The sequence below is a fragment of the Psittacula echo genome (assembly GCF_963264785.1).
Source record: "Psittacula echo genome assembly, chromosome: 11".
Classification (NCBI taxonomy): Eukaryota; Metazoa; Chordata; class Aves; order Psittaciformes; family Psittacidae; genus Psittacula; species Psittacula echo.
In genome coordinates this window covers 7,037,501-7,143,404 of record NC_137746.1, presented here as the reverse complement: position 1 = coordinate 7,143,404, position 105,904 = coordinate 7,037,501, and the positions used below count along the sequence as shown (strand labels likewise).

General features: G+C 47.5%; 4 protein-coding genes and 1 long non-coding RNA gene across 12 annotated transcripts in view; 3 read left to right on the top strand and 2 right to left on the bottom strand.

The window, feature by feature from the left end:
* Positions 1 to 18,637: 18,637 nt before the first annotated feature.
* Positions 18,638 to 28,793, bottom strand: MFAP3 (microfibril associated protein 3). 3 transcript variants are annotated; one of them, XM_080626866.1, is made up of 3 exons: positions 28,706 to 28,793; positions 24,062 to 24,523; positions 18,638 to 22,714 (listed from the first exon to the last, which is right to left on the bottom strand). In XM_080626866.1, the coding sequence occupies exons 2-3, from the start codon at positions 24,339 to 24,341 to the stop codon at positions 21,969 to 21,971; spliced, it is 1,026 nt and encodes a 341-aa protein (XP_080482992.1). In that variant the 5' UTR covers positions 24,342 to 24,523; positions 28,706 to 28,793; the 3' UTR covers positions 18,638 to 21,968. The 3 variants fall into 3 exon arrangements, with proteins under 3 accessions (XP_080482992.1, XP_080482993.1, XP_080482994.1); XM_080626867.1 differs by having other exon boundaries at positions 28,664 to 28,756; XM_080626868.1 differs by lacking the exon at positions 28,706 to 28,793 and adding an exon at positions 28,586 to 28,687.
* Positions 28,776 to 39,497, top strand: FAM114A2 (family with sequence similarity 114 member A2). Of its 3 annotated transcripts, none has more exons than XM_080626863.1 (14): positions 28,776 to 28,853; positions 30,047 to 30,258; positions 30,468 to 30,567; positions 31,034 to 31,129; positions 31,416 to 31,528; positions 32,480 to 32,614; positions 32,768 to 32,926; positions 33,543 to 33,666; positions 34,661 to 34,740; positions 35,392 to 35,520; positions 35,726 to 35,865; positions 36,652 to 36,724; positions 37,313 to 37,366; positions 38,089 to 39,497. In XM_080626863.1, the coding sequence occupies exons 2-14, from the start codon at positions 30,049 to 30,051 to the stop codon at positions 38,185 to 38,187; spliced, it is 1,512 nt and encodes a 503-aa protein (XP_080482989.1). In that variant the 5' UTR covers positions 28,776 to 28,853; positions 30,047 to 30,048; the 3' UTR covers positions 38,188 to 39,497. The 3 variants fall into 3 exon arrangements, with proteins under 3 accessions (XP_080482989.1, XP_080482991.1, XP_080482990.1); XM_080626864.1 differs by having other exon boundaries at positions 28,842 to 28,849; XM_080626865.1 differs by lacking the exon at positions 32,480 to 32,614.
* Positions 39,498 to 43,734: 4,237 nt separating this feature from the next.
* On the top strand, positions 43,735 to 45,938 carry LOC308225889. The gene is made up of 4 exons (XR_013957799.1): positions 43,735 to 44,694; positions 44,789 to 44,892; positions 45,610 to 45,678; positions 45,862 to 45,938. It is a non-coding gene; the product is annotated as an uncharacterized lncRNA (long non-coding RNA).
* Positions 45,939 to 55,041: 9,103 nt separating this feature from the next.
* LOC308225876 (LON peptidase N-terminal domain and RING finger protein 1-like) lies at positions 55,042 to 67,408 on the top strand (the record flags this gene model as incomplete). Its single annotated transcript, XM_080627083.1, has 12 exons — positions 55,042 to 55,423; positions 58,509 to 58,627; positions 59,208 to 59,330; positions 60,035 to 60,163; positions 60,537 to 60,672; positions 61,430 to 61,520; positions 63,149 to 63,263; positions 63,867 to 63,988; positions 64,365 to 64,523; positions 65,403 to 65,565; positions 65,650 to 65,796; positions 67,229 to 67,408. The coding sequence occupies 12 exons, from the start codon at positions 55,042 to 55,044 to the stop codon at positions 67,406 to 67,408; spliced, it is 1,866 nt and encodes a 621-aa protein (XP_080483209.1).
* A 31,729-nt stretch (positions 67,409 to 99,137) lies between these two features.
* GRIA1 (glutamate ionotropic receptor AMPA type subunit 1) overlaps positions 99,138 to 105,904 on the bottom strand; it is a gene marked incomplete at both ends in the record, with an annotated part of 118,380 nt that continues 111,613 nt past the window's right edge. For all 4 annotated transcript variants that reach the window (XM_080627507.1, XM_080627506.1, XM_080627508.1 and 1 more), the window contains 2 exons: positions 99,138 to 99,326; positions 101,658 to 101,792. In XM_080627507.1, the coding sequence (XP_080483633.1) occupies positions 99,138 to 99,326; positions 101,658 to 101,792 (324 nt within the window). The remainder of the gene's footprint in view (positions 99,327 to 101,657; positions 101,793 to 105,904) is intronic.

Sequence of the window (105,904 nt, the reverse complement as noted above, 5' to 3'; positions counted from 1 at the left end):
ATTCCCAAAGGAAAAATTCTCATTTTTATGACAGTGGCATTTTCAGCCAGCACACTGTTCCCATGGGAAATTCCTGTCTGGCTTTAAATTCACCTCACTCTCCTGGGCTTCAATTGCTTTCTGCTTCCTTTTTATTATTATTATTATTATTATTATTTTGGCCATAGGCTCCTGAGGACAGGCCCTGTTTCTCCTGGATCTGCCATCAATCTCCTGTGGGATGAAGGATAGAGATGCTGAGGTCAGCCTGAGTCTTCCAGGAGTTAGGGAAAGATGAATGCTGTGTGCATCCACCAAAGGTTTATTTTACCAGCATCTGCAGCTCTGTTTCTATCCCACATCCCTGTTCCTTTTCTGTATTTTTTATTGCCCCTTTTTTTTTGATTGCTTATAGCAAGTACCCGTTTGAGCATCTCATCTCTCTGCTAACTCTTCTTGTTGAGTACATGCTCTGCCAAAGCTGGAAATGTCATTTTCTTGGTGTCGTTTTCCCCTGCTGAACAGACTGGGATCTGGTTGCATCGGACCAGCCCAGCCTGGCTCTGGTCCACAGACACCCGGTGTGGGGAGGAGATGGCCTCGGCGATGCTCCATCAGCATCCCTCACTGCCGCTTCACATCACCCAGCCCCAGCAAAGGCCGGCCCCTTCCTCTGACATTTACTGTGGCTCTGCCAAAGAACCCAGCACCGTTTGCTTTGTCCCTTGCAGGGAAACCACACAAGATTTCTCATCTCATTCCCAGATATAACGGAATGATGTCTTGCTGGCCTGGCTGAGTGCAGTTCAGGGGAGGAAGGCTTTGCTAATGCGGCGATAATGCTTTGTTGATGTAGGTTATGTGTTACTGGTGCATCTCAGATGACTATCATTATATTCATTTTCCACAGGCTCATTTCATAGATCTCATTAGAGATGACCCTTCTCAGCTCTGGGGCAGCTCCCCTGCTCTTAATCCCTTCCATCTACCCTGCCCTTGGATCTGGGATGCACCTTCCAGCATCGCCTCTCCACCTCCTCTGCTCCAGACTGAGCACTTTCATTTTTCCCTCACACAATGGCTGTGGAAAAGTGCCTCCAGCCCACTAATGCTGTGTGTGTCCTGCAGCAGTTTCCAACAGCACTTAGCCACCAGGAAGCCCTGGAGGTCAGTGTATGGACAGCCTGGATGATGAACGGCTACAACAGTCCATGGTGACCATCCCCAGGGACCTGTGTCTATAACGTGCCTCAAGGTCCAGCTCTGTGGCGATGTAAAGATCAAGGGTCTGAACACATCAGCTTGGCCATTGCCTCCAGGGCTGGCTTTGGAGCAAAGAGCTGCCCAGCCCATCACTTCATCCTGGCTCATCTTCGTTTCAGTTTGTCCCAGCTTAGCCCCAACCCCATGCAGAGCTGAGCAATTCACAGCCGTGGCTTTAGGAGCATGTAAAGCATGAACAAACTCACCTTTTTTTGTACTTTTCCTTGCAAACTAGAGACAATTCATCTGCATTGACTGCAGGGCTGGCGGCTCAGGTGTGCTTCTGCACAGGACCCCAGCGAATTAGTGGTGAGTCTGAGACAGTGGACAGGGTACTCAATGCTGCTGTGCCACTGCTGGGAAACCCCAATGATTCCTCCATGATCTTTCCTAGGGAAGGAGTTGCACGATCATGATCTTGGAATTGCCAAGCTAAAATGAAGCTTTAGGAAAGGCACTCTTGCAAGGGACACCTCCAGTCTATGCCTTTGTCTTAGCACTGTTGTGGACCTCATTGCAACTGGGATTTTTCTCTTGAGGCCAAACATGTGGGGCAGTGTTTGCAAAGTGAATGCAAAAGCATTGAAATGTCCTTATAGAATCATAGAATCAGAATGGTTTGGGTTGGAAAGGACCTTAAGATCAAGTTCCAACCCCCCTGCCATGGGCAGGGACACTGCACACTAAACCATGGCACCCAAGGCTCTGTCCAACATCTTTGCTAACTATCAGGGATAAAGGAATGAAAAGGGAGCTGTTGGCCATTGTTTCCTTGAGAGATGCTGAAGGAGAAAGTCTGCGGTACTGACATCCCTTTGCCTTTTGGTGCCCACTCTGAGGCTCTGGCTAAGGGATATCACAAGTCTCAACTCCACAAAATCAAAGGGGGGAAGGTTTTCTCTGGATCTCTATCTCCACTCTCTTGCTGGGTGCTTGGGCCGGCAGGGTTTTTAATGAATGAATCTCATTAGTCCACTTAAGGTCAATGCTACGTTTTGAGAGCCCTGCTTCTGAGATGGGGCTGGATGAAGAATCAGCCTGCAAAGGCTGCTGGCTGCTTGGCTGGGGCTTTCCCAAATTCCCACCATAATCTCAACTGAAGGATGCTCTTTGCTTTCCCTCCATCACAAAACTGCAGGAAGGTTCATCCGTGCTGGCCTCTAGTGATCCCTTGGTCACTGCCCCCAAAGCACAGCCCCAAATTCATGGCCTTAGCTTCCTCCCGGAGCAGCTCATGCCCTCACTGGAGCTGGTTCACACCTTCCCCACCTGAGTCCTGAGTTTGGCATCATTAAGAAGTAAGACCCTGGTTCTTTTTATCCATTTGCCAATTTATAGCTCCTGGCTTTGCTGCAGCTCTCAGCTGCTTTACCAGTCCCCAGCCGATCGTTGAACACTGCTGCATTAGTCCTTAGCCTTCCAACCGAGGATGCTTTCTGCCATTGTCCCTCGTAAGCAAGGCTTTGCTCAAGACTGTTAATGGATGACAGCAGAAATATGTCAGATGACTTTGAAAACCCTGCTGTTCTTGGAACTTTTATTTAGCTGCAACAGCTCCTGTGTTATCACAGCTTGGGTTGCTGGAATAACAGCTGGAGACTAATGTGGGCTGCGTCTCTGGGGAACCACCAAAGCCAGAGAGAAAGGCCATCAAAGGTAGTGACAAAAGTGATGATCTTGCTAAGAAAAGCTGTAACAGAAAACCCAGAGCTGCCCATAAATCCCATCGTCTCGTTATGCTACTGAGCAAAAACCAAACCTGAGATAAAAAACCATCACAAAAAAATGCTCTGCCGTAAAGCCTGTGTGTTATAAAACTCAAGGCATAAAAATGATAATAAAGCTGCATGAAAATCTGGAGGCACAAGCTCTGAGTAAGCAATAACAGACCATCCAAGGCATGTTGTGGGCAGGAGAAGGCAGCCTGAAAGGTCTCACTGCCAGACTGCAGGGTCCAACCTGCAAAACTTGTTCTGTGTTTTCAGCTCATTGGAATTCCTTGGCCTAAGGAATAATCATGTGAAACGTTTATGAAACACTTCTCCCCCGCTACTGTTTTAATTGCCAGCCACTCTTTTACCAGGGCGGAGAAAAGGGAATAGGAAGTTGAGAAGTCAAAGAGAATCATCCGAAGGAAGAGATGGAGTGAGGAGGGGGCCGGGCAGGGATTAGCACTCTGCACACACCTCCATGCACACACACACCCCAGCACATCACAGCCTCTCTCTCAGCACGGTGAGAAGAAGCCAGTTCAAACAACAGGTCTTGCATTAATGTCTCATTCTCCATAAATAAATCAATAAAGGGAGTGCTGTTTGGCTGCTCCTCCTCTGAATTGCTTAGGAGCCGAAGGATGCTTTATGTTCTCCTTCACCTCTGGTTGGAGGTTAGTGGGGAGGGGACATCTATGTCCCCTTTCTTGTATGGGCTGTCAGGGGCTATAGGCAAGATGCAACCCCTTCTGAGCCCCCCTTGGACCACGTTCTGTTGGGGAAGCAGCTTTGCAGCCCCAGGGAGCAGCCTGTTTTGAAAGGGGGTGACCCAAAAGAGAAGCCTCTGTCCAGAGGTTTGGGGCTGTTGCCATTTGTTTGTGGCATCAATATATATATATTGATGGGTTAGATAGGTGGCAATATATAGGTGGGTTAGAGTGGAGGCAAAAAGGAGAGTTCAAACCTGTTTTGAATTTCATTAGAAATAAATGACTTGGGGAAAAATACTGGGGCTGGAGGGAAGTGCAGCTGTGTATTTCCATAGAGGTTATAAAGGGAACTAGAATGATCCTGCAGGAATAAGGCAGCATCATCTGCAGCGCTGGGGTCCTGCACCCAGGGTCACCCAATCCCAACATGCAGGCTGGAAAACCAAAGTGGGTTTTGGCAAATGACAAAGGGACTGATTAAGAGCCTGTGAAGATGAAAATGTCATTTGATAAAGTGCAGCATGGGGCCGAGAACAATTCCAACTGCACAGCTGTGGAATGACTGGGCTTTAGATGCTTCTGCCTCCAGTCAGTTTGCAAGTTTAATACGACATTCAAGACAGTGTGGTTGGGAAACACAGAGCTTGCTTTGCCTTTTCTCCATCCCTGCTTACAGATTCTGTCAGTTTTGCAGCGTGTTTGCTCTTTTTTCCCCAGCAGCTTATGTCATATTGAGGAAATATGAGCTAAAACACTGAGGCTCTGATGGACTGGGGCTCCACGCAGAGAAACGCTATGTAACGTCTGTGCAGCAAACATTGCAATTCCCAGTACATTCTTAGGTTCTCACTACAAGCCCTTTGTTTCACTGGGTGCCCTTGTTCTGGCTCTCTGTGTTTGGTATCTCTTTGCTCTCTGGTGCAGGCAAACATTGTGTGCCATCTCTCCTCAAATCCAGGCTTATCTTGCAATTAGCAGGAAGGTAGTGTCTTGACACTGTATTTCAAGGGGAGGGCTTTGGGAAGAGCTCCCTGCTGTGTGCAGAAAGCCTTTCAGGGTAGGAAAAGCAGTGAGGGGAAAGGCAAAGCTAAATGAGAGGGAATTCAATGGGAAGAAATGCTGCTGCTCACAGCCTGCTTGGGCAATGTGATCTTGCCCTTGTCATGAGCCTGACCTTGACTCCTGCTTGTCTTGGGAGAAGCTACCAGCTTTCCCTCCATCTCCTCAGCACAGGGACCCTGTTACTGGGGACACTCAGTGTGCTCTCTTCAGGGCGAGGAGCCATCACAGTGCTGTGGGACACAAGCAACACCCCCAGGGCTCTCAGAGCATGCTGCTCCCCAGCTCATTCCAAACCCCTCCAGCATGAAGCTCTGAGTATTAAGCATCACCATCATGCCTTGGACAGAATCCTCCTGTCTCACCTCTGCTGCTGTCGTCAGTGCTCTGTGGCAGCTCTGCATCCTGCTCAGGGATGCTCTGATTGCTGCCACCGATCATAGAAACTGTCAGCTGGGAAGAGATCAATGCTCCCTCTCTCCCTTCAGCATTCCCAAAGCAGCTGATGGCAGCCGCTCTGTCCTTTAATGTGCCCAATCACAGGAAGTGCTGCCAAGGGGCATGGTTGCTGCTGCCACCCACCTCCTGCCCTGCAACACAAGGAGTACACCTCCTCTGATGTTTCTCTTACCTCCAGCATCCAAAGAGGCTGCTCTGATGGTTCATTCCTCAGCCACGGTGGCCACTCGCTTGCAGCACGTGTGTGTGGCTCTTGTACCCGAGTCCCGAGTACGAGCTGAGCCTTTGAGCATCGTTGGGAGACCCTCCAGCAACGAGCCACCCCCCTCTCCCTTTGCTGCCTGCACATTGCATGAGGCTGCTAGAGAACAGAGGAGACCCTGCAGGGCACTGGCACAGGCAAACAGGGATGTAGGGAAGAGGGGTCTGAGGGGTCCTCCCAAGTGTTCATAAGCCCCTGCTTCACCCACAGGATAAATAAGCAGTGGCTTTTATCCGGATGCTTATGGTGACAACCCTGGTACTTATTCATCAGCTCATTGAGGGTGGCACCGTCTGGGCTATGTTGTGGGCACACAGCCAGAAGTGGTCCCTGCCTCTGAGATGCTGGTGCCAGGCGCACCTCCTGAGAGGCAGCACTCACAAAACAGACGTCTGCACCTTTCCGTGGCCAGGCTTTGCCAGTGTTGTTGCCATTTAAATAGCAATTTATTATCTCCCCCATCAAAGAAAGATCCCCCCAGCAACATTTGCAGCAAGCAGAGCCAGAGGGTCTTGTATTTGCATCACTAACAGCTGCTGAGTGAGTCTGCAGGATGCTCCCTCCATTGTCTGCTGTGATGGACCTGCCGGCTCCAAATGTCACCCATGAGCCAGAGACAGCGGTGGCTCCTTTGGCAGGCTGAGCCCATCCTCCTGCCCTTAACTGTAGTGTTATAAACATGAAATCTCAGCAGGGCTGCTAAGGAAAAGGCTCCAAATCACAAATACCTGCCGTTGTAGTAAGATAGCCAAGCAAACAGCTTCCTGTATCAGTGCTGCCTTTTAAGTATTCTCAGCTGGGGGCTGATGCAGCTACTTTGGGTTTATCTTTCAAGAGAAAAAACAAATCCATTTTTATCAAACAGTAAGATCTTGGTCACTGCCCAACTTTCCTGCTTGCTTGTTGACTAAGATACCTTTGGCATGATGAGTGCTTTAGCCAGGCAGGGAGAAAAGTGCTTATCTTTTATAGGAAGAATGGGCAGGTGCCTGGTTCTGATCCCAGCTCTATACACAGCTTTTCCCGGCATGTGCTGGTGTTCACATCGCTCTCCTCAGCTTGGCTTTAGCACAGGTTCCCCGAACACTTTAGTGCGTAATAGGACTGGTTCAATAATCCCATTACAGTCTGTCTTCAGGATGCCAGGACTAATTGGCAGGCACTGGGACCTTCATCCCCAGCTGGAATTTTACTGCTCATCACAATTAAACATGATGCTAAAGTCTCTCGGCCGCACATGTGCCGTTAGCTCAGTCTGGAGCCCTGTCCTCGCTGGGCACTTTCAGGGCCCCACTGCACCAGGTCCCCAGCCTCTGGCAGGGAAAGTACATGGTTATTGCTGCAGCCGATTTGCCTTTATTTCATGCCGTTTGTGGTTTAATAGGATTTATTTTGCGCATGTCCAGTTGGAGCTGCTTGCTGCACACAATGCTGCCTGGAGCTGGGGAAGCCAAGTGCAGCCCTAGCCTGGAGCGTGGCCATGGCACAGGGATGGGAATGAGTGTCCTGAGCTGTGGCACTGAGGGGTCACAGGAGGGGCTGCCTTTAGGCTGAGCCTTTGTTGGTCTGGTCACATCTCTCTATCACAGCTCTTGGCTTCACCAAACTGCCACTTCTTACCGGAGCACTTGGCATGTGCTTCACTTTGAACACGGGCAGAGGCTCAGCTCACTCCAGTTCCCAGCAATGGGAACATTTGTTTAAGTGTGGGTTTGGGTTTTTTCCCCTGATCTAAAGCTGTTAAAAAGCAATCATAGCTCGTCCTGGTGGCTTGTTTTCAGCTGCTCTGGGATGTGCCATTTCTAGGGCTCTGGAGAGAGCAGAAGGCTGAGGACAGGCTGACAGCACAGCTGGTGACAGCTTTATTTCCTTTTAAGCAATTCAGACTTCAGAGACTCTGCTCCCACTGTGGCTCTTTATAGTGCTGAGGAGTAAACTCTTTGCCTCTGCTTTTGTTTCCCATCCTTGTATGTGACTTAGATCCCAGCTCTGTGGACCGAGGCTTTGGAAGCACACAAACCTTCTCCCACAGCGTGTCCTTCAAATGGCAACTTATTACCAGAAGTCATTGCAAATGCCAGAACTTTGCAAGGCTTCAGAAAGTGATTAGAGGAGTTCTAGGAAGAAAAAAATCCATCAAGAGCTATTAAGCAGTGAGACAAGCTCTGGGGCCCGGATGGGTGGATGCCAGGGAAGTGTCCCTCAAGTCTGCCTGATCCCTTCCGCTCTCTCCATCTTGGCCAGGACCAAGGCTGGGATGCTGGGATGAAAAGGCCCTTGGTCTGGCCCAGATGTACTGATCTTGGGTTCTATTTCTCCTCTCCTTTCTCCTCTCCTTTTTCCTCTTCTCTCCTCTCTTCTCCTTTCCTCTCCTCTCCGCATTCACAGAGGTTATTGCAGGGTCTCCCATGCTGTGCAGGGCTCTTTGCCATTAGCTTCTGGAGTTGTTTCTTTAATCAAGAGCTGGCATCTCTTGGCACTGGAGCAGGACAGCAGGAGTACCTGGAGGGCTGCAAAGAAGCCTTTGGGATGAGGAGCTGTTGTGGAGCCAAAAGGGGAAAGCAAAGGGAAGTGGCTCTTCAGACAAAACCTCGTTGAGAAGGGGAACAAAGGGAGGCTGGATTTGTCCTGGTTTTCACAGCTGAGGCTGGCATGCAGGAAGTGACAAAGTCCAAAAGCACAAAGGATGCCGCAGGGAGGGCTGTGCCATAGGGATGCATCCATTGGGCTGGAGCTGAGCTTCAGCTGCTTCCGGAGAAACCTCACCACAGAGACAATGGGTTTTGTGTTAAATGTGGGTTATAGAATCAAGTACCCACCGAGCAGCAACCTCAGGTCCATTTCAGTCCTCTCTACACTGCTTGTAAAGTTTTACAAACCCCTGGTTTAGTCCCTGCCTCCCAGCTATAGCTGTTATCAAAATAAAACCCTCCCCTGAATTCATTCTTTCTGGCTCCAGGTCATGTTCTCTTGGTTTCAAGCCCATCACCCTGCCCTGCTGGCACTCCACAGTGAGATGCTGTTCCCACACCCATGCTTGGGGAATGCTGTGTCCCTGTGAGAGGCAGTGTGCCTGACCCTCTTTGGTCCCCAGCTCCTGTATCTCCCCAGTGCCTGCCACCACTCACACCTGCACTACTCTCCAAGTAACTGAGCCAGCCTCATCCTCCCACTCCTGTGTCCATCGTCTTCTGGAGGATGAGATCCTGGTCATGCGAATCCCTGTCTGCTTCATCACCTACTCCTTATCCAGGAGGGAGGCTTTGAGCTGCCTCCCTCTGACTGCATCCCCAGAAGGGACATGCGGATGGAGAGGGGTGAGCACTCAGCTCCTACCTCCTCAGCTGGTCTTCCAGTGTAGAGCTCTGGGCAGTATTTCATACTTGCCGGTGTCAGCTGATAAACCTTTGATTTTCACTTCTGGGAATAATAGCACAGTAATGAATTATATTCACAAGAATAACTGTAATAGTCATAAAACTGCAAATAGAAGAAAACTGTAAATCACTCACCCCTTGTAATGTGCTTACTCCATCTGAATCACCCTCCCTGGGCAGATTATCAATTTTATTTGGCTTTTCCATCCTAAACTTTTATTAAGTGAGGTGCCTCATGCGTAAAGATACCGAGCACAAGCCATATGGTCCAGGGATTTATCTGTTTATTTTGCCTTCACTCCCTCCCTCCCTCTCTCCTCCTGCTTTGTGGCTCTTGGGACCTGCAGGCCGCTGAGGTGGGACCATAAAAGACACATGTCCCCTGTGTCACTTTTCCTTTATTATGCTAAAGAAATAAGCTGCCGGGTGATGCAGAGGCTTTTCTCTGCTTGCAGAATTAGCCAGACCCTGCAGCATGTTTAGACTTCCATGTAATTAAAATAGAAAGCCATTAGCATAACTCCAGGGTAATCAAGGGGCCACATCCTGGACTCCAGCGTGTACTGGGCTGCAGCACGAAGATGCTGCTGCTCTCAGTCAATGGCACGATACTCGCTTGGAGCCCTGTGGATAAACTGGAGACAGGGAGGGATGTGAGAGCAGCTGGGGCAGCATCGAGGGAAGGACGGTGACAATTTACTGCTGTGTTGATGAGGCTGAGCATAGATGGAGAGCGTGGCTTGGACAGCAGAGCCACAGCAGTAAAAGTGCTGCCGGGCATCTCTGCCACTATGCTTGTGCTGCTTTCTCCTGGCCATGGAGGGAGGCAGCAGCAGAGAAGATCTGGGAACAAGCATCTTCTCTTGCTGGGTTACAGCACAGTAACTTGCTGGGTTACAGCATCATCACTGAGTGAAGTCCCTGTCTTCTCTCTTTTTATCGGAGGATCATATAAAAAAAATCCCATCTTGTTTCTCACATAGCTCATGCTGTCTTCCATGTTTCCTATCAGAAATCCACTGGTTGCGGTTGTATTCAAGGGGTGCAAGGCTGGCATGAGAACAATATTGAATCAATGCTGATGGGAAAGGTATCAGAGCAGTCAAATGAGCTGGGGGAAAGGTGCAAATTACAGTCAGCAAAATGCAGCTGTGGGTTTGGTGACCTGCAAGCTGGAGTGGGGTTTGCTCTAGCTGGACTGGAACTTGCCAGGGCCTGTATGTTATTTCATGGCTCTTGGAAGCATCAGCTGCAGTTTTCCATTGTAACACAGCAGGGAAAAAGGGGAAAACCACAGACCGTGTGATTTATGAGATGCTTCTCTTGGATATTTCCATCTGCGATCTGAAATTATCAAGTAATGTAAAAACCCCAAATTATTGCTCCAACTACTCCCACCAACTGTGCTTTTGCCATGATTTCTTATGCAAGTCCAGCTTCTCCACCCCTGCGCCCAGTAGCCTCCAGTGCTGGATCTGTCTACAGCCACCTCTGGCCATGCCTCCTGCCCAGCAGCAGGTTGGTTTTGTGGCTCACGATGGTTAGTGCATTTTGGATCGTCAATGATAGCTAATGGAGCTGAGCCCATCTGCTCTCATCAAGAGCTCTTGGCTTGTCTCCTTACAGCTTAGCAGGACCTGAAACACATCTGCTGAGTGAAGGATGTGCTGGAGATGAACGTTTTCTGCTCTGGCAAGTAGCTCCTTGCAAGTCTCAGCCTGTTTTCCTGAGTGACAGGCTCTGGGCAAGTGCTTGGGCTGTGTGTATGTGTGTTAGTGCCAGCATCATCCCTGTGGGCTCATCCTCCTGGCATTGCACATATGGACTGGGTTTTCCTTAGTGCAGGCTCAGGGGTAACCAGAGAAGGGTCAGGGGGCTTTGTGCAGCTCCCTTGTTCCTCCTTGCATTGCTTCATGGAATGTGGTTATCTCCCTGAACTGCAGAGGTGACGGAGCTGGAGGATGGGCAGAGAGCACAGCTGCTGCTGTGACTCATGCAGGTGCTTCACTCAGCACCCAGCTCATGGTGTTATCCCACACGGTGTTATCCTGCACCAATGTGATCCAAAAGGCTTGCTGGGGGGAACAAACAGTTGCTGGTGTAGGAAGAAGAGACTATAAGGCCAAAGTGGGAAAGGCTGGAGACACCACAGCATCTGCGGGAGGTTCAGCCCAAGAGACGCTCCCCAGACAGGATCTTGCTTGCAGGCTCCAGGTGATGGGTTGGCATCTCCTCTCCTCTATTTCCACGGGTTCCAGCAACTGGGGTGACAAGCACGGGAGCAGAAAAGCCCTGTGGGGTGCTCAACCTGCCCTTGGTCCTCCAAGGAAGGCTGCTGGAGCGAGCTGCTGCTTGTGCTGCTTCCCAGCTCTGCAAGCTGGAGCGGAGCTCTGCTTGGAAGAGAGGGGAAGAAAAACCTCATGGGAACTGGATTTTAAAGGCAAGTCCCAAGTTCAAAGTGGCTGCAATGTGAACAGAAATCTGCTCTTTGCAGCCCATTAACAAGGCTGAGAAAGCAGCAGGAGCGTCTCGGGTTGTGACAGCATTAAAAAGGCACAGAAACTGAACAGCACGGATTGAACGTGCCGCCCATGCAAGCTGTCACTCCAGCATCAGTGACCCAGCACCGAGATGATCTGCTGGTGGCCGCAGCAGCAGGTCCAGCAAGGTCCCAGGCTGCTCACTGGAGCTGTCATCCCTGCAATGCTCTGCCTGCTGAGGTAGTGCAGGGGTGAAAACAGCACAGTTTGGGTTAACTCCATCCAGAGCAGGTTTGTGTGCAAGGGTCTGTGTTTATATCCCTGTTTTTCCTTCTTAAGTTGAAGGTTTTCTTGTGTGGAAGGGTCTGGTTTGGGCTGTCTCTGCTGCAAGGGGGGGCAGTGTAGTGGGGATGCTCTGGCTGCCTGGCTCTGCTCCCATGAACAGATGAATTTGCAGCTGTTTCACTGTCCCAGCAGAGTGAATCGATGAGTATGGCTCCAAATTCATTTAGCAGACTTAGAGAGGCAGGTGGGTCTGGCACAGCATCCAGGGTGAAGCCAAGGGAGGCAGAGGATGAGGGGGACCTTTCCCATGAGAGTATTGCCTGTGTGCAGGGTGAGGGATGCTCTGTTGTCCTGACGATGCAAGAAACGGGTCCTCAGGTGATTTTTGAAACACTGGGAGTCCCAGAGAGACAGATTTTGTTTCTCTCTTATAAACAGTAAAAGACTCCATTTCTGATGCCTGGGGCTCACACACACACACAGAGTTCCTCTAGGACCTTTGGAAAGAAGCTGATCTGATATTACAGTGCAGGTGTGCCCTTTGTCCCAGCTAAGGCAAGAGGAGGATCTCCGGACACTTACCACATAGGGCATGGACAGAATCAAGCAGAAGCTGAGCTCTGTTCATTGTGGCATCTGAAGAGAGCAGAGACCTGCTCCATGGGTCACCTCCAGACCTTCCTGCCCCACTGACATGTGTCCGTTTATCGGGATGCTTCCAGGCCAGCAGTGAGTGACTAAGCCAGTGCTGTTGGGGATGGCTCCCCTCTGGCTAATGCAGCCTTGCTCCAGTCACTGTGGTCACATCTCCACTCCCTGCTCCTCAATCAAGTTCCTGAGGAGCAGCACCTCAGGCGTCGGGAGCGAGCACTGAGGAGGTACTGGGGGCAAGGTGGGCAGGGGATGCTCTCGGTAACTCATTGCCCCACTCTGGGATAGGGTTTTCTGTCTTGGGGGTGAACACTGGGAAGCAGCTCCCTCCTTTCTTCCTTCCCTCCCTCCTTTCTTCCTTCCCTCCCTCCTTTCTTCCTTCCCTCCCTCCTTTCTTCCTTCCCTCCCTCCTTTTTTACCTCAAGCCAAAAAAACCCTGTGACAGCTTGATTTAGGGCTGGATAATGAGGCAGTGGTGAGGAGGATGGGTACAGCGGGAGCTGCGCCTGCCAAATCATTCGCCTTAATTGATCAAATATTTTTATGCATCGTTTGTTCCTGTAAGGTGACCATCAGCCCTGCCTCCTGCTGCAGGAAATGAGAAGAGCAATGCTGGGAATCACCTGGGCTGAACCCTGGTGTGACAGAGAGGGGGGTGGCTGCTGAGGACATCCTAGGCCGCTGAGGACTTGCCTGGCTCCCTGCACCAAGTGGATGGTGGGTGAGTGGATCCAGCCTCTCCAAGGCTTGCAGCAGGCAGGGGCACAACACAGGCAGCATCCATGTGGCAGGGCTTGTCCTCAAGGCCTGGCCAAAGCATGGGTGCATCCTTGTGTGCCACCTAGGCTGTGCCTGCCCTTCCCTGGAGCTGGCTGTGTCGCCAGGGCAGCGTGCCATGGGAGGGCTGCACCGCTGTTCACCATATGAAGGGAATCACACAGTGAGCCAAGACAGACGTGTAAGTAATTGCCAGGAAATGTTTCCCCCATGCAATTAAGTCGCTGTAATCACTAAATCCCTCAGTCAGAGCTGGATCTGTTAATCTACAAAGAAAGAACAAACCAAATCCATTCGTTGCTGGCTTTTATCTCACACCCTCCTGATGCAGGATACCAATGGTGGGGAATCGCTCTCAGTGTGGGAAGAATGGGAAGGCACAAGGCTCTCATTCCAGCGTCCTCCTTTGGACACTGCTGCTCCAGGTCCCTGAGCCTCCTGGGTCTCCTGTGTTCTGGGTTCAGGCTGGCTGGCACAGAGCTGAGGATCCCCTTGCCCACCCAGGCTTTAACACACAGCATTTGCCACCATGGAGAAAAGCCACTGCTGAACGGGCTGTCAGACCTGGGTGGGTTGTGGGGACAGCCAGCAGGCAGAAAACCTCATGACCCTTCTGGAGCTCCCCCCTATCTGGCCAAGCCCAGATGAGCTCCATCACTCCCATAGGAAGCAGAGATCCCTTCTCTCCCAGATGCAGCCAGTCTTCTGCATTTTACCCTTTGTTCAGAGCAAATCAAGTGGCATAAGATTTCCTTGATCACATACTCAGGGATGCTCCATTATACTCCTGTGCTCGAGGGATGAGCAGCTAGGTTCAGCAGAAGGCTGGAAATCCTGGAGACATCTGAAAGGGAGTAAGACAATCGGATGGAGGTGAATTGATAACTGGAGCTGAGTCTCCCAGCCCAAACTCACAGGAGGAATGTGTCTGGCCTGTGCTCCTTGCTGCCAGTCAAGGAGGATGCTGTGGCTGAGGCATGTCAGGAAGAATTGCTGTTCTTTATGGCCACTAATGGTATTTGCAGCTCTGCATTTAAAGATGATGATAAAGGTAATCAAACTGTCAGGAACAAAGACAGATGGGGAGCTCGCTGGAGCCAGCGAGGGATTCCCTGCTTTCAGTTAACAGCCGTGATTTATATTTCATTCACACCTACGGACTTGGAGCAAGGAGCAAGGCAGCAGTGCTTTACAGAAACACTGCAGGGAGAAGAGGTACAACAGACACTGGATTTATCTACACTTCAGCTTCTAGACCCGTTTATGCCTTCTTTAGACATCACCATGAAATATCGCAGGATTTACTCACTTTTCCTATAAAACATTTTGATGAGCAGAATTCTTGATGAGATAACAACCAGTGGCTTAACTTCCTGCAGCCGGATGCGTCCTGACAACCAGCAACCCCCTTTCCCTTCCTGCTCCTCCCAAGCAAGGTTTTGACAACATCCCAACAACAGGAACCACAGTCCCTACGACCTATCCAAGCTATGAAGTACATGGTTCTTTCACAAGTAGGGCCTGTGACAGCAGCAGCAGGGATGAAGGAAGAGGAGGGAGGTGTAAGGACTCAGCAGCTCCAAAGCCACTGACCTTAACCTGCCAGGAAGGTCCACAGCTCAGATCTCTGATGGATGTGGATCCCTCACTGTCTATCAGAGACATCTCTTGCTACTCTGCAAGCTCTATCATGATTCTGGCTTCCCTCCTTTTTCTGTCTTCAGCTGTTGTCTCTTTTGTCATCTTACCTTTGTACAGTGTCACATCGACAGCAGGAACAGCCAGCAGCCTTACTTCCTTTGTGACAAGGGCATTCAGCACGGGGCTGTGCCCATGCTGATACCGTATCCACGCAACCTGTCTTTCAGGGATCCTGTTTGCTTTATTTCTGCGGATTAAAAAAGCCAAGACCCAAACCAAACAGCAAGAAAACAGCCTTACTAAGAAGAGTTCCAGCAGTTAATTAGTCTCAGCACTGAAAGGGCCACTGCCCGGCAGCTAAAAATCATCGTGTTGGAATGGTGAATTAAGCCAGCCAAGCAATAAATCTGAGCAACAAAACAGTCCCTTTAGCTCAGAAGAGCTCTTTTTCCTCAAAACACTGATAAATGGCTTCTTCTGGGAGTCCAAGAGGTCATCAAATTAATAAAGCATTTCAAGTAATGTATGGAAGTGAAGTGACACGCTGCTGCAAGAGATTTACCATTAAAGCCAACTCTCTGTAACAGAGTGTGATGCAGAGGGGGTTTCCAAAGCAAACCCGTCCTCTAATTTAGGACAGTTGTCCAAACTCCTTCATGTCTGTTCTGGTCCACTGTCTTCCACTCTAGACATTATTTAAGAGAGATAAGCTTGAGAAAAACTGACAAAAGAAAAGAAAGAACAATTAAAAACTTGGATTCTCCCTTTAAGCAAGATACTCAGAGTATTTACCATGAAGGAAAGTGAAGGGAAGGGACCAAGGAGGGAAAGTAAGTGAAATGCTAAAAAGCTGTGTTGATAATGGCAGGACATGCTTGTTTTCTTTGCAGTTGCTGCTTTATATCCCCTACGACATACATGTAACAAAGCTATGGGAAGAATGCTGCACCCAAAATACTGGATTTACTCGTTTGACATGAGTAGGGGCAGGGACTGTTGGCTGCTAGCACTAACGTCAGGGATATTTGCATGACAGCAAGAAGGTCCAAAGCCTAAGAAGCAACACTCAGACATCCAGGCATTAAATAAACAAAAGGATTTTGACTTTCAATTAAATTCTGCAGGTTTAGCCTGAACACAGAATGAACTCTTCGGTCATAACAGGCACATAAAGACAAGTAAGGTCCCTGCTTTATGTCACCCTCTGATTCCTTTCCTGTGTGTTTGGGGTGGCCCAGGCTGTTCTCCATGCCCTGATCTTTACAGGAAGAGAAAATAGCACAGGACACAATTGTCACTTTCAGCTGTCCCACATGGTCCATGACAGGCCTTATGTCAGAGGCAGAGAAAGGTTAAGGCAAGGGGAACTCCAGCTATCTCCAACTACTCGACTAGAAGCTTGTGTAATGGCAGCTGAATACATCCCCTCACTTTTCACTTTCTGCAAGCTTGTATTACGCTTGGCATGATTTAACGTGAAATATGTATTTAATAAAACGGTAGCACAAAGAGGCATTGCGCAGGACAAACAAAAAAGAGCTAGCAACAGCCTCTGCAATATTGCATCCACTGGGTGCCCTTCTTCATGAAATCCTGGCCCAGGCTTCATCTGCCTTTGATTTACTCGGAGTACAAGCCTCTTGAGACAGCCTCCAGTACATTTATACACTGCAGCACTCTGCCCTTCGAGTGCTCAACCCAGCACTCATCATTAGGGTGGCGCTGCCCTCGGTGCTGTACGGGGACAGCTGATGTCCTGGGGGAGCTCTTCATCACCCTCCCAGTGCCTGATACCTCAATCCCAGCAGCACACACACAATGGTGGCTCCAGCCTCTTCATGGACTCATTGACAAGCAGCAGAAACCCCAGATACCGTATGGAGGGTGGATGCAGATGGATGGACATATGTGCAGTCTGTGTGCACCCCTGCTGATGAGAACATCCCAGCGCAGGCATTAACACTCCAGTCTATGGGTTGTGTTTGGGGCTTGCAAGAGAATCTTTCTTCCATAAAATAAATAAAATACATTCTGAGCAGCTTGGGATGAAGCCAGTCTAATCTTTTTATTCCTTGCAAAGGAAAATGATTCCATATTCAGGGCACTGTGCAAACAATTAATTAGCCTAACGAAAATGAAAGGTCTAATTGCTCAGTATTATTACAATCACTGGCAGCCAGGCGTGACCAAAGAATAGGCACTGTCTTACCAAGGATAAAGCTCAACTTTCCAGCTTTGGAGGCTTTTGTGATATTTGGACATCTAGCAAAACAGGGTTTTTTTTTTGGAGTGATGGTGTAATTCCTCCTTCCACATGCAGAAAAGTTGGCAGTGTTTGGTGACCTCTGCATGGGTTGCTATACAATAAGGAATATGGACAGAGACCCGGCTGGGTCTTTATTGACAGAAGTCGATAAACCGTAACTTGACTTAGTTGAATGAAATGATGGTGTCTCCATTGCATGTCTCTGGCTGGAGACTTGACTCACCAGATGAGAGTGCTGCAACATAAAGGAGAATTGTAGTTTTTAAGGAGAAACACCTTAAAGTACAATCGTCCTAAATGCAGCTGCCTTTTCAATGAGTTGTTGTTATCCAAATGGAAAAGTGCTTTAAATTCATGCAGATGAATTTCTTCACTGTGGATAGGATCATGACGAGTCAGGTTACAGGAGCTTTAAGAAACTGAACTGTTATCATTCATGCATATCTCATAACATGCAGATAGAAAGCAGATGCTGATTGAACACTGACCTAGCCTGAGGAGTGTGGGTCCAATAATTCTTCCTTTAAGCAGCTGATTCTCACGGGAAAACCCCCAAGATTTGGCTTTCGTTCTAGGATCTATCTTGTGCAGAGACTGTGTCCAGAGAGTATTCCTTACAACCAATGTGGGTGAAGTCTGATCACATTCGTATTTGCTGACTGTATTTAGAGGGTTTCTTAGCAAGCTGGATTTTTGGTGTCTGGGGCGGGTTGCAGTTTAAACTAACTAGGGGCACTTTTACTCTGTGCTCCAGAGCTGCAGGACATGCCCATATAGAAGACATCCGTTATCATGCAACATTACACGCTCATGTGGGACATACTGCTTCTCTGTGTAAACCAGTGGTGGTGGGTAAGTGCCTTGCTTAGGGGCTTGGGATCATCCCCTGGCAGAGTTTAATAGACTGAACTGATTGCAAGGGGAAAGCCTAGTCACCAAAATGAGGTAGGATGGCCTCCTCCCTCCCATTCTCGGTATGCTTAGCACAGCACTCCAGGGATGTTATTCCCTCCCCATGTAATTTAATAAACTGCTGCAAAACTTGCAAAGAGCAAGAGTGTAAGCCAGAGCTCCATCTCCTCCATCTCAGGGGATGCAGTGAGAGCAGCACACACACTTATCTTGGCACATGAGTGGAAATTTCTTTATGCCATCTCAGCAACTCACTGGAAAAAACATGATGCAGACTTGGTCACTTGAAGCCTTTAGATACTCCACATTACTGTTGCGTTGCATTTTAGGAGGTAAGCTGGGTCCAAATATACTGTGGTTTGAGGGGGACTAAAAATAATAGAGGTGATTACAATACAGAATAGTACAAGCCTGTGAAAAGAACAGGAAATACAGGTTTGTGGCTGCAGGTCACTGCACTTCACAATCACTTTCTTAGCTTGTAAAAGTGAACTCAAGAATATAGGGTCCCTCCTTAAACTGTTTCAGGCCTGGAACCATTCGTTTATGCATCTGGTAATGATTACTATAGATGCTGCTGAGGACTTCGAGATATAAAACAATGACAGACCTGAAAATGATCTTAATGTCCTTTCCAACCGAACTATTCTATGATTCTATATGGTTCTATGTCACTGCAGATGACTGAATACCCCAGAAACCTTTGACAGGCTAGCTAACAACTTCTGCTTAGCTGAATACAACTGCTATCTAACCTCACAGAGGTACTTACAGATAAACAAGAAAACTCTAACAAAAGAAAGCTTTTGGTTTGAATTTATTTTGCAAATCTACCAATTTGTTTTATGAAAGTATGAAATCCTACATGGTTACATTAAACAGTTACATTACAATCCAGGTAATACAAATAACCACTACAACGTTAGTTTTAGGTACTCTTGGATAACAAGTAGATTTTACATTATTTAAAGTAAGTCACAAAGAAAAGAGAAAATAGCTTTGTGATTGTCAAAGAATTTAGTTTAAAGCAAGGAAACCAGTGTAGATTCTCCTCATCCTATGGAAAGTTATGAAAGAAACACTGATGTTTACATAATCTTTCAATGCTAATGAACAATTAGATGTATCAAACAGATTTAAGTGCCCACATCTACTCAGGATCAAGAGTAGTTCACATGTTGTTTGGAAATCAGTGTCATGTGAAATTACATTTACTGTATAACATCACCATCATCCTTGCTTTCAGATGCATAAAAATCTTGTAATATTGTTTGTAAAATACACCGGAGCTTCAAATCTGCTCTAACTTAATTCAGTGGGAGTAGGATCAATTCCTACATTTAAGAAGTACTCTTGATTTACTGAAATCCTTACAAACAGCCTCCTTCCCAGGAATGAAATTAATTTAGCAAACAAAATATTGCAGTAACTCAGGCAAACTCTTTGCTTTGCTATCCAGCAATGACACTGCAACTGCATTTACGGGGATCTTTATGCATCCTCATTCCTGCCTCTCCACTGGCAACAGGACACACGAAGACACCAGTTACTGTGATTAGTAAAAACTCGGAGCTATGTAAATAAAGTGTAAATATCAAAGAACAGATTGAATTCATTTAGCAACTGCTCTCCTGACACCCATCTGACACACCTCTAGTGTCATTCTGCTGCCTGTAAGCTGCCACTTCTGATGAGACATCTGTCAATCACAACTGCGTAACTGCTTCTCGGGAAGTGATTAAATGGAGCTTTGCTTTTGTAGCTGCATCTCTACATCTGTATGTAGTTAGGGGCAAAATGTCCAAGATGCTACTGCTGCATACAATGCAACAGTTTCACAGAGGCAAGGAGAGCTGCTCATGGGGAAAAAAGGCAGGTGCAGGTACAACCCTCATGGCCTGTGGCACAAAAGAGATTAAAGCAGATCGTTCTCTCTTGAAGCCTTCACCTCTCTCAACTATGAAAACCAAAAGGGTGTAAAACCCATAAATCTCCACTCATGCAAGTGCAACAAACCTGCAGAGCCTGTTGTAGTACAAAAGTGAAGCCAGAAGCATCTTAGCAGGGCTCCTAAGAGAACTGGGCATTTATCCACAAGAGTATCTTTTAACACTGATCACCTCAAAAGAACTTAAAACAAACCAGACAGGTTACACAAAATTACACAAACTTTTCACCTGGACATAAAGTGCCATCAAACTATGGAAGCAAAGAAAAAGTTACTGTTGAGGGCAGTAACTGCTCTAATCCTCTGCAGAAGGCTTTATTCCCTTGAAGCAGATAAAGTTTACTAAAGCCTTGGAAATGGTACCAAGCTGGTGGGAATGCTGCTATAACCCAGGCTAGCAATTTTCTTCCTTCCTGAAAAACATCACTCTTACCTGACAGGCCAAAGCCAACTAGGGTGCATTTACTGGTGGCTGACTGCAGAGCTCTCCCCAGAAGGTACTTTAAAATGGTAACAGATGCTTTACTTTCCCCTTCTCTAATATGATTTGATAAATATAACTTGCTCAGACCCTTTGTTACGATCATGCATTACAACAGATGGCCCCACCCTAGTTTTACCACTCTGCCTGCTTGTTTTCCATCTCTACTTATGTAAATGTAATGTCAAATCCTCTTAAGAATCCTGAGCAGCCGTCCAGAATCATTTGTTCAACTGACATTTCTGTAATAATAAGGAAAGAAAAAGAGTTGTGGGGAATTAAATGGTGCTCCTGTTGCCAAGTTGTTAAAATTATATGGCAATATGCTTCCAGTAGTTGTAAGAAATTAATTTGTGGAGTGCTTACAAGCTTTACATCTACTAAATCTCAACAGGATACAAAATGCTATTTAAGTGATACAGCTTACAAACGCTAAGGAGAAAAGGAAAAAAAATCAGCACCAAAGAGTGAAAGAAGAAACTAGATTCTTGTTTGCACTCTGACTCCTAGAGGCTGGATCTCTACAGCCATGCAGGAGATCCTTGGTGAAGTACTTATGTGTGTGCGGATGTCAGCACCTGCACTTCCCTCTTCAGTGATAAGACAGGGCATGTTCAGAGAGATACCCCAACTCTTGCAATCAGTGGCTGGCAAACAGCTCAGCCAGCCCCTCCACTAACTACTCCCTATTCTACTGCTTTCTGAAAGTACTAGACAGAGCAAAGTGAGTGTCACCTCCTTTATTCTAATGTTGTTCAGAAAGAAAAGCACGAGACACCTGATCTGTAGATGAATTCATTTTTACATGATGCCACTATGTGATTACTGGCATTCTTTCCTCACAACAATGTCAAATACAATGGAAACCTTCAGATTTTCTATGGTAAATGAAATCAGCAAAGTCAAAAGTCAGACCGTGCTGGCAGTGCTGTAACTGATCCATTCTGTAAGACAGAACCAGGGTAAGGCGCTTTGGCAATCAGCACCAAGTTTAAGCAACGCGCTTTGTAACAATTCGCTCTCCACAGACTAGAGTATGCCCAAGTTTTCTGCAGATGTATGGAAAACTGAGAACTCCTGGTTGTTCTCTAAGCTGCTTTGAAACTACAGTAATTCTTCGACTCCAGCAGCAGATCCTGGTCCTATTCTTTTCCTAAGTACAGTACACTTTGATAGCAACATAGAAGCACACGACACAGAGCAGATTTGTTTGAACTCACCATGGCTCTGATGGGCTACATACACCAAGAAGCAATTCAAAAGGAGCACACAACTCAATGCATCAAGGACAACAACACTGACTCAAAGGAATTTCGGCTCCACTTTGTGAGGGAAGAAAGAGTTCACAAAGGAAAAGATTTTATTGCAAGTTGTACCACTCAGCTTGGCCACTTCTAATATGGATCAGAAGTACCAGAAGCTACCAAGGAGCCAAGGACAAAGAATTCCTGTTTTGTAAATATTTTGAGTGTAGCAAGCTCGCTTTAAAAAGAAAAGCCACTGCACAATATTCCAAATGGCCTTTCTCTAAGAGACTTGAAATCATTCAACCAACACTGATAGAAAACACAGATTTCAGCAGCAGTTCTGGCACCTGGCAATTTGGAAAACTCTTGTGCATATGGGATTGAGGCAGCTTGTTTGCAGACCCCTTTCTTATAGCATCCTAGGGTGGCCTGTGCTTCCTTAACAGCTCATCACTGGACTCAGCAGGTGCCCTCTTCAGAAGGTGCAAATTGGCAGCTATCATGAGAAACAGTGTCAATGCTCTGCACTTCTGATTGCGGGTGAATGGACACCTGAACAGCTATCTCCTGACCCGGCTCATTCATGGACCCATCATCTGAATCCCCGGCTGGCGAATCGCTGCGCTTCATCTCTGGGTTGATGGGGTATATGGCAGCTTGGGTACCGCAGGCTTGGGGCTGTTTTTCCTCCTTACCAACTTCATCGGGATCGTCAACTCGCACAGCCTCAAAGATCTCTTCCATGAACGCCCTGCAGTTGAGGATCAGAGGTGGAAGAGGAATGCTTCTGGCAAGCTCTTCAATGTACCGAGCAAACTCCATGGTCTTAAACTGAGTGACTTTGGCCAACTCTAGTGTTTTGGCAGATGTAATGATAGGGATACGCTTGGCTATCTCAAAAGCCTTCTGAAGCTTCTCAGCTCCTTCTGTCCTGAAGAACTCATTGATAGCCTTCTCTGTTTTGCGGAGGTGACTGCTCATCATGCACAGCCGGGTTATGTTTAAGATGAGGGTGATGGCAAAGGCAACGAGGCACACAATCATGTAGTAGATACTCATGTCTCCTGAGATGAAGGTTACCCTCAGGGTGACTGTGTAGTACAAGGTATCATTACGATTAACTCCTGCACAGGTATATCGGCCCCGGTCAGCAAAGCTGACCTTTGTGATGTTAAGGGAATTCTCAGCAATCCTCCACCGGCCACCTGGAGAGTCAAAAGGAATAAAGTGAGATAAAGAAACAAAAATCACTGGGTAAACTAGACACAAGATGGTTGCTCCATCAATGGGAGACAGAGCTTGGAAATAAGCAGTCCATTTCTAGCACAATCCAAACAGTACACCAAGGATTGAAGTTTCCTTTTCATGCCTGTGATACAGACAGCCATAATCCAGTTACCAATCCTACTGCGTAATGGTAAATTATTCTTCATGCTTGCTACTCTGGTTTTAATTCTTCCTCTCATCTGCACTTTCTTGAGTGCTTTTGGACAGCTAGCTCTTCGTGACAGTGAACCTAGTTCTTCACTAGTGCTTCTCATTGACTGTGTAACACTGTGTTGAAAGACTGTTTCTATAAAGTCTAATTTTCCATATTTTCAGAGTCAGAAGTGACCCATGAAAAAGATGTGAGTCTGTAAATGGCTCTGTTGGCAAAAAACCCCAGGATTTTCTTGAGATGCAGTTTTCTGCTGAGCATGCAGTGCTGATACACAAAACCCAAGCAAAAAGAAATCAATAAGAGGTTAGCTTTCTATGGTGTTTCCTATGCATTTATAACCTATGGGTAAAAGCTGTTTTCATAACTCATTCTTCTAATTACTCTACTTTGAACTAATCTCCAGATGGCATTATAACTACAAAGAGGTTACTGAATACTTAAGGCAGAAAGATGGCCTCTGAGAAGATCCTATCAATTAGCTTGACGACCTTCATTAATACTAATAGAGAAAACCACGTACGTCTCTAAAAGACATTATTTTGTGAAAATGAAAAACTACAGGGACAGACCTCTAAGATCCAATGCTAGGAAAATACATTCTCCCTCTGTACAAAGAGGTTAAATAGCATATATTTCATCGTTTGCCATTACAAATTGTGTTCATTTCCACAGTCACACTGGTGCATAAACCAGAAAATAAATGTAGTAAGTTACCCCATGCTTTAAAAAATCCAGTAACAAAATTAAAGCCCCAATTGCCAGCTGGGAAACGGCACGAACCGAGGAGAATTGTGTTTAATTCACGTGTTTGGAAAAATATAATATAAACCAGAGCAATAATAAATAGAACATCAGTTAGAATCTGGTAGGATGCAGACTCATTTCTTCTGTGTGCCACTGTAGCAGGGTGGATGGGCTAGGACAGAAGAACTCAAGCTATAATTCACATGCCACATGCCAGAGGGCAAAGGGCTTTGTTTTGCTCTCTCCTTATCTCCCACTGTAAAAATGGGAGGATAGGAAGACAAAATGATTATAAAGTCCCAGAGGTTTTCAGATACTTTGTATAAAAGGGGAATACTGAAGGACAGAAAGCAGCAGGAAAGCTCACCTTCATCTTCCTGTTCAAGCAGGTGTCCTCTGGAGTTATACCAAAGAATATATTCATACCGGCTGATGTTCAGTTTACATTCAATTAAAATACTGGTCCCCTCTTTGGCTATGAGATCATGGTGTGCTGGAGAACTTATTAAAGCTTGAGGCACCATATGAAGGGATGCATTGAAAGACCCAAAAGCAACTGTCCTGTTAAAAGCTACATTTTCCAGTGTAAATCCAACTGAAAGATCAGCACTAACAGTCAAAATTAACAGGCAATAGCTGAGCTTCATGGGAAGCCAGAGAAAATTCTTCTTTCATTTAATTTTAAGAAATGAGGTCATATGATATTAAGCTGTCTGTACTGCTCTGAGACAGGAGAGGAGGCTCTCGATTTGTTCAGCGACAGAAAATGTCTGGGATCCAAATGCACTTTCAAGACCATCAATATCAGAAGTGGAAATTGGAAATCCAACTGGAAAAAAAGAGAAAAAGAATTAACTTTATTAATGACAGCAAGCTTATGGTGTATTCTGATTTTATTTCCAGTAAACAGATTTCAATTAGCATAATACAAACTGTCAGCCAACAGGTTCCAAACCAGAGCTTTGCTCAGAACACAGTAATGAAACAAGGGTAAGAAGGCATTAGCACAACCTTGGGTCCTCTGGATGTTCATCTTCCCGTCCAAATAAATAACCTCAGGAACAATAATCATTAAGGGGAAAAAGGCTTTTAAAAAAGAACAAATTGTTCAGACTACTCAAAATGCAGAACTATCTTTACGGTCAGAAAGTGGATTCTGCATGTGTTAACAGAGAAAAAGTGCTTTCTTAATAGAGGAACATAAAGAAGAAAGAGGATATAATTTCTGCTTCTCTCCCCCAGAATTGCTTTTAACAACTGGTTTTCTAAAGACAGTCTTGCATTTAGCCCCTAGGAAAAAACCCAAAGCACATACACTTATGGTTTTTAGCATTTATACATCTACTTACTTGACTTTAGGGGCACAATCAGTGTTAGGTATCTAAATGCTATATAAAATGCTTCTAATTTCTTGTGTTGGGAAAGCTCTTGTGGCAGTTATCTACAGCCACAGAGAGGAAGTCTCTTGCTGAGTATCAGGACACTGATGTCTAAACATACTTCCTTTTTTTGCAATGCCTCTTGCTGCTGCTGCTGTATTTTCTAATTCTGCCTCCTTTTTTCTTCTGTGTTTTACAATAAGCTCCTGTTGAAAATCCTCTGATTTATGCTGCCTCATCTCATGGGTCTGACCTTGTTTCTCATCTTCTCTACCCAAATGCTGGCCCATATTTCCGAGCAATTTGAAAAATGGCTTTGTCTAAGGACAGCATTTGCACTCTTCAAGTTAGTATGCACAAAAGGTATTTCAAGAAATCAGGATACAGCCTTTATGTTCTTTGCACACAAGGAGTTTCCTCTTTTAAAAGCCAGAATAAAACCAACTGATAACAAAGGGCGATGACACCAGTAAGAGAAAATCTATAATCAGTTTTCCTGTAAGCCTGATTCAAGAAAATTTCTAAGCTAATACGCATTGCCTGAAGTTATGATTCCATCCAGACTGCCCCAGAGCCCCCAAAACCCCCCAATTTACAAAGTACAGAAGCCACAGCCAAAATGTTATCCTAAAGAATACCTCACTTCATCCCATTGACTGTGTGACTTCATATATATCATCTTTTCTTCTACCAATAACAAATGCCAGGGGACTTGAATTTCATAAGTATCACAATACAAAGGAATACAATTCCTTAATAAATAATTTATACACTTCCATCCTTCCAGAATCACCAGTTAACACTGCCTAAAGCAGACAGATACCCTGTCATTTATGAAAAAATATGTAATACAAATAAGCACAGGTGATTTGTACTAATTATCTTTTCAGCGGAGAAAAATTAAGCAGATTCAAGCATGAGAAAATTTGCTGATTACACATTACCCAGACTAGGAATTCTTTTCAGTTAATTCGTGGAAGGTCAAACCAGACTCCAGACAACATCTGATGAGAAACATATTAACTGACCCACTTCTGCTGCTGCTGTTGCCAAAACCAGTTTGACAAAGAAAGCAAATAAGACAGCTGTGTCCAACTCTCCTTCAAGCTTGACTAACCAACTCACCCACTGAATCCTGCAAGAGAAACTGGAAAACAGGCTCTCTGGTTGTTTCCCTGTAAACAGCAATCTCTCCATCTGCCCTCTTTTTAATTGGCCTCACTCTGTTTTCTGCCATGCCTCTTGTCTGTTCATTTGAGACCAACACTGAGAGCTGAATTATACCATTGTTCTGAAGAAGCTATTTTCCCATAGCTAAATGGTTAAAAACGTTCCCAAGGCCTCTTTAGTTCCTGTTTTCCACCAGTTACACATTAGGGAAAGTGTTGCTGAGCCCTGCTGCCTCTGGAGAAGAACATCCCAGCCACATCAACTGCACAAGACAATACTAAGGTTGCTGCTGATCGGCAACTATTCTTCTGTTTGAATGTGTGGGTTTAACCTTCCTTTCTCAGACCCCCATTACTTTCAAGATTGTTTCAGAGCCTTCAGAAGGCTGCCAACAACTGAGCTGCTTACAGGTTACCTTGTGTAGACTTCTTTAAAGCAAGATTGTTGGCAGTTTGTGGACCACTGACATTTGAATTGCTGGAGTTGACATTTGAGCCTGTCACAGCTTGTGCTGTGATCACAGATCTTCAGCACACATCACCCCACAACCCGGCTGCCTTCAGTTAAAAATGCCACCACGCTTAATGGCTTTTGCATGCATCAGGACCTGACTTTACAGCATTTGAGGCAGTTACAGCCGATGACAGCTCTGCAGTGAAGACAAACCCTCATCTTCAGGACCAAATCAAACACGTAACTTACAGTACTCTAAAACAATAACCTCCCAACTAATCATGTTTTAGATTTATTAGAGAATAATTCCAGGACCTCCTGTACTTTGCCTACATTATTGTAATTTTAGATTATTAAATTTAAATTGTTAAGAGTTCCAAGAGTCTGTGACACTCCTAAAACGACATCAGGAACCTCAGTCAATTATTTAACCACAAGAAATACTCATCAACATTTTCCCTCATAAGACAATTATCTTCAGTAATTGCATACGCTCTCTAATATATTCGCACTGAGCTTGCATAATGGATAAAACATTGGTGATGGGTCATTGAGTTTTATTATTAAACTCTTCGAGGTCTGATTTATTAGAAATTGTTTGTCGCATTTTGCCTTGGAAAAGCCATTACTGCTAAGCAGACAATGATCTCTCACTGCCCAGTGCTGGGAAAAATAAAATGGTTTGTGAAATCCATATTCTTCAGCCATCACACTTATGCAAAACAGCTGCTGGAGCTGATAAAGGATCCAAAAAGGATAAAGCATGTACAGTGCCTCCATTGCAATTCTTCCAGAAAGCATTAAGCCCAAGCAAGATGAAATGTGCAGAATAGAAATTGGCTATTTTACAACTGAACCTGAAGTTGAGCTGCACATACTTAACCTTTATTAAACCGTAGGTTGTAACAACAAATAGCAGTTCAAAGATAAAACTCTGTGATGCATATGCTTGTGTGAGTCATCTTTGGCTCTTATCCTGAAAAAGCATATTTGTGTTTAACTCAGAGCGCTATAAGTAGTCCCACTGAGGTCAATGGAAGTACTGATAGTACTTAAAATCACACACATTTACAAGGCCCTGCAAAACTGAGGCCCAAGAGGTTGCCAGTTATATGGCTTTACATTCACTGCTAATAACATCACTCCATACCTGGAGGAAAGTGAAGCAATAAACCCAGACACACCTGACAGACCACAGACTGTTCTGACTGCCACGTCTGTCTCACAGCGTGGAAATGTATTTGGCGTTCACAACTGGTAATAACACACACTAAATAGATATAAACGGATCACCCTGCACTGAGTGCACCTTCCTACTCACAGTGTGACTGTGACCACCCTCTGATGCTCTTTCAAATCAGGGAGCTGCATCTGGCAGAGCCCTTAAGTCATTAAGTCCTGGGAAGTTAATGGAAACAGATGCATGGCCTTGGCCAGAGCCTCACTGGTGTTCTCAGCGTAGCAGAGGCTGCATGGAGGGTTCACCTTCTGCCAGCACCAGTGAAGGCTCCTTGGGTGAGCGGCTGCACCCTCAGCCCAAAAGCAAACAGTTTTGGGAGCAAACCTACAAGAAACCAGAACAGACCTCGCTGCTGAGTGGCTTTTGCCACGCACACAGTCCTTGTCTGCCTGACACAGGCCACGGGTAGCTCACGAAGGGCACGGGACCCATTGCACACGAAAACACAGTTACTGTCCGCGGTCAGCTAAACACCATCACGTACAGAACTCCACAGCACCACCACCCTGTCCCCAGCGACCCTGCTCTCGCTCGGATCAAACTCTGCTCAAGCCGGGCCGCTCCAGGCTGTGGGGAACACACCACACATCCACCCTGTAGCCGAGGGACGCCGCCGGCCTCATGTCACCCCAAAGGCACCACCACCCACCGGCAGCCAAAACTGCGAGGCCGGCCCCAGGTTCTCCCTCAGCAGTAAGGGGGGGCTGAGTTTCCCCCGAGTCCTCACCGGGAGCAGCGTGGCCTGGCCCCGGTTCCCACCCGCTCTCACCTCCGCCACCGCCGTCCTGCCGCCCGGATGTGCTTCCCCGCGCACCCTTCCGGGCTAGGCCGCACTTCCGCGGGGTGCCGCTCTGCGCCTCGGCTCGATGGTTACGGTCCGCCCGGCGGGGGAGTGTGGAGCTGTCCCGGCCCAGTGGGTGAGGAGGGTGGAACCGGGGTCGCGGGTACAAAGGGCTCGAAGAGGCCCTCTGTGGGACCGGGGAGTCCCAAAGTGAGGAGGGCTTGGGGCATATTAGGGTCCTCTGTGGTGTAATCGGTACCATAGGGAGGTTTGTGGGCAGCTAGGGGGCCCTTATGGGGCAGGAGTTCTATGCCATGGGGGTTTAGGGAATGAGGGGTGGCTTGTGAGCTAGGCAGCCCCATGTGGGGGATGTGGAATCCTAGGGAGAAGGGGAGGCTGGGGGGCCTCGAGGGCTGGGTAGTGCAGGGAGTGCTGGGGGAGCTGCAAGGTGCGGGGTCCCACTAACTACTATGGGGAGCCATGGGGAAATGGGATGGGGGTCCTCGAGTCACTCCAAGCCTTCACTTACTTCACTTCAAGCCGGCAGAACCTGTCAATGGGGTTAGCTGCCCTGATTGCGTTCGTGACCGGCTCCGAAGAGACGCCTTTTCATGCCGGCAGTAATGCTGTCGTCCGTGGGGTGCCCAGTGTGACCCTGCCTGTCCCTGCCTGCTGTTGTTGCCCTCAAGTTACTGCCCTGAAGCTGGTGCGGTGCTGGCAGTGAAGCCGGGAGGAGAGCAGAGAGAAAGCTCTGCCCCCGTGAGCAGGCCACGACGTGGCAGCGCTGTTCATGGGCCACCGTCATCCCCCATGTGCAGTGTCAGTGCCCGCTGAGTGTTTCAGGTGCTGGGTGGTGTTAACACCCTGGTGAATGCCCTCAGCCCTAAATACAGGAGCAAACCAGTCACTGCCTCCCTCCCTGTCTGGCTTTCTGACAGCTATCCCCATTTTAATAAAGACCCCTTCAAAGCAGCCTTCCCAAACCATTTGTTTTCACTGTTTTTCATGAAGCGAGTCATGCATTGAATTATCTCTTGTACTTTTCATTTGCTTTTCAGAGTTAACAACCTGTTTCTTTCCTGTGGAGAGGGTGTGTCACTTAGATAAAGCGGAGTCGTTCTGTGGGACTTTAAACTTCCAAGTGTGACATTTTTTCCAGTCAGATGTAACTTGGTGTACACATTTGCTTAAAAACGTAATCTGTTCATGCAGAGGGCTTTCTGTCTTAGTTGTGTTTGTTTAAAGCACAAATGTGATGCTTTTGAGCTAATGTCAAAGTGTACAAGGGAGTGATTGTTTTATTGCTTTGCTTTCTGTGGGTGTTCGTAGTCATGTCTGAGAAAGACAGTGGTGAAGATCTGAAAGAAGAAACCTCTAATGAAGATGGAAATGAACAGAAAGCAGAGGACCTTGGCAGCACTGAGAGCAATCAAGAGAAAGAGCAAGAGATCGAGCCTGTGCCTATGACTCGGAAAAGACCTGAACCCAAACCCCCAAGTCAGCCTGCTGCCACAGAAAAGCCTGCAGCTGAAACCCTCAAGGTCTGTTCCTGTGCTAGCTCTGAATAACGTGACCGCGTTTCATGGCTTTGAGTACAAAAGAACACTGAGCATAAGGCCTGCTCCTGTTCTGAAAATTCATATTGATGTTTATCTGAAAGGAAAGGCTGCACAAAAGTGACACATCACAGACTGTTTGTGTTCCTCTCCTCACCATAATACCTACATCACTCTCCTTTTCTTCATTAAAGGCCTCTGATTCTTCAGCTGCAGTTCAGACAGGATGGGGGTACTGGGGAAGCTGGGGGAAATCTCTTCTGTCAACTGCATCTGCTACTGTAGCTACTGTAGGTAAGGCTCTTTCTGGTATTTGATATATATTTTAACCATTCTTCATGTCTCAGCTACTGCTTTTGAGCTTGCTTCTAGAGAAGGGGATTTCTGTCATAGTAGCAGTTATTGGAAAAATGTCAAGGGAATTGTTCAAGTAATGGAGAAAACTTGTAGCAAAAGATACAATGAGATTAAGGAGATTGTGCATAGCCAAAATTACTTTCAAGCTTTTAAGGTGCTTGCATCATTTTCAGCTGGTATTTTAAACTGCTATTCAGCCAGTATTTGCAACTTGATTTAAAAGCTGAGGTGAAACCTGAGTTCATTACATTGGTAAGCAAGCTGGGTAGCAGTAGGTTTTAGTGCTGGGTAAACTGTCTTAAACAGGAGGAGTCCAGAATAATAAAACCCAATATGCAGCCCTAATCCTGTTTCTGATTTGATTTCTGTTGTATGATTAAAGTAATACTGTTGTCTTTTCTAGGTCAAGGTATTTCAAATGTCATAGAAAAAGCAGAAACAACCCTTGGGATACCCAGTCCAAGTGAAATCTCTTCAGAAACTAGAGATGCTACAAGAGGTCAGTTTTTACTTTGTAAGAACAACACTGAAACACTTCTCATAACATAATCAGCCCCAAAATAACATCACCTTCCTCTTCGTCTTGCATGTTGAAGTAGATATCTCAGTGCTAAAATAATGCTCTAATGCTTACTTCTGTTAGCTCTGAAAAGAAGGTAGGAAAATAACACCAATTCTAGCCCTGCTCCTGGCTGATGCTTGGTGTTTGATTATTTTCTCCATTCTGCAGCTGACAGGGTCTTTTTGGGGGAGCAAGGAAATTAATTTTCTGCCTTCTAATGCAGGAAGCAAAAATCCTGGTGCTAGCAGCACAGATGCAGTTGGGGATGGCAGTTCCTTTCCTATTGCTGGAGCTCTTGAAGTATTATCAACCATCTCTACTGCTGTCCAAAGCACAGTGAGTGAGTTGGGAATGCAGGGATGGGCGTAAGAGAGCATTGGGGTTTTTGCCTTTCATCTGAAATGTCATAAGAGAACGGTTTTACTTCTTATTTTTTGTGGGATGAATGGTGAGAAAATGTTCCAGCCTTCAAATAAACTTTATCCTATGCCTTGCTTCTAACTGGTATTTAATGTGTAAGTTGTCCTGAATTTTGATAGGATTAAATGTTGACTCATAACAAAAAAACCTTATGGTGGACAGTGTGGGGTGTACATTCCTGTGCATGTCACCTCTGTACCTTCTTATCTCTGCTCGCTTCTTTTAGAGTATTCAGGTAAAATGCAGGGTCAGACTCATTCCTGGAATATTTCCACTGATTTCCACAGAACTGTCTAGAGATGAAATCCATTCTCCTCTTCAAAACTCCTGTGAAACTAGCCCAAATTGCTTGGAAATCAGCTTGCTCCTGTGACCATGAGAAATACACTTCAAAGGAACCCATTACCCTTAGAAACTGTGCTTTTGTGATCTGTTGTCTTGTCAATTTGCCCATGAATCTGAAAGAACTGCAGACAGAAAGCTTTCTTCTGCTTTTAAGGCTTGAACAAGAGTTAACAACCAAAACCCACAGGTCTAGTGTTTTGTGATTGGAAAGATGAGAACTAAATACTTCAGTGTGCTTAAGAACAGCTTATTCACAAAAGAAAAGTGTATTTCCCATCATATTGCTGCAGCTGTCTGAGTGCTCTATTAAACTGTAGTATGATAGTGTGTTGTGGCTCTTTCCGTGTCCTGCTGCTTTCTTTGTGGCAATTAGGATTGAATTTTAGGGTGACAAGGATCAATTTGGTTTTTATGTGAGTGTCCAGCATGATACTGCTGATATAAATCCTCCAGTTCTTTTCATTCAGTTGTATAGTTTTCTGTGAATTTTATGTGCTGCCTATATCCAAATCTGATTTCTAGGGAAAAAGTGTTATTAGTGGAGGTCTGGATGCCTTGGAATTCATTGGGAAAAAGACAATGGATGTAATAGCTGAGGGAGATCCTGGATTCAAAAAAACAAAGGGCCTAATGAACAGAAACTCCACGTTATCTCAGGTATCGCAGTTTCATATCAGCAGCTCACTGGTTTCTCCCTTCTTTTGCAGTCCCGTCATTATACAACCTTTTTTACTATTGAACCAAAACCCTTCTCCTCCCCTGTTCTGTATCTTCTGGCACTGACCTGAGTACTCCGCTTTTATTTCTCAGGTCTTACGAGAGGCAAAGGAGAAAGAAGAGCAGCAGACAGCTACTGAGGTTACCATGGCTACGGAGAAGAAAGCCCATTATGGGTTACTGTTTGATGAGTTTCAGGGTCTTTCTCATCTGGAGGCCTTAGAGATGCTTTCCAGAGAGAGTGAATCAAAGGTAATGGCCTTGAGCAATTTGCCTTCTATTTTGAAGTCAGCTGAGCAGGGAAAAAAAGACCAGAAATATATGGATATACATGTAAAATTGAGTGCTCAGAACTTGCTATAAAGTGATGAATTACACAACTTCACTTTGATCTCTGCATTATGATCTGGTGTTTACCTTGGAAGCGTTATGTCCTGTCCTCAGCCCCTAAAGCCATTTTCTTTACCCAGCTACCCTCAGTTCTTGCATGTCTTCAACAACATTTCACAAATTACTCTTTCCTCATAGTCACTTGTTTGCTACCTTGGTCTGGAGAAAAGGAGAGTGTTGGAAGCACAGCAGAGATTGCCCTCTCTGCCTTGGGGCAGGAAGCAGAGCAGACCAATGTGTGATTTCAAAAGTCATTCATTTTTTTTAAGTGAAAAATTGAATAACTGCTGAAGGATCCATTATTATTTAATGGGTCTTCACAAATAGGTCTTTTTCTCTTTCCTCTTCCTTGTAAGAAAGTACTATTTTCTTATTAACATTCAGCCTGATGTTTTTATGTGCAGTGTAAACCAGTGTTGCATCTTCCATTGTCTGTCTTTTTCTTGTTGGATTTATGATTCTCTCTTTGGCTGTGCAGGTGAAATCGGTTCTTAGTGCTCTCTCTGGAGAAGAGTTGGACACACTGAAAGAGGAAATGGAACAAGTCAAAGAATCATTTTCTTTACCTGAATTCTTTGAAGAAGAGGAGGAAGAAAAGAAGGGTAAAAGAACCCCAGGTTCTGGAAGAACAAGCTGTTTCTCGATGAAATTCTCAGTGTAGAACCAACCAGCCTTGATCACTAGCAGTGGGCAGGTTGACAAAATTAAGTTCTTCTTTAGCTGGATGCTTAATCCTAAAGCCAGCTGTGGCCAGGAGCATGACAGGTAGCCATACCCTTCATCTCTGGAAAGCTGCTGTGCATTAATTCTGTAGCAGGAATGATTTCTTGCCAGAGGAGGATTAAAGTTGTTTAACTTCTGGGCAGTTCATACAACTGACCTTGAGCCAAGGTACAAATTCAGAGAGATGCTGGGTTTCCCTGACCATGAGGGAAAAACTGTGAACAGAGATGTCCAACCTGTGGGAAAGCAAAAAGCCTTTTGATTTATTTGTTAAATGAGAGTTAGCCAAGCAGAGCAAAAGACTCAAGAGGTGCCTCCATGCACAAGAGCCATCTGATTCTTGAGGGTTATGCAGATTTAAATGTAAATTTCTCACATTGCTTTTACCTAAATGGCTCATCAGGGAGGGCTTACACACCTGCAGTTGCTATCATTTAACATTTAATGTATCTTTTATATTTGCACGTGATATATCTCATAGCCTTCCCCCCACTGTTAACATCTGCCCTGCCATATATAATAGGAGAGCCATAGGCTTTAAGTGATATTTCAGGCTCTCCAAGGTGATGTGCAAGTTACTGCATTATAAAATGCTGCCTGTAAAAAAATAAAAGTGGAGTTACCTGAGCTATGAAACCAGAATTAAGAAAGCAGAAGTTAACCTTCTGGCACTGGTGTCTCCACTGTTTCAGAACTTACCTTGTAAATGGTATTTAGAAAGACCAGCCTCAATATATCTTGCCTGAGGTGATGATTCGAAGAGAAATAAAGGAGATAGTTGATAGATTTGGGCAGAACTAGTTCTGCATTGAAGTGCTGCTTATTCCTGTCTGTGTCCTTTGTGTGGATTCTTTAACTTTTCCTGTTCTCTAGGTGATGAGGAGTTCACAAAAGAAGTAACAGAGTTGTTTTCAGAGTTGTGCATCTCCTCAAGCCCGGCCAAACTGATCACAGTGAGTTATTTCCTATCTTCTAGAAGCTGGAGAGATTTCTTACAAGAACTGCTTCTCTTCCTGTTTTGTTTGTGAAAATATCAAATGCATGAAAACAAGCCTTGTTTTAGATCCTTTGACAATGGTAGGCGAAAGTGATGGGCCATTTCCTTTGAACTTACATGGCAAAATCATGTTCTGTAATGTTTTTGGCTCTGAATTGGTAGACGTTAGTGTGTCTTTGCCCTTTCACTGTGCAGTTATAAGTGGCGGCAAAGATAACTGTGAGCACAAAGCCTTCAGCCACCACAGGGAAATCGACCTACAGTCATGCACTGAAGCCCTCCTCTTGGTACAGAGCAGCTGGTTTTGCTATGTTCAGAACTTGGTATGAGGAAGCATCACTTTTCTTGCCTTCATTTTACTACCCTTCAGATCCACCAAGTGGCAGCAGTATGCTGCAAACAGGTTTTTAAAGCATGTCTGCTAAGTTGTGGTCTTGCTGGTAAACTAACACCCAGTGCTGGAGAAATGACTGCACTCAACTACATCAGTGCAGCCAGCTGACCTGAAGCCACTAGGATCATTTGCTCTTGTTGTTCTCACTAGTTCATGTGGTGGGCAGAGGGGCTTCATTCTAGTCATTAAATACTATGGCACATCTTCATACAGGTGAGGACATCTGCTCATGAATGGATAGCACAATTCAACAGTAGTCTTCCTAAAGAAGAAAAAGAGAGTGAAGAGAATCGAGAAGTAGAATCCAGAGATGGTGACCACGATGCTAGAAAATCAGTAGAGGTAACTGAGTGACGAAGGAAGAGAATGTCTGACCATAGAGTGTTTACCTGGCTGCTGAGTTACAGTTGTGTTTCCCAGAGTTTGAGTGCAGATCCTGAGGTCTGAAAGTGCAGTGTAGTGACAGCACGTTGTGTGATTCACTTGTTTTAAATAATAAAAACTGCTAGTTTATGTGTGGTCTGGGGAATCTTCTTAACTCTTGCAGGATATTCATGCGTTTGCCATAAGAAGTCTGGCTGAACTGACAGCATGCTCCATTGAAATGTTCCACAAAACTGCAGCTTTGTTTCTACATGGTCAGAAACAAGAGGTGACAGCCACAGACAGAGCCAAGTCCCTTTCACAGTAAGTTCATTTCTCACTAAATGTGTAGCTTATAATTACTGACATACTGATTAAACTGTCTAATGATTCTTTGCAAATCATGGGATGTAGGGCTTTTGAGTTCTGCATGTATGTTTAAAGTTGCAGTGGGTGGCATCACTATCTTCCAGCAGTATCCAGCTGCCTCTTTTTCCAGCTTAAAGGTATTTCTTGATAAGAAAGAGGAAACCCTGCTTGAAAGCTTTTATTGAGCCAAGTGGAATGTTTGCCCTAAGCTTGTGCTAGTTAGTGGGTAGACATATAAAATATGACAAAGCAGTTGTATAAAAGTGATTCTTAATTACCTCTTTGCTAATCTTTCAGTATGTTAGGTATGTGATATTGTAAAAGTACTGCAGCTAAATTAGTACATTGGTCTTTCCAGTAATGCATAACACGAGGTTTTTCTTTTATGTCAGGAGATACTTGGCAGGCACATGAAATATACAGTACTTTCTGATTCATAAAATAACACTTGTCAGTAAAATTAAAAAGGCAGTTAGTACCATTCCTTCTTGAATGGATGTGTCTATCCTTTGAATGCTGTTTCAGACATTCAGCTTTAATTATTTGTTTTTACATCTTTCCCCGTCCTAATTTATTCAGGGAACTTCTGGAGCTTTGTACACTGTTTATATGCTCTATATCAGTTTTGGTTTAATTCAGCTATATATGCATGGAAACAAGGTATTTATGTGTTAGAGGAATGCTAAAAGTTATTCTTGTAGACTGCATTTATTGCATCGTTTTCCCACTCTTCTTCCACAGAATGACAATTGTGCTGTGTAAAGAACTGTCAACTTTCTCTAAAGAGTTTACTACATGCTTAACAACTGCAGGGGTAAGTGTTACACCATAGTTCTTAGGAATAAGATGTGGCTGGTTGATTACAGCCTTGAGATCTTCACCACAGTGCTTTTTGTGTTGGCACATTTATATATGCATTTTTTTTGCCTTGTAAACTGATCTTTTAGGTCAGGTTTCCCCAGATTGTGGCATCTGAATGTATGCTGAGCTTTTGAATGCCTGCTGCTGCATTCAGACTGGGTGTGGGGGTGAGTGGAGAGGGGGAATGGGAGCTGACAGTACTAAGGAGACAGAAGTAAATGAGGTTTGTGATCCTGGTGTGGCTTTTCCAAGACACTGAGGTGTTATTGAAAATAGTATCATTATCTCTCAATTCTCCAGCTGTCCACAGTACATTTAAAGATATAATGTGTATATTTATATACAGCTTGCTTTGGGCATATGTGGGTTGCTTTGTTCTTATTTGCATGCTACAAGGCAGGTCCTCTGCAGCTTGCGGCGTAGCTTTCCTAGAGTCAGGGGAGCAGTGGTGATTTTAAGCCTACCGAGGATTTAGCTTTATCTTGCTTGAAGAAATGTGATCAAATTTCCAATCAGGATAATATATGTCTGATCTCTGCAGGTCAAAGAGAAAGCAGATGTGCTTAATCCCTTAATCACTGGAGTGTTTTTGGAGGTCAGTTGTGCTAAAGTTAAAACATTAAGTAATACTTAAAAAATAGATATGCTGGTTTTTCCACTTTGGTATCCTTATGTGTGCCAAGCCTCATGGTCTAAGATTCTGTTTACTTATCTAATCACTTGAAAGTTCTAATAAATGTTTGTAGATTTGCACAAGAGATGAGTTACAAAGCGAAAAGGGAGCCTGAATGGTCTCAGCTGACAGTTATGATGGATCAGAAAACACATACTACATCCAGCAGTCTGGTTTTCCAGAATTTAGGTGTCCAAAGTCAAACCTTAGACAAGCTCAGAAATAAACATGCAGGAGTCCCACACTTCCTAGCTGTTAAATTGGTTCTCAGAGCTTGTAAGCTTCTGAGGTGTGGTAGGAAATGGGTGTTTCCTGTTGGTGCATTATTCCTTCCTGCCACAGCATTCTTATGCCTCGCTTTGAAATGGATTCTTCTCATCTGTTCTTGAAAACAGTGTCCTACATTTGGATTGCACTTGATCTTGTTCGGCAGTTTTGAAGCCAGTTGCTTTTTTGCCTAGTGGCATAAAACTCCTCAAAAACTTAATGTTAAATTGATTTCTCAAATGAAGCCTTAAAAATCCAACAAGCACGAGGCTTCTGTTACGTGCATTAATCAATGCTGTTTGAAATGAGTGTGTGGTTAGGAAAGCTAATTGGTAGCGTAATTATTCATGTGTGTATTTTGATTTTTGTTTTCACAGGCTTCAAACAGTGCTTCATATATCCAAGATGCCTTCCAGCTCTTGCTGCCTGTACTTCAGCTCTCTCTTATTGAGGCTAGAACGGAACTATCACAGTAATAAAAACCCTTCTAATTAAGAACTTTTTGACCTTCCCACTTCGTAGTTTCCATGCTGGAGAGTGATGTAATGGCTCTTATTAAAGGGAAAAAGATTAACTCTGATCGCTGCTGCTGTAAGAACGGTGATTAAATGCAGTCTGGCAATGACAGCTTCTACAGCACTGAGAGATGTGATTAGCATAGTCCAGGTTGGTGGGCAATGTGACAGACTTAAGTGCAGACTGCTTCTCTGTTTCCATGGACTGACTATATCTTCTCACTGAAATCTCTCTGCTGTATCTGTTAACAAGCCCTTTGTCTTCACAGTCCAGAGAGCTTTTCCCAGTGCTGGAGAGAAGAGTAGCAGCTGGCTAGTTAAAGAGTTAGCTAAAATCATGGTGTGATTTTTAAGTCAGAGAGACATAATTAGGCTCCTGATAGCTCTGCATTGGTGTTGAGCTGAATATTGGATAGGAGGTGCAAGAAAAGGCAAATATTTATGAACCTTGCAGTTCTTAGGCTGGAAAGAATAGAGCTGGAAAGAGAGGATTCCTTATCAAGCTGTTGCTGCAGAGAAGCTCTGGTTGCCTGAAGATGTCTGTTAATGACTCAGGGATGTGGGACTGGGACTCTCACTAGGGTGCTGTTCTCTTGCAGAGTGCTTGCTTCAGCATGAGCTGGGAAAATGCTGATCTGGCCCTAAGAATGGGGGTACTTGCTTTATAGCAATAAATGAGAACTGGCTAAAAGAGATTGGCTCGTGTTTGGGCAATTTAATGAGAGAATTTAGCAGGATTCCCCTTCCTCAGTGCAGCTTCACATGTCTGCTACAAACAACTCAGATACTGCTTCTCTCCTCTTTCTGTGTAAAAACACTGTAATGCAATGCTCCTTCTTCTTGAAAGGTATATGAAAGTAGGGGGAGAGGAAGCAATTTGGTTCTGTTAGCAGGCGTCCTAATTTGTCTCAGAAGCTTCACGTACAATATCTGTTTCTTTGTACTCTGAAAGTTCCCTGCTTTGTTCCTTTCTGCAATGTCTATCTTTTGAGCCTGCCCACTGGGAGAGAACAACCTCTGTTGGAATCACAAGAGCAGAAATGCACAGCTAAAATGGAACTTCAAGAAGTCCAAAATAGCTAACCAGAGGTGACCGAAAGTCACACCTGCTTCTGTACCGGCTCTTTGGTGACAACGATGCTCAAATCCTGTTTGGAAAATCCTATGGGTTTTAGCAGGTCTTGCATGTTTCAGCTGTCCTGAAGGCTTAACATTCCTCTATTTGTGCAGTAGAGAAGTGTTTTTATTATTAGAATACCTTTTGGATAATGCTCCTCTGATTTTTTTTTTTATATATATATATATATATATATGGGAAAAACCTTGTCTTAGTCATGGGTAGACTGATTAGATCTCTAAAGGGAGAGCTGTGGGGTTTTTTTGCATCTTAAAGGCAACTAAACTTGAAAGGAGAATGTCTGGCATAAAAAAACCTGCACTACTATGAATTCTGTATTTTTTTTTCTTGGTTTGGTTAATAGCATTATTAAAGGAAGGATTTCTTTTGACAAACATTTCAGTGAAAAGCTATTGAGGTAGCAGTGAGCACGAACACAATGAGAAGCAAGAATGGTGGGGTTTTTTCTTCTAGCCCTGGCTGTGGTTTGTGGGGCAAAGCTGGGACAGCTGGGGCTTTTCTCATGGCTTTTCTCTAGCTTTCCCAGAGCAAAAAGGACTCTGAACCCAGGCTGGGCAGTGAGGGCTCCTACAGCCGAGCTCCCAGTTCCCTGCACCAGTGCAAAATGGTAGCTTTGCTCCTGCTAAAAAGCCAGAACGTACAGAAATGGCAGAAGAGAAGAAATAAAGATAAGAGGGGGTTATGGCACAGCAGCTGCTTTTCTTGCAGATACATTCTACTGACCTGCAGTGCTTTAGTGTAGTTTAATAAGTAAAGGAAATTAGGTGATTTGTTTTGAAGATGCAGACAGTAATTCTTTCTTTGCCCACCTGGATTTTGTTACAGCAGCCAGTAATCAAATGTGCACCAGCTTCACTGGTGTGCCAGTGCGAGGACTGCAGTAGACAGCCAACTAAAACAGATCCACAGTTGCTGAAATCTTCCTACCCAAAGGATTCATCAGAATTCAGCATCCAACTGTCCGGAGGTCTTACTGCTTGGCCTTGCCTTGTGCATGAACCTAATGAGAGCTGGCAGTAATTTGAGCACTTGTGGTAATGTTTGGGGAGGTAAGTGGTGGCTGAGAATAGAGAAGAGTTAGCTAAGATGCTGGCAGGGACTCGAGGGGGATAAGAGAAAAAAACTTTCCACAATTATTTTCTTTCCTTGGGAGAGATTCTGTTATTTGCAGCTGTAAAAGCTGCTTCCTGGCAGCTGCTGTGGAAAGGTTTAAAACACAGGAAAGACTTGGTCCTCCCGGTGGGCTCCAGGACGTGCTCCCAGCCCTTTTCCAACCAGCTTCCCAGGGACTCCCTTTCATTATTAAAACACACACGTTCAGTAGCAGCAAAACCTCTGACACAGGCGGGATGAACAGTTGTTGTCATTTAAAAGAAGCAACAGCTACATTGCCACTGGTGGCACCACCAAGGGGACAGCATGCCCCACGTCACCTACAGCACAAATTAAATGCCCTGACTCAGAGGCAGGAAGGGGAGAATTTATGTCAGGAGGAGGCATTTCTTTCCCAGGTGTGGGCACTGGATCCTAAATAAACAGTGGTTTATGCTGATGGGATTTGAGCAGAGATTGGTCTTCTGTAGTTAAAGAGGATGTAAGTGCACAGAAATGGAAGCTGTAAGTGCTCAGTGCTGTTCTGATTAATGTTTTCTGTGTCTCTCAAATCTCTGCACTGTGACAGCAGCTCCAAGGTGGCTGTATGCTGGTGTTTTGGGTCACCCTGCTGCACGGTGAGAGCAGAACCTGCACAGTCTGTGGGTTGGGAACTGAACGTGGCTGCAGGTTCCACTCTCTGCTCTCCTGCTGGGTGGTGGCAGCCACCCCTGTGCTGTAAGGCAGCAGTTAAAAATAAGGTTGAGTATGGTGTTTGTAAGGGAGGATCCTCCTAAGGTGGCAGGGCTGGATGCCATCAGGTTCTGACACCATACAGCCTCCCTGAATCCAAACAGGGTCCCACACTATGCTCCCTGTGCACATCTCTGCCAGGTTTCTGCACTGTACCCCAGACTTCATTGATCTGGTGGCTTTGTCCTACCAGGACAGGCAGGATCGCTGCCATGGTTTACCCCAACATTGGCTGCGAGGAGTTCTCGGAGTGATTTGCATGTGAGCTGAAGCATCTCTGCTCCAAAGTACCACAGCTATTGACTGTAAAATTGGCAGCAACGGGGACTCTGCCACCCGTTTTGCTGAGCTGCTCCAGGGTTTATCCACCCTTGCTGTTAAAGCACATCCCTTATTTCTGATCTAAACCCGCTGAGGGGAGTTTTGATTTTCATTTAGGGATCCTGTGGAGGAGGCCTGGGGCAGACATGGTGGGTTTTTAGGACAAGTGACTTCTGTACAGCTGCCTGCTCCCTGCGTTGAGTTATCCAGGGTTAGTCTCACTCAGTGGGAGGGGGCTTTGTGTGTATTGCAATTACTGTAAATTAAAGTCAAATGACTGCGGGAACAAATTTGTTGTAGAGTTGAAGGTTTTAAATGGGGCAAATCTTGTGGGAGAGGTAACACCTTTTATTAGGTGTAGAAAACAAATTAGCTTTCAGGTACATAAGCCTTTCTTGACATTATTGTTACTGTTATTATCCCATATTGGTGCTATTAGAAATGAGGGCATTGCATTAGAGGGGAAGCACATTATGCAAGTGTTCAGACCTGCTGCTAACTGCTCTCTGCTGACAGGTATTTGCTTAATGATATGTTGGAGTGAAAGCCAGCAGCAAGGACATGCATCAGAGAGAGCTGGAAGTTCTGCCTGGCCTGGCCTTGCCAGGATGTCTTGGAGCTGCCTGACACCTCTCACCAGGAGTGGAGCAAGGACCTGCTGGATGCTCGTCTCACTGTGGTTTTAAGGATGCCCCAAATCCCCTTTTCTCTATTTCCACTAGGATCCTGACCATAGCACATTCCCAGACTGTGAATGCTCCATCCCTGGTGGTGCTCAAGGTCAGGTTGGACAGAGCCTTGGGTGACATGGTTTAATAAGAGGTTTCCCTGCCCATGGCAAGGGGGTTGGAACTAGATCTTGAGGTTCTTTCCAACCCTAACTATTCTGATTCTGTGAGTCCTTCTGGATCCCAAGACTGGTTCCTATGAATGTCTGCAGCCTCCAGAGCTGCCCTGGCTTGCTTGCAAAGGGTCTTTCTGCTCCTGCCTGTGCTGGAGGCAATGCCTCTTGCAGGTATGCATGCGACTGGTCATGTTCCCAGTGTCATGTGCTGTCCGTGGCAGAGCCAGTTTTTCTGCTCTCAAAATGGGACTGGGGAGGAGACCGCAACACTCAAATACCCAGATCCCCAGTAGCTGCCAGCCAGGCATCCAGGAGGCCACTTTTCATCAGCTCCAGGTAAGGCACTTCTCTGCCTCCCTCGTGTCATTGAGGGGATTTAGAGGCTCACATATCAACTCCACAGGCTGAAGAAGTAGAGCAGGAGGGCAAGGTGAAGCAGAGGGTGCAGCAGGAACATCCTTGGAACAGCTCGTGCTCAAGTGTGGTCTTGGGGATGGCAATTGGGCATCATGCTTAAGGGAAGGGCTTTGGTTCCCTGGATGAGACAGGAGCAGGCACTGTGACCTGTAAGCCTGTTGTACTGGTGGGGTAAGGCCATCCAGGCTACTGTATCTGGTGGGGTATGAATACACAGATAGGCAGTGTTCTGATCCACATGCTCCTTGTGCTTTGGTCAGCTGTGGAGGACAATCACAGCTTGTCAGTAGGAACCATGGAGCTATGGGCTGGGTTTTGATGGTTTGCCTGCCTGAGCTCTAAGGAACCAGCTCATCTGGGGCAGCGAAATTTGCCTGCCCAAAATGCTGCATGGCCAAGGAACGGGCAAAACTGGATTTGCTGGTCTGGGATGGGGATAAAGCTGAGCATTGGCAGCTGTCATCTGGGCCATGGATCATGGTGGGGGCTGCAAAGGATGCTGGAGACATCCCCTCAGGTGGGAGCACAGGGAAGCCCTGTGCAAAGCTTGGTGTCCACCTCTGTGTATCTCTGTTCACCTTGTGCCTTTCCTACCTGCTCAGACCCAAGCAGTGAAGGCACAAGGCAGGGGCATCCCCCGTGGATTTAGGGCTGAACACACACTGTGGGAGCTGTAGAGCAGCTTTGGTGAGCAGGACCCGAGCTCAGGGTATCAGCTACACCTTCTGCATCTTCCCAGGGGCTGCCTTTTCTTTTGTTAATGTTTGATTATTTTTAACGATTTTAGATTAAAATGTAATTATTTTCAATCAATAGTTGCACTTCTTAATTACAAAAATGAATTAGATTACTTTTTCTTATTAATTAGATTTTAACTTTGCGCTGATTCCGCCTTTTATCAGTCACTTCCCATACTCCTCCTCTCCCCATCCAACCTATCTCTCCCCCTATGCTTCCCCAAACCCCACTGCTTCCCACTGCCCTGCAGGGGAAACCTGTCTAGAAAATACAAATCAATGTTATCTGCTCTTTTAAAAGCCCAAATACCAACCAGATGATGTAATTTTTGGCCAAAATAACATGAAAAGAAACCATTAATATTCTGCCTCCCTTCGTCAATGGCTGGAACAGAAACTGTTTCCCTATTACCTGCTGAGGCATGGGAACAATTCCACTTGTCCCTGCATACAGGAGGGACCCGATCCCTCACCCCTGCTGCATTCCCTTTGCTTTACTTTGCTATTTTGGACAAGGCTATTTCCTGGGCTTTGCTTGGTCCTGCTATTTTTAAAGCAAGCTTCTTTCTTTCCTTTTCATCTGTCACCCTTCAGGCACCTCATCAATGCTTGCTGCGGCTCTCAGCTTTCCTGCTCGCTGCTGTCTCTATCTCCCTCCTGTCATCACTGTGTCCCTGGGGGAGGTCTCCTTTCTCCTGGGGCTTCCTGGGACCCCCAGCCCCTGCTGTCTATTGACTCATCACTATTCAATTTGAAGTAGGGCTGTAATTTGCACCTACTCCCAGGGGTTTAAGTGTGCTCCGTGCACATTTGCCCTGAGATTTCTCGGTCTGCCTCTGTAATCCTCCCTTTGCTGCTTCCCTGGGCAGAGGCAATGGGTGCTGCTTGGTTGGGCACAAGTTCTGGTCCTGTTTGATGGGTTTTCTTGTGGAGGTCACAGACTGCTTTACCCCTTTCCCTGCTGTTTCAGGGGGTAGAAAGTGCACAGGGCCTCTTCTGAGATGGAGAAGAGAAAATCAAATGGTGGGATCCAAGGAGATGTTTTCATCCCTGAAAAGCTCCCCTTACTCCTGTTGCTCCTTCAGGGTCTCTCTGTGCTGTAGGTGTGTGACAGTGTCGTGCCCCAGAGCTCCTTGGCTTCGTTGAAATGTCAACAATCCTGAAATGTGAGTGCTTGGTGTGAAACAGTGGGACCTGTGGGGTTTGTGTGTGCTGGATGCTGCATGCTGGCAATGAACCTCCCTCTGTGCCCTCTTGTAGGGTTTGGACGGGAAGATAAGGACAAAGAGGAGAAGGAAAAGGACAAGGGAGAAGAGGAAAAGACTGAGGGAGAAAAAGAGGAGGACAAGAAGGAAGAGGCAAAGGTAGGGGCATGATGGAGTTTTCTGCTCATCAGCTGCTGAACCGTTTGCCAGAGGGTTTCCAGCCCAGAGTCCCCAGTGCAGTGCTTGGGGTGAGCCCAGCACAACTCAAGCCATCTGAAGCTAGGGGCTCGTGTCTCAGGGAGCAGGCAGCTATGGAGTAGGGCCACCTCTGTAGGTGAGCACAATGCAGCAGGGATGTGAAAGGTGCAGAGCTCCCAGGTTGCCACCGAGCCCTGTGGAGAAGGGTGCTTGGCACAGGCAGCAGCCAGGGTTTACAGGGTGTTGAAAGCACCAGCCCCACCTGATTTACATCCTGACTGTGAAGGGAAGCAGTCTCTGACCCATGGCAGTCCCACATCTCTGGTAGCTGGAGCTGTATCTTGGAAGTCATGCTGCATGCATGGCTTTTTCACTGAGAGACAGCTCTGTCTTTGGTCCCAGTATTCCTAGTCAGCACTCTCTCCTCCTTTTCCTCCTATTTCAACTGCTGTGGACAGTGATGTCTGCACTGCACACACCATCGAATCCTTGCTCTTGGCTCTGCAGGTCTTTGTGGGGCCATGGGTACATGTGGTTCCATAGCAGCCCCATCGGTGCAAAGCCAGGCTCTAGATACCCACAAGACCAGTCATGTTCCTGACTATAGACTCTAGCACCAACACCAAACGGGGTGCCGGGGTGCCAGGGTCCCTGGTGATGCTTGTCCTTTTCTCTTAGCCCCTGCACGGAGAGGGGGAAGAGGACAGCAGCAGCAGCAGCAGCAGCTCCAACATCAACTTGGAAGAGGTAACCACACCACCAGCTCTGTGCTGGGACCTGCCTGCCCCTCTGCACACCAGCCCTGTGGGGTTTGCACCTACAACCCTCTCTGTGGGTGCTACCAAATACCTAGTGGTACTAGGGGATGACACATGAAACACCTGGCACTCTCCTCACACGCTGTCCCTTTTCTTTTTGTTCGGGCCCCAGGCCCATGGCAGCAACAAGGATGATGAAAAGGAAGACGAGGACTAGCCTTTACATGCTGGATCAGCAGTGCATGCCCTGTGCACACCAAGGAGACGTGAATATGAACAGCATCATGTGCTGGATGGGGCCTGGGCCACTTTTAGCCAAATAAAGGTGTTTGCAGGCTACAAAGAGAATTGCTACTTATTAATCCAGCCACACTGCCTATCCAGTGCTGTGTGTCCTTCCCAAGAGGGAAACAGCCAAGGAAAGGAGGTGGGATCTGTGTGAGCAGGGTTTGTTCAAGACCATTAAGAGAGTCTGGAGAGAGATCCAGGGCTCTGGCTGCCTGGCTTTGCATAGTCCCCTAAATCACGTAGTGTCACTCTCCTCCCTGTCCCTTCCATGCTGCTTGCTATGGGATGGAGCAGCTCAAGCAGGGACAGATGGGCTGCAGAAGTGGTTGCAGAGCTCTGGGGCTGAGCTGATACAACTGACTGTGATTTCACACTCATCAAAACCATACGAACAACAGTTTTAGGCGAACAAAACCCAAGAGCATCCTCTCTTCCCGCAGCGCTGCCCCAGCACCCAGCGTGTGCGCAGCTCATCCCGGGCAGAAACCGGGAAAAAAGGAAAAAGGAGGGAAAAAATAGGGATAAATGATGTGGCACCGCCATCTACCGGGACTGGGACGTGCGGCAGCAGGGCCGGGTTTCATAACCGCTCCGCTGTGCTGTAGGGCTCCCCAAAGTCTCTCCATCAACCAAGAACTTCAATGCAAACCTCAGAACAGGCTCTCCCCGCTGCATCACTGCCTTGATTGGTTTTCCTTAAGGAGTCTATTTTTAAGGGTATGTTCCCGAGCAATGGAGATTTCAGACCTAGTCGAGTTTAAGAGTCAACACCGTGGAGGATTTCACTTGAAACCACAGAGCATGGCTTTAGATGTTGTTTTCATGGAACAAATACAGCTGGCTCTCGTATAATCACAAAAACCAGCAGGAAAGATGCAGAGGAATGTCGTCTTAATTGTCTGGCACAAAGATTAAAGGAAAAACACGAAGATGGGAAAAACAAACATCCCCGAAAGCTAAACTAGGTTTCAATGAGCTGGTTTGGCTTCAGCAGGGAAAGGCTGAGTCTGAGTGCCTTATTGCTCCACAAACAAGGGTGTCTAAACAAGGGTGTCTAACCCCCATACAGGGTTATTTTACATATATTAGTTTCCCCTTTGTGCAAGTACACAGGATTCTTGCACAAGACACAACCTACTTCCAAATAGTGTGTGGGGTTGCGGCATTTTACAGTCCCCTCAGGCCATGCTCCCGTAGGATGGAAATCGCTTGGAATAACGTCTGGACACGAAAATGGGAGGCCCTGCCTTTACTTTTTAAGTTAAACGTTGGAAACTGTTCAAACATACTGTGCCAGACTCTGTTTTCTGAGGTCAAGCAGGCCTGTAGATGTTCAGTTGGAGCTGGTAGGTGTTGCATCTCACCGGAGTGAGACTCTGCTTTTCAGCTGATGACAGGCTAAAAACCTTAACATTGTCCTCTGTACCTTGTGCCCCAGCTCCCAAAGTAGCTGAAGGGCAAAAGGCTGTCTGCAGCTGACTCTACCAACGTGACCTCATACTGCACCAAATCTCAGCATCTTTATGACCTGAGCACCAGCGATGGGTGCACCCCACACTGCTGGGCCAAGTAAAGTTCTTCTGGTTGCTGTTTATGTTTCATGGTCCCTGCTTCAGGCCACTGTGCTAAGCAAATACATGTGCAGCCAGATCCCTGTGGCACAAGAGACGTTCTGTCCTACCTTCAGTACCTCATCTTCACATAGCTTGCTCCTCTCTGCACCCGTGTGATGCCTTGACTTGAAAGTGGTCAAGGGTCCCCAGAAAGCTGTGGGGGTGAAAGCCACTTCTGGTGTCCCCAGGTCCTCACTGTGTTGCAGCCCTGGCTTAAAACCAGGCAACATGAATGGGTATCCAGCATGAGCATTGGTGCCAGCCATGTGGATTAGGACTCTAAAAACAGTGGTGGAGGCAAAAAGTAAAAGTGGAACATTTGGCTTTCGGGGATGCTGAGAACCCTCAGCCACAGGGAGACAGTGGCTGCCCTGCAGGATGTGTCCACCAGCATGACCTCAGTGTGCCAAGATGGTTGTTTGCCCACAGACGTGACAGCCAGCAGCTTCCCAAGCACTGTTGGGCATGAGGTCTGCCTTCATCGGGGTGTTCAACCACCACATTTGCCTGAAGCACCTGCAAGGTTCGGTCTGGGGCTCCTTGGGGCTGCTGTGCCTTGAGCTGGCTGGGAGCGGAGTGAGGACAGAGCCGTGGTGAACACCCATTGTGTCAGGCTCTGGAGGGGTGGAGTAGGAAAAGAGGACCAGCAAGAGAAACTGGCAGTCGTAGAGTTACTTAAGTCTTGTTTACACACAGTTATTCCTCTTTATATAATAACCTCGGCTGGTCCTGCTCACAGCATCAGTACCTGCAGGAGCCCTGCATGGCATGTCTGGGGCCTCATAGCAGCAGACATGCCAGTAGAGCTTAGATGTAGAGAAAGAACTGATTTCCATGCCATTTCATGCAGAGGTGCCCCCAAATAGAGGCATTTTTCTATAAATGTCAACAATTTCAGAACATAAAAGGTGGGACCTTTATTTTTGCAATGATTTTTTTCATCTTGCATCTAGAGGCTTTATTATGTAAAGAGTCCTATTAGGGAAACAAGCCTCACTAAGGTAGAGATCAAAAGGAAATCTTTCTTCTGTTCCCAAGAGGCCTTCTTTATGGAAAATTTTAAGCTGCTTTTTCATTCCACTAAGAAATGGAAACAGAAATCCTGACTTTCCCAGACAAGCTGATTCCTGCAGCCCTGCTTATGATCCACTAATCTCTGCAGAGTGCCAGGCAGAGGGTTCCTATGAAATGACTCTTCTATTTTTGTGCTGAATAATAAGAAAACCAAAAAACCAAAGAGAACTTGAGTCTTGCAAGTGAAGGGTGTTTTGGGAGGATAAATCCCTGTTTCTGCCCCTGCTCCCTGCAGAGCACTCACGCTTGCTCTTCTCTGTGCTGCATCCTCCTACAACCTGTCCCTTCCTTCTGAAAACCTGTAAATAAAGGCTTTCTGCTATGTTAATTCGCAGCTAAAGTTATAGCAGAGCTTTAGTCACTGAACCGCCGGGATTCATTCACATTAAAATGACTCTAAGGATACACAACTTCCACAACACCCTTCTCTCTCCTGCAAACCTTTCCAGGACTCCTGCATTTGCTCTTTCGGAAGAGCAGAGTGAGCTCTTTACTCTCCAAACCTCCCGCTCCTAAAATCCACACAGAAATGGTGCCAGGTTTCCTGCCAAGGAAAACCTGCAGTGTGCTCTGGCAGATCCACCAGGACAGGTTTCTGGGTGACAGATCTGCTGAGCACAAACAACTTGACCTCTTTAGAAGCCGTGACGTCTGTGCGTTATGAAAGGGTGCACTGGGGCAATGACTCACTCACCCAAACACATTCACCTGCTGTCCAAAGTGCAGCAAGAGGTGGAGGAGGAACAGCCCATGAAAGGAGAAAGGCACAGCCAGAAATACTCATCTGCACCTCGAGCAGAGAGCTCTGCCCAGGCCACCGCTGCTGCAGCCAGCCAAGGAGCCCACAAGCAGATGTATATAGAACCATAGAATGGTTAGGGTTGAATGGAACCTTAATTGTGGTTCCTTCCAGCCACAATTATGAGATACAGCCCTGCTCATCCTGCCTGAATTCAGCCCAGTGCCTGTGGTTAGGGCTTCACACTGGCTGGCTGTGGGGAAAGGGGGCTGTGGGGAAAGGGGGCTGTGGGAAGACCCTGAGCGTTGCTCCCCAACTCTCCTCCATGGTCAGATATGGGTCTTAGCTGGGACCTGAGCCACTGGTTTTGCAAGATGTCCTCATGAAGAAGAACACTGAATTGTTAAGCTGGTGGTGGTGGAGATTCTGGAGCTGAAGGAATGAAGACCAGGTCAGTGGAAAGTGGTCACAAAAGCACATCTGGAAAAACATTTGTACAGGAGCCAACACCAAAGGAGAGAGCAGGGGAAAGATCCGCAGCCCCAAAGCGGTGTAGTCAGGGCAAGCACTCACCCAGCAGCCCATGGCCACTGGGGAAGGGAGTACCCATGGAGCAGATGCTCAGCTGCAGGACCTCACCATGCTTGTACTTCCCTGCATCCAGACAACCCTGCTAGCACCAGCAGATTTGCTCCATGAAGGGGAACCAGGCTTCTCCAACAGCTACCACCCTCCTGGGACCCACTCTAGTGTGAGATAAGTGGGACAAGCTGGATCCTGGACCTGCCCATGGCAGGATAGAGGCATTGCTACAGAGCAGCCTCTGCCATCTGCAGAGCTCACCCGCTGCCACTTGTAGCCTCCTTTGGGAAAGCAAAAAGGCAGCGCTGGGTCCCCGCCAGCCCTGCTGGCATCTCCATCAGGTGGGTGGGAGCTCAACAGGAAAAGGAAGAAAAGGAAGGAATGAGGGAGGTGGCACGTACTGACTTCTTGCTGCGGCAAGGAGCCAAGGCTACATGGGCTGGTGAATGAGCAGGGCAGGGCAGCCTGGTGAGTCCCTGCGCTGCAGTGAGAGGCCACCACAGCATCACCCCTGGACACACGTCCCAGGTCAGGCATGTGGCACTCAGCAGCTTGTGAAGCCAGTGGCTTTTGTCTGACCATGTAGTGATGATGGGTTATACGTCAGCTCTCTCATTGCAGAAGATGAAGCTGGTGATGTGACCTGACCCACAAGGACACAACTCCCTAGGGACACCAACACCCTTGGAAGTGGTGGAGCTTGCTAAAGTGCAGAGGTGGAGTTATGTCTTCAGAGTGGGCTCCTTAAGGCTTTTCCTCCCCTAATCACTTGGTTATGTTATCCATATCCTTACGCACCCTAGGATTAGATGGTGCTGAACAAGCTGCACTGACTTTGGGCCCCTCCATGGGATCCCCTACTGATAGAGGATCTTCAGCTGCCCTAGAAACACAAATAAACTGCAAAGCGTCAAGGTAAGCATATAGCACCCTGCACTACAGACCGTGGTCTTGTCACCTATCCTGGGGATTCCCCCTGGATGATGGGGACAATTCTGACCTTACTTTTAGCGGTTCTCCCATCTCAGGGGTATGTGGCTTGTACATGACCATCCATGGAAAAAGACATCTCCATGCATTTTGTGTGGGACTTGCTTCCAAGACCGAGTGTTTATGTTCTGCCAAACTCTTTGCCAAGATGGTTCACTCAAGAGAGTAAAATGAGCCAGATACGGATCTGGGCTGTCCCACTGTGACTCTCCAGTTTCCAGGAGTTCAGGCATCAGCCCAGTTACATGAGCATGTGAGAACATTACATCGCAGCTCGGTGTCCTGCCAGTCCACGTGGCAGTCAACTCATTTCTCTAGGAACGATGATGATGCCTCAGGCAAAGCCTGCATGACTCAGAAGGGAAAATATTAAAGTTTTCTTTAAAGCAAAATATTGAAGTTTTCTTTAATTCCCCAACCCTGTTTACATCTGATCCTCCTTACCGAGGGAGTCAGGGCCTCTCTGAGCTGTCAAGCAGCAGTTTCAGGACGCAGGAACCGTACCATGTAATTTATATGATTGCTCCCTTCCCCACACCTAGTCAGCACAGCACAGACCTTGAATACCAAACACCAACGAGCAGTGTGGCAATCTGCTTGCCTCTGCCCAAGAGAAAACCAGGTATGGAGCAGCTCTCATTGCATAGAGACCTGAAAGAAACAATGCTTGTTATAAAAGGCAAGCTGTGAGTCCAGATGAAGTGTCTCCCACACCACCTGCTTCCACTTCCTTTTGCTTCGCTCCCAGGACTGGCTTTGAACTGTGTGTGGCAAAGAGAAACGGGGTGGTTGAATAACATCCTGGATCTAGAAATACCATGATGCAAAGAAAGCAAAAATTGCAGGAAGCTGATGTGTTTGTTGACAGGTTGAGAGGGGTATGATGCAAATAACTCCCTGCATGCTATTTGCACGTACTGAGATGTAAAAATGGTTCCCTACGCCAACTCTGGAGGCTTGCAGACAAGCAGCAAAAGGGTGATGTAAACCATAGGGGCACGAGTGGATCTGCACAGGGGCTGAGGCTGGATTTGACCTTGGCTCTTTGCCTGGTCACCCAGGAGGCTGCACTGGCTCTTACACAACCATGACAGCATCAGCCCTGAGGGGCCCTTGCTGATGTGGGATCCTCATGTGGCATGCCAGCATTTTCCTCCTGCAGCTGCTTTTGAAACAGGAAAACTTGTTTTACCTCTGTGCACCAGGACTTTCAGGTCTGATGATGACAGGCTCATCCCGGCAGGATACTGGTGTGCAGAACGGATATAGCTGTATGCAAGAGGGGTCATGACATTCAGGGTGGAAGCTGCTGTTCAGGAAGCGCTTGTGGTGCCTTTGGAGACACCTTAAGGAGCACACAGGAATCTCTGAACAAAAAAAGGGCACCACTGGGAAGGTGTTGTCACCTTTGAGCCACTCCTTAATCCCCAATGTGTCAAAATCAAATGTCAGTGCCTGCAACAAAGATTTCTGCACTGAACAGCCTGCGTGAAACCCCTATCCCCATGTTGTGCTGTCAGCAGCCTGGACCACATTAACGAGGTGCACAAACGGTGCCTGCGGCTGGGAGCCAGAGGAGCTGGTTTCCTTTGCAGCAACACCTGAATTCCTCACTCTGCATTGACCTGGGCTGTTTCCCACCTTTAAAGTGGAAATAAATTATATAAACTAAATTCTATTGTGCTTTGCATATAGCTCTGAGCACAGTGTGGTCTGTTCTGTGTTACACGAAGCGTGGAGTCCTCATCTGGCCAGCAGAAGGGTTAGCACTCAGCATTTAAAGCTTTATGTTTGTTGCAGTTATGTACTGAGTCAGCACAAGCACAGCAGTGACAAGAGAAAGCAGCCGGAGTTTAGAACCAGCTCAGCTCTGGGTGGAATGAAGAAAACAAATTGTTCTTGCCCTGGTGCTAATGAAGCCTGGTTTTCAATGGACGTATGTGTCCTGGTTGGTTGATTTCTAACACATTATGCACAGGCAGCACATCCTCCTCACTGCTTACCAGGCGCTGGAGAGCCCACACACGTGAGAATGGTTGTGGAGTGAATCAGGAGGTGGGGGAAAAAAACAAAGCAGGCCCCAGGGAACAGCCCGGTGTCTGCTGGAGTGATGGAAGATGCTTTGCTCCTCACCCAACACTGGCTGCTCCCACCCTGAGCCATACAAACAGGTTATAGGAACACTTTTCAAGTGCATTGCTGAGAAGTTGGCCATGGAAGCTAAAATCACCTTTATTTCACATCTCAGGAGCCATGAATGTGTCCTTGAGGGGAAGTCTAGAGGTGAGACGGGTGAGGGCTCCCTGGTGGCAATCTTTTGTTTTAGTGAATAGGCAAGTTTTGGTGGAGAAACCAGCCATGGTGAGAACTAAACCATGAGAGGACAGTGTCTGATGTGAATGAGCCTTGCTCATCTGAGAAATGCCCATGGAACAACTGCTGGGGGAAGTGATGTGGCAGGTCTCTCTGGGAGGGCAATCAAAGACTGATCCTGCAATGGGGAACATGGAAAATGTTCCCCATGGGGCAGAGTCCCCGACAGCCCCACAAAGCTCCTGGGCAACCACTGTCCTTAATGCCACAATCAGGAGGTGTTCAGGGCTGTGCTGCTAAATATTGCCTGAGATTTCTCCAGTCTGAAGGGACCACTTAAAAAGATAACGGAGGAATATATAAAACCTTCCAAGCCTACACAAAATCCTTAACTGTTGAGCTTTTAACACCACTCATAAGCTTTTTAATATAATTACAGTAGATTTTGAAACCAAACCTGCTCTACAGCCTAAACATTCACCAGCCACTCCCTTAGTGAGGCATGGGTTTCATCAGCACTTATGTCCCACTAGTTATCTCCCTCCCAGAGCATCAATTCCAGTACGTACATGGGTTCGGTTTATTTTTGGAGACACACAAAGAGCCCTTGTGTAATGTGCATCATTCTTACATAAAGTCTGATCTACTAAGCCCTGGAGTTGTCAGATTTCAGCTGGTTTTCCCAGCACCTGCTATGCAAGAGCTGCCGGCCCCTTGCTGTATGCCTGTGTGGCAGGGGGATCCATTTCTTTTGGGACACAGAGCCCATCCTGGTGGGGAATGACTCCATACAGGTCTGAACTCATTCAATTCTGTATAAGTAAAGCATCTGAGGGTGATGCAGTTTCCCATCTACACTGGAGGGACACCCCTTTCTCCACACATATCCTGTCCTGATGGGTCTGCATGGTCGGGTTCAAAAAGGGACACTTGGTGCACCCCAGCCTCACCAGCCCTAGCTGCTCTGGAGCACCCCAACAACCTGCACCCCAGTCCTGCCCTGCAGAGCCTCAGCTAGCTGAGGCACCCTGCTCTCTGGACGGCTGCCCAGCTCCCCTTGCTCCCAGGTATCTTGTGCCCCAGCTGCTCTGGAGCATCCCACCCTCCCGTCCCCATCCTAGAGCACCCCGTTTCCCCCAGGACAGCCCCGGCAGCACTACAAAGCTCCCTGGCACCCCAAAAACCTCCCTTGGCATTTCACACCCTGGTCCTGCTTCAGAGTGCCCCAGATCCACCCGGACCCTGCATCCCTGCTGATCCGGAGGGGTCTCCAGCATCCCCACATGGCTTCATCCCCGAGTACCCCACCTTGTCACCCACAGCCCGGCTGCTCGGAGCCCCCGAGTCCCCTGGGGTGTCCTCGGCAGCCCATACCCATCCGAGAGCATTCCTCATCCCCGCATCCCGCCTGTGGCCATCCCGACCCTGCTCCGCGGAGCGCCCGGTACCGCCGGCTCCGTTACGAAACGCGGCCGGGGCGGGGCGGTGCCGGCAGCCAATAGCGGCCCCCGCAGCTCCGCCACCGGCACCCCCCGATCGGTTCTGCCCGGGGGGGACCTGCCCCGGCGGGACGGGCTGTACCGCGCCGCGCAGGGCCCCGCAGCCCTCCGCCGGGCCGGACGGGGCGGGAGCCCCGGGGAGGATGGGCTGAGCGGGGCGGAGCGGAGCGGGGCGATGCGCGGAGACCCGGCAGCGGTTGGGGTGTGCGGGCACCGCTCGCCCTAAGGGCAGCTTCCTGTCTTCGGCTGCAGCGATGAGCCACGGCCCCCAAAGCATGTCCCCTCCGCCCCGGGGGTGCAGCCCCGGCCGGCAGCCCCTCGGCCCCGGGAGCAGGGGCATGGACGTGCTGCGCTGCCCGTCCTGCCTCCTCCTGCTGTGGGAGCCGGTGACCGTGTCCTGCGGGCACACTGTCTGCAAGGGGTGCCTCGGGGGGCCCCGCTGCCCGCTGTGCCAGGAGAGGCTGAAGCTGCTGGGCGTCGGGGCGGCGAGGAGCAGCGTGGTGCTCTGCGGCCTCCTGGAGAAGTGCGTGCCCCTGGAGAGCCGGCTGGCAGGGCTGGTGGCCCGCGTCCGGGACCGCCTCACGCGTGGGGACGCGCAGGAAGCGCTGAGGATGGCGCAGAGAGGGGTCGAGCTGGGTAAGCATCACCGGGACAGAGGGGCTGCAGGGTTTGGGGTGCGGGGCTGGGCTGAGGATGCTCAGACTGGGATGGGGGAGCAGGTGGATACCAATGCACTTTGTGCCAGCACCATAGTGCCCTCTGAGCCGGCATGGTCCAGAGCTGGGAGAGCGGGGAAGCTGGAAGTGTTGGAAAGTCAGGACTAGGAGGGAGGATCCAGCAGCTGGGCATCTCTCCCATGTCTAAAGGTGTCCCAGGGTAGGTGGCTGGGCAAGCCGTGCTGCTCATCCTCACTGCCAGGGCCACAGGTAAGACACGGAGCCTGTGTCCCATTGGCCACAAGCTTCTGGTGTTAGCAAGTGGCTGGAGAGGAAAGAGCAGCAGCTTCTTGCATCTTCCCACACAGCAAAATTTCAGGGTCAGAGGAAAAGCTCTGCCCAGGGGGATGGCCATTACATAAAGTGGTTGGGACTTTTCCAGTCCGAGACAGACATGTCCTTGCCCCCAGAGCCTGGCAAGGACACAGCCTTCTCTGAGCTCCATGGTGCAGAGCAGCCCCGGCCCCATTCTGTGGCCAGCTCTGGAGATTTGTTCGCCTGCAGGGCAGGATCGGGCCCAGGGGAGGCTGATCTGCTTTAATATGTGGCCGTGAGTGGATTCCTTGGAGAGTAATGCTTAAATAAAAAGAGTTATACAATGTGTCTGCAGCAGGATGGAGGCAGAAGGTCTTTTCTTCACTGACGTTTCTATGACAGCAGTCAGCTCTGCTCCCGCAGTGCAGACAGTTATTCATTGCCCACTACGAGACAAGAGCCAGAGGTTCAGGCTATGCCTGGAACCAAAGGGCTGAGCTGTCTGGCCCATCCCCATGTTGGCAGCAGAAAGGAGGTCTCTTTATGCAACCTCCTGAGGCATCTGTCTCATACCCTGCACCCCATGCTTCAACTCACACGCATGTGCTCAGTTCTCCAGTGTTGTTTTCCTTCTTTATTGCCAGGCTTTTGTCTGATTGGGGTATACAATTGTAGATCTCTTTCTAAAAAGCCTCTGTGAGTATAAAGAGGAAACATTGCCAGCTCTGTCCTCAACCTCCCCTGCATGCTCTGTTCCCTGAAGGACAGGGGAAGTCCAGCTTAAGGGCAAGGAGGAAATTACAATCCCAGCCCCAGCTCTCATAAACCCACACTTGCTGGTGCTGCTCAGGCTCAGCCACGTGGGTGGTGCTTTTGGGATGTGTTTTCCAACTCCTGCAGCCCACTTTCAGGCTGCACAGCTTCTTACGGGCTCCCTTGGCTTTCAAACAGAACCACTGATAAATGTTTAACCCACAGGAATGTGGTTCAGCATCGCACAATGGGCTGGTTTGCAGTGCCCTGCTCAGCCCTCCATGCACGGCAGCTCTCGTTTTGCTTGGGAGAAAGTAAATTGTCGACTTTTAATCTTCTGGTTTTTAGTAAGTGAACAAAAAAATGCCCTGTAATACGTAACACAGGAGGCCTCTTGACATGCCTGAAGCCAGGAGGCTGGTGAGTGCTATCAGTCACTCATCAGCTGCCTGGGCCGCCAGCTGGCTTACGTCCCTAATGTCTAATGATATCATAGATCAAAACCAGCTGCAGCAGAAGAGAAATGCAGAATCCATAGCCCCCGTTTACACATCTTTTTTGCCAAATCAATTGCTTTATTGTCCATAGAGCATGGGTTTGCCCACATGGAAAATAAACCTCTAGACTTTGTATCCATTTGTTCATCTCTTCCTGTTATTAGAGGCTGGAATATTTAATCTCTGGATGTGTGTTTGGGACAGGATACTGAGCAGTGAGTTCCCACATTTCCTGACCTGCCCCATAAGGTCCCAGCTAACATTATAAAAGAAGATAAGCTCTGAGGGATCAGGTGTTTCTCTGCTGCACAGATCAGTGTGACCAGTGCAGCCTTGGAGCAGATGCTGTCTGGGTTATGGTGGCACCAAGCAGAGACCAAGGTCTCCTCATGCTCCATGCTGAGCATAGGGGATGAGAAGGAAATAGCCATGGAGGAGCTTCCTCCTCCATTATAAGACATGATAGGTGCCTGGGAATGGTGACAGTGGATGCAGGCAGTGGTGTGGGCAGGGCTGGGTGCACAGCCCCATTGCCTTAGCTGAAAAGCCAGCACAGCGCTGGATGTAGGTCACCTCCTTGCAAGCTGTGATATAATGGGGTGGGTCTGGGAATCTCTGCAGTTCAAACCCACAAACATTACCACACCTGGTTACTCCATGTGGGCTTTTGTGGTGCTGCTTGCTTGTACTCCCCGACATCCACCACCCCAATTCCCCTGCTGGCAGTGCTGGTAGGAAAGAAGGTCTTTATGGGGTTCCCCTGGAGCAGGAGAGAAGAGGGTCTCAATGCCTGTTACTTAGGAGCAGGCAGGAGCATGTAGGGTGCCCAGCACTTTGACAGTTGGGGTGTCATGGCCATGTCACCACCACTGAGATCCCATCAGTGACATCTCACTGATGAGGAACTGGGTGCTCAGTTCCCTTCCTCCGTTCTTGGAAGTCTCAGCCTTTTCTTGGAAAACACGAGTCATGTGGTGGGAGCAGATCCTTGAACTCTTCTACTTTCTCCTCTGCCCTGGGATTACATCCAGGTGGGTCTGGGAGGGCTCCCTGGAGTTGTGGGAATTCAGGTCTTGGTAATTGCAGGCTTGTTTGATAATGTGTTATTGTGGCTCTATGGGGTGAATCACATTGTAAAGCCTCCTATGGCAACAGCCCCTGTAAGGATTACGTGTATGGCATTTTGCTGCACCCCAAAAGGATGGATGAGAGCCCAGATCCCAGCACGGCTGAGCCCCAAGGCAGTGGTGGGGCCCCTTGGCTGACAGTGTTTTGGTGAGACGGGGAAAAACAAAGGGAAGAGCCTTAAAGAGTTTAAAACTTATATTAAGGGGAAATAACTTCCTTGCAGAGCCTTATGAGGGCAGTGACTCCTGCCAAAGAGGAGCGCAGGATCTGGCTGTGCTCAGTGTGAGGCAGGGATTCTAATGCCACAGTGGCATCTCCAGCCCTGCTGCCTCATCATGGATTCCCCATGAGTGATAACTTTTCTCTTTCCAGCCCCAGATGCCAGCTCCCTGCGGCTGTGCCGGGCAGAAGCATTTGCAGCACTGGGGCAGCACACTCAGGCACTGGAGGACCTGGATGCTGTGTGCAAGGCTGAGCCTGGAGACCATGAGGTGAGCAGAGAGAAGATCCCTTTGACTGGCTGCACTTGGAGCCAAATCTTACTGTATGGGAGCAATTTCCTCCTTTCCTGAATTCAAGCCATTGGATTCACCCCACTCAGAAACACACTTGCCAGACCCATCATGTTGCAAATCCAGGTTTGGTGCCATGTCTGACCTTGCTCACAGAGCACATATCTATGCTGGTGCATAGGATTGCAGCTGGGACTCAAGGAAGTGTTGGACAAAGGCTGAGCTGCCCTTGGAGAAATCAGCCCTGGGAACTCATTTGCTGTTATGTGAAGCACTTGTTGGCAATAGTTTTGCATCTTCAAAGGCAGAGCCCTTGCTTCCCTCTGTAGGTCTCTGTAGGGTTTGTTTGCTTGGCTTTTGCAACCACTGCACTTTGGGAGAGTCCCATTTTATGGGTTCCTGTAATTTTTAGACAAGTCTGAGCATGGGAGCAGCAGCGTGCCCGGGTGCTTTGGCTCAGGATGGGAGGAGGCTGGAGGGAGATTCCCTCAGGTCTGAAGGGGTATATGCTCAGCTGGTCACTGTCTCATCGTCACCGCAGGTTTTCTCTGCTCTGTAGGGTTTCTTCAGGAAAGGGAAGGTGCTTCTGGAGATGGGGCAGAGAGCTGAAGCCCTGCTGGCATGGAAACACTGCCTGGCACTCAATCCTCATTTCCACCCTTCTCGGAAAGAGATGGAGAAGGTGAGTGGTACTGTGGTGGGGTCCTGTGCCCTAACATCACCCATGTCCTCTGAAGGACTCATGTCAGTCATGGTCGTGCTGCTCTGGGTGGGATCAAGGGACATTGGGTCCTGGTCCAAGAGCCTTCCCATTGCTCCGATGCAGGTTTACCCATGCAAACTCCCCTTCCTCAGTCCATACCTTCAAGTCTCCGGTTTTGCAGGGTTTAGATGCTGACATGTCATGAGGTGCACTTTGAGGCAGCCTCAGTAGTCACCCAAGGCAAAGCACCAGCCAAAAGCTGCCAGTGCAGAGCCAGTGTCTTTTCTGCAGATGATTTCAGGCCAGCACCACCTCTTGTACCAAAACCACCATCACTGGTATGGCCTCTGGCAGTGTCCCCAGCACGGGGGCTTCATGCTGTGAGGGGACTCTTGCCCTTCAACAGGGAATGAGGAATGACCTTGTACCCCCACAGCTCACTCCCTTCCTGCTGTCTGTGAGTGGAGAACACAGCTTCCAGCCCTTATAAAACACCATTTTGTTCACTGCCTTGTGCTGCTTTCTTCCTTATGTTCTGCCAAGGCATTTGTTTGACACAGAGCTGAGCGCTGTCCTGTGGTGAGCAGAAGGCTGCTTTGGGGAAAGACAGAGCCTGGTAGCACATCCACCTCTCTGCTTCCTTCTTCTCCCAGCACTCCCTGAGCCCTGCTTTTTCCTTGCAGATCTTAATGCAAGAGGATGCTCCCCAGGCACACATGGCTGCTGCACGCTCGGGTGATGCTCATCAGGGCTCAACTGGTCCCCAGGTCGATGGAGGGAGCCCTGTGCTCCCATCTTCTGCAGAAGCTCAGGTAAGAGAGCCTGCAATGGGACTTAATGTTGCTCTGGGACATCCCAAATTGGGGTTTTCTAATGATGGAAAAGGAGGTGTGGTAAGGAGAGGCTGTGCAGGACCATAGCCACATGCAAGTGGATGCATGCTGGGATGAGAAGCTGCAGGTAGTGGAAGGTGGGAAAGCAAAGACATCATTGAAGCTGGTGCTGTGGGGACTGGGGAAACAGAAGAAGTGCCTTCTGTCTCCATTCCTCTGCCAGTTTTAGTCTGCAATACTTCTGCTCAGATTTTAGATTCTCATGTTTGAACACCCAAGTCACACTGCATTCAGGAAATAAACCCCAAAACGTCATTTTTAATGGACTCAATTTCATCTTTGTTGTGCCTAGGATCAGGAGGAAGAGCCAACAGATGGCAAAGGGGATGCTCAGTCTGAGCACAGCCAGGGAACAGCCACCCTTTCCCAGCTGGGGCAACAACGAGAACCGGAGACTTCAGCCGAGAGGCAGGGCCAGTGGTTGGTAGGTGAGTGTCATCAAAGGTACCAAAATCTCATCTCATGCAAAATACTTGTTTAAAAGCCATTTTGGCATTGAAAGCTTAGTGTTTGTGCTGCGTGCCAGCTCAGTGAGCTGACATCCCAGGGCACACAATGAGGCAGCTCTGGTCAGCACATTCACTGCTCTTCACGCATGTGAGGAGGATCCTGTGTTGAACAAACTTCTGGGTCTAGCTTGGTGAAAAGTTCTTGCTAAAGCCAGATGTCACTTGTTCCCTGTGTGGAGTCAGGGAAAGGCTTCTTTTGGTTCTCATGGGTTTAGTTGGGTTCAGATTTAGGTTAAATTCCCTTGTGAGGAATGTGCATTATGGGAAGTGGCACCTCCATTGATATGAATGTGCCATCAGCTTCCAGCCAGATGGTTGCCGTGTACCTGGCTTTGCATAAAGTGGTGGTGATGACTCATGGCAGGTCTCCAGAGACATCCATCTGGGAGCTTCTTAGGCTACTTCACCTCCCAGTGCCTCAGTTTCCCTGCCTGCAAAAGGGGGTAGGGAGACACTACCTTCCTCTTCCAGGTACTATGAGACCCAGTGATGTAAGAGTTATGGATGAACCCAGGTGGGTTAATAGAGGGATTTATGCCACATTTTGGCAGTTTTGTTTTTAACCTTGCTTTGTGTGGCAGTTAACTACTTACACCTTAGGACAAGATCAGAAAGCAAAGATCAATTTTCAGTATTGAAATCTCTTTCCTTCTCTTTCCTTCTCTTTTGACACTAGATAACAAAGAAGAAACAACAGCAGAAGAAATAACCCAGCCCTGCTGGGAGCTGCTGAGTGTATCTGACGTGGAGTGCTCCCTCTGCATGCGGTGAGTTCTCCAGCAGAAGAGCTTTTAGGATGATGAATTAGCACCTACTGGGTTTTCTTTCCTGGTGTGGATCTGTCTTCACACCTTAATAGCAAACTCAATCCCTAGTACTGCTGAAACACAGGTTTCAGTAGAGATAAGAAGGGGAGACAGGGGCATGCTTTGCCTTGCCAGGCTGTAAGAGCTCAGATTGCCCTGTCTCAGGAAGCAGCATCATTAGGTCTGTATTGCTTGGGACGTTGGTGTGGAGGTGGGGATGTTCAGTGAGGTCAAAGACTGAAGGTGATGGTTGCCCTTTGTAACTGGAAGCTGGATCAGGAAGGTGTTGCCCCAGGGAAATACCATCCATGATGGGGATGTTACAAATCCAAAGGGAAGCCTTTCCCAGGGAAGTGCCTGCTGGAGGTGGAAAAGGGGACAGGGTAGGGCCAGTGTCTGTCTGCTGACTCAGCGCTGGGTGCTGCCACAGGGCATGCTCAAACCAGGCTGTTATTTCTGGCATGTCCCAGGACCTCAAGCAGTTGTGCAAGTGCCTGCTGGCAGAGGCTGGATGTTGCATCATTGGATGTGCAAGGTGGTGAAGGTCTCCTGTATGGCTGCTTTTTCCAGGTCTGGGCATGGCATGGGGGAATGGCACAGCAGAGAGAGAGGTCAAAGCTGTATCTGATCTGCATTAGATGAATTTTGGTCTCTTCTGAGAACAGGGAACCAACGTTGAGGAAGAGTCGGGGCTCAGTGCTGAGCACGGCTTTCCCAAGACCTTCATTTCACTTTGGATCCTGGAGCTACCTATGAGCAACCTGAGAGCTTGCTACTGGCTCTGCTCTGGGGCAGGGGAGAAGGAGGCACTTTCCCATCACTGTTTTTTTGCCTACACATCACTGTGTCTGGGGAACTGGAGAAGGGGGTGCTATGTGTGTAGTGATGAGGTCCATGGGGACCCTGCAGGGATGGGAAGCGGTGCTCAGGCCTGGAACTCATCTTTTATTGTTGTGCAAGTACCGCAGTCTGAGCCCAGACTGATAATTAAAGGAATAAGCCAGGTAGCAACCTTTACACTTAATTAACAGGAGCTACAAGCAAAGCTTAGCCAATGCAGCGGTAGTGAAGGTGAGTTTCATAACCATGGGCTGCCAGAGCTTGGAAAACACAGTGTGAGATAGCTTTCATCGTGTTGCATCCCTGCAGTATCACTGTCTTTAGTGCAGAGGGCTGGTGAAGGCAGCAGATTTCCCTTGGAATGGTAGGAGAAGACATGGGAAATGTCTTGTTCCTGCTCTAAGCAAAATCTCTTGCTTTCAGCAAGATGAATCAAGGAAGATGCAGGCACAAAGCTGGGGATAGCCAGAAGCTGCACCCACAGCTCTGCCCACCCTGTCCTGCTCTACCCTTACAGCACCAGCCTGAGCTTCTCAAGTCCCTGAGGACTCTGTGGAACCCCTGCACCATGGGGCTGAGACCAGCCGGGGTTTCCAAAGGAAGGTGCTGAGCCAGGCATGGGCAACAACAGCTTTGAGGGCACCCAGCCCTGTGAACAGAGGCTCTGTGAAGTCTCTCTCTGCTGGGCTTTACCTGCGCTCTTTGCCCCATGGTCTCTCTGTGGTCCATTGACTCTGGTCCCTTTGCAGGATGTTCTTTGAGCCGGTGACGACACCATGTGGGCACACCTTCTGCAAGGAGTGCCTCGAGCGCTGCCTGGACCACCGGCCCAACTGCCCCCTCTGCAAACAGAGCCTGAGAGAGGTGAGGCCATGTGTCCCGTGGGAGGGAGCCCCAGGGAGAACTGGGACTGGGGTGGGAAGGAGCAATTCTCTTACGTTAGCAGCTCCCTGGCACAGAGGTAGCAGCTCCATTCACATGAGAATAACCAGACTGTTGATAATTAAGACCAAGAGATTAATTTCCAGAAGATGCAACAGTGATTCAGTGAGATCATAAACAGGACAGAGAGGTAGAGGGAGAAAGAGAGAAGGAAAGAAGTGAATGCTAATTACTTTTAAAAATGGAAATGGATGGAAAACATGATGGCCTGGAGATTTGATTTAATCTTTAATGAACAGGGATTCGGATGAGGTCGTCAGGGAAATTAGGTTGTCATACAAGGACTGCATCACTGTCAGAGACAGGACACTGCACTGGATAGGCCCTAGGTCTGAGCTTTGTCTGAAGGTCTCAGTGGAGCTGACATCCTGCCCTGCTCGATGGCTTGACATCCACTGATAGGTTTTATCCCTGACATTCTCTGATCTAAAATTACCCTTAACTCTAATAAAAGTGAGCGTGATTCAACCTCAGGGCTCCTCACCTGCTCTTCTCCAACCTATTTCTGGGTCTCATTTCTTTTAGTACCTGAAGGCTGGAAGCTACAGCCCCACTGTGCTGCTGCAGGACATCATACTGGCCACCTTCCCCACTGAGCTGGCTGAGCGCAGGGACCTGCACCAGGCTGAGATGGCAGAGCTCTCCAAGTAAGCAGGGACTTGCTCCACTGTGCATGTGTGTTCATGCACGGGAGTCTGAGAGGTCTGTCCTCACCACATACCATTGCTTTGGCTTGATTCTTCTCAAGTGATGTCTGTCCCGCTTCTAGGACTATATCACAGCAGGGTTGGGTGTATGCAGATGTGCCCCATGGGGCACCTGGGGATGAGGGAGCATCTCTGCAAGGAGCTGTTTTGTGGGCAGAGTTTGTCCTTGGGTTCTTGGTAAGCCAAGTGGAAGCTTTGGTGTTGCTCTGCTCCAGAGAATCACTCCTTGGGGCCAAGGACACGTGGTTTGTGGGAGCAGCCCTTGGGATGGGGTTTGCTCCAGGAGCTTTCACAGTGATCTCTCCTCCTGTCCCAGCCTGACCAAGAACATCCCCATCTTTGTGTGCACGATGTCCTTCCCCGGCATTGCCTGCCCTCTGCACGTCTTCGAGCCTCGCTACCGCCTCATGATCCGGCGGTGCCAGGAGACTGGCACGAGGAGGTTCGGAATGTGTATATATGAGCATGGGAAAAGGTGAGCTCTGGGGCAAGGCGGCTTCCCTCTGCCCTGGCTGGTTTTCTCTTCTCTGCCCCAGCCCCAAGTATCTAAACTCCCAAGGGGTTCAAAGAGAAGAAGCCGGGTTCCTATCACACTGCACCCCACTGATAAACCAGCAGGGAGGCTGTCCATTACCCATGCAGTAGAGTGAAAGGGGATCTCGCTGTCTCCCAGCATCATCACAGCCATGGCAAGGAATGGATCTAGTGCTGGAACTGAGCATAAACAGCAGCTGCTGTTAAACACAGTGATGTAGGAACAGCTTCTGTCTCAGGATGTCTCAGCTGCATGGTTCCCTGGCTGTGACCTCCAGCTCCTCTTACTGAGCACTTGAAAACTGCCACATTTCTCATACTTTGTCCTTAACGAGCTGTGAGAGGACATTGGGTTAAACGAGCTTTTGTTTGGTGCAGTGCGGCCATTATGTTCCTTATGGCATCCAGATCTTGGATGGGTTCAGTCTCCAGACTCCTAACATGAATACTCTGTTAAATACATGTATTTACATGCCATATCCTCCCTGTGCTACAGTCCTCTTCAAGTGGAATGAGATAAATAACATTTTCTGGGCTTTGGGAGGATGTCTTTGCAAGGAATGGTATTGTCAGGGCCACAGTACATCAGGGCAGTATGAGGACTTCAGTCCTTTTGCTATATGGCAAATCCAACGGAGTGCAGGCAGTGTGCTCACTATTCCCTGCCCTTTTAGCAGCAAGTGGTAACTCCAAAATTTCCCCCTCCTGCCAGCTAGTTCTTGGGTTTTTCCATCCTTTGAAGGTGGTGCCTTCAGTAGAGCATCCCTCTCACCACTGGTACCGCAGCTCACCCCTCTTTTCTCTCCCTGTCTCCCTCCAGTTTTGCTGACTACGGCTGCATGTTGGAGATACGGCAGATCGAGCTGCTGGCGGATGGCAGGTCCTTGGTGGACACCATCGGCCGGCGGCGGTTCCGGGTGCTGAGCCGTGGGCACAGGGACGGCTACAACACTGCTGACATTGAGTACCTGGAGGACAGGAAGGTGAGGGCAGGGCCAGGGCAAAAGCCACTGCTGCGGTGGGACAGAGCATCCCCCTGGACACCTTCTCCTCTTCCCTCCATGCAGGTGGCTGGTGAGGAGCTGCAGGAGCTGCAGTGCCTGCACGAAAGCACCTACCGCTTGGCTCAGCAGTTCTGTGAACACCAAGACCTTGCCTCCAGGCACATTTTGATGCAGCATGGACCACTGCCGGATAAGGAGGAGGATATCCAGGTAATGCCCCAAGGGAACGGATGCACTAAACAGAGCGGGTATCATGAAAGCCTCTGAAGCAGGTTCCTACGCCAATTACTCTGCTTCCCTGCTCGGTTAACCAACAAGATACAAGAAACGTGGAGAGGGACTTTCTACAAGGGCATATAGTGACAGGACAAGGGGGAATGGCTCTAAACTGACAGAGACGAGACTGAGATTAGACATCAGGATAAAAGTCCTTCTCTGTGAGGGTGGTGAGACACTTGCACAGGTTGCCCAGAGAAGTGGTGGATGCTCCATCCCTGACAGTGTTCAAGGCCAGGTTGGACAGGGCTTGGAGCAGCCTGCTCTAGTGGAAGGTGTCCGTGCCCATGGCAGGGGGTTGGAACTGGATGAGCTTTAAGGTCCCTTCCAACCCAAACCATTCCATGATTCTATTGTAAGATGAGCAAAACAAACCCTGTTTCTCACTCCCGCTACCAGTTACAGCATCTCTCACTCAGATGTAGGGCTTGTTTGTTCAAACTGTTTAATGTTTCTTTATGGGTTTAAACTTCTCTTGGAAACCAAGCACTGAGTTTTAAAAGCTTTCACAGGGTCTTTTCTTAAATGAGAACTGAGAAACTGAACTGTTTGGATTTGAAAACACTTGGGTAAAGACACCAAATGAACAAACAGGCAAAGAAACCCCACAGCTCAGCAAATCTGCGGTCTCCTTTCTCACTGTGTTCCTTTGAGACAGCCATAGCTGGCCAGAGGTGAGGAACTAAGAGGGCAGGATCCAGCTTGCTTATTAAATTGCTCTGACAAATTCAGATTTTGGAGGGGAAAAAAACCCCAACCTAAATTCAGTTTTCACTCCTTTAAGAAAGTGTTTCCTGCCTGGATCATCACAAACATCTCTTGTCGGCATGTCTCAGGCTAAGGCTGTCCTGGCCAGCAGTCAGATCAATGCTGTGCTCAAAATAACAAAACAACTCTTCCTCCTTCAGCTGAGCTGAGCAGTTCCCTGTTGATTTGGCTCAGGTTTTGAGAGTCAGTTTACAAAAGCGCTGGACAGTTTTCTGGCCTGAACTTTGCCTTGCTGAGTGATGATATGGCAAATGCCCCAAAAGACACCAACTATGCAGGATTCAGCCTGTGCTTCCAAAAAGCATTGCTTTAAACAAGGAAATGCACAAGATATTTTGTTGTCTCTTTAGTATAGACTTTTTCCTGGTTACATCTATGTCTGGAGGCTCCCTGGGGAATGCTTGTCTGGAAATTGAACTGGTTTATCCAGCAGTTTTGAGCCTGCATAGACAATGGAGCTGTTTGGAGGAATACTTTAGTTAAAGCTGGCACTCCTATCCTGACAAGAGCAACTGTTTCCCATCAACGATGATGCTCAAAGTCCATGCATCCACCTTGCAATTCCTGATGCGAGGCTCTCTCCTTCTCTCTCTTCCAGGCTTCAGCAGACGGCCCGACGTGGTGCTGGTGGCTCATCTCCATCCTGCCCCTTGACCCATCCTACCAGCTGAACCTCTTCTCCACCACATCCCTGCGCGCCCGCCTCATGCAGCTGCAGCGCATCCTGGCCATGCTGCTGCAGCAGCCCCCCGAGCGCAGCCCCCGGGGCCGTGTCTGAGCCCCCCAGCTCTGGGAGAGCCCCCCCAAGGGATTCTCATGGGTTTAAGTGTGGTTGAGCTCCTCCAAAAGTGACCTTGGTGATGAGCTGGGCACCCTCTGCCTGGCTTGGTGGGGCTGGTGCTGCATCAGCAGTGATGTTGCACTATAGTGACACTGCACCATCCATGCTGCCTCCAGGTGACGTGACCGTACCATGCTGCCAAAGTGGGGCCTGGGATGGAAAGATGGGTTGTGTCTCGGGAACTAAAATCACTTCTAGAGCTGATTTGGTGCTAAGGATTGTCCTTAGGGCAGAGGACTGAGTGCCAAGATAGCCTCAGTTTTGGCTCTCCTTTGAAGGACAACATAAGGGTTTTTGATAGCTGGTCCAGCTCCATGTAGCAGATTTAGAGGCTTCAGAGAGGTGGCACCAGGAGGCAGAGATGTCGTGACGGCTTTCTCGTGCCACATCTCACAACTTTGACTTAATTTCTATTTAAACAAGAAGAAAGGTTAAATTAAACCATCTGAAACACATGGTACTGCTTTTACCCACCTCCATGGCACGTAGCAAGGAGATGCTGCTTTCCAAATGTATCTGCGTCTGGGCATTCCCTTCCCACCGCTCTGCTTGGTGCTGTGCCATGTTTGCTGTGCTGAGTTTGCTGGCCCTGGAGCCGTGCTGGAGGCTCCTGGCCGCTTCTCTGACTGCCAGCTCCACTGCTGTGAAGTGCTGTGGGAAGGGGGATAATTTGGCAGCATTGATGCTTTTTTCCCCACCCAAAGGTTGCTGTTCCCAAGCCTGGCTGAGTTCAGGTTCCAGATTTGGACCTGCGGGCTGGAAGGAGCCAATGACATGAGGGAGTTGAGCCTGGCAGTGATTTTGTGAGACTTCCTGCTCCTTGACTACTGCAGTTTTCCCTGTGTTCAGTGTTTCTTGTAAACTTTCTGCCTCCTCAGGAGAAATCAGGATCTGAGCTGAGGCCAAGTGCTTGCACTTGGGACCCAGAACAGTTCAGGATCCCCCAAAAGAGCACAGAGTGACGTTAAAGGGAGCCAAACCTCTGGAGAGGCAGGGAGAGGGTAGGAACAGTGACTGAGCCCCTTGTCAGGGGAGAAAGTGCCTGTCTGCAAGTGCCTGTCTTCTGCTTGTCTCTAACCATGGGAAAGATTATTCCCCTGGACACACCAGGCTTTCTTCCATGGAAATCCTGAAGGTTTGAAATTTTTGTCTCACATCCATAATTTCAGCGATTTTGGGTTGAATTTTAGGAATAGCATCCACTCGGTCATTGGATTAACATTGCTTCCAGAATTTTATCCCTGCTCCTCTCAAAGACTCCACACCCCATCTAGGAACTCAGTGCGCTGTTGGATCTGTGTGTGGGAGAGAGAATCAGGCTGTGACTCCAATGCTCCTTACTGCCTGTGTTGCTGGGGCAGGAGGCTCTGGACACAGCTCTGGAGGTCTCTGCCCAGTGCCACCACCTTTCCCTGTCCTGTTCTCTCCAGGAACAAGAGGTCTTATTCCCTTCTTTCCAGTAAAGTGCCTCCCCAGAGCAACAGTCAGGGACCAGATCTCCCCAGGGCCCATAGTGAGCACAAGGCAGCTGAGGGCGATTCAAGGCTGGATTTGCTCCTCTACCTTTAAGCCATATCCTCTCCTACTTTGCCTCTGTCTCTGGGGCACCATGATTCCCCCAAGAGGCTGTATCTCCAGGATGTTGGATGAGGCTGGGCATGGAGGGATGCCTTGGAATCCTGGGCAGGTACATGCAGGTGGCAGGATGCCTTTGGCATTTGAGAAGTGCCTTTCTATGCTGTGGGGTCAATGTGAGCTCACTCAGTGGATCCCCCCATCCCAAGCACCTCACCTACCTTTTCCCCACTTGTGGGAGCTCCCTGGGCTTCTGTGGGTCCCTCCAGCAAGGTGGTGGCATTAGGGGTGCAGGGGAGAAGCGTGGGTCTACACAGTGTCCACACTGGGGACCAGAGCCACATCCACCTGTGAAGAAGGGAAGGGACTCGTGCAAATCACTGCAGTTTGCTTGTAGCGCCTTTGGGGTTTGTGTTAATATCTTTGTTCTTTGAATTAAATTTTCTTCCTGATCATTGAAATAAAAACTTGTTTTTGGTGCTGCTGGTGGTGATTTGTTGCAGGTTTTTAACTGCTCATTGATGAAAGTGCTTGAGCATCACCAGGGAGATCTGGGGACATGTGGAGAGGTCACACCCTGGCCTTCAGACAGCAAGTGAGATAGACACAGTGAACACAGTCCAGCAAAGGCAGGTGACAACAAAGCAAAATAATGAGGTGGTTTTGCTCTCAGAAAGTGAGCATATAAAACAAGGCAGGAGGGACTAGCTCCTGCCCATCACTGTGACTAAAAGCTTTGGAGAAAGATGGGAACACAGAGACCAGCCTGGCAGAGGCTCTGACCAGTGTGGGATGACTCTGGAGGGTGTCCATCCCTCGAATTGTGTGGAGAGCATCTTGCCCCTGCTCTGCCTTTGCAGCCATGGGCTGAGGGCTGCGAGCTGGGAACAGGTTTACATTTGGCAGCTAGCATCAGGGATGAGTGACAATGCATGCACGGGCTCTGAAATGAGAGCGTGGCCCTGGATGGAGAGGGGATGGTCTTCAACCCTGCGCACAGGGGTGTCCTGCCAGGACAGCTCTCCTGGAGTCCGGATCTGGCACCAGATCCCTTTGCCGTGCTGCCCTGCTCCCACTAGATGTCAGGAAGAGGCTGAGTGCAGGCGAGAAGGAAGGCGCAGGCGAGAAAGAAGGCACAGCCGAGGGGATGCGCAGCATCAGCCGCTACCAGAGCCTTGGCCAAGCTTTTCTCACCCCTAGCCCCAAAAGCAGCCCCGCTGGCCCCAGCCAGGCTGCCCAGAGCACTGAAGTGAAGTCAGGGACCCTTGTCGCTTGAAACGACTTTGATTTACCCAAGCATGCGCAGGGTCTGTGCTGGGGAATCCTCTCTCCATTCAGGCCAACCAGGTCTTGATTGCCCTTTTGGGTCTGGAACAGGGGACTGGGGCAGTTGGGGGTGTCCTCCTCCCCATTGCTCTTCAGCCACCCTGCTGGGCATGGCTCTCAGTTCAGAGGTGGGAGAGGAAGCAACCCCTTGTCCCAGGACACAGCTGGAACAGAACAGCATCTCATGACCCCTTGTGAAGGCAGCCTCTTGGATGCTGGGATGAGCAGTTGGGGGCCGTTGGGAAAGACCTGGCAACTTCCTCACCTCCAAGGGCTCTTGCTTCTCCTTGGCCTCCTTCATGAGCCTGCAGGAAGGCTGGATCTGGAGCAGCCTGGCAAAGCTGCAGCTGGCAGCTATGGGCACCTGCAGACCCCCTGCCCTAGACTTTGTTGCAGTGTGCATGGCAGCTTCACCCCCAATCAGCAGCCAGAGCTATGGGGAGATGAGTGCAACTCTGCACAGGCTTCTTGGTGGTAATCAGGACCTCAGGGGAGATGATCCACTTTACCCCGCAGCAAAAGATGTCCTGACCATGCTTTGCTTTCTGCTGCTTGGATTCGTTTCCTCCCTGTATTTTTCCATCTCCTTGTGCACTCCTCCCATGTGCATCCCAACAACACTTAGTAATGACTTCTGGCCTTTATATAACACTCCTCATCGGAGCTTTTCCGATGGATGTCTATATCCTCCTCTGGATTTTACAGGCTAGAACCAGGGGTGGGGAGAGGCAACAAGATGCCCAGGATCACCCAACAATGTCTCTGGTAGGCAGGGGACCACTCTCCAAATGTGCCCTTCTTCCCACCCCTGTAGATGCTGGGACATATCCTGCACATGGCTTTTACATTCCTGGAGAGGTGCAAACCAGCACTAGCACTGGCCCTGCTTCCATCATCCCGAAACCTGACCTTTCCAACAGCACCATTTCCTTAATTCCCATCCAGCATCTTACCCAAGAGGCATTGCTGACAACTTCCCTCACCTGATAGTGTGGGCAAGCAATTAGTTAAAGAGGCAAGTAATTAATACAAGAGGTGTCAGGCTGTGCCTCATCTTTCTTTAACAAATGGTACATTTCCAAAGTAATTAGACCAGCCTGTACACGAGGTAGTGGAAAATCAACGTGGGTTTGTTTGAGCTCAGATTTTCTGCAGCAAAACCAGGCTCGGATGGAAGAGGAACACAGTACATGTTAAGGTCAATGAAGGCAGGAAGAAAAAGGAGTAAACCAGCACCTGGTTTTTCCCATCCTTTAGCAATACCAGTTGGTACAGTGAAAGATTGTATTGTCCCTGCTCTTTAAAGGAAAGTGATGAAGACAGATGTGCCATTGCTTCCAAGAAAACTCACCCACGGGATATATTCAAAGCTGGCAAATGACAAGTGATGAAAAAAGTGACTCAAAGCCACTGCTGGAGCAGTTGGGGTGGGAGCTGCTCGTCCCCCTTGGGAGACAGAGTGTGGCCCCTTGTCCAAACCTGTGCCAACAGCCATGTCCATCCTGATTCTGTCCCTTCCTGCTTCTGTATTGAATTCTGATTTCACAAAACCAATTCAGACCAGGCAAGACTGATTAAACATCAAGGAAATGGGGAAGTTGTTAAAAACACGGAACATGTATAAATACGACATTATTAAAACAAAATGTGACTTTTAGCAAGGACAGCCCCCTCAGCTGTGCCGTGTTTACCTTAATTGTTTCCCTCCATTAATTACAGTCTGAGAGGGAGACTTGTGCAAATTGAAATAAATGAATCGAATTTCTTTAGAGTTTTGTGTAGCTGGCTTATGGGGATTGCAATTAAGCCACTATGTTTGGTGTATTAAATTACATGGCATAGATCTGCTCTCTTCTTTTTAAGCACCCAGGATTGTGCAAAGGCAGCAGTCAGCGACAATTAGAAGGTAAACAGGCGGTGCAAGGAATGGTTATTTTAGCTCCTTGTGCCTCAAGAATTTCACTTCTTGCAGGTATTAAGGCTCATCCCTTAATAAATGCAGCCCCGGCTCGGTGCAATGAAAGATAAAGTGGAGCCGGTGGAGTAGAGACCAGGGCACATCTCAGCTCTGCCCTGGCAATGCAAACAGTGACATGGGTGGGAGTTTAGTCCAATCCTTCAGGAAAATTAGGCTATGTGACTCAGCAGCCTTGCGTGTGTTCGTGCTCGTTCCCACCAGCAGCTGCCCAGTACCACCCACGTTTGACACAGGGGAAGCAACTTCCAGATGTATCGAGGTTCTGACAAGGTCGGCGAGAATGAGCAATGAAACAGAGGAATGCATCAACCAATGGGGAGGGCAAGGGGATGCTCAACCCTTATTTGACACCAGAGAATCTACCCCACAGTCTTTTTCCAGATAGATATTTAAGAGGAAAACTGGCTTAATTGATGTTGTCCATGAGCCAATCTGCTCCAGTTGTGTCCTAAACCAGCCAGAGGAGTGGTTTGGCTGCTCTGAGACCTTGTAGCCCATGGAGAAGCACAGCCAAGCTTCAGGAGGGATTTCAGGACAAAGTAAGAGGAATGAGCAATTACCTCCCTAAAGAAAAAGGCATTCTGGGGGGAAAAACATAAATCCCTATTTTGGTCTGCAGAGGAGCCATGCCCACCCAAGGTGACTCCTTGAGGATGACACTGGCAAAGGTGCCAGGCAAGATGTAATGAGGGTACACCAGAGCTGCGGGGATATACAGAGATAAGGGAAATTGTTGTTCAGAGACATGGCCAGGATGTAAGATGCTTGATTCCCCTTCTCCTGCCTTGTAGCTCTTGTATGAAACCACAGCAGATTCAAAACACACCTTCCATCACTTCCCTGCAGCTCCCTCTCTGTTCCTTGCTGCCCTGAGCCATCCTCGGTCCATCAGACTTGTTGCTGGCTCTGTGCTTGTGTTACAAGTAAAAACCCATCTCTTGTGCCCAACCGGAGCAGAGTCCCATGGGGAGCCCCCCTTGGCATTGCTGTGCAGAAAAGCCCTACACTATCCTCACCTCCTCCCACTGCACTGGAAAGGCAGAAGGACAACAGCCTCCTCCCTGGTTGTAAATACAGGCTTGGCAGGGATGCCAGGGACAAGCATCATCTTGCAGATGTGTTCTCCACAGGAGAACCTCTTCACCTGGCCGTTGCCTGCACCCGGATGATGTATGGAGTGGCTGGGCTGCAATAGGATTTCTACCCAGAATATTGGCTAGATGATAAAGGAGTCTGTCTGCGGTGATAATTGCACCATAAATAGCTCTGGATTCGGCAGTGACAAGTGAGGCATTAGAAAACCTCACCCTCTGGATTCCTCCCACTTCCTTCCATCTTCCTGACTGCTAACAAGCTGGAAGAATAGCTCGTCAGTTTTTACCAGCCACGAGAGGTTTATAGTGCTCAGACGCAGCTGTGCACCTTCCTCCCCATAAATCTCAATAGTGAAAAAGTAGAGAGAAGGGGAAAAAAAAACCCCAACAGCTAAATTGGGTGATTACTGAGAAGCAGCAGGTAGGGCTGTATCGTGGCATGGCTGTCCCTTTTCATTCTCTCTGCTGCAAGGACAGCACCATCCCACTCCCTCCTCCAAACTTCCTCTGCCTCTTCTGGATGCTCTCAGGCACCTGGGGGTAACCATCCTCTTTACTGCGCTGACGGAAACTGAAAACCTGCCACCTAGCCCCAAACACTGAAAAATGAGGAGCTCAAACTAGGGAGTGCTGTAAAAGTCAAGACTGGAAAGAAATGGAATTAATATGAATACATTGGAAGCCCTCTCTGGCTTCTTGCTTTTGGAGCCTGCAGAAAACACGTGGACCCTTGTCCTTTCTTTCTGAAGAAAAGCTGGGAAATGGATCTCCACTGGCACATTAACCTGCTCTTGAACTCCAAAAGATACCTTAAAACCAGGTGGTTTACCCTTAACCCCCCCTTACATTATGGGTTGCGTCTGTTGTGCTCCAAATTGGTTAGAACACATTCCTATCAGAAGGACAAGATTGTCTCCCTTTGTATCTACCTCTTGGAAATGGCTTAAGCTGCCAACCAGCCACAGGGTCACAGCCCCTTCACTAGTGATCCTGGCTGCACATTCTGCAGTGCAGAAGTGCTGCGGATGGTGCAGCTGGAGCGTATTTTTGCAGCAAGGGATGTAGGTGGTGGTGTTAGGCTGATGCAAACATCTGGCTTCAGCTGGTGTGTGCTGTCAGAGCTCTGTGGTGGTGGGATGGAAATCTCTGCAGATGGAGCATCCTCCACTGCCAGTCCCCTCTGGTGCCTCTGGCCTCTTGCGGGCTCCTTTGGAGCAGAGACCCACGGGGATCCTTCAGGGGTGAGTTACCAGGCTCTCTCCATGACCATTCCTGACATCACTCATTCACACTGACATCATTATTGTTTTTCTAGGGAGTTGATTCTATTAGGTGGGGTTTTAGAGTTTTGACAGGCCCAGGAGTGAAGGAAGAAAATGGTTCTCCTTCTCGGGCACTTCATAAAGCTTTGACAAATAACTGCAGAAAGAGGAAGTCAAGTCTGAGATGAGAAAAGAGATGCTTGAAATCAATTTTTAAAGGCGTTGAGTAGAGTTGGGTGAAATCTATCATAGAATCACCTTAGAATGATTTTGGTTGGAAGAGACCTTAGAGCTCATCCAGCTCCAACCCCTGCCACGGGCAGGGACATCTTCCACTAGAGCAGCTTGCTCCAAGCCCCTGTGTCCAACCTGGCCTTGAACACTGCCAGCAATGGGGCAGCCACAGCTTCTCTGGGCAACCTGTGACAGTGCGTCACCACCCTCAAAGTAAATAATTTCATTCTAATACCTAACCTAAATCTACCCTTTTCTAGTTTAAAGCCATTCTCCCTTGTCCTATCATCACATGGCCTTTTAAGCATGAATCACTACATCCTCCGTGCCTGAGTTGCAGCAGGACCCTTCAGCATGGATGGATGGGCAGTGCTGGGGCTCATGCTGGCAGGCAAGAACTTCTCCCTGCATGCATTGCAGTGAAGGCTGCTAAGCAGGAACAAGCTTTTCAGTTCCTGTACAAATCCATAAGCTCTCCCAAACCTTCCTCTTCTGCACACCCAACAAATCCAAAGGCGGAACATAGAGCACTATTTTTCTTCTCCCCCTGTTATTTTTTAGCACTCTGGAGTGTTTGAAGCAAAACTATTTACCTCAGCTAAGCTTTGGATTTGCAAATTTAAAGCTTTCACAGTTCCAGGTGCACCCACAAAGATAAGGGAGTTAGGGGATGCACTGCTGTACTTAAAAATAAATAAATAAAGCTGAGATTAATTCTAAGCTACTTCTTAATACTCCATTACCTACTGGTATGACTATGCTGACCTCGCTTAAGCTGACAGAGGACAGCACAAACACCTTAAAACAACAAAAGTAATGACCACTCTTCAGCTTTATGTTTTCCTCTTCATTTTCCTCTTTTTCTCTCCATGTCTCTGATATATGTGAAGTGAGAACAGTGATTTTGCAACCTCATGGGCAGGAGGACCTGTTAATGAGCACCACAGCAGAGGGAGGCAAGCTGGGGAGGTGTAACAACCCTTTGAACATGTCAGAGACCCGGAGAGCTTGGGACCAGGGAGGCAATGACTGGGCAGAAGAGGGTGATGCATGCTCCTGCACCAGGCTTTTCCCAGTGCCAAAAGCTGTGGACCAGCCAGCATGACATAGGATGTGCTGAGCAATAGATCCCCTTTCGGAGGCTGTTAGTGGGATTCCTGTTAGGTGATGCAAAACCTGACTTCATAAACACATAACTACATACAGTTGGCTGGACACAGAGAGAGGAAAAGAACCAACCCAGGCTTTAAAAATATAATGAGGATGAAGAAACAGGCTGGGAGTGGAAGGATCTGTGCTGTGCATGACTCAGTGGAAAGAGGCGAGTCAGGGCTTTGTGCAAGGAGCTTTGGGAAAGGGAGGCCAGGGCCAAGATGAGATTAATCAAGTAGCAAAGCTGCCCAGACATGGCTATTCTTGACTATTCTATTAGGAGGTGTATTACTGCTTATGGTTCCTCAAAACTAGCTTTGAGGCAATTAAGCAGGCTGTAATGAAGGGTCCTCTCTTTACTCAGCAGCTCTGCTTCATTCAGCACGTCTAGCACAGGGGTGGATTTATGTGAGGATGGATGCTCTGGGTCTGGAGAAGTAGGACATCTCCTCATGGGAGCCATGATGGAATCCACTCAATAAAAACTGCTTCCTCTAAGCTCTGTGCCCTGTTTCTGACAGCCTTTTCCCTGGTAGCAGCTCTGCTTGTGCTAAATGAACACGCTCAAGGCTGGACTTGGAAGTCCTGTCCATGAGAGGTGGGGAGCTGGCACACAGCATCGTGCCACTGGCATCCAGCACCACTGGCAGGCACACACGGCTGGTACACCCACAAGCCTACACTTGGGTGGGCACAGCAAATACATCTAATTCTTGGGTAAAAGGAAAGATAAAACCAGGCCCACGTTATATCCTGTAGCTGCAACAAATGAAATCTGTGCTTTGGAGCTGAAATAAGCTGTCAATGTTTGTCTGTCCCTGGGAGTTAAAGCTTTATGAAAATGGTAGCAGGATTTTTGTCTAGGTCAGGAAAAAACATCCATTCTGAATGGATGTTCTGAAATCCTGAAAGTTATGTTTTCCTGTCTTTATTTCTGAAAGTCATTCGCTGCATTTTATTTTGCCAGCTTTCTCTCACTCAGAAGCTCAATACCACCCACAGCATTGGGTACTGCTGAGCTCTGGCTCTCAGTCAAATCCTCCTGCCTTCAGGGAGATGGGAACTAATCAATGAGGAATATTAAACAATATGAAAGCTGCAATGATTTAACATTTCCTACAAAGGTCAGAGTCCCCTGGCAGCTCCACGATAACACCGAGCTGAAGGTGGCACAGGGAGATGACACGTCTCAGAGATAAGCTTTCATTCCTCTGTTTTCTGCAGGAGATGTTTAGTTGTGTGACGGAAAAGATCCCACTGCTGAGCAGGCTCAGGCTGGCCCAGCTTCTGGACTTGTGCTAGACTGAGTTTAGACTTCCCAGGTGCTCATGGGGACCTGGGCGGTCTCAGCCCTGGTTTTGCCCTGAGAGTGTCCAAGGTTTTGCTGGGAATGGGGTGATGCACTCAGGTTGCCCCAGGGATGCTCAGCAGAGCTTACACTGAGATCTTGGAATCCTTCATTATAACTCATTTACCCAAGAGCTGCTACCTCCAGCTGCCTAAGGCTGGGGGCTCTACTGGATCCCTGATCGTAGTTCTAAACCCAGGTTTAGGTCATGATTTGGCATCTTACCTCTCTTTCCAAAGATGGTGCTGGGATCCAGGGAAGGCTTCTTTCGTGACTCAGTGTTCAAGGGAGTTGCAGGATGCAGCACAGCTCATGGGAGCAGATGCACCTATTGACCATAGAAAAGTAATAGGAAAATAAATCCTAAAGCATACCCACATCTCTGCCGCTTTTCTCTGTACAGGTCCTTCTGTTTCTGTGGCAGCAATGAGGATTTTAAATAATCCCCAGGTGGAGATTAAATTTCTGGTTTGTCATTTATTTTTCTAAGCAATTTTAACAAGTCACTTCCCACTGGGTCTGGGACTTCTGCAGGAGAAGGACGATGACACTTAGCTTTCATTTCTACAGCTATTAATATGAAGTGGCTGATAATGCTCTAGCACCAGTGTCAGCTGAGAGACTTCCCTAAGTGAGACCAGTAATCAGCTGAGCCTTGTTTCTATTCTAATAGCAAACCTGCTTAAAATCTGACTCTTATTGAGCATCACTGGCAGGGCTGAAAAGAGGCAGACACAATAGTTCAAACCAGCCAGACTGCTCAAGACTCTTCTGTATGTAAGTCTGAACAAGGGTTGTAAAAACACCAGAGCAATTATCATTAGCAAGTGAAAGGGAGGAGCAGAAAGGACCTTGAATGACACCAAGCTGCAGCACTTGAAACCCAAGGAGCAGGAAGTTTTGGAGATTGCTGTGAGCCATTGTGTTTTGCATTCACATTGTTTTCCTCGAGGGCATGGTTAACAAACGGTAGGTGGTCCCCATCAAGTTTCTTGACAAGCAAATTGTTGTTAGAGAGGATGAAAACCAGCAGGTGCTAATTCCATCCCAACGCCCCTCCTTTCCCATCCCAAATCCTCCCTTCGTCTTCATTCGCTCCTCTTAATATGATTTTGTGCATCGCTACCGCACCTGGTTGCACATCACGGTCATGAATTTAATGTGAAAAGTTAAATGTAAACAGGATTTAAAAAAAATATATCTTAATAACTGCAAAACACTTGAAAGCATTCTCCCTCCCCCACTTTGTCTGCAGACTCTTCATCCTGCCTGCCTTGCACATCCAGCTATTGCAGTCATTTCTCGGAGGTAGTTTACCTCATTCCAGCCAAAAAGGAGCATTGATTTCTACCATAAAAGTGGCAGAAGAAAACGGGAAGCATTTGACTTTATTCAATGAGAATGGGAGAAGGAGTGAAAAGGAGACTTCATTAATCTGTATTCAAAATGCCAGGTGAAATTTTGTCTCCTTATAAATTCTTTGATTTCAGAAAAAGACAAAACCACACAAGTAACTGCTTTTACTTGAACAGAACTTGGCTGTCAATCTGCAGTCCTCAGTGATGTGATTCTGTGCTTGGAATGTGTGATCTTTTATTCCAAGGGCTTTCAGGATCAGCAGAGATGTTTAATTTTCCATTTCAATTGGAGCAATAGCAGTTTGGGTGGATGAAAGCATCAGGAGTTTCATTTGCTTGGGATCAGAGTTTAAAGTATATGTTAGGTCAGCATTGAGGGATATAGAGTTTTTATGGGAGGCTCAGATCCTCCTTAGAGCAGCTCAGCAACAGTTACTGAAATATTGTGCATTGGTGGAAACATCTGTCATCATCGCAATCTGTGAAGGCAACTCAAGCTGTCTGACCCACTGACCTCCCATGGGAACGGTTGTTTCTGAACACAGCTCACTTCTTCAGTTGCACAGCGAGGAATATCTTGCTGTCAGGAGAGGAGAGATTAGGAAAAATCACAATTAGGTGATGGCCACAATTAGGAGGCATTAAGGAAAATCCAGATCTGCCTTTTGGCTGCACAGGGATGCTGCTTAGTGGATGCAGTGATTTCATTTTCAATGCAGCAGAAGGAGCACTGTGTGTGCTCACAACTGGCCACAGCATCCTGCAGAGCCTGCCCAGCGCTCCTGCAACACGTGGGACACCGCTAGTTTGGTTTTTGGGTAACTGCACTTAAAAACTTTCTTTAAGAATCTAGGTACTTAAAAAGTTGCTTTAAGAGCCTAGATGATTGACAGGAAGTCAAAGTTTTGGCTGGCAGGAGGAACAGCTCTGCTTGAAGGTGCCTGGTGGCTGCTGCCAGCCCAGAACTGCAGGGAGCGGGTACAGCATCCCCACGAGGTGCTCTGGCAGCAGATCTCACCCAGCCGCCAGCACACGGCCACTGCCACCGCAGCAGAGCCATGGGCTGGCTTGCAGGAAAGCAGGGAGCTGGTTTAGCTGCTGAAAGGAGCAGCGTAGCGACATTGCTGGTTCACTTTCTAATTCATCTGAAATCTCAGCGGGCTGACACCTTTTAATTTGCTGTTTGTTGCTGCTTTCCTACATGTCCAGCTGATTGCTCTGTCGGTGCCAGCAGATCAATCTCACAGAAACAGGCTTATTTTATTTCTGGTCTCAAGGAGGTTGGTTTTCCAAACATCTGCACTTACCTGCTGAGCTGAGCAAGATTGCTTTCACTCATCTGCACTGCTCTCGCATGATACCAAGTACAGCCCAAGCCTAGAGCAGAGCTGGAACAGAGACCTGAATCTGCCCCAGTAGCTGGGTCTTTATACGTGTAGTGGTAATGGTGGGAGGGTAGTAAGGGAGACACACACAGAAAAAAGCCATAGAGCTATTTTCAATGTCGTGGAATCACAGACTGCTTTAGGTTGGAAAGGACCTTATCTAGTTCCAATCCCCCTGCCATGGGCATGACACCTCCCACTAGACCAGGTTGCTCAGGTTTTATAGCTGTATTAAACTGAGTTTGGCTGGCCAAGAAGTGGTGGGGAGAGGGACACAAGGGTGGGCTTGCACAGAGCAGCCATGGAAGGACATATTGCAGCCCAGCACTGCACAGATGGGGCTATCCCACCTCTTACCTTAGGAGAACTTTTATCACCTCCACATTTAAAGACCTGCAAAATCCACTTCTCTGGGACTATTTGCAGATTTCAGTCTGCACACATTTTGTGAAAGGAGCTCATCTGCTATATGCCAGCTCTGTCACCCTCCCTCTCACTGAGTGCAAACACATTGTCCTCTTTTCCACTGCTCAAGCTTCATATGGGACTACTGGAGCACCTGTACCACTCTACTCTGGGAGCAGGAGCTGCTCCAGCTGTATCCATTTGTGATGTTTGTTGGCACCTTTGTAGGGTACCGGATGAATTTTGCATGTAGGATGTCATACGGCTGTCATGGGAGCATCCTTCAAGGGGAAGCAAGCGCCTTCCAGATACAGCCTCAAACGCTGCCTGGGGTGGAGGGAGGTAGGCAGGAAGCAATCCTTCCTTTTCTTAGGGTCCACGCTAACTCATATTACTCATGCTTTGCTCCTTAAGAAGGGCTAGGGAAGAAATATCTTAGAAACCTAAGAAGTGATCCTCATAAAGGAAGAGCACTTAATTTAGTACTTCTGTAAAAAACCAAACCACTATTTCCTCAACACCAGAATTGCTGAAAGCACTCCAAGTTCTGTTTTGCGAGCGCAACGGAACAAAATAATTGTGCAATTAGTAATGCAGCTCACAGTTTGTGAAACGAAAGATTTCTTGCTTTTGACATGTACAAAATGTAACATTTGGCTTCCCTGTGGTGGTCCTTCCCCCTCCTCCCTATTTTAAGTGCATTGCAGTACGTAATTAATAAAGATAATAATAAATATCCTCCAGAAAGCAGGAGGAGAGAGAGATGTGAATGGCACAGGCACAACGTGAAGAGCTTGGGATTGCCAAAGCAGACCAGAGGCTTCCAAATCTTAATTATAGCTCTCTGAGAAGGAGCTGTGCCCTCTTCAGCCCTTTCCAAGGAGCTGCTCCCAGGCACTGTGAAAGCGGGGCCGTTTGCCCAGTGTTGACCAGCAGATCCAAGCTGGGATGAAGCCCAGCACACGGCTTGTGCCTGCAGCCATGAGCCCTGATTGCATGAGGGGGTTGCTGTTAATTCAGTAGCTGGAGCGATGTTTTTGAGCTCCAGCGTTCCCATGCGCAGTGCTTCACAAGCCCATGCATGTTAACAAATGTCCCCTCGGTGTTGGCCTGGCCCATGGAAAAGGCTCTGCTGTAGCTTGCCTGGCTTGTAGCTGGTGAGACAAACAGAGCTGTTGCCTGGGCAATAGCATCCTCCTGCCCTGCTAGGTACTGCTGGATAAACAGCTTTCCCCTTCTGGCAACACCCTGTGCCTGCTGCTCTGATGGGAAGTGCTACCAAACCCTTTTATAAAGTGATCAATCCCCCCAGCAGAGTATCTCTCGCTCCTGGCTGCTCAGTCACAGTGGGCTGGGAGGAGTGGGACAGCTGGGAGCATCACAGTGTGGAGCAAGTGGACATTTGGGATGCGGAAGCATCACCGGGCAGAGCTCTGCTGTGATGGGAGCTCCCTGTTGCTGCTCAAACCCTGGCAGAGCAATGAGGTTTTGGTGTGGGCTGGAGGAGTAGTGTGCAGGAGAACATGGCAGGACAGGAGCTGAGGATGAGCTACACCAACAAAAAGAGGTGCAACCCCCCCCACAGTATCCATGCCAAGGGATTTACTCTCACCCGTCATGTGGGGGAAGAAAGCCCAAGCATAGGGCCTGTTGGGCTCAGCCCTCAGTCACCCCCGATGTAGCCTTAGACATGTATCATTGACCTTTAGCTGCAAATCAGCACTGTGCAAGCAAGTTGACTTAATTACGCATATTTAAATTGCTTTGTATACCTCACCATACCCAGCCCAGCTGTGAAAAGGAGGAATTTAACTATGGAGCTACACCTCTGCCTTGTGGGTTCCCAGGGCATCCCTGGAGCCATTCCTCAGCCTTCTCCCCTCTCCCCTGCACACTCCACTGAGGCTGGCAGCTCTGTCGGCTGTTTCCATGGCACACCAGCAGCATTTCAGAGGCAGGCAGGGCAACCTGGCAGGAATGGAAGCAGGGGCTTTTTGGTGCATGTTAACGAGATGGTGCCTGGCAGAGAATGGAGCCGGCAGGGGTGGGCACACGGGAGCTGAGTGCGGCTTATCGCTCCTCCACAGACAGGGGCTCTCACAGAGATGGTGGATACTAAATAAATAAATAAGACAGACATCAAACACTTCAGCTTCCCATGGTCTATGACCCCTGTGCTTGCCCGGGGCTCCCAAGCAGTGTTTGCCCCCAGCAGCTCATTAGCAGAGTGGCTGCTCTGACACAGGATGCTGCAGGCAGTAGCGGACAGTGACTGGGAGTGCAGAGATTACTTCTTGCCCCAAACTAAATTGCCTTGGAAATTAAATGCTTCTGTAGTCACAGAACTGGAGTCCTGGGGCTGGGGGAAGGCCTGTTGGCATGATAAGGAAAGACTTGTGCTGAGAGAGGGCTGGAGGACAGAAGACCACTCATCTAGGTCTGAAGCCAAAGGCAATACAGCGCAGGACATGGTACAAATGGTGCCAAGTGTCCTCTCATGTCTGCTGACAAGTAACGGTTGAAGTCACAAAGCCAAAACAAAAGCTCTCCCTAAAATGGTATTTTTTGGCACAGGAAGGATCCAAGCCATCCAGTGACAGCCACCAATCAAGCAAGGATCCTCCTGGCATGGTCATCCTTGGGTGAGTTGCTGCTTCAAGACAGCATTTGCTGGGGAGTCCTGAAAAATGGGGACACAAAGGGATGCAAGAGGCTGAGGTTAGATGGGGTTAGCAGGTACTAGGTAGCTAGGAGAGAAGTAGAGACTTTATGCTCTTTTTCCAATTGCTGTGCACCATTTTGGGTTCCTCAGCCTGCCCAGAACAAGTTCCTTGTATCCTTCCTGCTGCTACATTGCCCATTTTCATCTTACAGCTCCCCTCACCTGGCTTTTGTACTGGGCAAAAGCTAAGGTGCATCACAGTCTCCTGTCTCAGTCTTCTAGCAAACTTTTGTTGGCTCTACACATTGTGTTTCAGGCCTGATGTGAAGCTTCACTGCAATCCAATCAAACCAATGGTCCCTGGTTGGCTATTCCTTTTCTGGAAAAACCACTTCCAGTGGTGTTATGACTTCGCCAGAGGAGGAGCCTTATGAGCCACTTGAGGATGTTTATGCTAATGAGTTCCAGTCCATCATCACGGCTTGTGTTCCACCTGCCTGTACACAAAATCAGTGATTTCCCTTGTAAGATCTCCTTCATTCACCACCTCTTGCCATTTTGGAAGGACCAGATAATAAAAGAATGGGATGAAAAGGGAAAGAAAGGTTTTAGTCCCAGATAAAGAGATATCAGCATCACTTAGATTCTGGTAAACATAAGAACAACAAAGATACTTTCTGCCTTTCTTCCAACAGATTAGTGCTACTTCATGCACTTTTGAGATGAGCCATAAAGGAGTGGGAGTGAAGACCATCATCTCTGTTGTACCTGACCAGGAATATCAGGTGACTGAGAGCTCAGAAGACCTGTTTAAGGTTTCAGAAGGAGGTAGAAGGACCAAGATAACTTGAAAGGTTCCTATCTGATTGCAGGGAAGTTGAACACCTGGTTAGTATTTTCCCACTGGCCAAACTTCAGCAGTGATCAAATCCACCTGTATCCTCCATCCAGAAAAAAGCCCAAACCCTGTCTCCTCAAAGGCAACGCTAGGAGCAGTTGTCCCTCAGATGGTTGTCGTCAGTGGATGGTGAAGAGGTTGAATTCATCCTGATGATAGATTTCTCTCTAGGATGCTTTACCAGAAGATCTACAGAGCAGCAGCCAACCTGGTCTGTGGCTTTGCTTGGTACCCACCCGCTTGCTGTTCCCCATAACATTTTGCCTTTGAAATCAGCAACAACAAAAATCATCACAGAACTGTACTTAGAGGGTAAATATTATTCTCTGAGTGTCTCTATGTAATGATGCATCCCCAGTGCTGCCTGGACCCACCTCCATCCCACCTCCCTTTCCATACCCTCCCCTCCAGAGCAAGCTGGGTTTATCAGTCTCCTAACGATGCTCATTCTCTCCTCTGTTTCTGGAGGGTGAAAACTGGAGAGTCACCTCTTGGCTTTCTGTCTCTTTGAAGTCTTGATGCTCTTATTTCTTTCCTTCCCTACCTTCTCTCCTACCCCCACATGCTACCATCCTTTGATGAGCCGCACTCATTAAAGACTGAAGGGGATTTGCCACATGTCGCTTGCAAAGGTCCGGGGGCAGGAAACTTTAATTGCCAGATTTTTCACATAGGGTGTTAAAATTTATTAAAGTCAGTTTCTCTGATTTTCCTTTAATGAGATGACAACTGTGCCTACGAGATAACGTTAGGTTCTATTGGTGGGAAACTCGCAGAGAGGGTTTAAATAATCAGAGGAAGAAACAGACAAAAGGAAACCCAAACCTGTGCTAGACCTCATGTCTTAAGGATTTACTTCACAGCTTAGAGGTAAGAAACTGGGATCATTCTTCAAACAGTGTGGCACAGCCAGGGATGTTCTTTTTAAGGGACTTCCCTTGGGAAATGGAGCAGGAGGTGGGCTTTTGAGGTTGTTTGATTTTCAAGACACTTTTGACATTTCAGCCACTGTTTCTCCAGGAGCATGGCTACCCCTGTGAAATCAAAGAGAGGATGAACAGCGACTTGAGGTTCACCTGGTACCCAAGGAGACGCACTGAACGCAACTGTTTGTGCTCTATTTTACCTAGGGGGGGAGCTACTCATCGTGTGCTCCAGCAGCCCCTGCCAGCACAGGGGCATCAAAAGAAGCAGAGGGGCTAAATCCTCTGTTCATGAGTCCTTGCAGCACAAGTCAGTGTCACCCTGAGCACACAACCTCACTTACAGCACTTACAATCCCCACTTATTTCTAGCACAACCGGCTAGAAGCAGGACCACACTAGTCCAAGTGAAAAGAAAACCCCTTCTCAGTCAGGATACCCTGAAAGCATTGAAGCTGTTGAGAAAGAAAAAGAAACCTGAACTTTTTCCCTTGGCCACCCTGGGTGCTCTCTTCCCTCAGCTTCATTTCCCCCCTCCTTCTTTCCCTTGGTGCTACCTTCACACTGGATTTTGTTGCCCTACTTTTGTCCAGCCTTCTCCTAGAGATAAGATAAATGCTATTTTCAATTAACAAGACTTGATTGCTGAAAGCAATAGGAGGCAGTTCATTTAGAGCCAGCTAATTAATTGAAACCTAAATGTACATAGTCAGTGTATTGCTGGGAGAGCAATTATCCCAATCATTTGGCCCTTGCCATGTAAGGCAGCGTCTGCAGCACCACAGCTGGGCTATGTGAGTAGGAGAAGCTCTCCTTGCTGTCATCTTTTATGAAGTTCCTCTCTGAGCTACTTTTAGCCCTCTTTTACCTTGCAAGAGAAAGCTTTTCGTGACTGTAACTGTAAATTAGAGCTGGAAGATGTGTTCTGGGATTTTGGCATTGATGGGACCCAAAGCTGGTTTCTAAACAAGTGGTCAGACATGGTGAGATCTTCCTCCACCTTCTGGAAGCCTATTGCTGCATGTGAAAACAGGATCTGCGCAATACCAGCCATCTGGATCCCCTACCTCTTGCAGTGCTTACCAGTTTGTGTATGCATGGTGGGATATGGGCCTTGGGAATTCATCTTTCCTTAAAATATGTTTACACATGACAAACAGCAGAGGGGAGAACAGCAAAGCAGTCAGCCAGTGGAAGAAATATCCCATCGTAAGATCTTCCATGGCTTCTAAGGCCCTGCTGTTGCCCAGCCGTCACTCATTGCCAAGGGAGCCACTGTGGCTTCTGTACCACCCAGTCCCTTATCCCCTCAGGTGATGGGAGGCAACAAGCCCAGCTCACACATCTCCTTATTCTTATAGTGTCAGGGAAAAACCTCAGGATATTTTCTTTCCTAAAATGGGTGGAAATGAGAGAACCTCGGGAATTATCCAAGGACTGACCTGAAACATGGAGGAGCATCCAGGTCTCCAAAATCTTCCAGGGTGATGTGTGACTTGGGCATCTCCTCTTCATCACTGATAGAAAAGAACCACTCAGGGCTTCATGGTGAGGGGTGCATTTGGGATGTGCAGCACCTGGACCCTGGATGAGGCAGATCCAAGCAGCAAGGAGGCACCACCTCACTTGATGGGGTCATTTCCCACCTCACTGCCAGCATCCCACATCTCTTCAGAAACATCTCACTAAAACCCTGCCGCTCCACAATTTACATATCAGGGCACTGTAGGAAACAACCCACTCTTTACTGCACAATACAATGCAAAAAAGCAGCAATTACAAGCCAGTCTCTGCTGGAAAGATGACAAACCCACCAAAAAAACCCCCACCGTATTTTTGCTGCTGCACCTCGCTGCCTCCAGTCCAACTGGCACAAAGACGCTGCTTTTTTATTCCTTCACAAATGATGCTTTTAAGCCTTCCCTCCCTACCAAGCGTAGGAGCAGCCCCACGTGTCAGCTCGGTAGTATTTCCAAGGCTGGCTGCTCTCAGCCCCGCGCCTCTGAAGCCAGCAAACCTGGTGCTCATACGGGTTTTCTCTCACCTTCGAGAGATGCTGACAGCGGGGGCCAGAGCGGTGCCCCACTTACAGAGCTGGCACCTCCGAAGGGAGCCAGCACGTTCACAGGGAGCAGCCAGAGCTTATTAAATCAGAACAGTAACACCTACAGAGTTCCGCTCCCTCAGCGCCGTGCTCGCAGCCTGGCTGTGTCTTGTAAACTGCTGCCTGCGGATGAGCTCCATCACAGCTCCTTACAAAGTACTTGTTATGCACCAGCACCTGTGTTAGCATCCTCCCCTCTCTCGTTTTCTCCTGTCTGCCAGCTGTGTCCTTGGCCCTGTCTCCACCTCACATTCCTCCCCGCTTAAATTTCAGGACAGATTTACCAGGCGGTTGAAAAACTTTTTGGACACGATTTGGGGCTCTCCCAGGGAGGAGAGATCCTTCTTGCCCTTAACAAGCCCATGGCCCAGTAACGTCACAGAAGACATTTCATAGATGGAGGCTGTTTAGGTGACAGTGGCCACCACGCTGCTGGTAGGCAGGAACATAAGCGGGGCTGTAAAGGATTTCCTGCACCACTAAATTCCCAGCTATCCCAGTTTCAGATCAGCTTTATCAAAGGTGGCTGACCAGGATTGTGCATAGTATTTTTGGTATTATAGAATCATAGAATAGTTTGGATTGGAAAGGACCTTAAGATCATCCAGTTCCAACCCACCTGCCATGAGGGGGAGGACGCCTCACACTAGCCCATGTCACCCAAGGCTGTGTCCAACCTGGCCTTGAACACTGCCAGTATCATGAAAGCCTTCTCTCAGCTGGAACTCTCTTGCTGTGACCCTAGAATGTGTTTTCTTCCCCTCACACCCCTTTTCGTAAGGACTGCATCATGCTGTCCCATTGCTGTCAAAGGTAATCAGCAAGTGTACCCAGACCTTCATTTGTTCTTCCCAGAAGGAGGTGGTCTTGCAGTCAGCCGCTCAATCATGGTGTTGAACACCACCTTTCATCCTGTTTTTCTATCCTCCAAATTTGAATTTTTTCAATTCTCCACGTGAATCAACAGCACTTGTAAGATAGATCCTTCATAGAAACTATATATGTACCTTTCATTCCACCCAGCTATTCTTTGCACTACAACTCATTATGTTCTCTTTAGATGTCTCACTTTGACAACTCTTCTTTTATAGTCTTCATTTTAGCTAATGAGCTCCCTCACTAAATCAAATGTTTTTTGTGAAGCTCATTTACATTAAACCTACCACACCTCCCTCACTTAGAAGCACAAGCATCTTCAGGAGAGAAACAGACAAAGAAAACAAATCACAGCAGTCTGTCACACTATCTTTGAGAAAGCATACAGGGCTTTTTCTCTTACTTGCAGACTGCCTGCATGAGTTTGGCTATTCCTCCCTGGACATAGGCTATATTTGCCTTTCCTGGCACATAGCACTACCTGATGCACTATAGTTACCAAAAAGTATTTCCTGGCCTGCAAAGTAGTTGGTTTTGCTTACTTGAGGGTATCAATTTCCAAGTTTTGCCCCTGCTCAGTGTATGGGAAATCTCTCTTTCTGTGCTCTGATTCCCTTTAATGTTAATGTCATTTCCTCCACTTTGCATCAGTCCCTGAAGAAGCCCCAGGCACATTATTCAGCAGTTTTCAGGCTCTCTCTTGACCCTTTTTGATCTCCCTTCCATTATTCCGACACAGCAGCCTCCTCTCTCTGTCAGCAGCTGAAGAACTTCTTGCTGTCAAAGGGATTAAGCGCTATTCCCCCAGCCCAGGATAAGGAAACTTTATTTCCTATACTCCTGCTTGGAGACTAGCTTGGAAGCCAGGAGGAAGGCACTGACAGAGTTTCCTCTCCTATCTGTGGTATTAAAAACAAGCACCTTTTCTCCCACCTCCTCCATAGCTCCAGAAGAGGATGCAGGCAGTGACTGCAGAAACCTCCCTGCATCAGGGCAGCAAACTGCCTGCCTCATCCCTTCCTAAATCCCAGTCATACCTTCTGCCCCAGCCCAGCTCTCCCAGCAAAGCTCTATCTGCTTGCCCATCACACCTTTATAGCTCCTGGCAATCTCCCAGTTCCTCCCACTCTGGGCTCAGCTTTGCAGCTAATAGCTGGGATGAGGTTAACTCTTTCTCCACCAACATCCAGACACAGACCTTTACACCCCACAGGTAGCACACGTGTGGTCCTCTGTGTGGCATCAGGGGATACTGGGAACACCAGGATGAAAACCCTGTCCTGGAAAGCCTTCCCTGTGCTCTGTTGAGGGAGGTAGTGCGGCTATTGTGAAGTCCTACCTAATTCTAGGACCCAGCAGTCTGGACTCAGAGCATTTACTGAAAAGCTTCACACCTGGGCTTTGCTTCTGTTAAACCTGAAAAATCCTTTCTGAGTTACCATTTCAGTCCCTTCAAGAAACACAACAGAAAGAGAAGGAGTCTCAAGTGGAGTTTCTTTCTCCTTCCTGCATTAAACCGCAGGCTATTTCCTTCCTCTCTGAGTTGGCACAAACGCATGGCATCACAAGATCCTTTTAAAAAGGATGAGGGTTGGCAGCATGGGCATGTTCCTACGTTCCTGGAAATACTGAGCTCTGGGCTCCATGGAAAGGTCAGGATGCTCTTAGCGGGGTGACCTGCTGACTGTACAGTAGGGGAGCCCCCTAGGAGCCAGGAGCCGGAGCAGTGACCTGTCCCTCTGCCTGGGCTTCTTGTGCAGCACTGATCCCATGGGAATCTTTCTGTGCCTCCCTTTTTTCAGAAAGGAACTTTGCAGCCCCTTCTGTGCTGTAAAAGAGGATCCAGGAATCGCTGGGACAGTGTTCAGGCTCTCTTACTGCTTTTTTGGATGATCAGCAAGCGTACCAAAAAGGTGGCATATGGTCTGTGAGGGGTGGCTAGAATTCTCTTACACCAGAGCGAAACACTTTTAAAGAAACCTAAGAGCTGATCACAGTGTGGTCATGTCACTGTGTCAAGATCCTATCAAGATGCATTGCGTTGTACAGAGAGATATTTGACATCTTACTGAATCCTGCCAGGTGTCTGGTGGCATCTCGGAGAGGGTTGTTAAAGCTGAAGGTTTGCTTGTAAGTCTCTGGGAATATGTGGCTAGTGGCTGCCAGGGCTGCAGCTATAACCCATCTCCCATCAGGGATGCCAGAGGTCTGTCTACGGCAAACTGGCCACAAAGGGGTTAACTTAGATTTCCCTTTGATTGCTCGATGATAGTTATAGTTATTTGTTTTTCTTTGGAAAGAACCATTAACAGCACTGTGGGTTGCTCTTTCATCTTGCCATATGGATTACCACACTAAAGAGAACTGATAGTGAGGATATAAAGGTCCTCACATTTCTTTCTCCAGAGAGCTTCTCTTTGTGCTCGTCTTTGATTTTTTGAGGGGTTACTGCTTTATTTTTAAATGGCATTCAGATGTTTACCTGTGCAAACACCAATGCGCATGATGCTTGCTTTGAACATATCAATTGTCCTTTTAGAAAGATCAATGCTTTCTCTGAGAGGCTTTATGAGATTAGATTGTTTCCAAATATCTGCCCAAATCTGCTCAAAGTAAAAAGGACAACAGCAGCCAAGAGTACACACAATTCACTAGAAATCAACTGCTTCCTTAGAGGAAGGATGTTTTCCCAAGTTTTTGCCATGTCTCTTCCTACTTCTCAGCTGAACCAGGATTATGGCTAATGGTGGCTTTTGGCAAATGGACACACTTCAGCACACAAATGAGAAAGAAAATCACAACAGCTTTTAGTGGGTCTTTCCCCATGTTTATTACGTTGAAATTAGGAATGGTGATGAGCACGATCAGTTAAAAACCCTGAAAAACAGAGAACATGGGAACCATCTTTGTAGCAAGTGAACAGCCATGAGGTCCTCCATCCCCTGTGTGAGACCTTGTGGGCAGGATGGCTCTGGTGTCCCACAGCACTGACAAAAGAGGGGCAAAAGGGACCCCTAAGGCTGCTGACCGCAATCCCATCCTCTCCTGGATCCCATGGCACAGTCTAAACTGCCTGTGTCACCTTTGCCTGCATGAGCCAGGCAGAGATGGGATGGAGGTGGAAAGGATGAAAATGACATATGGATAACATGGGCTGATGAGGGGGATTTTTCCTCTCTCTCTAAAAAAGGTAAAATCCAAACCAAACCAAAAAGCCCTCCCCAAACCTAAATTAGCAAATGCTTTATTCAGAAAACTTCCTGGAAATTTTGATTATTGTCTAACCACTAATTATGGTCCATTTGGAGCTGGCCCTTGGCTGCGAAAGGTACTTTCAGAAAGGTTTTAACCCTGCCTGCCCTACCTCTGTGCTGTGGCTTCCTAATCATAGCCCTCACCCAGCTCTATGGAGGAGAGGCAGCAAGGGGCCATTATATTTAAATAGCAATAATATTCAGCAGTTAAGCAGGTGTTAGAGGGCTCAGTTGAGCTGTTAAGCTTGTCTCCTGCCCATGATGAGTGCCAGTGAGTGCGGGGCTCTCGGGTTCCCTCCTGAACCACAATTGCTCCTGTGCTTGCTCGTACTGCTGGGCATGTCTTGTGTGGTGGCCCTGGAAGGAGCTGGAACACTTTTGCTTCCATTATTTTGGCTTATTTTTATACTTTCATCTTTCTACTTTCTTTTGTTTGGAAAGTTGTCCCAACCCACTCTGCAGCTAACAGTGTCTGGAATCTATGAAAGGGCATCAGACCACCCATTTCCATCCCTGAGCACTGCTGCACTGGTCTAACTGGGTTGTGAGAGCATCCACCCACCTGGGACGGGGTGCACGCCTGCATCTGCAGACCACTCTGGCAGTGCCAGGTCCTTGAAAAGCAGATATGGACCCATAATGGCTTAAACCACTGCAGCACCTCCCCAGGGCTTGGCTGCCAGGGCTGAGGATCTTCTTGCTCTGTTTTCTTTGTGTGCTTTTGTTAAACTGGATGTGCAATGACCTGAGTGAGGGCTCAGCAGCATGCACAGGGGTAATGAGCAGGGAGCAAGGAAGAGGGCAGTAGCTCCCAGAAAAGAGTCATTCCTCCAAATCCTATGGATCACTTTGTAGTGACACATAGACAAGGAGCATTTTCTTTAACAAATATGAATCTAATGGATTAGGTCTGATCTAATTATGCATTCTGCATTAAGCTGATGCTCCCACTGTCTGTGGCTGCTAGCATAATTAAACCTAATGTACTTTTAATGATGTCTTCTTAAATCATGCATTCATATATGCTTAGAATCAAACAGGATGAGCACTCACGATTCCAGAACAGCTCTTTTGGCAGCTCCTGATGGGACACATGTTGAAAGATGAATAATCCAGATTTCAAGGTTAACAACGTTGGTTTTTAAGTGAGGACAACTTGTCACACAGTTTGGGCTAATCTGGGGGCAGCAAAAAGGCTCCCCTTTCAAGTTCAGCCTCTTCCCATCTTGCACATGTGTTCCTGGGAGCAGGGGAATTTAAGTTTTACTTGGTAAAGATGTAGTCAACTTCTCTCTGGGCACCTTTCAGGGTGCTGGGTTCTCTGCCCTGCCATGTTCAGTCCCTCATTCCCCTTTTCCTGCTGCTTTTCTGAAAATTGGAAGCAGTTTCTTCTAGGATATGGCAATCAGAAGGGAAACTTTACTTTTGTCTCTGCTGCTATTTGGTCAAGGGAAATCAGGCTTCTACCCTCTATCAGCTTTGTCCATAACCTCCATGGTGCAGGTGCTCCCTTGTACTGTGCACCACATCGTGCAATGAGGCCTGATGCAGCTTTGGCATTGCTGCCTTAGCTCCAGCATCCTACACAGAACAGGTAAAAATACTGCAACAAAATGTGTTTTTTCCCCCTCCTTTTCCTGCTTTTATGGATTTAAATCTTTTTACCAGCCAGGGCCTGGCGGACAGGTTGTCTTTGGAGTTCCTGAGAACAAGTTGTGAATTGCCTGAAATCCTTCCAATATGAAAGCAATTGATTTATTACAGTGTAATACTGATGTGAACAACACCATGTACCTTTCACCTAAAAAGTCAGGACTTACAGAACATGACGTGACATTAATTTTGAGGCCAGCTGGAACAGAGGAGGAATTACTGCCAAAGGGATCCACAAAGCATGTTAAACCAACCCTGTAGAGTAAGGAACATGTGACTGTTACATTATACTGTATTGATCCTTAGAAACAAAAGGTACCTTGACAGCTAATTGGGGCCATCAAAAGCATCTCTTAATGTATGCATGTGTTTGTGCTATGTAATTAGTGCATGAGAAAGGGATGTGCAAGCATTGGTTAATGGCACTTGTCCATATCCCTCTGGGGGTGAGGGTTACTGTCTTTCACTGCTCTAGAGGCAGCTCTCCCCTTGTACACATTTGGTGGGCAAGTTCACTTGGGTACCAGCTCAGTAGAGATGCTGCCTTTGCCTCTCTCCATCCCTGAGCCAGATGTACCTCCTGGCAGCCAGACACTGATGTCTGCTTGGGTAAGTGCACACCAGCAAAATGCAGTTTAGTCTAAGAGCTCTGGGAACTGCCAGATAACTTAGTGCTTTACAAGATTGTGGCTCCATATACTACTCCATTTGCAGAAAGTCTCCTTGCTGCTGAGTGCAGTGTGATGGGTTACGGGATTACTTTTGCCCAGTAAATACCTGGAGTCACATCTCTGCCCTCATCCCAAAGGAAGGTGAGAAGGTGAGTTCACCTGATTTCTAAAGCTGTATGGTGATATAGACTTATCTGCAGTAAGACAATCACCGCGTACATACCTAGAGCCTATTTGAGGTCCTGGACAGGAGTAGCTGGCAGTTCTGAGGGTGGGATTGGTGTACAGGTTGAAGGAGAGATGGTGATGGACAGAAGGGAAATGGGAGGTGATGCTGCAGGTCAGGGCTGAGTGGAGTCCCAGAGTAGGAATGACTGGGATTTTGATGGAGAGATCAGTCTCAAGCTACTCCTGCATGCCTAGAAGAACCTTTTCCAGGTCCTTTCACACTAAATAATCCCTCTTATACATTCAAATCATCTGGAAAAGAACAGAGTATCTCTGTGTAAGAAGGAAGCTAGGAGGGGTGTCCTCTTCGTAATGAAGCTGGAGCAATGTGGAGCCCAAGCAGTTTTGTTTGGCACTGTCTTGCATCTTTTGAGCTGGGGTTTGCATGTGGGTTTTATCCCAAAACCCTTGACCTCCTGTGGGCTGGTGGGCAGCTCTGCATGGCACAATGACATCCCTGTGTTTCTGTCAATTAATTAATTTTGTGGATACCAGAGATGTAAGCATGGGGGTTTCATCGGCAGTGTGATGCCAAGACACAAAACCAGCACTGGTGGATTGATTTGTGCCTACAAGTAACATGAAAGCAACTGGGAAATCTCTATTTGAAAGATGTCAGCAGCTAAAAAAGCCATGAGAGAAGAGGCCACAGAGGTCTCCAAAAGGTATTTGGGGTTATCTTTGCTGTTGGGAAGAACCTGAACCCAACTCTTCCACTCTCCAAAGTGGTGCTGCAGAGTGACCTCCACTAGCTAAGCCTCAGTTTGTGCTGTTATTTCTCATGTCATAGCAGTGAAGAATACCAGCAGTGTCCTAAGGGTACCACACATCACTGTGATGGGTCATCTAAGCTCTGATGTGCGCCTCTGTGACGGACCAATATGTTAGAAACATCCACAAAAAGGTTCTCCTGGGGACCCAGAGCCATGTGTGAGATGGGTGGTTGACCATGTCTTTGGAAACTGAGCATGAGCCTGTGTTGACAATGAAAACTTCCTCATGTATCCCCAAACTTTTGATGGAGATACGTGGCTGAGCTGCTGTGTCTGAACAAGTTAGTGGTACCCACTGTGTCACAGCAAACACTGATGAGCCCATGTTATATCCTTTCACTGAGCTTAGATGAGTAGGCTCTCCTTGCATCTGATGGCAGACAGGCCAAAGTCCAGCCAAACCTTTTTGGAGAACCCCAACTTTGTGTCCTGATAGCAGGGTTATCATCCCATAGCAAAGAGATGGACTGGGTGGTGCATCTTTTCCTCATCTGCTTCAACAACTGCTGAAGATAGTTTGGGATTTTCACAGGAAACTTTCTTATACGGAATATTTGCTTTTCCCTCTAGGAGGGAATTTTGTCCTGTTTATGCCAAGATATAAAGGAACATTTTTTGTGTGTTTCTGCAGCCTCACTGGGAGCCAAGAGTGAACCACCGGGCAAGAAGGGTGTTTTGAGACAGGACCCAAACCCACAGCACCATACTGGATGCCTAAGCATTTGTGGAAGACCAAAATGGACTGATCCAGTGTAACCTGCCCATAGGAAACCTCTTATTCTGGCCCCCTTGACTGGGAGTCTCTTTTGCTTTTAATTCTGAAGGTTCATAGCCTCAAATCACATTAATTCTGCCCCTTGCTGACTCTATCTTTAAAACTTAGCAGTGTGTTAAAACCCCGTTGTGAATGTCACCTTGAACCTACAGTCTGTGAGGTGAGTTGGGATGCCTGGTCAGAGGTGCTTTTGTGTCTCAGCTTCCCCAGCTGATAAATGGTAATGATGATATGGGGAAGATCCAGAACTGTGACACCAAGAGTTACGTAAGAACGTTAATGATTATAGTTAACCTCAGCAGCTGTCAGCATGTCCAAAGCCCTTTAAATCCTGCTTTCTTTTCACCTTCATCAGACTTTTGGACAAAGAATTTAGCAGATTAATTGTGTGAAAACTGAGTGAGAAACATCTTCAATGTCCAAGCCTCTGAAACAGCATGGGAGCTCCTAGGAAAGCTGATCCTGGTGAGGATTTTTGGACCAGTGCTGGTTCTGAATTATCTCTGAGCTGATCCTTTCTTCTCCCTCTGTAAAAACAAGCTAAAATCCCCTAATAGCCCTCCTCAAAAAATAACCCCACAAAACTCCAAACAAAGCAAAATCACTGACTTTGAACCCAACGAATGTTTAGTTTCCTGACTCTTGGGTAAATATTAGATAGATACCCAATTTCAACCTGAAGCAGTTTATTTGGCTGCTGCTCACAAGTCAGACACAGCAATAATCAAGGAAATCTTGTTTGATTCAGGTTGGGTAATATTACCTGAGGGGTAACATCATTTTCATTTCCACACATCCAGCACTGGCACAAAACGGCATGGACAGGTATGAAGAATGGATGATGGATCCTTGGTATTAAAATTCCAGCTGATAATTTCATTTTTGTCTAAATAATAATTACCAATAAAAACGTTGCTTGAAAAAAAGAGAATGTGAAAAGAAAAGCACTTGTGTTTGACAAAGCAAAATCCTTTGCAGTACTGCCAAAAGAAAAAGAAAAGAAAGGAAAAAAAAGCCAAAAGAGATTTAAAACAAATATAGCTGTTAAATAAAAGATCCAGGTACCAAAGAGCAAAATTTAATGAAAGCCAAAACTGTTAAATATGGATTCCTGTTGAGAAAAAATGTCAATGTCTTCAAGAATTTTACCATTACTCTATTTTTAAGAAAAGTGTAGTAAAAATACATATTACAAGTTAACATTTTCCACGCATTTGTCCTATTCATCTTTGTTTGTTTTTTAACCCCTCCATTGATCAAAAGCCTTTGACAACTGCATCTGACATCTTCATGTCACAAGCGGCCAGTCCTAGCACAGATGTGCTGCTTCTCGTAAGTCCATCCTAACTCCCCATGACCTGCTGCCGTGTGGTCCTGTCTTTGAAGGAGAACAGCACACCCATGGGTCTTGGAGCTGGATTCCGCTACAGTGCCCAGTGGTGCATTGCTTTTACAAGGTCTGGGATGTGGCAAGAGCTGGGTGAGGAGTTGCATCTGAGAGCTCTGGGCATGGAAACAGGCTAGCTTGTGGGACGCCTCCACTGTGCTAGCACTTATGCAGAACTGAAGTTAAAATGAAGTGGATTAAAAACAATCCTAACCACTACAACATGACCTGAAGAGGTGTTTGGAGTGGCTGAAAACAGAGTTCATGTTCAGTGATGAGAGATTAAGTTCACAATGGTTTCCGGTTGTGGAGAGAGGAAAAGATTGGCACAAGACATGCTGTGCCCAAGCTTAGGACCTTGACTCTGACTTGCTGGTCTCCAAAGTCTTGCTTGACAACTGGGTAAGTGGAACAGATACTTCAGACCAGGCTGGTGTTAAAGGTGGTAAAGGTATTGCTCTGCGCATTCATACGCTAGTGGAAACGTATGCAAGCAGCTTCCAGCAGTACTTATGGACAGCTGTATAGACAGATCCTCCTCATAGACCTGTGCCAGTCATTTGCCTGCATCACTTTCTCTTCATCTGCCTCTCTTTTTTTCCTGCTCCTCTCTTGCTACGTTGAAGAAAAAACAAGAAAAAAAGAAAAAAAGAAGAGAAAAAGCATCTCAGACCACTCCAATAGCAGCTCAGTCCCCACACAGATATTTGCTGAGTCCTGTGAGAAGCTTTGAACTTATTTGCCATCAGTGAGATAGGGGAAGGCTAAGTAGTCCCTGCCCCACAGATCTCTCTCTCCAGATGCTCCTTTGGGAATCCCTCGATCTGGGGAGGTGTCTCAGGTCGACCAGTGGGGAGCATTTATCTGTCCATGCCCAGAATGAAACTTTTGTGTGGTTCTGGAAAGCCATCCTTGCCCCTTTCATCTCTATGCCTGTGGCTGGACTATTGGTTTCTGCAATACCAAGTTTGGGGTCACCAAACTGCTCTCCTGACTTGTGGATGCTTCCCCATCTCTAAGGATACATGATGGGAATCTGCTACTTTTGGCTTTGTCAGGCCACAACTTGACGGGAAGGCTGAGTTTGACCAGCTCTGATGCTGTTGAACGTCATGGATGCTTGAATGAAGCTCTTGTAGGGTCTCCTCCTCTGTTTGCTTCAGCAGTTCCTTCCAGGAGTCGACTATCTACATAATGTCCCTCTTCATTAGAAAGATGGCCAAAAAGGGATTTCAGAGCAAAAAGGCAGGGATATTCCCATCGCAGCCCCATGACTTCTAGCATGTTTTACTGGTTAATAGGTAGCCATCTAGAACTGGTTGTCTTGAGATGGTCTATTCCTGGCTCAAGGTGGTTCCCTTATGTGACCACCAAAAAGGGAGCACACACAGAAGCTAAGCAATGAAGAAATGGTTCACAATTGCTTATTAGCCCCCAATAACCCAGGCAGGAGAGTCACATGTGAGGGGAATGCGGCATTTACTTTCTCTCTTCCATAAACAGCAGCCAACCATGATCTTAGACCAACCATCTGCTCTATTCTGCTACGCACGATGCTCTCCAATCCAGGCACACGATTCTTCTCTTGAACCTCCACTTATCATCTCTGGAAGAATGAACACTTCGTCCTCAGGTTACCTGGGGTTTCCAAACTCACTCATGACTTTTCCCCTGCAAAACATTCTTGTGTTTTTGCTCAGGTTTTTTCTCACATAAGGTCCTTCTTGTTGCAGGGAGAGCCATTTGCAGCTCTGTCTGCCTCGTTGCAGTAACTCCACAGCCCAAGTTCACAACAGAACAACAGAAGGCAGAATCACGATGGACAAAAGGGGTCAATGCTGATGCCCTGTAGGGAGTTCAACTTGCCATTTATAGGATTCTCTTTTTTGCTGTTAGTAGCTCAGACATGGTTTGCATCCCAAACTAAACCAGACTGAAGAACTGAGCAGGGAAAAGGGAAAGGGCTGATGTTACCCTGACACCACAGGAATTAGTAAGAAAAAATATATATATTGCACACACTAAGACTTATTAACAACCAAGTTAAAACAAAATGGCATAGTCCTCATTAGTGTTCCAGTGGTTCTCGGATCAGGGACGGTTCACAAGTCTGTTAAATCCCATTACACTCTCCTTATTGCAGTACAGACCTATTTCTGTTCTCCTGCCAGTGGATCTGTTAGCAAATAAAAAGGGAAATAGAATTGATTTCCTTGAGAAGATCCATCCAATTGTCCCTTCTGTCATCGTCGTTTGTCTTGTTGGTGTTGGGTTTGTTTTTGGCTCTGGAGGGGGTGGAGTTGGGCTGCCCCTGCTCTCACCCAGGCAATGGGTCAAAAGGCCAATTATAATCCCGTAGCTCCCAGGGACATGCCGGTGCTGTGGCTCATGCATGGGATCGTCTGCATGGATTTGGGGAAATCGTGGCTGACCACACGTCCGTTTTCTCCACTGCCTCCTGCTGCAGCCGGCCTGGGAAGGGTTGATGTCCGTATGGCTTCGTTGATTGATTGCTGTGGGATCAAACAAAAACCCTTTTTAGGAAGGACGGGGGGGTCTCCCCCTGTCCTTAGCAATGTTGGAGAAGTTGCAATATAAACCAGTGTTATCCTTCTCACACTGTTCTCTCCCTCCTTGTCTCCATTCAGACTCTCACTTCCTGCATACCTCTACTGTACCTGCTCTGTTAATTCGCACCTCTGCTATATTCACAATTAAATGCTTCAGCTGTATTTTGGGGCCTAGAGCACGGTGCCATATGCAAAAACTATTCAAACTCTACAACATAAGAACATCTATCCTGGATCTGAGCAGAGGCATTACACACACTTCCCCCATAGACACGCTATTACTACTCCAGCACCGTTACGTGTGGTGGACTCTGACTCACTGCAAGCATATGTTTAACTTTGCTCATGTGAGAAGTTGAGTATGTGCCTATGCTTTTTGTCTGCAGTGATGACTGAGGTAACCAGGAAATGCAAACCTAATTCAGGAAACCAAATCTCATCTTCCTGTTGCAGGTACTGTCCAAAACCTTTACTTTCAGAGATCTAAGGAAACCACCTGTTTAGAATAATTAAACTAAAAGATGAAGTCAGTGTGGTTTCTTTGCATTCAAAATATCTCTAAGGACAACATAATCTTTTCTGGATTGGGATATGCAGGTGAAGGATTATCCAGAGCAGATAAATCTGGACCAGTGATTTGGAAAGAGCCAACTTAGTGCCCAGCCAGTCATGGAGCAGCCTCCAGTGCTGCTGGGTTCTGAAGCTCACCCCAGGGTCTGTAGGGCCTTGCTGAGAGGTTGGATTTAGAGGGTTTGGCCCATCTTCTTGGGCACTCAGCAGGCTCTGCTGAATGGCTCTGTGGAGCAGCCACTGATGGCAGGAGCCAGCCAGAGGGACAAGCTTAGACCTGATGTTAACATTGGGAACAAAGATTCCTTCCCATATTAGCTGGTTTTAACATGGCAAGAGCACTGCAAGCTAACACTGACATGAATTAGTTGGTCATTTCAAGTAATAGGGGGAAGCCAACAGCAGGGCGGAATCTCCTTAAGACAAACTGTGGAGATATACATTCTGACACTCTTTCACAGTGTATTTATGACATACCTAGCTTTACAGTGTAGACAGCAATTATAATTTAATTCTTGTATATTTGGGACATTCATTGCTCACATTATCTTATCCCTGTGCTCAATGTACCTCTCATTGCCTGCAGAATTTCCTGAACCTCAATGGGAAAAGAGCTGTTGCACATTTTCAGTGAATTAGAAATGCTATTATTGCTGACAAAACATTAAGCATGTTGTGAAATGGTGACATAAACCCAAAGAAACGACTGCTTATTTTCTATTTGATTCTGGGTTAGTATCAGTGCTCAGAGAAATGAAAATCTCTCTAAATTTTATGAAAGTCACTGCATACTCAATAGACTTGAACTGAATTCCATGCTTAAGGGAGAGGTCAAGATGAGGAAGAAAAGGGATGTGTTACTCTTACAGCACAGATCCCACTGCACCCTTGTACACAATGATATCTGTATAAGGGATGGCCTCTGCTAGTCATCTGAGTCAACATGTACTTGTTCCACTGATGCTGCATTAAATGTGTATCCCCAAGGCTTTCAAATCTAATCCACTCTTGACACTCTGAAATTTAGGCAGACTAGAATTAAGGGTAGAAACAAATCTCCTGGGTCATAGGAAGTACACTTCTGCAAGATCATGACAGGGTGGAGAAAAAAACCCAGCACATTACAGGAGACATTAAAGGCCAATTTCTCTCTAAGAGGACCTGTAATTGTGATTTTGGAAACATTATCTGTTCCAGGGCAACAACGCTCTGAACATACATCACTGTCATTAACCCACAAACGGTGCCAGCAGGGTGCCAGCAAAGGGAACACCAGGATCTGATTTATTACTGAGCTCCCCCAGTTTTATCTTGTTTTTAACTGCTTGGGTTTGGGGATTTTTTTCATCTTGCAGTAATAACTGTATCACACCAGCCCCAGTGCTCTTCATCCACACTGCACACACATTGCCATAGTCTGCTTTTGCTAATTTTAGGGAAGGGTGATGTGTTCCTGTTACTATTTGTGCTAAGATTTTGCTCTGTATCTGGATTTTGAACTAGCATTATGCCACATGTCTGATCCCCACTATGGCCCACTTGACCCTCTTTTAGCTTCTCTGATGTTCGTAATCCTTTCTAGCAAGTAGAGTGACATGGTCACTTCTTTATCCCTATGTTTCGGCTTTCCACCCATGGTCTGGACTGCATCCATCTCTGAAGACAGCTTTGGAGCCGGGGTAGGATCAGAGAGAAGGTGTGAAAGGCCGGGGAACGGGTTGCCACCTTCATCCGCTTTGATTCACTTCTGGACTTGTAACAAAACTCGATTAAGGCAACCAGCATGGCTAGTCCGAGCCCACCGATGAGGATATAGAAAACCCCCGCCACATTGCTGAGACTCAGCGCGCTTGTCTTGTCCTAGAAGAGAAAGGAGAAGGGAGGGAGGGGTGGGAACATGGGAAGGAGAACAACAAAATTAGTACTAGATTGCTCCGGGAGGGATGCTGCACAATAAAGCAATGTTGGCATTACATCATCTTCCGCATTAAACGAACAGGTGACATTTCTAAGAGCATTTTCAATTTTCAGTTCAGTGTCTAGTAAATCTAATGTTTCCCTCACACAAGCAAATAAACATTTCTCCAACACTGTGGCTCTTTATAAAGGTTTGGGATCTCCGTTTTTCAATCAACTAACTGAGATGCTTATTTTACTCAAAATGCCTACTTTAAATTATTGATTAAAGGAGGAAAAAAAGAAGTTCTCCACCTCTGTGACATTTGCTTGTCCCTGATGTCTCGCCTGAAGTAACCTGTTCTCTTGGAAATGCTCATTCCTTCATTCCTACATTGTTTCCCCTGCAAATTCTGTTGCTGAGCAACACATCGAAATGGCTGGGGGGTTTTTTCTTTCTTTTTCCTTTTCCTCTTCAATACGGAGGTTGAGGTGACACCTGAGCTGTCCTCAGGAGCTCATTTAATTTCTAGGTAATAAGGCTGTTATTTCATACGCAATCAAGACCTGTTGATGCATGTCTAAGCTAATTATTTGGTTGGCAATAAATAGGGCTATTAATGGACCGCAGCTCACAGTCAGCAGCTACATTCTGATTTTACAATTGCCTAATGAATTGTCACGGCTCTCTGGGGAAGAGGCGAGTCTCAGAAAGAGTCATTTCACTACTACAGAAACCGAGTCCCCACATCCAACCCCGATGTCACTCAGTGTAGGTTTCAAAGCCTTCTCCTTCATGCTGACCAGGTGGAGTTGGGGTGTTAGGATAACCTGGGCAGCAGCAGGACCCAAAAGCTTGGTCTAGCTCCATGTACGAGGCTCCTGTTTCTAGGACATGCTTTCTCTATAGTTCAACCAGACAGGTTCCTTACTCCATGCTTGTTGCAGCTCTGCAATATTGAATCGATACCAGATTCCCCAGAGCAAGCCCAGCAAGTCAGTTCAAATCTATTGGTGTGCCAGGGTCTGGCCAGCGCTGACAGCTCCCTGGATGTGAGAGGAAAATTGCATAAGGATCATTCAAGATGCAGACACAGAGTTAAAGAATAATATTTGTGCCTGTAGAAGTGTCTGCAGTTGGTAACAAAGCCTCTGCATGGTCCTTGGTGTTCCCTGCTACTGTGGACTCATGGATACGTGGACCGATGGGTGGCACAGCCTCTTCCTTGCCCTGGTAGGACAGCTGATTCACTTGTTTTGCTTGGCAGGTTTCACAATAAGCAACTCACACTTTTCGGGAAGGGCAAGGGTTCAGGAGGCAGAAAACCATGCTAAAGAAATGAGGTTTTTTTCTACTTCATCTGGCCCCAGTGCCCGTGAGATCTATTAAGCTTCTGCCTAGCTGGAGCTGTTGCCACAGGCCCCACTGCCACAGGGAGCAGCTTTCCATCATGAGCCCTCTGCTGAAAGATGCTGAGGTTTCATTAGGGGTCACCTCTGCAGAGTTTTGGTTGCTGGTGAAACCTCCACAAGTGATCTCATTTTCCATGCTTTCCTGACTGACGATGCTGCCAGGAGATTTGCTGCTGTCACCGTGGGCATTTACACCACTGCAGATTTGATGGTCACTGCTGACAGACAGGTTTGATTTCTCCTTTAGATAACCTTCATTCACTGCTCAGTTTATAATCTATAAGATCACGATGCTTCCTGTGAGCTCTCTATAATGAGACATTTCTGCAAATATCCTCTTTATTTCAGCACTTTCCGTATTTGAAGGATTATTTATCTGGTCTTTCATAATCTGCCTTCATGCATTTTTCCCCCAGGCTTGACTTATACTTGTTCAGTCATCTCTTCTCTGCAGGTTACTGGGTATACTTCTAAGCAGTAGCTGAAACAGGTAGGGAGGTTTTTAGTGAAGATTTAGAAAAGAGGAGCAATTACTCTGAGAAAACTGGGTTCCACCACTTCAGGTACTTTGCCCCTCTTCAAATCCCCTCTGATGGGTCTGCACCAGCTTCAGGGAGGGACAAGGACACAAGAGGTGGGCTGACCTCCTTGACATCCTAATCCTTTAGCCTTGCTCCTTAATGAGAAGTGGCTGATTAGCACATGCTCTGCACTCAGAGGTAAGGATGGGGACAGGGAAGGAGGTGGGGCAGCTTATTTGTCTGTGTCTTGCTAATAATTTTCAGCACATTCTTTCATGTTGATTTGACAGAAGGGTGGAAATCTCCAAGATATCAGGAAACTCCAGGCTGTGTGAAAAAAAAAAAGGCACTGTAGAAAAGAAAAACCTATTAATACCTTCACTCAGAAAATGTATCAGTGCAATCCATAGTAGGCATCAGAGACTCCACATGGGTCTATGATTCGGAGCCACAGATCCTTAGGAAAGCCAGTTTCATTGGCTCTGCTGGGCAAGGGAATACACAAATTTCAAGTTTTACTGGCCACGATACTCTTGTATTTCTACCCCCAGTTTGGGGATCATGGTCCAACAGGGCACCTGGTTCTTAATTTCCTCTTTCCAGCAGCAAATTGACCAGTAAGAGAGAGGAGATGACCCAAAGCAATTTCCTGCACCACTATGTCATAAAATTAATTACAGTGCTGTTGTATTTTCCTTGCATTTACTTTGCAGTGGCAGCATTATTATCAGTGTTACTATTATTACTGTTATTGCTACGATGACTGTTATTACTGGGACAATTTGGGTAAACTGGAAGTTGTCTTCTCCAGAAGGCAGAGGAAAGCACAGTGAAGCACAGAGGTGGGCAAACCTGATGGGAGGGAGAGAGCAGCCTGAGTTTCACCTCTGCCACCATAACAAGGCATCTCCCAAGGAGAGCCAAAGACACAGGCAACTTTGGTGGGCCACTGGGTAACACCGAACTACAGGGGCATGGTTGATAGCACAGGCTGTTATCATGAGTAAGGCTGAGAAGTGAAATTGCTTCTGTGTCGCTGCTTAACTTCTTGATGGTCTTCTCCTTTTTCTTTTCCTTTTTGTTTCCATCCCATTCCCATCAGGACATGCAGAGACATTCGCTGGGCAGGAATGGCATCTTATTGGTCCCATCGGCTGCAGCAGCAGACCGATACGAAACGTAGGAAATGCTGCATGCCCCACCTATGCTTTGCCTGCTGTCTCTGTGCATGCTCCTGCCTTGATAATGCCCATAATAATAAAAAGCCTCAGGTTATGCTAACTGCTCGAGAGGATCCTTCCCTCCTCTCTGCTCAGGCTCTCTGACACCAAATGCTCTCCTGCAGAGCTGCCCATCACCGAACCAGCTTGTTAGTGGGAGTGTAAATGTCACCGCTCGCCTCCCGCAGCGGCAGAGCGCTGACGCGGGGGAAAGATTGGCATGTGAAAAGAGAAAGAAGAACCCATCTTTCCAAAGCCCGGCCTTGTTGCTGCAGCAACCAGGCACATTCCCGTCTGTTCCTCTCAAACATGGCACTGTGTCCATCATCCTCTTTGTCATTATCCTCCTTGGCTGAAAGGTGTTAAGGCCAAATTTGCCCATTTTCCCCAGCCAGTCCTTTCTTTTCCCCTGCATGACCAGAGCCTGTTGGCAGTACAGGGTGATGGCACCTTGAGTTGCTGCAGTCTCCATAGAAGATGAACCGTCCTTAGAGCAAGTGGTAGCTGCAGAAGTTGTGCTGCTTTTATACCAAACACTGAGCTGGTTTTATTGGGACAAGGTCTGAAGCTCAGCAATGAAGGACACAGTGCTGACCATTGGCTCGGAGCACTGATGTGGGGCTGCCAGGGAATGGATGGGTAGGAGCTCATGGCTGGCTGGCTGTAGGGATGAGGCTTGACATGGAAATACACCTTTGGTTTGAGAATCAAACAACTCCCTGCAAAAACAATAGCAGAGTTTGCTCCCTAATTATTATTATTATTATTTTAAACCCCAAAGTGCAATTCTTGCAAGTGGGATAGAGGTCAGGGAGATCCCTGTGACTTTGATGAAGGTCCTTTAATTGCATGAAGTGATCTGGCTACCCCTGCAAGCAGGTCACACCTTACCATCCTGGTCTGGAAAAAACTCTTCCTTTCT

Excerpts from the sequence above, each read along its gene's own strand:
- MFAP3 (XM_080626866.1), bottom strand. The coding sequence starts at position 24,341 with ATGAAGCTCAGCTATTGCCTGTTAATTTTGACTGTTAGTGCTGATCTT. Across the intron at positions 22,715-24,061 it reads GCTTGAACAGGAAGATGAAG|GTGGCCGGTGGAGGATTGCT; the intron begins GTGAGCTTTCCT and ends TTGACTCTCCAG.
- FAM114A2 (XM_080626863.1), top strand. The coding sequence starts at position 30,049 with ATGTCTGAGAAAGACAGTGGTGAAGATCTGAAAGAAGAAACCTCTAAT. Across the intron at positions 32,615-32,767 it reads GAAACTCCACGTTATCTCAG|GTCTTACGAGAGGCAAAGGA; the intron begins GTATCGCAGTTT and ends TTTATTTCTCAG. Across the intron at positions 32,927-33,542 it reads CCAGAGAGAGTGAATCAAAG|GTGAAATCGGTTCTTAGTGC; the intron begins GTAATGGCCTTG and ends TTGGCTGTGCAG.